Source organism: Jaculus jaculus, chromosome 7 (assembly GCF_020740685.1).
Source record: "Jaculus jaculus isolate mJacJac1 chromosome 7, mJacJac1.mat.Y.cur, whole genome shotgun sequence".
NCBI classification, from domain to species: Eukaryota; Metazoa; Chordata; class Mammalia; order Rodentia; family Dipodidae; genus Jaculus; species Jaculus jaculus.
The window spans coordinates 9,031,855-9,176,033 of record NC_059108.1 but is presented as its reverse complement, the minus strand read 5'-3'; the positions used below and the strand labels follow the sequence as shown (position 1 = coordinate 9,176,033).

General features: G+C 42.8%; 1 protein-coding gene across 3 annotated transcripts; it reads right to left on the bottom strand.

The window, feature by feature from the left end:
* Positions 1-59,870: 59,870 nt before the first annotated feature.
* Positions 59,871-127,969, bottom strand: Cdk8 (cyclin dependent kinase 8). 3 transcript variants are annotated; one of them, XM_045155129.1, is made up of 13 exons: positions 127,767-127,969; positions 103,883-103,958; positions 98,212-98,283; positions 93,494-93,634; positions 82,178-82,235; positions 80,552-80,683; positions 74,087-74,230; positions 71,710-71,779; positions 70,995-71,067; positions 66,204-66,301; positions 63,610-63,688; positions 63,329-63,487; positions 59,871-61,156 (listed from the first exon to the last, which is right to left on the bottom strand). In XM_045155129.1, the coding sequence occupies exons 1-13, from the start codon at positions 127,892-127,894 to the stop codon at positions 61,031-61,033; spliced, it is 1,356 nt and encodes a 451-aa protein (XP_045011064.1). In that variant the 5' UTR covers positions 127,895-127,969; the 3' UTR covers positions 59,871-61,030. The 3 variants fall into 3 exon arrangements, with proteins under 3 accessions (XP_045011064.1, XP_004660028.1, XP_004660029.1); XM_004659971.2 differs by having other exon boundaries at positions 98,173-98,283; positions 127,767-127,968; XM_004659972.2 differs by having other exon boundaries at positions 63,329-63,484; positions 98,173-98,283; positions 127,767-127,968.
* Between the last annotated feature and the right edge of the window lie 16,210 nt (positions 127,970-144,179).

The following is a 144,179-nucleotide window of genomic DNA, read 5'->3' as shown; positions in this document are numbered from 1 at the left end:
AGACTGTAAACGGAAATAAGCCCTTCCCTCTCATCGGATCCTTTAAAAATTAGTTTATTTATTTACTTGTTAGAGAGATAGTGTGTGAATGGGTTTGCCAGAGCGTCGTCCTGCCACTCCAAACTCCAAGTGCATGTATCCCTTCATGCGTCTGGTTTAGTGGGTACTGGGGAATTGAACCTGGGCCATACGGCTTTGCGAGCAAGTGCCTTTGGCATAGGAACCATTTCTCCAGCCCTCATAAGCTGCTTTTAGTCTTGTGTTCTGTCTCAGGAATGTGAAGGAAACTACAACAGGAGGGAATAAGGAGTTGGAGAGAGAGAGGTGGGGGGAATGAAGAAGAGGGAAGGAAAAAAAGAGGAGACTTGTTATATTTATTATAAAGAATTGGCTCATATAACTTTAGAGTCTGAAAAGTCCGAAGATCTGCAAGTGCCAAGCTAGAGACCTTAGTAAACTTGTAGTGAGTTCTAGCCCAAGTGCAGCAGACAGAAGAGCAAGTTTTCCTTCATTCAACCCTTTGTTCGGTTTAAAATGAGGCCCAACCACACTGAGAAGGGATAGTTGTTTTAATCACTTTACAAAGACCTAATATGGCCTCAAAACACCCATGGGCATCTTTAGCATTTAGGCAAATATCTGGGCTCCCTGTGGCCCAAGTTGACATGATATGTGTTTCATACCTATTATAAAAATCAGCCATCACAGAAATTGAGATTTCTCCAACCAAAGACAACTGAGATTAAGCATCCCTCATATCCCTGGTGCCATCCATAGAGTTATTCTCCATCGTCTGGTTGATGCTATAGTTTGTCTAGACCTGTGCTCCAACCCTGGATGTTGAAACTCTCCATTTTCTGCTGGCCATTTCTGATGCAGCCTCTTGGGGGCTGGGAGTAGTGGTTGTCGCCCTGTCCAGGGTGCTGCTTCAACATTCCCATGTTGTAAACTGTCTAGAAACTCAAATAGCTCTCTGTTCTCCTCCAGCCCCGTGGCTTTATAGGTTTTATATATATATATGTATTATTTTCTGGTTTTTCGAGGTAGGGTCTCACTCTAGCCCAGGCTGACCTGAAATTCACTATGGAGTCTCAGGGTGACCTCAAACTCATGGCAATCCTCCTACCTCTGCCTCCCGAGTGCTGGGATTAAAGGCATGCACCACCATGCCCGGCATCAGGCTGTATTTTTGCTCATGAGTTGGGGAAAGTGTTTCTCTTTTCTTAAGGCTTACATTAGCCCCAGGACTTGGATAAGAAATGAGAAAAAGCTTCTTTACCTTGTTTTCATTTAAGAATTTGCCTCTTTTTATTATTTGCCCCAGTCACCCTTCAAACTGTCCTCCTGGAAGATTTCTCCTTGCAAATAACTCAGGCACATCATTTGAAAGGAAGAAAACAAGATCACCCCTGGTTCCATATGCAAAAAGTTTAGAGACAGCCTTCTGCATTTACTTATACCTGCATAGGCAGAAGTATATACAGGTGCATTTGAAAAAATAAAGTCATGTTTATGGATGCAGCCATATGCATGTACATCTACCACGGAAGCACTCAGAAGACGGACTCAAATAACCACTAAGAACAATGCACAGCCCATAACTCTACCACTTGTTGCTTTTAGAACTTTACTATTACTGGGATATAATGCATCCTTACTAACATAGTTCTGGTTTATAAGAAAATTTTCGTGTGGCATGTCATTTCAGTGTGTTTGAGAAAGTCTCCTTATATGTTTAACATTACCATCTTTCAAAAATATTTTATTTTTATTTATTTATTTGACAGAGGCAGATAGAGGGAATGAGAGTGCCAGGGCCTCCAGCCACTGCAAAGAACTCCAAACACACATGCCACCTTTTTCATCTGGTTTATGTGGGTCCTAGGGAATTGAACCTGGGCCCTTGGGCTTTGCAGGCAAGCACCTTAACTGCTAGGCCATCTTTCCAGCCCAAGATTACCATATTCAAACAAACTAAGCAGTAGTCACGATGGAGTGAAAAGATTCTAAAATACCAGATTCTCATTATTGTTATTTTACAAGTTAGAGGCAATGTTGGAAATAATAAGGAATAATGGTACCAAGTTCAGAAACTAGTCATGATTGGCAGAAAAGAATTATGAGGGTTTAGTATATATATTTACGTATCATTTTATTTATAGACTTTTAATATATATCCTTACATCTTTTTCCCTTATAGCTCTTTAATGAAACATTTATTACTGCTTATACAGTTGTTTTATGAGTTAATGTATGAATAAATAGAAGGAGCAGTGAACATATGCTAAAACCAAAGGGACTTACTTGTTTTTTTAGAAAGCTCATTAATTTAATCTCAGTTCTTAGGGTGATTAATTTTGGAAAAATAAGTCTCAAGAAAATCTGCCACATCTAAGAAGAATATGTAACTCAGGGCAAAAGAATCAGCAAAGGTGCAAACATTCTCTCAGCTTGCATGGACAAAACTCATGGAGATTTTCAGTATGCGAGGATGAAGACAGCTGGGCGAATATCTACTTGCACCTTTAATTTGCACTGGATTGGCTTATAATTTGTACATTCAATAATAACAGGTAGAATGCTTGATTGCTTAAAGGACCCAGAGAATAGCAGCAAGGTCTTCATTAACTGAGGCACTTCTGGCTTCTTGTGCTCCCACAAGCTGATATGGAGCCTGATCCTTTCAGGACCATGGACAGAGCTGTGACCACAGGGTGTTTCTCTGGCCTTCAGTTTTGCCTAGTTCAAGGGGAAATAAACCTGAAATATGAACGTGTTATACTTCCACATGCCAGAGGAGAGAACTGACGACATTTAACAATCACATGTCATAAAATAGAAGACCAGGGCTGTAGAGATGGCTCAGCGGTTAAGGTGCTTGCCTGTGAAGACTGAGAACCAAGATTTGCTCCCCCAGGACCCCCTTAAGCCAGCTGCATAAGGTGGAGCATGCATTTGGAGTTAGTCTGCAGTAGCTAGAGGACCTGGTGTGCCTATTCTCTCCCCCCTCTTACTCTCTCTCTCTCTCAAATAAATAAATAAAATATTTTTTAAAAGACATTTCTGTAATGGGGTACATAGTGTAGTGTAGGGAAAGCATCATGTAGAACACGTGGGGTTAAATCCACTTCACCTCCTAATAACTGTATGGAATTAACTTTGATTTTCTCATTATATAAAATGTGCAAAGGATGGCTTCCAGGCACAATTGTGAGACCAGAGATAAAGCAGGTATTGTTCACTACAGTGTGAAGACAGGTAAAAAGCTCCATAAATGACCCCCGCACATGTTGCAGAGAGCTACCGACAAAACTCCACCCAGATGCCAATGGCACCCCTAAATGATGAGCCTGTGGGTTCCACAATGCTCAGAGTTCTACCTGACTTAGATAAACTGTGCTTTTACTCTTTAAGGCACAGAGTCCCAAAGATAACTATGTCACCACTCCCCACTCTTTGGTCATAAGATTTAAGTGTTAACTAGCAAAACCATGTTTATATAGTGGGGAGATTTGAACCAGTATTTGGCAACTTTGGCAAACTGAACCCTGTGATCAATTCTGAGAACTTATTTTCTAGAGTCTCCAACAGTCTTTGCTTCTCTACATGCATCACTCTTCCTTAGGTAGCATTAATATCACTAATATTCACTCTTATTTTTTCTCCACTGCTGTGTGCCAAATGCTACAAGAGACAGACATACTTCCTCGTTAGCTGAAGGTCTTGCCTTAATTAGAAGATGGACATTAAATAAGCAATTGCCATGAAATAGGAATGTTATAACTTATAATGATATTCTTATTTCAAAGAAGTGAACAGTCACTTTCATAAGAGCTAACAGACTCTCGTACAGACTGAAAAGAAGTGACATGGTGAATTATCGCCATTATAACAGCCTCATTGTTACCTCTGCACAGGATACAAAATGGCAAGAAAAGAGTCCTTCATAAAATGAAATGCTGGAATTTTCTTAGTGCTGTTGCCATTTTCCCCCACCAGGGAGGGAAATATCAGAATAGGGTCTTTTTAAATGCATCTAACATAAAAAGGAAATCTTCTAAAACATACACCATAGAACCCTACATTGTGCCAACAATCACATTTGAATGCACAAAGAGATGTTTAAAATTCAGAGTATTGATAGTTCAGGCTGGGAAGAATGTTTGGGAGTTGTTGATTTCTGTGATTAATGTGGGTGCAGAACATGTTCATTTTACATGCTGTTCCACTTCTGAGCCACATTGCTCAATTTATTGCACAAATCTCACATCTCAGACTTATTATATTGTACAAATCTGACACTAATAAGGATTTCCGTACAAACCTTTATCCTTGGAGAACTTTGAGAGCATTAATCCATACACTCAACGCCTATTGTAAGAGATGCATTTTGAATGCCTGCTTTCATAGGCTTAGGAATAAGTGCAGTCTCCTCAGGGTGCTAAGGGAAGTAGAGGTGAAACTTGCTGAATATGTGACGGTCTTTAGTTACGTCCTTCCTCGTTCTCTTTAAGTCTCACCCTCTTCTCTCTCTCCCACTTTTTTTTTTTTTTTTGCACCAACCTTATAGAGAAACAATGTGAGAAACAAAGTATGATATGGAGTAAAAAAAAATAAGTCAGCAGAAGTAAAAGAAATAAGAAAAAAATTAGTTTATTAGTAATTCATACTAACTGATATAAGTCCTAACTTCCTTTTCCATGAATTTTTATTTTACTAAAAGCGGGTTGTGATGACTAATCTTATTAAATTGATGAGATTTAGAATCACCATGGAAACAAACCTCGGCACATATATGTAGGGAACTTTCTAGATTAGTTTGCAGTGGGAAGACCCACTGCAAAGTTGGGTAATCTACTGCATAATAAATAAAAATGTGGGGCTGAAGAGATGGCCTAGCAGTTAAGGCATTTGCCTGCAAAGCCAAAGGACCTCGGTTCAATTCCCCAGGACCCACACAAGCCAGATGCACAAGATGGCACATGCATCTGCAGTTCCTTTGAGGTAGCTGGGTTCAGCCACCCATCTTCAACAGGCCAATGAAATAGACATTAACCAGTAATAATGAAGAGCACAGAAAGCTTGACTCGACTTCCGGTTCCCCTGCTCTGAAGGCAGTGAGAACCGGGAAGATGAACCACTCCTGCACATCGGGGCCCAGGTGAAACCACAGAGGGACTGGTGAGGTGAGCAACAGCGCTGCTCCCATGGTGACCCTGACAACCTGAGCCACGGTCATGCAGACAGACACTGAGGATGCTCAAAACGCACCAAAGCAGAAACCCATAAGCTTCAGAGAGCTCAACACTAATGTACACTTGAAACACACCCACCATGGCTCAGGGACTTTTTCAGAGGGGGTGGAAAGAAAGTAAGAGCCACAGGGTAGGAGGGACTATCCAGAGACATTGCCCTCCCCCCACTTCCCGTGGGCTGACTGCTGCTCTCAGGACTCATAACCCACAACCCCATGGGGATGCCAGAAATCCCACAGAGCAGAGCCCTCAGCGGAATGTGGGTGGGATGCAGGGAAATGATGGTATCAACACATGATGTGTCCATACAAAGTTTCTACTTAATAAAAATAAAAAAAGACACAGGTAAGAAAAAAGAAACAACAATGCATCACCGGAATACCGGAGCTTGTGACAGCTGCCATTTTAAATACAACAAACAGTGAATCTTTAAATTGCTTTTACTCAGAGAGCCATCAATCTGAAAAAAGCAACGGTATAACAGCCTAAAGATTAGTCCTCATCCAGCAGACTATGTAGAGAATGGAAACAGGCAGTTAGTCATTCCAAAGCTTTTTCATGAGAGAGAGAGAATTGGCAAGTCAGGACCTCCAGCCACTGCAGTTGAACTCCAGACACGTGCACCAACTTGTGCGCATGTGCAACCTTGTGCTTGCGTCACCTCGTGCTTCTGGTTTACGTGGGATCTGGAGAGTTGACCATGAGCCCTTAGGTTTCTCAGGCAAGCGCCTTAACTGCTAAGCCGTCTCTCCAGCCCCCATTCCAACGCTCAGTCTTTCCCCTCTGTGCAACCAGTCCTGTCTGAGGCTCGTGCTGTCAGTGTTTCTTTCCTTCTCCCCTCCTGCATTTTTCCTCCATCACCATCCCTCTCTGTGTAGCATGGGTTTCACGTACACTGAGGCTGCCGAGTTTTGCCTTCCTCCGAAGTCACCACTTGGATTACACCTAGGTTAAAGGTTAACCAGCACAAACAAAGCATTAGCAGTGTGTGCATGCTGATTACTGACAAGTCATATGTGCAGGTTCCTTTCTACAATATGCAGTAAAAAAAAAAAGTGCCCTTATTGCACAGAATACAAAAGTGCCCCCCCCCCATTTGTTCCTCCTGTGCCAGATCATAAGGAGTTTTGTTCCACATGACACATTGGGAATAGAAACAAATTTAAAAGGTCCAGGAGCACCCGAAGTCTATCTGGCTGCTGGCTTGTGGTTTAGGCTTAAACAGAGGGCATGAAATATGCCTAAGTAAGCAATCCTGGTTAAGATGTAGTACCCATGGGCTGGAGAGATGGCTTAGCACTTAAGCGCTTGCCTGTGAAGCCTAAGGACCCTGGTTCGAGGCTCGATTCCCCAGGACCCACGTTAGCCAGATGCACAAGGGGGCGCACGCATCTGGAATTCATCTGCAGTGGCTGGAGGCCCTGGCGTGCCCATTCTCTCTCTCTCTCTCTCTCTCTCTCTCTCTTTGCCTCGTTCTCTGTCTGTTGCTCTCAAATAAATAAATAAAAATAAACCAAAAAAAATTTATTAAAAAAAATTTTAAAAAAAAGATGTAGTCCCCCACCTGGAATTTTCCATCACTGATACATATTGTCTCTGCTCCTGGGTTCTGTCTCTCCTGCAAGTTGTCAGAACTGTGTGAAATCTCTTCCTGGGGGATGTGCTCCTCTTTCAGTTGTCAACAGGTTTCAGCCTTTTCCTTCTCCCAGCAGAAAATTCCCGGGGGGGAAATTCCAATGTCTTGGGAACCATCATTTCAATAGTCTGATCATGGTCAAAGGGAGGGGCTCCAGTATCTCTCTAGTTATGGTATATTGGCAATATTAGGTAGCAACAGATGGAAGTGAGAGCAGTGGAGCCTTATCTTGGTTTTTGGGTGGGCAATAACCCTAGAGCTAGGGCACTAGAAGCTCATTGGTCACACAAAACATTCGCTGAATGTTTGGCCTCCTAATTCTTGCCATGAATTTCCATGAATGAAACCCACAGACCAGAGGATCAAGTTGAGAAATATATTGTCACAGGGAGAGCTTACAGAGGTAGAGTTTGAAGCTCAGGAGAAAGAGAATGTAGAAGCTAATAGAAGGAAGGGATACACAGCTCTTACCCCAAGAAAGGTAGGAGGGGGGGGCTCCTGGAAATGGAAAGGCCCTCCCCTCAGAGACCCAAGCTGGGGTCTTTAAAGGGAGTCTATTAGATGGGGGTGGGGTTTGAAGTGGTCAGTTCAACCCTGATGCCAAGTACCTGGGGTCAAGTTTTCTGGTATAGGGCAACCTTCCCAGGAATCTGGATCCTCCAGGAAGGATGTAGCCTTTCATGGAAGGGAGTGATCATCTCTCCTAGGAAAAGGGGCGCTCCTCTAGGGAAGATGGGATTGAGGGAAGACCAGACCCTTTGGACATTTCTGAGCTCTAGCAAAGTGGAATGACTCAGATTCTCCCCAAATAGGCTCAAAGAGAAATCCTTTTATTTTCAGGGGGGCCTGTTAACCCTAGACTGTCTCTGTAGCTGCTTGGACATTCCTCGTCACCGAGGATAGGCCATTTCCCCATAATCAGCAGTTTGAAAACCCAGGGACTACAACAGTAGGTCTCTGATTACTGATCAAAAGAATGGGATCTGGATCTCTGACCCTGTGTGACATTCTGAGTGGTCAGAAAAGTCCTCATCTTGCCATCTATCTGGAAGCTTTCCAGTAAAGAAAAAAGACATGCCATCACCCTCACCCTTGAGAGTTAATCCAAATGGGCCTGTCAACCACCTGGATAGGAAAGTGCCCTTGAGGGGAAGCTGTTTGCTCTGAAGACTCAAGCCAGGCATGGTGGCGCACGACCTTAATTCCAGCACTTGGAGGCAGGGGTAGGAGGATCACCGTGAGTTCAAGGCCACCCTGAGACTACATAGAGAATTCCAGGTCAGCCTGGGCTAGAGCAAGACTCTACCTCAAAAAAAAAAAAAATAGGCTTTCAAAATATTATGAAGCCCACTTAAGTATGTAGGCTCGCACAAAAGTCCTTTTGGTTACTGTCCACTCTGGAGGACACTCCATCTAATTCTGTAGTAAAATTATATCCTGTACTAGATTTTGTGTCTGGAACTAATCCTTGCAACAGAGATCACAAGGACTGCGGAGCTGAGGGGAGGCCCGAGTGAGGTCCTTCTGACAAGAAAGCCTTGGAATCCAGTAACTCTGATGTAATGAGGAGGAGCATTTGCTCTAATTTGAGTCTCTCATGGGAGGTGATGATGTCTGGGGAAGTCTCTGTGCGATGAAAATGTGTTACCAAGTTCAAGTGGGATGCTTTCGTCTATTTCATATTGCTATCTCAAAATAGTGAATTTTTCCAAGTCCATCTATTGTCTGCAAATTTCACGATTTCAGTTTTTCCTTGCCACTGAGTAGAACTCCACTGTGTGCGCACCGCATCCACTCATCCATTCACCAGCTGACGGACATCTGGGAGGATACCGTTGCCTAGCTATGGTAAAGAGAGCAACGACAAATATGGCTGAGAATCTTTAGGGCACATGCTCAGGACTGCTATGGCTCAATCAAATGGTAAATCTCTTTTTAGATTTTTAAGGAACCTCCATACTGATTTCCATACAAGTTTGCACTCCTACTAACAGTGGATGAGGGGTCCTCTTTCCCCACTCCCTTGCCAGAATTTGTTGTCATTTGCTGTTTTGGTGATGGCCATTCTGACAGAGTGAGATGGACAGCCACAGTGTGGGAAGAGGTATTGTGTTCCTGCCCTCCCCTCCAGACACTGACTGGCGGATCCATGACCCCACATAGACACCAATAAACCCACTGAGAAGAACACTCAGTGTAATCATAGAGGGAGCGTAAGAGGACCACCCGATGGGAATAAGACCATTAGGCAGTGTGTTCCTACAATACATTTCTCAATTAAAAAAAGAAAAAAAAACTTAACGTGGGAGACTTTATAAAGAAAGAAAATTTTCTAAGTTCATGGTTCTTGAGGTCTAAGTGTATGATGTCCCCTGGTTGCTTCACAACTTGACCAAGAAACAGAGGGGAAACTTAACCACGTGTAGAAAGGGGCCAAGGATATGGGGTGGCCTTGCTTAATAATAACTTGCCCTTATCAGAACTCATACCAGATGATTAGCATTAATCTTTCCTGATGCAGTGCCCCATGACCTAATTTCCTCCACTAAGCCTCAGACCCTCCCAGGTTTTATTGCTCACTGTCACCACACTGGAAGCTAAGTGTCTAGCACTGAACATATAATGGAGACATTAAAATCATATTCAAACCACAACACAGAGGGATGCTCTCCAGGCCAAGAGACAAGGTGAAAACCAGCAAGGAGGTGGCATTAATGGAATCCACAGACCACAAAAAGTAGACTTCAGAACGGTTTTATTATAAAACTTATAGAGCTTAATTGAAAGATAGTAGGCAGAACTCCTGCCCAGCAGGGGGTTCCCAGAAATGGGAGAGCCCACCTGGAGACCCTAACTGGGAGTCTTCTATGGGAATTTACTAGATGAGCACTGGTCTGGCCAGTCTAATTCTTGTTGTGTTGCTGGGTTTCCAAGACAGGAAATAAACCCATTTTCATTCCTGGGAAAAGAAGTTATCTTTGTTGGAAGTGGGCAATGATCTCTTCTGGGAAAGAGGAGGCTTTTAGGAAAGAAGAGATAAGGAAAGACCAGACCTTTTGTACATTCTGGCCTCCAGTAAAGTGGAAGCTGTGAGGACTCTCAGAGAGAAAGAGGTAAGGAAGAGCCAGGTCCCCTCTTACAGGCTCAAGGACACTCCACATCCTTAGCCATTTTTAGTTTACTTTTAGGGGCCCAGCTACCTCTAAACTGCCTCATCAGGACCCCAAAGATTGACTTGGAAGGCCACTTGTTCTTTTTGTTTCTCCTCCCAGTATTCCACATTCAATAAATCTCCTTTTTCTGCTTTTCATTATTAACTTGCTTTTAACTGGTTTATTGAGAATGGGGAAGCTGAGCCTTAACTCCAATAAGACAGACAAACAGATAGATAGATAGATAGATAGATAGATAGATAGATAGATAGATAGATAGATACATACATACATACATACATACATACATACATACATACATAAATAGATACATAGATAGATACATAGATAGATAGATAGATAGATAGATAGATAGATAGATAGATAGATAGATAGATAGATAGAGATAGATAGATAGATAGATAGATAGATAGATAGATAGATAGATGGTTTTTCAAGGTAGGGTCTCACTCTAGCTTAGGCTGACCTGGAATTCACTATGGAGTCTCAGGGTGGCCTTGAACTCACAGCAATCCTCCTACCTCTGCCTCCTGAGTGCTGGGAATAAAGGAGTGCACCACCATGCCCGGCAATATATTATATATTATACAAATAGTGCCAAAGAAAACTGATGAAGAAAACTAAAGCATAAAGGTTACAACAGATTTTTAGAAAGAACTTGTATTTGTAGTTGAGAAATTAAGATGCCATTTTCTTCTTGTTTGAAGATTATACGTAAATATTTTTTTCCTTCTGTGAGAGAGAGAGAGAGAAAATGCAATATGTGTGGTGTGATATGTGTGACATGAAGTTCTGTGTGGTGCATACACATGTGTGTGCAGATGTGAGAGCCCATGTATACACATGCAGGGGCCCGAGAATACCTGATGTCCTTCTCTTTTTGCTCATCCATCTAACAGTCTCATTCAACTCCAAGTTGTTTTTTTTTTTTATCAGTCACTAAGCCCCAATAATTCTCTTGTCTTTTTTCTCTACAGAACTGAAGTTACAAACATGTAATGGCTACATCCAGCTTTTTTTTTTTTTTTTTTAATTTGAAAGCGACAGACATAGAGAGAAAGACAGATAGAGGGAGAGAGAGAGAATGGGCGCACCAGGGCCTCCAGCCTCTGCAAACGAACTCCAGACGCGTGCGCCCCCTTGTGCGTCTGGCTAACGTGGGTCCTGGGGAATCGAGCCTTGAACCGGGTCCTTAGGCTTCACAGGCAAGCGCTTAACCGCTAAGCCATCTCTCCAGCCCTACATCCAGCTTTTAAAACAAAATATGGGTGCTGGAGAATCAAATGTGGATGGGCTCAAGCCCTTTCTGGTTCTCAAGGGTTCATGATAAGTGATCCTAACTGATAAGCCATTTTCCTAGCCCCTAAGGTTTTTATTATTATTATTATTATTATTATTATTTTAGCAGTTTGCAGATATAAGCATCCTTGTCATGGGGATGCTCTCTTCGGGCTGTGGTTACTCAACAGAGGGAAGCTTCATTCTAGAGAATTTCTTCCTCACTTTCTGTCAGTGAGAAAGTGCCACCTAGTATCAGATGATATTTGTATCCTCGACAAAGAAATATTTCAGTCAAACCTAATTGCCTGCCAGCATGACTACAGCCACTGCATTCTGAAGAGCCACATGTCACAGAGCATGGGTGACTTCAAAGCCGTTGCATCACTGACAAGCCCAGCATAGGTGACACAGAAGCTGCGTCTCTCCAGCCCCGAACAGCCTGCAGGCAGCTGGGCTGGCCAGGGAGTCGGCCCCTCAAAGTGTCCTATGACCTTCCAGTTCAATTCTCCCAGAATTGACCCCCCGAGACCCTTGAGCTTTCCTACTCCCTTGAGGAGGGGATATTTCAATTCAGAGGGATTCTCTATAAACATACACCTTCTAAGGAGACAAGTAATAGTGAAAAACAGAAAAGGGAGATTTATGCAATTTGACCACATTGGGAATAGGAATAAATTAAAAGGTCCAGCTGTGTGTGGTGGCACACGCCTTTAATCCCAGAACTCGGGAGGCAGAGGTAGGAGGATCGCCGTGAGTTCGAGGCCACCCTGAGACTACATAGTGAATTCCAGGTCAGACTGAGCTAGAGTGAAACCCTACCTCGAAAAAAAAAGGAGGGGTCCAGTGACTAACCTTCCCCCAGAGTCCATCTTTGGGAGGTACTGATGTGAAGCTTATGTTTAAGTAGAGGGCAAAACATATGTATAGCTATGTAGTCAAGGTGTGGTCTCACCCATTATTGACCCAACATTGTCTGGGCCTCCATTTTATACTAAAAGGTGGTCTGAAAGTAGTCAGAACAGTATGGAATCTCTTCAGAGAGATAAGCTCCCCACTGGCTGGCTCCATGGCTCTAGCCTTCTCTTTCCCTGAACATGAGACTCCTGGGGAAATTCTGATTCCTTGGAGTCCAGTGTCTTCATAGTGTGATGGTTAAAGTTAGTGACATAGTGTCTCTCTTTTTTTTTTTTTTTTTTTGAGGTAGGCTCTCACCCTAGCCCAGGCTGACCTGGAATTCACCCTGTAGTCTCAGGATGGCCTTGAACTCACATCAGTCCTCCTACTGGAGTGCTGGGATTAAAGGCGTGTGCCACCACACCCAGCTCCTTTAAACTATCTTCATTCCTACCAGGACAGTTAAAACAGTCCAACAGCCATGAGAAAGACATAAGTGTCTCTCTGAATACCCTCTCTCCCGCTTGGGTTTCTACATATGACCCTTGTTACATCATAATAACATACTGGCCCCAGAGCCATGATGTCTCAACCATGCCCAGAGAGAAAGACCATTCCTGCCTTAGGAACCAGTCTTGGGAACTTAAATACTATTCAAACATCTCTCTTCAGGGCTGGAGAGATGGCTTAGCAGTTAAGCGCTTGCCTGTGAAGCCTAAGGACCCCGGTTCGAGGCTCGATTCCCAAGGACCCACATTAGCCAGATGCACAAGGGGGCGCACATGTCTGGAGTTCGTTTGCAGTGGCCAGAGGCCCTGGCGCACCCATTCTCTCTCTCTATATATATATATATCTGCCTATTCTCTCTCTGTCACTCTCAAATAAATAAAATTTTAAAGTCTCTCTTCAAAATTGTCCTACCATTATTGTTTCCAGGGAATATCTGTATTGACCTTAAAATGGGCAGAATATGAAGCACAGTAGCTCTGAATTGGGCATATGGACGAGGTCTTTGCTTCCAAACATTCACTGCCCACTTGGGTCACAGGGTAACTAAAACCAGAAGGTAAGCGCGACATCTCTGCCTTCACTTTGCATCTAGTTTACGTTGGCTTAATGCACAAAGACGGTGGCTGTCCTCAACCTTTCTTCCCAAGCCACCTTAGCCTCCCAGAAGAGCAAAGCCTGGTGCGAGATAGCACCCCGCAGATGATGGCAGTTTTCCTTCAAACTTGGCACCCAAGTGATTCAGAGTACAGAATTCCAAGTTTTTACCCTAAACTCAGGCAAGAAACATTCAATATGAAGAAATAGGACTGGCCTTTAAGAAATGTCTAGTCATAATGTGGCATGCCATATTTAGCCAGTTAAGGACAGGTTTTCAAAGCAAGGTCATAAATTTCACAGTCTTCTGTTTATACTTTTGCATTTGACAAACTCAAGGTTGCCTGGAAACAACAAGAAGAACTAAAAAAAAAAAAAGTGTCACATTTCTAAAAGAAAAATCCAAAACTTTAATTAAATTATTACTCAAATAGGAATTCTGCTGTCAGAATTCTATTTTTATATGACCCCCACCCCGAAACTAGCTTCTTCTCCCTTTGACAAATAAAACTTACTTGAAATAACTTGGCAAGGCACAAACATCTCCGAGGGCTCAACAATGCCGACGAGTCTTTCTGTTAGTCGGATAATGCGAGGCATGGTCGGGGGATCGTGAGTTTTACTCTGAGGTACTTGCTGTCTAGCTGGGATTGATGGAACGCGTGGCCTTTGACACAGGGTGGGTGCACCCCGACCTACTGAAGTTCTGGCTTAGCAACACCGTAGAGTGCGGCTGGCTTCCACTCGGAGCACGTGGCTGACTGGCATCTTCCCAGCATCACGACAGAGGGCTGGTGACACAACGCTAGCCCAGCTGATCGGCTTGGTTGCTTTGAGCCTGTGGTGGCACGGCACCCACACCAGGAGCACCTGGCAGAGCTGCTCACCTCATGATCATCAGAAAGTGGAAAGAATAGGGGAATGACTTAGCGTCTCAGTATGACCCCATGACCTCTCTTACTTCCACCAGGCCCTGCCTTCTAAAGATTCGACCCCCTACCCAATAGTACCACAGGCTGGTGACCAAATCTTTAGCACAAGAGCCTTTGGGAATAATTTAAAATCCAAACCATATTGCTTTTGCACTATTATAAACTAAAAAAGTCATGTCCAACCACAACAATTCAGAGACCAGCTGTGTAAGCATCAAGGAAGGGTTAGCAGATCAATTAAGCCCACAAAGGAAGGCATGGCTATACAGTAAATGCTTGAAGCACTTGAAGGCTTATAGGAAACAGAAAAGGTATGAGTGAGCCAAGAGCGTGGAAGACAAAGATGCGGTGAGCTGCGGCGGGGTGGATGTATGGTCACATCCAGCTCTTCACATGGGAAGTCAAACTCAGATGGTCTCAGACCCTCAGGCTCATGTTGCAAGTGCTCGTAACTACTGAACCATCTCCCCAGCTCCAGGCATCTTTTTTTTTTTTTTGAAATAAGGTCTCACTCTAGATCAGGCTGATCTGGAATTCACTATGCAATCTCAGGATGGCCTAGAACTCATGGTGATCCTCCTACCTCTGCCTCCAAGCGCTAGGGTTAAAGGCATGAACCACCACGCCTGGCTTCAGGCATCATTTTTTAATACTTGTTTTTAAGGTTATCATATAATGTAATGGGTTTTATGACAACATTTGCATATATACCCAATGTTGGAATGCCTTGTTCTTATTTATTCCCCTATGATCTTGTCCTAGCCTCTCTCTCCCAGTCTTGTTTCCCCCAGGTACTTCCCTCTTCTTCCAGCATCGTTAATAGTCTCCATTTGGCCCTGTCTAGTGCAGCAGCAAAGTGCTTGGTGCAGTGGTGGACATTTCACATTACAAGTCTCCCATCACCAAGGTGTTATGTTCCCCTGTTTCAGTTGCCAGTAGTCAGCTTGTGGTTTGAAAAGACGAAGTACAAATTCCAGAAATGAACCACTCATGAGTTTTTAAACACGTGCTCTTCTATGTAGGGCGATGAAATCTGTGGCATCTCACTGTGCCCCACACCCAAAATATGAACCCTCCTTTTGTCCAGCATGTCCATATAGGATACATTACCTGCCCATTGATCACTCAGCCGCTGTCTGGTTGTCAGGTTAGTCGCCACTGCTTGGATGCATTCATGCTCAAGCTACTTTCATTTTTACCGAACAGTGGTCCCCAAACACAAACACAGTGATCTTGGTGATACAGGTATGTCAAAGAGAAGGGTGCCATGCCTTCTCTAAGTACAGAGGGGATGGTGACTATCCTAGAAACAAGAAAACAAAAACATATGCTGAGGGTTGCAGTCGCCTTAACGTTGATGAACAAAGCTCCAACCAGAAGCAGCTTGTGGGAGGAAAGGGTGTATTTCTGGCGGAATCCAGGAGACACACATCAGGAGTGGCAGAAGCTGGCTCGCATCTACACATTCACAGAGTCAGAGCAGAGAGAGACCATCGAGCCGCCAGAGTGCCAACTGCTTTCTACACACCTGGTAGAGCTGGACCGAAGATCCTGCCCCAGAGACATGCCCTCGAAGCAGGGGTCTGCCTGCCGGGGACTAAAGTAGGAAACTTAATCACAACCAAAACTTCCAGAGTCAGGCTGGAGAGATGGCTCAGCAGTTAAGACACTTGTCTACAAAGCCTAATGACCCGGGTTCAGTTCCCCAGTACCCACGTAAAGCTGGATGCACAAAGTGGCAAGTGCATCTGGAGTTTGTCTGCAGTGGCTGAAGGCCCTGACATGCCTAGTGTCCATCATCCTTCTCTCTCTTTCTCTCCTTGCAAATAAATAAATTAAAAACTACATTTTTAAGGACTGGAGAGATGGATCAAGATGGTTAAGGTGCTTGCCTGCAAAGCCAAAGGATCCAGGTTTGATTCTCCAGGACCCACATAAGCCAGCTGCACAAGGTGGCACATGTGTCTGGAGTTTGTTTACAGTGGCTGAGGGTCCTGGCGTTCCCATTCTCTCTCTCTGCCTGATTCTCACTCTCTTTCTCTGTCAAATAAATAACATTAAATTAAAGTAATAAAAATACATTTAAAAATGCCAGTGTCTGTGGGGCCATACATTCAGACCACCACATTGAGGCTCCTAAGGTCTATGGTAACAATGAATGTTCTGTTCCCAAGATTGTGAAAGACTCAGAAGTCCATGTTAGCTTTGCCACTGCACGTCATGCTGTGAAGGTTATGTCTTCTGTGTGAGGTCCACACAGAGTTGAGATGGGTAACATCAAATCACAGGAGACTTTAGTTGTGCTAACCACTTTTCATGCTAATGTGACCACATACCTGACAAGAAGCAACTTGAGGAAGAAGGGGCTTATTTTGGCTCACCATGTGGGAGCGGGTAATCCACCGTGGTGGGGAAGTTATGGTGGCCCACAGCTATGAAGGGACGTTTCCCACATCTAGGCAGGTCAGGATGCAGAGAGAGATGAGGGCTGCCAGCTTCATCTGTCCTTTTGCGCTTTGGATTTAGTCTGGGATCCCAGCCCATGTGACTAGTGCTGGCTGTTCATATCCAGGCCAGGTCATCCTCGCTCTTTCTAAAATGTCTTTTCAGACTCACCCAAAGGTGTGCCTTGGTAAGGGCCTAGGTGTTTCTTAATCAAATCATGATTACAATCAAGATTAGTCATGAGAGTACCATTTACAGGTTAAAGCTATTTTTGGAAGGCACCCCATGGAGAAGAGGGACCATTGCATTTCTAGGTGTCTGTGGTGATTTGATTCAGATGTCTCCCACAAACTCAGGTGTTCTGAATGCGAGGTTCCCAGTTGATGGAGAGTTGGGAATTAGCGCCTCCTGGAGGCAGTGTATTGTTGGGGGCGGGCTTATGGGTGTTATAGCCAGTTTCTCCTTGCCAGTGTTTGGCACACTCTCCTGTTGCTATTGTCCACCTGATGTTGGCCACGGGGTGATGTCCACCTTCTGCTCATGTCATCATTTCCCCTGCCATCATGGAGCTTTCCCTCAAGTCTGTAAGCCAAAATAAATCCTTTTTCCCCACAAGCTGCTCTTGGTCGGGTGATTTCTGCCGGCAATGTGAACCTGACTGTAACTGTGTCAGTAGAGTGAAGAAAATGATTGAAAAATTATTTCAACCTTCCTTCCAAGGGTGTTATGTTCTCACTTAGAGATATCAATCACACCCATTTCCAGCCCAGAGTATTCTTGGAACTCTTGGACCAAATTTTACTGACACACTTCTCCCATTTCACTTCTGCCTCAAAGACTTCTTCATAAGCTTCGGGAATATACTCATGAGTCAGAAAATGACCTTCAATCAGAACTTTGTATCAACTGGAAGGACCGTAAAGATCATTTACTTTTCTGTCAGTTTTGTTTGTTTGGCTTTTTGCTATGCTCAGTACTGAACCTGGGACCTCACGAATGCTAGGCAAGCATCGACCATGGATCTACACCCTGGCTCAAGATGAGCTCTTTTAATGCCCTCTCATTACAAAGGAAGAAAATGAAGCTTCTGGAACATCATGCTTCTGCCTGTTCCCAGGGCAGGACAGGTGTCACCGCGCACAGGGGCGGTCAGGAGTGGTGTAGCCACAGAGACTGCCCTGGTTGGCATCATGTATGTCAGATGTCCAAGCGGTTTGGCTGGAATGACACGAAGTAGATTTTCTGCCCAGCTGAAGCCTAACAGAGCATTCCCCAGTTGCTCTGCCCCAGATCCAAGGAAACGTCTGAAGGGAAACCAGTAATAAAGTTGAGGGTTTTTTTTTTTTTTAAGGCTAAAACCTGGATTTTTGTTTCCAAATCACTGCTATTTTGTTGAAAACTTTCCAGACCTTCCAGATTCTTCATATTTGTGGAGACTTTTCAGAAATACGCAAGGAACAGCCTATAGTCATATGACGCTGTGGTTACATGGATGTGTCTGTAGAGATGACCGCACACAGAGCTCGTAGCAGGGACTTTCCCCCACCCTCTGTGCAGTTGAAGGGTGTATGGCTTAAATAATGAGCAGTTCACAGCTGCAAAGAGGAAGTTAAAGACAGACCATAATTTCACATCGAACACAATTCCAAAGCGCTCTGTAATTTGTGATAATGATCTTGCTTCTCCTATTCTTTCTGTCTGTATCATCTCTTTGGCACAGATTTGTATATGGCATTCCAGGGTTTAGAGCATTGTCACGTCCCGTGGGAGAGCCGAGGGAGGATTTTAAATTTGTCATTCAATTTGCCTCAATTTTTTGCCATTTTATCAAATGTCTAAGTCTGATACCTAGACCTTATCACCAATATTTCAAGGACAGTCTACATAGTCCTTTAAGAGAAAAGGTTTTAGGTGCTGGCCTTTAGCTAATTAGGAAGTGTGATCATACAATATTACCATATTTTTTAAAAAGTTTTTCTATTTTATTTTTATTTGAGAGAGATAGAGAGAAGCAGGTAGAAAAAGAGAGAGAGAATGGCTGCACCAGGGCCTTCAGCCGCTGCAAATGAACCCCAGAAGCATGCTCCACCTTGTGCATCTGGCTTACATGGGTCCTGGGGAATCGAACCTGGGTCCTTTAGCTTTGCAAGCTAGCGCCTTAACCACTAAGCTAGCCCTCTGCCCCACATTACCATATCTGATCAGAGTAAAATTCAATTGAGTATGTGAAAAAGTGACCTGAAACTTATTATCACATGGAAGGACTTATCACTTACAAAACATTCAATGAGGCCACTTTATGACCTGGAGGATCTCGCAGAGAAGACAGCAACGATTAAAGAAGTTTCGAAATATTCTCTCCTCCTCCAGACTCCAGCGTCATGGTCTACTACGGCTGCCAGAGGCAAGTTGGATTACATGACGTGAATTGAGAAGACAGTGCCATTAGAAGCTAATGGAGTGTAAGATGCTTCACGAAGCTTTTGTGAAAGTAAAGCTTTCCCAGCATCCCTCTGCCAGTGTGGACGGAGTCGAGAAGACAGCAGCTGCTAAGGTGTGTGTGGGCAAAGACGAAGCCTCACGGCTTCCCGGCCAAGCTGCACCCAAGCACACAGAAGGGTGCTTAATTCTCCCAGACTTCCTCGGCATCACCTTCTTTTTTTTTTTTGCTGATGGGACGAGAGGGTTTATTTCGGCTTACAGGTTGGAAGGGAAGCTTCATGATGGCAGGAAAAAGATGGCAGAGCAAGAGGCTGGACATCACCTCTAGCCACGGCAGTTGGAAAACAGCAAGAGAGTGAGCTGAGCTCTGGCAAGGGAAGCCTTCCCCTAACAACCATACTTGGAATTTCCATATCTTTTGTTTGTTTGTTTATCTTTATTTTTTCTTTTCAAGGTAGGGCTTCACTCTAGCTCAGGTTGAACTGGAATTTACTATGTAAGCTCAGAGTAGCCTTGAACTCAGAGCGATCGTCCTACCTCTGCCTCAGGAGTGCTGGGATTAAAGGCGTGCACCACCATGCCTGGCGGAATTCCCATATCTTGAAGGTGGGATCCTGGCATGAGAAGGTTGCAGAGCTCGGGGGGGAGGGGGGGAGGCGGAGAGACAGAGCTCAGGGGAAGCCAGAGAGAAGCTGCTCCTTGAGTTCTTCTTGGCTGTAGAAGGTCACAAAGCAGCTGTGCAGTGACGGGGAACTGGGAATTAAGCCTGGCGGGGGAGGGGTGCTAAGAAGCAGGAGAGAATGTCTAGGAAGCTCCTTTAAAAGACTCAAGTACTTTCCCTCAGTCCTTGAGCCATTAAGGCTCAGCCTCCCAAAGACTCCACCAGCTGGAGATTAAGTATGAAGTTTAATCACGACACGTGAGACAGGCTGGAGAGACTGCTCAGTGGCTAAAGGCATTTGTTTGCAAAGCCTGACAGCCTGTGCTCAATTCCCTAGTGCCCATATAAAGCCAGATACACAAACTGTTGGATGTGTTGGGCTGGAGGGATGACTTAGCAGTTAAGGCACTTGCTTGCAAAGCCAAAGGACCCAGGTTCAATTCCCCAGAACCCACAGAAGCCAGATGCATGAGATGGCACATGTATGTGGAGTTCATTTGCAGGGACTGCAGGCCCTAGAACAACCATTCTTGCTCCCTCTCTCTCTCTCTCTCTCTCTCTCAAATAAACAAAAGGAAGTTTTTTTTTTTTAAGTGTTGCATGTGTCTGGAGTTCATTTTCAGAGGCTCTGGACCACCCACAAGCATACTCTCTAATGAGTAAAAATTAAATAGTAAAAACACATCTATCCATGAAGGACACGTCATATTCATACCACCACACCCTATCAACCACAAGTTGAAAAATTTGGGTCTTGTTGGTACTCCTCCCTCTGGAATTGCTTACTTGGTCCTTAATTCTTCTGTTTCCTCTTGGGGTCCCTCAATCTCAATAAATTTATACAGTTCATATCCCCCAGGGCGCAACAAATCCAAAGGTATCCAAAGGCTTCAGGCCAACGCCAGACAAAGACCCAGCGATCTCAATGACTCCAGTGGACCAGTGGAACGAGCTACCTGGCCAACTCAGTGAGGAGACGGTCTCCTCCTACCCACTTGATCATCTGGGGAGTGAATTGTATAGACAGTTTTCCACTTACCCGGAGAAACTTTCTTGGCCTTAGGGACAACAGTAGGAAATATTATTTCTCTAGTTTTCAATGCCATTATTTCAGCAGGAAATATATCAGAAGTTAGATGATCACCTTTCTGTATCCACAAAGATTCAAGGAGAAAGGTCTGTGAGGGAGTCATGGTTCACATTAAGTGTCAACCTGACAGGACCTAGAGCCACCTATGAGGGATTATGTAAAATAGCTTCTGCGCCTGTCTATGAGGGATGATCTTTGTTAGGTTAACAAAAGTGGGGAGACCCACCTTAACTGCGGGCAATACCATTCCATGGGCTGTAGTCCGGGACTACATAAAAAGGAGAGAGGGCTGGAGAGATGGCTTAGTGGTTAAGGCATTTGCTGGCAAAGCCAAAGGACTGAGGTTCAGTTCCTCAGGACCCGCATAAAGCCAGATGCACAAGACGGTGCACGCGTCTGGAGTTCGTTTGCAGTGGCTCGAGGCCCTGGTATGACTGCGCTCTCTCGCTCCTGCTCTCTCTCTCTCTCAAACTGTGCTGAAAGTGACCAGCTGCCTCAAGCTCCTGCCACTAGGCTTCCCTGCCATGATGGGCTGTAACCTAGCGCTGTTAGCCGAAATGAACCTGTGGTAGTTTGAATGGCTGTCCCCCCAATAGATTCAGGAGTTTTATTCAAGAATTCTTGCTGGGAGGAACCCAAGTCTGGAGGGGAAGGGTTATATTCAAAGGTAACAGTTTACACTGACTCCACCACACCACGTTCTTGGAAGGATGGGTTGTGTATGAACTGGTGCACACGAATCCAAGGGAAAGAGCTTGCCTGGTTACCTGGTGGACTAGCTCTGTGGAGCTGCTCATTAGTCCCAGAGTCACGTGGCATTCAGTGCTCATTGACTGAGTGCCAGACTGTAGCTCTCAGAAGAAGGTAAGTGTTCACAGCCTCAGGGAATTCATACCGGTGTCAACTGTTCAGGTTTCCCCAGAGAAGAAAATTACCATAGCCACTCTCCAAAGAATTAAAAGATAGCAGTGAGTGAAAATAGCATATATAGCCCAGCGTGGTGCACGCCTCTAACTCCAGCATTCGGGAGGCAGAGGTAGGAGGATCACTGTGAGTTCGAAACCACCCTGAGACTGCGTAGTGAATTCCAGGTCAGTCTGGAGTACAGTGAAACCCTACTTCAAAAAACCAAAAATAATAAATAAATAAATAAATAAATAAATAAACAAATAAACAAATAAAAGAGCATAGATAGATGTAGCCTGTGGTGGTTTGAATAGATGGCCCCCAATATATTCAGTTTTTTATTTGTTTGTAGTTTGCATCTGCAGCCACCTGGCTGGAGGCAGTGTCACTGGGCGGATCTTAAGGTGTGGTGGTGGGTTTCAGATTTCAGTCTAAAGATATGCAAAGTGTGCCTAGCTGGAGTTCCTGAAGTGTGCTGTGCTGTGTGGCTTTTGGCTTGTGCTTCTCCCTCTCTGCTTGGTCCTGTGAAGGCAGGCCAGCTTCTTCTGCCATTTATGGAACTTCCCCTGGATCTGTACGCTTCAATAAATATCCCTTCCTCCATAACTGTGCCTGGTCTGGACGTTCATCTCAACGAGCCTGAAGCTGTCTGCTACCTAGCCATTATGTCATACCACAGTGGGGAACGAGCAAAGCCTGCCATCAGCTGGCCCCTGCCTCTCCATACCTTCCTGGTGCAGCAGACATAGTGTGCTGGGTATGTGTTGGGGCAGAAGCACAAAAAGTAAATGTGGTCTGCCCATCAAGGGGCTCAGAGCTCAGCAGGAAGAGAGCCACCCAGTGAAGTCGCATCGCAAACAGTGCTTGGAAGCTGAGTCAACACTGAGGAGAAACCCAGGTCTCAGCGAGTCACCCTTGTGTCGTGGGTGGGGGGTCCCTCAAGGGAGTAGAAGTGAGTAGCTGAAAAGAGGCTCACTGGGAATGCCACACAGCCGGCTTTCCCCCGGCGTCGGAGCAGATGGCGATCTCTGTGGCTGAGCACCAGTAGAAATACTTGCCTTGGCTTGTGTTTCGAGGTCATGTTGTACCAAAAAAGACATACGATGGTTTTTTAAACATTGGTTGTGCAACATGCTCAGAACTGGAAGCGGTTGTTGACAGACTCACGCGCCAGGCATATGCTTGTTGTGGGGAAGGGCTGGCAGAGCCAGGGCTTTATTTGCATTGTTTTTTTTTTCTTCTTTAAGATTGTTTTAAAAAATTATATTTGTTGAGAGAGATAGGGAAAGAGGGAAAGGGAGAGAAAGAGGAAGATAGAAAGAGAGAATGGGCACGTCAGGGCCCTCAGCCATTGCAAATGAACTCCAGACGCAAGAGCCCCCTTGTGCATCTGGCTTTTACGTGGGCCCTGGGTAATCAAACCTGGGTCTCAGGCAGGTGCCTTAATTGCTAAGCCATCTCTCCAGCCCTGCATGGGTTGTTTTTGTTTTTTTTTTTTAATCTTAAATTTTGTTTGATTACCTGCAGTTGAATTCATTTAGGCTAAATTTGCATATAATAACACTTGGCTGAAGAAAGGCTAGTTATGATCCCATGTGGCAAGCGTAAGGCCCCCCCCAAGGGTGGGTATGCAGTAGGTTAGTAATGGTTAATCTTGTCAACTCGATGGGATTGGGAATCACCATGGAAACAAACCTCTGGGCATGTTTTTGAGGGATTTTCTAGATTACGTTGATGTGTCTGTAAGCCCAGTCCATGGGTCGGGGTAGAGACTTAATCAGAGTGGCTGGTGCTCTGACAGACAGCAGCTGTGGACTGAGGGCGAGACACCGTCTCAAAGGACGCGCACGGGGTGAGGCAAGGGGTCACCTGCCATTATCATCTGGCCTCTGCACACACGCATACGGGGCACATGCATCTCCACACACACTTGCATACAACCACGCATCACACGCACATATTAACACGCACACACACGTAAACACACAAAATAGAACTTTTCAACAATCTTTCTATCCAGAATGCCCATGAGTGCAAAAAAACAAACCAAAACAACCCTCCCACCAAACACACACACAGACACACACACGCACACACCAGGAAAACAAACATATATGTAGTGACGAGAGCTGATCATACAAGCCCAGGATTCAAAGTTCTTGGGAAAGTCCTTAAAGCTTCCTGCTTCAGACCGCCTCGGTACCTCTGCCCCAAAATGTAACCACGTGACCAGAAGAGACTCAAGCCCATCTGGAGCGTGGAAAGAGAAGATCAGGGGCCTGCTGCCTCCTTGGGGAGCCCCTAAGCTCCTGTCCTGCTTTGTTTAGCGTACACCTTCATGCTCTGCCAAGTTCCCCTTGGGGTTCCTATGACTACTAACTAGAAGTTTGGCTTTGTCTGCTCATGACCAGGGTAGACTAGAGGAGACAGACATTGTATCCGTTACAGGATGGACTGGGGTTCAGGGAAGTGGCTGAGAGTCCAGCTTGTTAGGGACCAGGCGCTAGTGGATGACGACAGAAGTAGAAGTCATTTATTAAGAAAGAGAAGAAAAGGCTCCGGGAGTGGTGGCGCACGCCTTTAATCCCAGCACCCGGGAGGCAGAGGTAGGAGGATCGCCATGAGTTCAAGGCCACCCTGAGACTACATAGTGGATTCCAGGTCAGCCTGAGCTAGAGTGAAACCCTACCACGAAAACCCAACAGCAACAACAACAAAATAGACACTCCTGAAAACGGATGTAAGCTAGAGAGCCGGGCCAGGTCCAAGACTCACAAGTGACAGGCTGCCAGTGTCAAGACCCTATCTAGGCCATTTACGTCGCACTTGTCTTCTCCTGTATTTGAATATAGCTCACTCCCCCCACACACACACACATGCTCTGTTCCTTACCTTTAGCCTGGTAGGGAGAGGTTTCCAGATTTTCAGCGAACTGGCCTCTTACATGTTAGTCTCAAAGCTGTCCTCTTCCCTCCCCTGCCTTCCCACCTCCACTGGCTTTCTTCTTTCTTTTTATTCAGTCTGGAACTGGAACCCTGGCCCATGAAATGGTGCCTCCCACATTGAGAATGGATCTCCACCTGTGGTTAAACCTCTGGATATGCCCTCCCATGCATAATGCAGAGGTTTTTCTCCATGGTTATTGCAAATCCTGCCAAATTGTTAAGATTAGACCAACACTCTGGGAAAGAATGTTAACCCAGTCCTTTCTAGACCTGACAGATTGAGACTCTGACCAAGTTAACAATGAAGGGGTGAAAGCTGTCTCAGGAGGAACCCAGGATGGTTACATGCAGGCAGAGATGACGTCCACTCCAACGTTCCTCTTCCAGCTGCCCCTCCTAATGTATGCTGCACACACACTCATTGTGCCTGTTGCTTCCACGTCAGGGTTAAAAATTGAAGCAAGGTTGGGGTTGGAGAGATGGCTCAGCAGTTAAGGGTGCTTGTTTACAAAGATTGATGGCCTGGGTTCGATTCCCCAGTACCCATGCAAAGCCAGATATACAACTGGCATATGCATCTGGAGTTTATCTGTAGCAGCAAGAGGCTCTGGTGTAACCATACTCTCTCCTCTCTCTCACTCCCTCTCTAGTAAATAAATTTCAAAAAAAAAAAAAAAGTGACAAGATATTCCCTCACAGTAAAAGGTAAACTAGAACAACAAAAGAAATTAAGAAGGACAAAAGATGAGAAGGAAATGTAGCAAATAATTTGTTTGGATGGAAGTATACTGAGATGGAAAAATTAAAATGTGGATAATAAAAGAAACTCAAGTGGTTTATGTATCATACTAAAAAGCATTACAAGTCTTAAGTAAGACAAAAATAGTAAAAGAGAATGAAAAAAATTTTTGAACAATTGTAGGAAGGCCGTTAAAAATAAACACTATCATAAAAGACCAAAACCTTTAAGGGATAGGGAAGATAAGTAACAGATGCAATAGTTTATATGTAAGCTGATGAAATAGCTCAAAAAGTAAAATAAAATGAAAAATTTCAGGCTAAGGTATTGAGTATAAGATGCCAGTAAGTTCAAAGCCAACAATAGGCTTCTGGGAGCATCCACCTGAAGTCACCCTGTGGGAAGGGTGGATTTTCAGGGTTGTTTGCCCTGTTCTATCTGCTTCTCCTGAGTTTCTGGTAGATTCTGGAACCCTCCCTTCATCAGCTGTCATATCTCGTGGAATCTAGGACTCTTCCTTCATCATCTCCAGGTGGAGTCTGGAATCTTCCCTTCATCAGCTGTCATCTCCCACCCAGTGTGGTTGAAGCCCCAGAGTTGAGGAGATCCTGTGCTGAGAGTGAGAGCACCCCCGAGACATCCTTGGCTCTCCTCCCGCCATGACAACATGACGCATGACAATTCACACCTGTTTACCCATGTTTCTCATTCTTAGACCTGAGAGCTCCAGGAAAGATCCTTAGAGCTCAAGGAAAGAGTAGAAAGACAGGCAACCGACCAGAATCATACCAAACAGTCTTCGTATCCTGCACTGGTCACAAACTCCAGTTCACCTGGAGATGTCTTATAATCACCCTGCTAGGCGGGGAGTAGCGAAGGGCCCTTGCTCAGATGGAGACCCTCAGTCCTGTGAGCTGTTTTCTTCCTCCTTTTCGGCCCCCTCGTCTGGGAACACTTGTGATGATCACAGTCTTCGCATCTGATTCTCAGCTCTCTTGTTTCCATGGAAGCCAGATTTGGACTCTGCTTGGCCTCCAGTCAATTCCAGCTGGCACTCAGCTTTCCACACTCAGTGTATCCTAAAAACTTTCTGTATCCCACATGATAAAAAGATGAGCTCATGGGAAAAAGACTTTCAATGAAGCACTCGTTTTGCCTACAAAACAATAAGAAAGCCGTATGGTGATCCGTGTCCCTTGAATAGGAAGACTTCTGGGGTTTCCTTAGGATGCAAGACACCTGCAAATGTAACTGAATGACACGGACCTTGATAACAACTCGTTCAGTGATAGGGAGCAAACACACTCACTCCCTGATTCACTAACTATTTTAAAAATATTTTTATTTATTGGGTTGGAGAGATGGCTTAGCGGTTAAGCGCTTGCCTGTGAAGCCTAAGGACCCCGGTTCGAGGCTCGGTTCCCCAGGTCCCATGTTAGCCAGATGCACAAGGGGGCGCACGCGTCTGGAGTTCGTTTGCAGAGGATGGAAGCCCTGGCGCGCCCATTCTCTCTCTCTCCCTCTATCTGTCTTTCTCTCTGTGTCTGTCGCTCTCAAATAAATAAATAAAAAATATTTTAAAAATATTTTTATTTATTTACAAGAAGAGAAAAGCAATGAGAGAGAGAGAGAGAGAGAGAGAGAGAGAGAGAGAGAGAGGGAGAGAATGAGCATACCAGGGCTCTTGCCCCTACAAACTCCATATGCATGTGCCACTTTATGCATCTGGCTTCATGTGGCCACTTGGGAATTGAACCTGGGCAGACTTTGCCTTCCTAACTGATCTACAGTGCTCATGACCTCCTCCTGGGCCTAGCAACCTGGCACTCAGATTGTCCTGGGGTGGGTGGAGGCCTGAGGAATGTCTCAATACCACCAGCACCTCCAGCTGCACAGTTTTAGCCAAGTCATTAGGAGGATGATTCTGAAGGAAGCAGGGGTCAAGGACGAAAGCAGGCACTAGGAGGAGGGTTAAGAATAAATAATGCAATTTCAATATTAAAAAATAAACTTATTTTTTAAAGCAAAGTCTAAGAGAGAGTAACATGATTGTGCTAATCAATTATTCCAAACCGGTGGAAGCAAGTATATCCATGGTCATGTTAGTTCCAGGAGAGCCATCCTCGGCAGCTCGCTTGATAGAGCATGAACCCTTGGGTTGTTAACAAAAAATACTGGGCTGGAGGGATGGCTTAGCAGTTAAGATATTTGCCTGCAAAGCCTAAAGACCAAGGTTCAATACTCAAGTACCAATATTAGCCAGATGCAAAGGGCGGGGGTGCATGCATCTGGAATCAGTTTGCAGTGGCCAGATATTCTGGCATGTCCATTTTCTCTGCCCTCTAAATAAATAAATGAAGTTTTAAAAAATACTGATGGTTATGTATTGATACCGTGGCAACATATAAAAAGAGCACATTTTACAAGGATTCCAGAGATAAAATAAGTTATAAGAGAACTAGTATGAGGTTGCAGTCAGTGACCAGCAGTGGAGAAAACCAAAACGTAAAGCAAGGTTATAACCACTGATGGGCTTATAGATAGAGCTTGTCAGGCTGGGGAGACGGCTCAGCAGTGAAAGGCACTTGTTTGCAAAGCCTGCAGACCCGGGTTCAGTTCCCCAACACCCATGTAAAGGCAGATACACAAAGTAGCACCAGTGTCTGAAGTTGTTTTGCAGTGGCAAGAGGTCCTGGCATGCCCATACTCACTCACTCTCTGTGCCTCCCTCAAATAAATAAAAGTCAATAATTATATAAAAATAAATCGAGTGTGTCCTTGTATGATGGCTCAAGTGGCTGTGATTGTCCTCCCTGGCACGGCCGCAGTCCATGCTCAGAACTTGACAGGAAGAGCTGTAAGGCCTGGATCATTGTTGGTCCCTCTTAAAGTCTTGGTTTCTTTTTCCTTTTTCTGTTCTGCATTATGACCAATCATCTTATTCTCTGGTGGTGCTTTCCCGCTGCAGAGTTGAGTCTATGTTAGTGGCCAAAAATCCACCAAGCTTTGTTTTACTATCAAAGTCAGTGAAAGCTCCATGGGAGCTACTCTGAGGGGCCTGCGAAGTGCCCCCTGGCTCCTTTAGTTTCCCTTGACTCACTGTGCCATGGGTCTTTAAACATTCAGCTCTCCTTGGAAGCCCTGAGCATTTTCCTTGGAAGTGTATTTAATGAATAAAATATTTTAAAGAATAAATAAGCCGGGTGTGGTGGCGCACACCTTTAATCCCAGCACTCAGGAGGCAGAGGTAGGAGGATCGCCGTGAGTTCAAGGCCACCCTGAGACTCCACGGTGAATTCCAGGTCAGCCTGGGCTAGAGTGAGACCCTACCTCGAAAAACCAAAAAAAAAAAAAAGAATAAATAGAGCTTATCTATGTACACCTGTTTGTTTTTTAATTTGGGAAATTATCTTCACACCCTTGGGCATCGCATTGCCTACAGTCACTGAACGGGGTGAGGGGAGCAGTTGAGCATGGCCAGGGCGTGGCAAAGCAGCCTCACCTCGAGCTAGTTAATGGGGGGCCTTGGGAGGGGAAGGAGCCTGTCGCTCTAGCCTGATCCGCATCCTTCATTTCGCAGGGGGGCCATTTGCCTTTCAGACAGGAGGACACGACAGCATTCTGCTCGGCTTTTCGACCACCTGGCTATGCTCATGACTCATATTTTACTCTTTTGCCTTTGGGCCCATTGAGTTGGGCTCAGATATCACATCTCTGTCTGTGCCAGGGATTGCCCCTGTAGAGAAGACCCTAGAAACCTGGAGGCCTTTGGAGGGCACAGTAGGAAGAGCCTGTGGCCAGGCCTTCGGAGCGGGTGCCTGTGATGAGAAAGGCCTACAGCAGAAGGGAGACTGCAGTGGACGCCTCAGTGCCAGGGATGCCAGGGGATTTTCTTCCTCCCCCTGCCCCAGTGAGTTCAGTTACCATCCTTGTGTGAGAGTCCTGGCACATTTCTTAGCCCACTCCCCCTGCACCAGCCGCAGGGTGCCCCAAGTGATAGGGAAATAAAGAGAAAGGAAGAGAAGAAGAGGGAGGAGAGATAGAAAGACAATAAAGAAGGTCAAGATGGAATCTGGTCTCCCTAGGCTATGACTGGACTGCCCACAGGAGTTTGACCAGTGTGACGGTTCTTTTGTGAACTTGATCCAATTAAGAATCAAACAAGAGACTCCTGGCCATGAGTGCGAAGGCATTTCCAGGAAGAACTGCCAAAGGGAGGGAGGTCTGCCCTTGCTAGTACCACTGTGGCCTGGATACCTTTGATAGAAGGGTTTAAAAGCATTAAGTGATTACTTGTCACTATTGGCTGGCTCTTTAAATAAAATCTGTGTGGGCAGATGCAGGTCTGAGTCCCCAGAGGCCACCACTGAAGAGCCCAGTTCTTGTTTCTTATCACAATGAATGTGTACAGAGACACATGGATAGTTCTGGGAAAGAAAGTAGTTGATTTTTTTTTGTTGTTGTTGTTTTTCTTTGTTTTTTATTTTATTTTTATTTTTCGAGGTAGGGTCTCACTCTAGCCCAGGCTGACCTGGAATTCACTATGTAGTCTCAGGGTGGCTTTGAACTCATGGCGATCCTCCTACCTCTGCCTCCCAAGTGCTGGGATTAAAGTCATGTGCCACCATGCCTGGGTGAAAGTAGTTTATTGAAGGAGAGAAACAAACAAGCTTGGAACTGCGCCAGAGCTAGCCTGAAGTCCCATTCCAAGACGGAGCAGGGTATCTGTTACCTTTTATGGGCCATTTACATTTCTCTCTCTCTCTCTCTCTCTCTCTCTCTCTCTTTTTTTCCTACGTGGGGTCTTACTCTCCCGTTTACATCTTGTGCACACTTTCTGCAGTGCTCCATTGTGTTGCACACAGCCAAGAGCTGGGAATGTTTCCAGTTTTCTGTTCCCATATGTTCTCTCATGTGTTAATCCCTGGACTCTCCTTCCCCACACTATTCTTTGTGCTCCTACCTCATCAGTATCTGGCCTTGGGTTTTGTCTTTTGTTTGTTTGTTTTTGTTTTTTGAGGTAGGGTCTCACTCTAGCACAGGCTGATCAGGAATTAGTCTCAGGGTGGCCTCAAACTCAACGGCGATCCTCCTATCTCTGCCTCCCGAGTGCTGGGATTAAAGGCGTGTGCCACCACGCCTGGCGATTTCCCTCTCGTTAAATAAAAAGCCTGATTTCCCATCATAATAAGAGTGCTTTAAATAAGCATCTCTCTACACTTATATATGTAATACATAAATGTGTGTTCTCACTCTCTCTCTGCCCTCCCTCTTGCCCTCTCTGACTGTAATGCCTGACATTTACCAGTAATTCCCAATCTGTCAGTGTCCTCTCTCTCTTTCCTTCCTCTTTCCTCTCTCTTGCCCTTTCAGTCTGTAATGCCTGACATTTATCAGTAATCCCCACTCATTCTATCAGAGGATGGCCCCTTTTGAAATATAATACATTGACACAAGGAAGTATCTCCCCCGTTCAATCAGAGGCCAACAGTCAGTGTTGCAAATCACAGCAGAGCGATTTTACTTCCTAGTGTTCATTGCATACAGAGAAAGACATGTGGCTCACAAAGAATACATCTGTGTAAGTTACATCATTCAGTTCTGTGATAAAATACCTGACCAGAAGCTATTTAAGAAGGAGGAGGGCTTATTCTGGCTTACAGTTTTGCGGGATCCATTCCATCATGGTGGGGAATGTATGGCTGCAGGAGCTGGGGACTTTCTGGTCACACTGCTGCCACAGTCAGGAGCAGAGGGCAAACAGGAAGTGGGGTTGGGCTATAAAACCTGGAGGCTCATCCCCAGTGACTCAGTTCCTCCAGCAAGTTTCCATCTCCTGTGTTTTCAAACAGTGCCACCAGCCGGGGCCTCAGTGTGCAAACATGTAAGTCTATGGGAGATATTTTACATTCAAACCTCAACAACATCCTATGAATGCTGAACTAAAAGGGACAGCCTTTCACCACACAAGCCTAGAGCAGCGCAGCAGTCTCTGTGGCAACGGATAGACCGAAATGGAAAGAAGACATTCAGAGGAAGTGTCTCAGAGTGTAGATGTCCTCAGCACGCTTTGTTGTAATGAACATTCATTCAGAACTCAGAAACTCACAACAGATGCTCAGAACTGTTCAAGCCCCTGAAATCCACCCACCATCACGCTGAGCCCTTGATGAGTTTTATGCATGAATTTGGAAGCAAAACAAGGATTTTCTGACATCAAAGTAGCACACTAAGACGTCAGGGGTCAGAGACTCTGGTGCTTTTTTTAAAATATTTTTTTGTTCATTTATTTATTTGAGAGTGACAGACACAGAGAGAAAGACAGATAGAGGGAGAGAGAGAGAATGGGCGCGCCAGGGCCTCCAGCCTCTGCAAACGAACTCCAGACGCGTGCGCCCCCTTGTGCATCTGGCTAACGTGGGACCTGGGGAACCGAGCCTCGAACCGGGGTCCTTAGGCTTCACAGGCAAGCGCTTAACCGCTAAGCCATCTCTCCAGCCCTCTCTGGTGCTTTTTTAAGCTTTAATATTTTTATCTACTATTTATTTGCAAGGAGGGAAAAGAGAGAATATGGGCACACCAGGGCCTCCCACCACTGCAACTGAACACTACATCCTTATGCCATTCTGGGCATCTGGTTTTACACAGGTACTGGAGAACTGAACCTGGGCCATCAGACCTTGCAAGCAAGCATCCTTAACCACTGAGCCATTGCTCCACCCACTTTCCAGTGCTTTTGAAAGTGAAAATTCACACCCTATGGCCTGTGAGAGAGTTGCTTCCCCTGGCCTGCATGTCAGGAAGTTCTGCTGGTCTCTGTAGGTCTTCACTGTCAGCAGACAGCACTGACTTCCCTTCCCTTTCAGTTTCCACAAAGGTGTGGCAGTGACAGAACAGTATGACACTCTGCCAAAGGCATCACCAAGAGGGCTGGAGAGATGGCTTAGTGGTTAAGGGCCTTGCCTGAGAAGCCTAAGGACCCAGGTTCAATTCCCCAGGACCCACGTAAGCCAGTTGCACACAGTGGCACATGCATCTGGAGTTCATTTGCGGTGGCTGGAGTCCCTGGAATTCCCATTCTGCCGCAGCATGTTCGAGGCTCCCCATGTGGTGGACAGCCATTCCTTTATTCTGGAACAGAGCACCTCAAATGTGGTGACTTCAAACAAATCCGTCTTTTCTCTAATGGCTCTGGAGGCCAGAAGTATGAACTCAACTCCACTGGGCTGCAATAAAGGAGTTGCGGTCAAGGGCCCAGCACCGCCCTGGGATCCAGTGGGAAGCTGTGTGGCCGGCGTGCTGTGCTGTGGACCCACCACCTCACTTCTGCTTCTGCGGTCACATCGCCGCCTCCTCCGTGTGTGTGTGTGTGTGTGTGTGTGTGTGTGTGTGTGTGTGTGTTGGACCTCGCTCTCTGTTACAAGGATACTTGAGACATCATTTCAGGCCCACACGGGTCAATCCAGTTCTTCAGCCCATCTCAAGAGCTGAAACTTCACCACTTGCTACCTAAGGGGATGCAGGTTCCAGAGGTTATGGCCTGGTATCTTTGGGGGTCATAGTAAAGCCTTCTACAATGACGCCCTGCTTCTCCCGAGATAGGAAAGAAAACTGCAGGTGTGAAACAGAGGTCTATTTAAGAGCTTAGAGGATGCCGGGTATTTGGGGGTGTAAGTAAGGGTTTGAAGTTAAGATGTTTCCACTTGTTCCTCAGCCACTGGTGCTGCACAGGAGGCTGTAGAACGTGAAAAGGGTAAGTTATAGCTGAAAGGAGTGGGTCTCTGGGAGCTGGGAGCCCAGCCCCTGTTCCAGCGGCTTCCTGTGACTCCTGATCTACCATGATGTGAGGCGCCACTGCCACCTGCTCCTGCCACCATAAATTATGCCATGCATCCCCATAGTGACAGGCTTATGGAAGGGACTCATGCGGCCCCGGTGCCCATGCACGTGACCCTGTTTCTCCTTCACTATTCCCATCACTGTAATTAGAACGCTGGCATCACACAGGGCCATCTTTCTGAAGTTCTGTTCTCAAGTAGCCCATTCTTTTTTAAAAAATATTTTTTTATTTTTATTTATTTATTTGAGAGTGACAGACAGAGAGAGAAAGAGGCAAATATAGAGAGAGAATGGGCGTCCCAGGGCCTCCAGCCACTGCAAACGAACTCCAGATGCGTGCGTCCCCTGTGCATCTGGCTAACGTGGGTTCTGGGGAATCAAGCCTCGAACCGGGTTCCTTAGGCTTCACAGGCAAGCGCTTAACCCTAAGCCATCTCTCCAGCCCTTGAGTAGCCCATTCTTGTCCATAACCTTGTCTTTTCCATGAATGAATTTGTTCACCAAGCTCATGGAAGCTCCTCCAGATTTCTGAACTCTGCTTTTTTCCCCCTCTTATTAATTCTATTGTTATGACTCCATTTTTCTCTATCTGGCCTATGTGTGAAGACTCTCACTTTCTCTGCTCTAAAAATGAAATTGAACGTTTCCTCACCACTTTGCATTTCTATCACAGCCCCCCCACCATTACTTCCAAAACTCAGACCAATCTGCCGTTTTATCTGGCTGCCACACGTAAACATCTCGGTTCTGATGCACAAAAATCACTGTCATTCAAGACAGGTGACCCTGCAGGTCTGTGGAGCTCAACCCTCAGTGCCCTTCCCAGTTACATGCCCCGGCCAGCAGGGAATCGAACAAAGAAGTGAGGTGAAAAATCAACCTGAATGAAAGTAGGCAAACAGACACAAGAAGGAGACCATGCTAGACATTTGTCACGGCCTCAAAAGTTTATTCTTACACATAGGTTTATATAGGATTGTAGGGTGAAGGAGACATGGTCAGGGCAAGGAGTTGTAGGGGGAAGGGGACGTGGTCAGGGCCAGGAGTTGTCAGGAAACCTACAGGGGATGTAATTAGGTGTTCATCTAATCTTGCCTCACTGGCTTAACATCCTGACTGCACCAGGCTTCACATCCTGACCATAAACTGGCCTTTTGCAAAAGATAAGATTCTGTAAGCAGTCTGCTGACCGGTTCCAGAAGTACCTAACAGAAAGCTGGATGGACCAGCTTTCTGAGTAATGAGTCAGCTTATGAGCAGGCCCAGGCAAAATGGAGAGGCTTTTGCTCTATGGCTCCTGACAGTCACACACTAGCTGCCATCCCGTGTCTTGCACTGTCCGTTCCAACTGCTCTACTCAGGCCCCTGAGCAACGTGGAGTCCTCAGTCCCTATCTCCCTCAGGTTGCTGCCCTCAGAGCTGCAGAATTACCTGGAGCTAGAATGTTCTCTTCCTTCTTTCCACAATCCCGCAGGGGGAATAAAAATGTGTTCTCTTCCTAGTTGTACTCCTGTATGTCCCTATGACCGAGGCTTTTGTTTTTACGTGGGTACATGTGTGGTCTGTGTGCTGGTGTATGTGTGCGCACATGAATGTGGAGGCTGGAGGTCCACGGCAAGTGTCTTCCTCAATCACTCTCCACCTTTTTCTTTTTTTCTTTTGGTTTTTTTCAAGGTAGGGTCTCACTGTAGCTCAGGCTGACCTGGAATTCACTTTGGGGTCTCAGGGTGGCCTTGAACTCACAACAATCCTCCTACCTTTGCCTCCCAAGTGCTGGGACTAGAGGTGTGTGCCATCAGGCTGGGCTCTCCACTTATCTTTGAGACAGGGTGTCTCATTGAACCTGGAATCGCTGATTAGGCTAGACTAATGGGCCAGAAGGTCCCAAGGAGCCTCCTGTCTCTGCCTCCCCAGCACTGGGATTATAAGTGTCTTCCAGCTTTTACACAGGTGCTGGGGTCAGATTTAGGTCCTCCTGCTTGTACAGCCGTCACTTACCAACGAAGCGTTCTCCTCAGCCCTGGGCTGAGACTTCTATACGTTCAGGCCGCCTGTGTGTATATAGTTTCCACCTCTATCTACCTCACTGCTTTTTCTTCAACAGCATGAAGAAGCAACAATAATATTTCGTTTAAATACTTTGATGCTATTTTCTTCCTCTTGTCATTATCTTTCTCTCTCTCTCTCTTTCTCTTCCACTTCACAGCCAGACAGACTCCCCACCCATGGTCTCCATTTCCCCCCATCTCAATCATTGCCTGGCCCCTCAGATCACACCCTGCACCACAACTTCATGGCAACTGTTCTGCATAACGCGGATAGACTTGGAGCAGAAGAGTGGCTTGGAGAGAGCTACATCAACACATGCATCCAGGCAGGGTGGCTCACGCATGTAATCCCAGCACTGGGGAGGATGAGGTGGGAGGATTGCTATGAGTTTGAGGCTAGGCTGAACTACCAACTGAGTTCCTGGCCTAGAGTAAGACCCTGCATCCAAAAAAAAAAAAAAAAAAAAAAAAAAAAATTCAGCCAGCCCTGGTGGTGCAGGCCTTTAATCCCAGCACTCAGGAGGCAGAGGTAGGAGGATCGCCAAGAGTTCGAGGCCACCCTGAGACTCCATAGTGAATTCCAGGTCAGCCTGGACTAGAGTGAGACCCTACCTTGAAAAAAAGAAAGAAACAAACAAACAAACAACAAAAGTGGATGGCATGTGTGTGGAGGTCTGAGGATGACTTGTCCGTAGTCCTGGCCTCTGCGCCCACGTGCGGTCGGGTTTCTTCTCCAGACTCTTGCTCTCCGGTTCGTTCGTCGCTGCGCTTGCCAGCGTTTCTCATGTCTCCATCTCCCCCCTGGTCTTTAGCATCAGTGCGCTGGGATGACAGGAGCCCACGATAGCTCCCGGCTTTGTACGTGGGATCTAGGGACGCAACTTGGTACTCTGGATTAGGTGGCAAGTGATGTACGCACTCAGCCCCGGCCCCAGCCCTGTACCCCAATCTTAGTGAAGACCACCGGCCCGCACACGAACAGTCGACCTTGACTTCTCACCCTTCTCTCCAGCCGCGGTCGCTGATGGCTCCCACAAAGCTGTCCCGCGGGTCACCCTCCTGCGGCCTGGGCTGCGGGCCTGACCCTCGGCATAGTCTCACTGGTCCCTCGGCGCTCAACAGGGCAGCTGCCACCTCCACTCTGCCCTCCCCCGAGTGACCACAGTAACGCGAACGGGATTGATGTGTTAAGGCTGTTCGCTGACTCCAGGATAAAGCTATTCACACGTTTCCCTTCGTGTGTGGGACGAAACACGAGTGTCTCCGTACGAATTGCACGTGACCCCTTGGGCACTCCCACCAAACGATCTTCAGACACATTTTCCGGTGACCCTTAGCTTTCCACCAACTATTTGCTTTTTTATGAAATATGGCGGGGAGGAGGCATTTCCAGTGTGGGAGGCTTTACTTCTCTGCTCTTGTTGTCCAGAAGTACTCTTTTTATAAAAACAAATATATATTCTATTTGTTTTTTAATTTATTAGAGAGAAAGAGAGAGAGAGAGAGGGAGAGAATAGGTATGCCAGGGCCTCCAGCCACTGAAAACAAACTCCAGATGCAGCTGGCTTACATGGGTGTTGGGGAATCGAACCTGGGTCTTTAGGTTTTGCAGGCAAGCACCTTATTGTAGTCAGGTAGACTGATTGCTGGTAGAAATCACTCAATCAAGAGCAGCTTGTGGGATAAAGAGGTTTATTTTGGCTTACAGGCCCAAGCAGGGGGAAACGATGGCATGAGCAGAGGGTGGACATCACCCCCTGACCAACATAAAGTGGACAGTAGCAACAGGGGAGTGTGCCAAACACTGGTAAGGGGAAACTGGCTAAAACACCCATAAGCCCACCCCCCAAAATACACTGCCTCCAGGAGGCGCTAATTCCCAAATTTCCATCAGCTGGGAACCTAGCATTCAGAACACCTGAGTTTATGGGGAACACCTGAGTCAAACCACCACACACCTTAACTACTAAGCTGTTTCCCCAGCCCCAGAAGTGCTTCTGTTGACCTTATTGCTTGGCTAATTGCAACCTATCATTCAAGGTTTGGCACAAATAACACCCAGCCTGCTCCCTGAGAACTGGTTGGAATTAACTTCTTTACTTGGATGTCTGTAACCAGACGCTCTCAGCACACACACACACACACACACACACACACAGTACTAATGGGAAGAATAAAAATCTGTTTGGGGGGAGAGAATTATGATTAATTGGCATTCATTGTTCCTGTTCACCACCATCAAGTCAATTCTAAGTGTTCTAGACAATCCCAAAGTCTGTATGAAACGAGACAGCATTTAGGCTTAGTCCTCAAGTGTGGCTTGCAGACCCTTGTGCCAAGTATTCAGTGAGAAACTCCTGGATGGAGGGACTCAATCCGAGCCGTCAACCTGCTCTAACACACAGGCAGAGCCCAGTTGCCCCTCACGGAGTTTGGACGCAGAAGTCAGGTTTGACTGGAAACCTGCTCTCGGGGGAAAGACCAGTGAGCTTTACTGGCATGCACGCATATGTTCAAAGGCTTGAAGAATTCGGTGGCTGTGAAGGGAGATGTGGCACAGGAGGGTGTCCTGGAGCCTGGGGGCCCATGACTTTCATCAAGAAGTCCCAGGCTGGATAGATGGCTCAGTGGTTCAGGTGCTAGCATGCAGAGCCTAGCAACCCAGGTTCAAATACCAAATATCCAGGTCAAGTCAGATGCTCTAAGTGGCAAATGCTTCTGGAGTTTGTTTGCAGAAGCGAGGGGCTCTGGTTCTCTCCCTTCTTCTGTCTCCCCCACACACACCCTGCAGATAAAAAAATAAAATTAAATTAAAAAAGAGGTCTTGGTGCTCACTTTTAACCACACACAGCAAGAAAAGCAGAGGGCTCGCATAAAATTGTGCTAAGAATGGAGCCCAACTGAGGGCAGGCAGAACCGGAAAGCAAGATACTCTTCTTGTTCGCTGTGACCTACGTAGTTCCTGCCTGGCAATTCCCGCAGTGGAACATCTCAAGCTCTCAAAATGCTTCAAGTCGCCCACTGATCCTCTTGAAAGGAACATGCTTCGTGTGTTAGGGATCTCTATCTTGAAGAAACCATAGGGCACGTGAGCGCAGGGATCCTCTGAGATGAGCCTCCCTCCTGGTGGCCTTGAAAACCAAGCCAAATAAGGGCTCTCTCTTTGAGGTCGAAAATGGCTAGAATTAGAATTTTTTTAAAAATCATCCAATATATTTGCATAAAATGAAGAACTGCCAAGAAGCAGTCAAAAAAGCATTGGCATATATTAAATGTTCACAGTTTCATCGATTAATGTATTTATCATGCCTTCATAAATACTATGAAAATAATTATGCCTGTCACAAAATAGTTACTGCATTCAGAAAAACATATTGATCCCTAGAAGAGGGTGGGGTATTTGGTATGAGAATGAGCCACAGTTTTAAGGTTGAATGATGAACACCTTTTCTTCCTCTTTAAGATAAATTAGTTTAATTAAATTAGTTTAATTAAATAAATTTAATTACGTAAAATTTAAAAAATTTTCAAGTACAAACCTTGCCCTTGAGAAAGTGCTTACAGAAAATGGAGAGATATTCAATAGGTATATATATATAGTGGAGATTCTGCAGGCACTTCTAATACTTTTAAGGGCTTCAGAGGCTAGTAAAGAATCTTTGTTGATTTTATAAAATTTTTCATAGTCGACATTTGAATGTTTTTCCTATGACTGCACTTAGTATGTTTAGTAAAACGCAGTGATGAATCATTGCCTGACAAAACTCAGATGTTCAGCTGGGGAATGTCTCTGGCCCTCTGTTCACTGCCATAGTCATGTGGGAGCTGAATCAAATTCTGACTTTGGGGGGTAAGAAGGACCTAAATTTATCTTGATTCCTAGCCCCTCCCTTTTCCTGCCTCATCTCTTTCCATTGTCCACTAACTTTTTTGTGTGTGTATGAAGTATTATATTTATTGAATTTTTGTTTATTTTTAAATTAGCATACAAAGTAAGAGGTTTCATCATAGCATTTTCATACCTAATTTGTCTTTTTATCGGTCATCTTCCTTCATTCTTCTTTCCGATTGGTCACCTTCCTTCACTCTTCTTTTCCATTGGTCATCTTCCTTCACTCTTCTTTCCGATTGGTCATCTTCCTTCACTCTTCTTTCCAATTGGTCATCTTCCTCCACTCTTCTTTCCGATTGGTCATCTTCCTTCATTCTTCTTTCCCATTGGTCATCTTCCTTCACTCTTCTTTCCCTTTCCCCTGCTTTACTTTGGACCCTTCTACCTTCAGTAGATCCCTCTTCACTCTCATGTTGCATGTGCTTCATTACCGTCCTTCCCTTTCTCAAAATGTCTCTGTTCCCTCTCAAGGCACTCCTAGCTTCACGTCCTATACTCACACTCACACCCACACATATAACAGTTAAAAGCTTGGCTCCACATATGAGAGAGAACATTTGGTATCTGTCTTTCTGGGTATGGATTACCTCACTATAATTTCCACTTACATCCATTTTCCTAAAAGAATTCCTTTTTTTTTTTTTTTTTGCTTATGCTGAATAAAACTCCATTGTGTGTATGCACCACATGTTCATAATCCATTCATCTCTTCTTTTATTGTTTATTTTTATTTAGTTATTTGAGAGCGACAGAGAAACAGAGAATGAGAAACAGAATGGGTGCGCCAGGGCCTCCAGCCACTGCAAACGAACTCCAGACGTGTGTGCTCACTTGTGCATCTGGCTTATGTGGTCCTGGGGAATCGAGGCTCGAACTGGGGTCCTTAGGCTTCACAGGCAAGTGCTTAACCACTAAGCCATCTCTCCAGCCCAATCCATTCATCTGTCGATGGACATCTAGGCTGATTCTATTTCCTTGCTATTCTACATAGAGAAACAATGAACATGGATGGGCACGTATTTGTGCGGTAGAATATAGGGTCCTTTGGGTATATACCAAGGTGTGTCACAGCTGAGTCACATGGTAGCTCTGTTTTCAGCTTTTTGAGACCCTCCCCAATTTCTTAGCGGCACCATCAGTATAAACTCCCTCCAGCATTGAATATTCTCATCGGTATTTATCCTCATTGGATTTTTTACGATCGCTATTCTTACTGGGGTGAGGTGGAATATCAAACTTGTCTTAGTTTGCATTTCCCTAACTGAGAACTGTCTGTTCCACTCGTTAGCTATTCATTGGCTATTTTGGTCTTTTGGCCATGCAATGGCTTTACCCTCATCTAGGGTGGAGCTTTCCACCTCAATTAACCCAACCAAGAAAATCCTTCAGAGAAATTTGTTTTGATAGTGAGTTTAACTAAATCCCATCACCTTAACAACCAAAATTAGCGTCACGAGTCCACTCCTCCTTAACTCTGACCCTCAAACATCTCACTGTTAAATCATATCCTTTCACCCTAGACCCATGGCACCTAGACAACTCGGTGAATTCTGGCTAATCTCAAAAGTTTACAAGTGTAAATACAGAGTCTCTTTGGAGACTCAGGCAAACTCTTTTTTGTTTTGTTTTGTTTTTCAAGGTAGGGTCTCACTCTAGCTCAGGCTGACCTGCAATTCACTCTGTAGACTTAGGGTGGCCTTGTACTAACGAAGATCCTCCTACCTCTGCCTCCTGAGTTCTGGGATTAAAGGCGTGCGCCACCATGCCTGGCCAAACTTTAAAAAAAAAAACAAAACAGTTTAGTTATTTACTTGAAAGAAAGAGAAAGAAGCAAGGAGAGAGATAGATTGGTAGGTAGGTAGGTAGGTAGGTAGGTAGGTAGGTAGGTAGACAGATAGATAGATAGATGGATGGATAGATGATAGAGAATTGGTGTGTCAGAGCCTCTAGCCATTGCAAACAAACTCCAGATGTATGCCCAACCTTGTGCATCTGGCTTTATGTGTCTCCCAGTGCAAAACCACCCATCAGATGTTCCATCTTAAGAAAAAGCTCAATCCATTTGAAAAAAGAGAATGTCAACTGAAGGGGCTTCCTCCATGAGCACAAGCCCTGGAGAAGTGTTTTTCACGAATGTCAGTCTGCAAATCACACAGAAACTGCTACAGCCGTGGTCCAAGGGTGCCAGGCTACCAGCCGAGCAGGCAGCAGAAGTTAAGTTGGCGGCGTCATGCGTGTAACAGCCCTGGTTTTGTCGGCTCGAGAGAGGCAGGACTGAGGGGATCGTGGAGTCTTTCTTTCTCCAAGGTTCCGGACAGCTGCTGAGGCCGGGAGAGGCGTCCCAGGCTTGGCGTCTCGGCAAAGGACCCCGGGAAGCCACTGTGTGAGGCGATGAAGGTGAAGAATAGGTTGAAATGGGGACCCCAGCATGTTGGAAATGGCAGAATCTTCTTTCTTTTTGTCAGTTTGGCTAAGGGCTTGTCAATCTTGTTGACCTTTTCAAAGAAGCAAGTCTGTTTAATAGATTCCATGTATTGTTCTGTTAGCCTCCGTTTCATTAATTTCTCACCTAATCTTTGCTGTTTCTTTTTAATCTGTTTGATTTTGGTTTTTCAAGGTAGGTTCTCACTCTAGCCCAGGCTGACCTGCAGAATCACAGGTCTCTGCCAAGGAGAACTTTTAAGTTCACAGTGGAGTTTCCCCAAGGGAAAGGCTGTATGCACCAGGGACAGCGGGGTTGGAGGGATGGACTGCCCAACTGTCAAGCCCAGATGATTCTGTCACAGTCCCAGACGTTCGACAGACATAGAGCTGCAGGATTTGGAGTTGACCCTAGTAGGTTTTAGTCTTGATTTGGTCTGATCTTTCTTTGGAATGTCTCCATTCTTCCCTTTGCATTAGAAATTCATTTAAAAAGTTAAAAAAAAACATTTTATTTATTTGAGGGAGAGAAAGAGGCAGATAGAAAGAGAATGGACACACCAGGGCCTCTAGTCACTGAAAACAAACTCCAGACACATGCTCTACCTTATGCATCTGGTTTGCATGAATACTAAGGAATTGAACCCAGGTCGTCAGGTTTTGCAGGCAACTGCCTTAACCACTAAGCCATCTCTCCAGCCCAGTTCTTCCCTTTTGGTCTTTAATTTTTTTTAATTTATTTTGGTTTGCTTTCTCTTTCTGTTTGTCAGTTTGGCTAAGGGCTTGTCAATGTTGTTGACCTTTTCAAAGAAGCAAGTCTGTTTAATAGATTCCATGCATTGTTCTCTTAGACTCCGTTTCATTAACTTCTCACCTAATCTTTGCTGTTTCTTTTTAATCTGTTTGATTTTGGTTTTTCAAGGTAGGTTCTCACTCTAGCCCAGGCTGACCTGCAGAATCACAGGTCTCTGCCAAGGAGAACTTTTAAGTTCACAGTGGAGTTTCCCCAAGGGAAAGGCTGTATGCACCAGGGACAGCGGGGTTGGAGGGATGGACTGCCCAACTGTCAAGCCCAGATGATTCTGTCACAGTCCCAGACGTTCGACAGACATAGAGCTGCAGGATTTGGAGTTGACCCTAGTAGGTTTTAGTCTTGATTTGGTCTGATCTTTCTTTGGAATGTCTCCATTCTTCCCTTTGCATTAGAAATTCATTTAAAAAGTTAAAAAAAAACATTTTATTTATTTGAGGGAGAGAAAGAGGCAGATAGAAAGAGAATGGACACACCAGGGCCTCTAGTCACTGAAAACAAACTCCAGACACATGCTCTACCTTATGCATCTGGTTTGCATGAATACTAAGGAATTGAACCCAGGTCGTCAGGTTTTGCAGGCAACTGCCTTAACCACTAAGCCATCTCTCCAGCCCAGTTCTTCCCTTTTGGTCTTTAATTTTTTTTAATTTATTTTGGTTTGCTTTCTCTTTCTGTTTGTCAGTTTGGCTAAGGGCTTGTCAATGTTGTTGACCTTTTCAAAGAAGCAAGTCTGTTTAATAGATTCCATGCATTGTTCTCTTAGACTCCGTTTCATTAACTTCTCACCTAATCTTTGCTGTTTCTTTTTTATCTGTTTGATTTTGGTTTTTCAAGGTAGGTTCCCACTCTAGCCCAGGCTGACCTGCAGTTCACTCTGTAGCCTCACGGTGGCCTCAAACTCATGGCGATCCTCCTACATCTGCCTCTTGAGTGTTACGCTTAAAGGCGAGCGCCCCCATGCCTGGCTCAGATGTGACTTCTAATCCACCGCTGTACCCAGAAATCCTCCCTTCTTTTTTCTTTTGAGATAGTGTTTAGTTCTGTAGCCCAGGCTGGACTGGAACTCGCAATCTTCCTGCTTCAGCCTCACAGATGCTAGGGCTACACGCATATATCCCTATGTCTGGCGTTTTAACTTCTTGTAAGTTTTCTCTGGAATGAAATTGTGATCTTATTTTTATTTTGTGGTCTGTGTGTGTGTGTGTGTGTTTCTATGTCAAAGCACAAACTTGAGTCTCATTCCTCAGGTGATGTCCACTTTTGGGGGGGGACAGTATCCATCATTGTCCTGGAACTTATCTAATTAGGCTATTCTGACAGAAACACACACCACACACAAATTCACTCCAGGATAGAGCAAAAAAAAAAAAAAAAAATCCCAGACCAAAACAACAATTGCATCAAAATCCACTCTTGGTGAACCAGTGTGTTTGCTGGGATCGCTTACAGAGCACGGGCGAGGGGTTATTCACAGGAGTACGAGTGACCCCAAGGCACCTGCGTCATGGCAAAGTGCCATTCCATCTTGGATGGCAACCTCGCTGCCCTTCCAGGTCCCCTTCCGCTACCTCTGTCTTCTAGCTTCCCTCCAAGATCACTTGCAGCTGGGGGGAGGCAGGAGGAAGAGCTGGGATGCCAGGTAAGTTTTACGACTCTGCCCTCCTCTCTGTAATGGGGACTATCAATAGCTGTATTGCTGTTATCTCAGACCTGGTTATCTTCATGTTGTTCTGCTCCAAAGTTACCATGGCTACCGGGCCAAAGCAGTCTCTTCTCCAAGATAGCATCATGTTATTCCCAGAGGGGAAAAGGAAAATCCATACAGCTGCATCAGCTCTGCTCCTGCTCCAGCTTAAATGTCCTCCCCTCCAACCATGCACCACAGGGGATGCGTCTCTTCAAAACTTTAAGCCAGAATAAACTCTTTCCTTCCTTAACCTGTGTCTGTTCAGGTATTTGTTCATAGCAACAGAAAAGGTAATAAATACAAATGAATACTGTCTTTCAGGTAAGATGTGCCCACTGGTGCTACATGGGTAACCAACTGCTTTCTCACTGGATTTGAGGGTTACTTCATGGGAATTCATGTCTCGTACTGAAAAATCTAGTCAAAGCCTGTGGCCTGGGAAGTCATATGCCTTAGGAGGGAAACTAGCACTATTATCTGACTAAATAGATATGAGCATTAAATTACCCCCTAGAGGGGCTGGAGAAATGGCTTAGTGGTTAAGGCGTTTGCCTGCAAAGCCCAAGAATCCCAGTTCAATTCTCTAGGACCCACGTAAGCCAGCTGCACAAGGGGGCGCATACATCTGGACTTTGTTTGCACTGGCAGGAGGCCCTGGCACACCCTCTCTCAAATAAATCAATAAAAATATATTTTAAAATTACCCTCTAGAGCTGGAGAGATGGCTTAGCAGTTAATCGCTTGCCTGTGAAGCCTAAGGACCCCGGTTTGAAGCTCTATTCCCCAGGACCCACATTAGCCAGATGCACAAGGGGGTGCACGTGTCTGGAGTTCGTTTGCAGTGGCTGGAAGCCCTGGCGCGCCCATTCTCTCTCTGTGTCTGTTTCTCTCTGTCTGTCACTCTCAAATAAAAAAATAAATAAATAAATAAAATTTAAAAAAAATAACCTTTAGTACCTGTTTATGCCCATAGATTCATGTCGCTCTCAGTCTTTTCATAGTGGGTGGCAATTACTGGGGGAGACTAAAAGCTCATCAAAATGTTGGGAGTAAGTGGTAGCTGACTTCCCAGATCTACCTGGGACATCCACATCCTCCTCGCCAAAGCTCACAGAGCATTCCAGAAGGTGGCACAGAAAGCATGTAAGCGACAGGGAATGGGGAGGAGTGCTGTGGAGTGCTGTTTTGCAGACGCGATGGGGCCATTGCACTCATGAGCTCACAGCAGCTGCCAGTACCTGTACAGGATTGGGCCCATCGGCCTTCTCTGGATGGTAAAGGAGCTCATAGAGCCCTCGTCTCTCCCTGGGGCACCACTGTCAGTAAATAGTTGCTGGGGATGGTGCTCTTCAGTGATGTAGCCACTAGTAAGCTGCTCGTGGTTTCTCTGTTAAGTAATCAACCCATGCGCATGTAAGCACTCATTGAACTCAGAGGTTCAAAACATGAAACATCAAAGTAGGAATGTGACTTGTTGGGGAAAAGGAGGCATTCAGCACCAGGGGTAGGAGGGCAAGAGAAGGTAATAAGCAAGGGATATGATCAACATGTGTAATATAATGTATAAAAATTGTCAACATAGGGCTGGAGAGATGGCTTAGTGGTTAAGCGTTTGCCTGTGAAGCCTAAGGATGCCGGTTCGAGGCTCGATTTTCCAGGACCCATGTTAGCCAGATGCACAAGGGGGCACATGCATCTGGAGTTCGTTTGCAGTGGCCGGAGGCCCTGGTAGGCCCATTTTCTCTCTCTCTCTCTCTGTCACTCTCAAATAAATAAAAATAAACAAAAAAAGTATTTTAAAAGAGTCAACATAATTAAACCCCTTTTTTCATTTTATTTTACTTGCAAGCAGAGAGAAGAGAGATAGAGAGAAAATGGGCACACCAGGACCTCTGGCCACTGCAAACAAAGGAACTCCAGGAACATGCATCACTTTGTGCATCTGGCTTTATGTAGGTACTGGGGAATTGAACTCAGGTCAGTAGAGTATGCAAGCAAGCACCTTAACTTTTGAGCCATCTCTCCAGCCCCAATATAATATTCTATTTTATTTTTAAAAAGATTTATTTGTTTATTTATTAGGGACAGAGAGAGAGAGAGAGAGAATGGGCACGCCAGGGCCTCCAACCAGTGCAAACGAACTCCAGACACATGCGCCACTATGTGCATCTGGCTTACATGGGACCTGGAGAATAGAACCTAGGTCCTTAGGCTTCGCAGGCATATGCCTTAACCACTAAGCCATCTCTCAGCTATTATTTTAAATGTACATTTATATTCATTGCATCCCTGAAACCTAGCATGGTATCTATCACATAGTAGGTCTTGGTGAATAAATAAGTTTCAAGACCAGTTCTTAAAAGACTCATATCTCACATTTGTACCTTGAATTGCCTTTTGAGAGTCCCAGGTGACTCTCATGGTTAGTGTTCCCTTAGTCCACACAGCTTCATGATCCTGCTGACTGTGAAGGAATCTCTGCATTTGCTGGGCCAGGGTCATTTCTCCGCCTAGTAGGAACCCAATCAAGGCATCCGAGTTCTTAGGAAGCACCTGGTGCTGTGACCCCCTTGCTGGCTGTGTTTGTTCCTTAAATGAACCAATGGCACTTAGGAGGGAAACTAATCCCTGCTGAACATCGGAGCCCCAGTCCGCTCCACCTCAAAGAGACAGGAATCTGAACGCCTGTATTCTCCTGGGTGATTCTTCTCCAGGTCACACGTGTCACCAACACTGTCCTCTCTTGTCTCCTCATGTTTCTTGGAGCAAGAACGATGACAGCTGGCTCAGATGTCTCCCTTTAGAAGTGTTCTGCATTCTTTCTTTCCTGCTCATCCAATTTCTCAGGCAGGCTGACCAGGTTCCTTAGGGGACAGGCTGTCTCAACATCAAATTCATCCAGCACTTTAACTTTTTAAAATTTTTTTTTGTTTGTTTATTTTTATTTATTTGAGAGCGACAGAGAGAGAGAGAGAGAGAGAAAGAGGCAGAGAGCAAGAGAGACAATGGGTGCGCCAAGGCCTCCAGCCACTGCAAATGAACTCCAGACGCATGTGCCCCCTTGTGCATCTGGCTAACATGGGTCCTGGGGGAATCCAGCCTCAAACCGGGGTCCTTAGGCTTCACAGGCAAGTGCTTAACCACTAAGCCATCTCTCCAGCCCTCATCCAGCATTTTAAACCATGCACTCCCATGGCGCAGCTCACCGAGGACTCACCTGGCAGTGTGACTGCACTTTACACTTCTGTTTGCTCCTGTCCCCAGGGCTGGTGAATAAATCAAGTGTTTCCTGGTGGATTGAGAAAGTGGGTTCTGTTGGAGGATAAGCGTATCATTTAGACCTAGTCAAGGATACACAAGAGACTTTGGCTTGGACTGAAACAAACCACTTCTAAGCCAGTCTTTGCTGTCCGAATATGGTAGGGTCTCTTCCCACCGTAGGGACAAAGCTAGGATTGTGCAGCTCTGAAATAAATGAAGGAACTCAGAAATGAATGTTAAGAGGGCGTCACAAGCAGAGCATGCTTGGCATGCACCAACAAAAAATAAATCTTACCTCTGTTCCCATGTAGAGTGGAAGACGTTCATAAACTCCTAGGAGCATGAAATAAAAATGGAAGCTCAAAGATGAAATGAAGATCGTGAACACAATAGCAAGTACATTTTGATTGTCAGAAAGACAGTCTATTGATGTGGTTTAATTTCCAGCTGGTTTGTGATAAATATGGATTAAACTTTCATGGAGGAATTTTATCATGGAAGAGAGAAGCACATTTGTAAATAATCTGCAAGCAGAAGAGGACGTTGAAGGACCCCAGTCCCGGCTTGCCTAGTGCTTCTGGTTGGAAATAGCAAGTCAAGCAAAATAGCTCCAAGAATGAGAGCATCCACTGGCTCGTGTGACCAGAAAGTGCAACAAGGGACTGGATTCTGGGCTGCAGGTCTGTGCAAAGGCCCCTGCCTTCCCATGCTCTCTCTGCTTCTCCGCTGTCAACATCAGCTTTGGCCCCAGACTGCAGATCCCAATTCCTCTGTCCTCTGTTCACTGACCCAGTGGAACGCACAACTTCACTAATTCATTGTGGAGGGAAGATGCCCACTTGAGACAGAGGGGCCTGATCTGAGGAAAAATGAAAAACATAAAAAATAAAAAACATGGTCCTGTCCAACAGCTGTGTTTCTTTGACACGGTGTGACCTCTCCAGCACCAGGATCCTCATCCGAAGATGCAAAAGCCATACTAGGGCTGGATGATGGCTCGGCAGATAAGGTGCTTGCCTGCAATGCCCGATGACCCAGGCTTGATTTCCCAGTACCCACGGAAAGCGAGATGGACAAAGTGGTTGCATGTATCTATCTGGAGTCTGCAGTGGCTAGAGACTCTGGCTCACTCATATTCTCTTTCTCTCTGTTTCCTTGCAAGTAAATAATATGTATACACAGACTTAAAGCACTGAGCACTTCTAAGCACAGTGAGCTGCTGGCTCTGCCATCTGAAAATCAGTCAGCAAGCTATACACCACTGCAGTGTGCACATCCTCCCTCCCCATGGTCGAGAGGACTGGGGTTAAATGAAGCTAAACTTGCAACCAAGTGCATGGGTGTTGCTCGGGGCCACTGTCATCTTCCCTCAGATTCCTCCCGTTTGTCTCCCTCTTGCCTACCAGGTTCCAGTCTGACAGGGCCTGGTATTATAGGGCAAGAGTGAGCTTAGTAGCACATGATGTGCTGACAGCCTAGTTTCTGGCTTGAACGTCTCCTAACATCTCCTTAAGCTAGCCTAGGCGTGACATTGTACACATATTCCTTAGGTAGGAGCTCCTTAATGACCAAGGATGAGCCCTTGAATTTCTTCAATTTATCAAGTGAAAAATCTATGCTAGCCATCATATTCTCATTTAATACAATACCAGAGGATTACAGTATGTTTTTTTAAAAAATATTTTATTTAGGGGCTGGAGAGATGGCTTAGCAGTTAAGTGCTTGCCTGTGAAACCTAAGGACCCTGGTTCGAGGCTCAACTCCCCAGGACCCACGTTAGTCAGATGCACAAGGGGGCGCACGTGTCTGGAGTTTGTTTGCAGTGGCTAGAAGCCCTGGTGTGCCCATTCTCGCTCTCTCTCTATCTACCTCTTTCTCTCTTTCTCTGTCACTCTCAAATAAATAAATAAAAATGAACAAAAAGTTGTTTAAAAAAAGTCTTTTAAAAATATTTTATTTAGCTGGGTATGGTGGCTCATGCCTTTAATCCCAGCACTCAGGAGGCAGAGGTAGAAGGATCACTGTGAGTTCAAGGCCACCCTGAGATTACATAGTGAATTCCAGGTCAGCCTGGGCAACAGTGAGATCCTACCTCAAAAACAACAAAAAAAAAAAAAAAAAAAAGAAGAAGCTAAGGAATTTCCTCTAGGGAAAGGTCATGAAAATATATTTAATATAATCACAGGAAGTTAAGTCACACTTGTCTCTATTACCTATCATTCTTCTTGATTTCTGAATTCTGCTCACTTATCTGGGGACCACCAATGAAAGCTCTATGAAGCACCAACTTCCTAGATTCATTCATTTATCCAGCTTGATTTAATGACTGAGATATATGTAAGGCTGAGTTCCTGCCCTTGGGAAGTTCACAGGGTTGGGTAGGTAATAACAGTAGAATGGAAGATGTGGGTCTCCTTTAGACACTCTTTTTAAAATATTTTATTTATTTATTTGAGAGAGAGAGAGGAAGAGGCAGATAGAAGTAAAGGGCACGCCAGGGCCTCTAGCTGCTGCAAATGAACTCCAGATGCATGTGCCCCCTCGTGCATCTGGCTTACGTGGGTCTTGGGGAATTGAACCGAGGTCCCTAGGCTTCACAGGCAAATGCCTTAACTGCTAAGCCATTTCCCCAGCCTACTTTCAGACACTTTTAATGGTCTAAGCTAGGCAGCTGTGTACAGCGCTAGCTTTAGCTTTGGAAGTCATATCCTCCTGTTACCTTCTGGTATTCCCCACCTCCCATGCTTACCAGAGAAAAGCTGAAAATGGAACTGATTTGCCCAAACTCTACCCTAAGAGATCAGCTTAGGACAGATCACTGCTCCAAGCTCTCTTCCCTGGAACATGCCTCCCCACCCCCAACCAAGAAAGAGCTGACAGCTCCAACCCATCTGACTATAATCCACATATTGTCGTTCAATGCAGAGTTACCTGAAAGCAATCAGTCTTTCTTTCAGGAAAGGCTTCAAGCATCTTTTCGAGCTGGTTTGTCAACTAGATGAGAGAGGAGGCTGTCAACACCTCGGCACAGGAGTACCTGCCTTTAAAAGCAGGAAAACTGCCAGGCATGGTGGTACATGCCTTTAATCCCAGCACTCGGGAGGCAGTGTTAGGAGGATGGCCATGAGTTCGAGGCCACCCTGAGACTCTGTAGTGAATTCCAGGTCAGCCTGGGATGGAGTGAGACCCTACCTTAAAAAACCAAAATAAGTAAATAATACAGGAAAACCAACATGTTAACAAACAAGAAACCATTTGTTAAATTCATCCTTTAAAAAAAACAAACAAACCCTTGGCTTAGCACACATGAAACTTACTGATGAAGTTCTGGTTAATGTCAGTGCTGAGAAATTCACCCTTGGCAGGGAATGAGGGAGTGTGGCTCCTAGAGAAAGACTTCCCTGGAAAGGAAAGCAGGGATGCTGTTCAGGGATAGGAATGACAGACACGTGTTGGAGAAATTCCTTTTAAGTCAAGGGTGTGCAAAGAAGTTGCAGGACCTCCTCACTGTATGAGCTGCAAAGGTGGCTGTGAGCTCTAATTTCCTCAGGACCAGTGAGGCCTTCAGATAATAAAAGCAGCTTTCTTCTGTCGAAAGAAAGAAAGAAAGAAGAAGAGAGAGAAGAGAAGAAGAAGAAAGAAGAAGAAGAAGAAGAGAGAGAGAAGGGGAAGAGAGAAAGAAAGAAAGAAAGAAAGAAAGAAAGAAAGAAAGAAAGAAAGAAAGAAGGAAAGAAAGAAAAAGAAAGAAAGAAAAAAGGCCTTCTGGATTAAAGAAGGAAGTGGATATTTTTACTGTGTACAACGTATCTTTTGGACACAGCTGGGCAGGAGCTTGACCTCACCAACTGCTTGGTCCAAGACCTCGTTCCTCCCAGCCGTCACTTACAGATTTTATCACTCGATTTTCAATTTCTATCCTTAGGGACAGAACAAAAGCATTTTGTGATCATGGAAAGAATTCAGGCTGGGTACAATTTGATATTAACTGAGGATTCTCAGAGTCATAAAGGAACTGAACACTTTTTCATAAATTCTGAGATGAGATCCAAGGTGGCAGTTAGTTATTTCTTTCCTAACTTAATAAAATGACAGAACAAGTTAGTTACTGACTACCTGACATATCACCAGGACTCTGAGCTACTGGGTAAACCTAATCACTCTTTCTAAATAATTCAGAAGGGGGAAATGAAAGCATGTGAACTTTGTTGCTTAAGAATAAATGAAAAAAAATAAATGAATATGTTTAGTTTTATGAAGAAATTCAGTTCTAGATACTTAATATTTCCCCCCAAAGATAATTAATAGGGTTAAAGAGAAAGGAACATTTCATTCCAGAAGCTGTAATTTGGCATTTGAATGGCCTCCCTGGCACATGCAGCACAGGAAATAGCTGCAGCCTGTCTAGTAGTGACAAAGATGACATTTGCTTTTGAAAAACGCAGGTATGATAAAAGATCCAAGGAAATGAATCTGAAATTATGAAAAGAAAAATGACCACTTCCATTTAGTTCAAGCCTTCGTAGATAGATGAAGACCATATTTGATTTTGCAGTGTGTGTTCTACTGGCATATTCATAAACTGGAGACCTGGTCTTGTGTACGTACAGCTGCCTCTTGACTTAGGGGGTTCTGGCTCCAGGACCCCCACAAAATACCAAAAATCTATAAATGTTTAAACCTCATTAAATAGCATAGTATTTGCATATAAGCTACTCACATTATAACACATACTTTTTAATTTAAAGCTACTTGAATGGTTGTTATACTGATTGTTTATGATACTATGACAAGAAAATAGTCTGTATTCAGTTCACTTGATCTTAGCCCAAAGGCCAAGAAGGGATGATGACATATTCAGCACAGACCCCATTTAAAAAAATATTCAGGGGCTAGAGAGATGGCTTAGTGGTTAAGGCGCCTGCCTACAAAGCCAAAGGACCCAAGTTTGATTATCCAGTACCCATGTAAAGCCAGATGCCCAAGGCGGCTCAAGCATCTGGAGTTGATTTGTAGTAGCTAGAGGCCCTGGTACGCCTGTTCCCTGCCTCTTTCTCTCGCTCGCTCTCAAATAAGTAAAATATTTTAAGGATGAAAAGATCATGACATCAAAATAAAAGAGACTGATTGAGGTGGGGAGGAGATATGTTGGAGAATGGAGTTTCAAAGAGAAAAGTGGGGGGAGGGAGGGTATTACTATGGGATACTTTTTATAGTCATGGAAGTTGCTAATAAAAATTTGAAAAGAAAAAAAAATAAAATATTTTAAAACAAATTTTAAAATATTCAGTTAGTTGAACAGATCTGGAGAACTGATCATGTTTTGTTCTGAATTAATTTCTACCTCTCCTCTACAATACTTGGAAATGGATTCAAAGGGGTTTCTAGTACTATAGTCTTAGGATTATCTTGATTAAGTCAATCAAGGTAGAGAGACACATTTGAACGGTGGCGGCACCATTCCATGGGCTGGAGTCCCGGGCCGTATAAAAAGGAGAGAGCCGGCTGAGCCCCAGGAGCCCCAGGAAGCATGCTGGTGGCAAAGACAACTGTCACACCTCAGTATGAAGTGAGGCTCTCTCTCAACATCATCACTCAGAATGCTGTTGGTAAGCAATGTGTTATCAAAGTTTGGTTGAGGAAGACATAAGAGCCTAAATAAGGTTGCCAGATTTAACTATTAAAAACACAGGATAGGCTGGGGAAATGGCTTAGCAGTTAAAGTGTTTGCCTGAGAGGCCTAAGGACCCTGGTTCAATTCCCTACGGCCCACATAAGCCAGATACACAAAGGAGATGCACATGCATCTGGACTTTGTTTGCAGTGGCTAGAAGCCCTGGCACGCCCATTCTCTCTTTCTCTCTATCTGCCTCTCTCTCTCTGTCTCAAGTAAATAAATAAAATATTTAAAAAAAAACCAGGATGTTCAGTTAACTTTGAATTTCAAATGAACATATGTGTGTGTGTATGCTTTATGCAACTCTTAGGAAATTATTATAATAAAAACTGTTTATCTAAAATTCAAATTTAACTGGTCAAAGTGACTTCTTAATTAATGCCTTGGTTACAATTCATCTACTAACTGTTACTGAGTATATCCTTTATCAGCAGAAGTACCATATACCAAGCCCATTCAATTCCTTTTTCTTTTCTTAAACTTTAATTTCAGCCAGTGACCAGTATCCCAAACTTAACATTTCAAGGTCATCTGAGATGAGAGTTGTGGGGTAAAATACAAGGTGTTGATGGCTTATATTGATTTATCAACTTGACAGGACCCAGAACCACCTAGGAAATTAGCCTGGGGGCATGCCAGTGAAGGATTATCTTGATTAAGTCAATCAAGGTACAGAGACACATTTGAACGGTGGCGGTACCATTCCATGGGCTGGAGTCCGGGGCCGTATAAAAAGGAGAGAGCCGGCTGAGCCCCAGGAGCCCCAGGTCTCTGCATCCTCACTGTGGACTGAATGTGACCAGCTCTTGCCACCATGCGTTCACTGTCATGATGGACTGTAACCCTGAACTGTAACCAAATATAAACTCCTCCTCCATTAAACTGATTTGTGTCAGGTATTGTTTCAGCAGTGAAAAGGTGAGCGGTGCACAAAGTGACCAGCTAAACTGGAATGTTAGATATATGACAACTTAAAAATATATCTTATCTCTATTTATTTGAGAGAGGGAGAGAGAGGGAGAGGAAGAGACTGAGAATGGATGCACCAGGGCCTCAAGCCACTGCAAACGAACTCCAGACGCATGCATCCCCTTGTGCATCTGGCTTATGTGGTCCTGGAGAATCCATCAGGGATCCTTTGGCTTGAAGGCAAATGCCTTAATTGCTAATCCATCCCTCCAGCCCAACAATTATTCTTGCTTATTGGTTTAGTTTATGTACAATTTCTAATTAGTTTGTTATCCTCTCTGACTTCGCCATACTTTGGGCTGACAATTGGCTAACATTAGCTTGTTATTTCCTCTCTCTCTCTTTCTTTCTTTCTTTCTTCTTTTTTTCTTTCCTCCCTTCCTTCCTTCCTTTCCTTCTCCCTTCTTTCTTCCTTCCCTCCCCCTCTTTCTCTCCATTTTTCCCTCCCTCCCACTTTTTATGGATACAAAATTTAGGTCTCATGGTGGTATTTTCCAAACAGAATTTCTTGTTTCTCTTCCCCCTCCTTTTCCCCTACCATGTGCTCACCTCCTTTCCATTTTCACGTCAAATATTCTTGGCCCACATGTTGGAGTCCTGGTCCCCAGTGGAACACTGTTGAGAGCTGGTAGGTGCAATGAGGTAATGAGGTCACGGGAGACCCATGTTCATGAAGGACGTGGTGCAGTCCCCAAGGGTCAGTTGTTGAGAAGCAACCCTGGTCTCCACCCCCCCCCACCACCACCACCATGCTCTCTTGTACAGGTGCTCTTGTTCATACCTTAGTATCTGGTTTTCTGCTGAGCCAAAGCTAATCTAGGCACTTATCAACAGCTAAACAGGTGCACTGGTTCAATCTGAACTTCCCAGCTGTACCAGTCAGGTTCTCCTTGCTGGGACAGATCACCTGACCAGCAGCAACTTATGGGAGGAAAGGGTTTATTTCAAGCTTTTAGGTTTGTAGGAAAGTGCCATCATCGACCAGTTCACAGAGTCACTTATCTGTAGCAGAGAGAGAACAGCAAGTGCAAAATAGCTCTCAACGCCCAGCAGTGCTGGACTCCAGGCCTTCCTCGGCCCTCCCCACGACACACCTCTTCCAGCAGGGCTCCGCCGGCTCGGGACTGAGCAGGAAGCTTAACTGCAAACACTAAGGCTCTGGGGGGACATTTTCATTCGAGCCCCTCACCAGCGTCTAGAATTATGAGCTCATGCAAACCTCCTTTCTCTATCAATTACCTAGTTTCAGGTATAAAGCCACAGATAACAAACTTAGGCTAATAGTGAATATCTATGATTAATTCAAATCAGAGGAAATTGCTAGTTGTCCATTTTCATACATTTTCTGCCAATGAAGAAACTCGACTGGCACAACCACTGCAAAGTAATCATGCTGATTTTAAGATTAACTTAACTGACATCAGTTCTTAAAATCCATTGGAGCTGCTGAGTGCACTTTTCACAGATGTTATTAGTAAGCAGTAAAACACAAATCCATGGGCTGGTGAGATGGCTCAGAGGTTAAAAGAGCTTGCCTGCAAAGCCGGACAGCCTGAGTTCAATTCCCCCATACCCACATAAAGCCAGATGCACAAAGTGGTGCATGCATCTGCAGTTCATTTGCAGTGGCAAGAGGCCTGGGTGTGTCCCCTTCTTCTAGCAAATAAGTAAACATATTTTAAAAAACACAAATTCATTTTTTATGTTGTAACACAAATAGGAAACTACTTCAGAAACTACCATATTTGTAAATGAGACATCCCTCATTCAGCCCCAGCTTACCAATTTCATCTTTGGCTACAGTGCCCAGACACATTTTGCATCTTACAAATGGGCCCCGTAACAGACCAGCCTCAAGTTACTGAAGATGAACGTCCAGTCCAGGCATGGTTATGGAAGAAGGAAATTTATTTGAAGCTTAAAGATCCAGGGGAAATTCCTTAATGGCAGAAGAAGCTGGGCCGCTGTCACAGGCCCAGGCAAAGAGAGAGAGAAAAACCCTCAACATACAAGCACAAGCAAACACACTTAACTCCAGGTACAGCCCACGTGCTTTGCACACCTTTAGACTGGAATTCCAAATCCCCTCCCCACACCTTAGGGCTGGACCCTAAGATCCACTCAATGACACCTCCTCCAGCCAGGTGGCTGCACATCTAAATAACAAACTTTGGAGGACATCCATCCAAACTACCACAGTCACATTCTCAGTATAATAATCATCTAGGATTTAAAAAAATATATTTCTCTTTTTAAAGTTTATTTATTAGATACAGAGGGAGAATGTGAGCCTTCAGCCCTGCAAATGAACTCCAGGCGCGTATGCCACCTTGTACTGCATCTGGCTTACATGGGACATGGGGAATCGAACCTGGATCCTTAGGCTTTGCAGGCAAGCACCTTAACTGCGAAGCCATCTCTCTAGGCCTCATCCAGGCTTTTTACTTACTTCCCCTGGGCTGGGAAGCTAAAGACCTTGCTCCAAATATGGACCATTTTGGAGCAGGACACAACCTCTTTAGATATCATTTTCCTCATCTATAAATAAAAAAAAATAATACTTATGTTGCAATAAAGTTTTTTTGTGTGTGAGAGTATGTTTAAAATACCCAACAGTGTCTGACACATATTACTCTGGAGTCTAGCTGAGATAATCAGGTTAATTATGAAATTTCGAGTGGAGACTGGATAGTGACTTTCAACATTTTTATTTATTTATTTATTTTGTAACTCTGAAAGGTTTATTTAGATACTTTCAGAAGTTGAATGTCTGGATCAGGACTAAACTCGAGGACTGCATCTGACCCCAAGGCCCGTGCTCTAGGACTGCTTATCCCTAACTCTATTCTCTTCTTTATTGCCCACACCAGCCCCTAAGTACCTCTGAGAAATCTGCTGGACTGAACAGAGAAGGACTTTCTCAGGAAGTGGCCTCTGTACAGTACGAAATCAAGATGCAGACCAGTGAGCGTTGGGGAATTCCAGGCCGAAGGCACAGCAAGCAAAGGCCGGGAGACAGGAACATGCTTGACATTAGGAAGGAGTCTGAAGTAATTGGAGTGGGGAAGAGAGGAAACAATCTAGGCTATTTTAGGCACTGTTGAGAAAGGCTGACTCTCTTCTAAGTGCGATGAAAGACTGTTAAAGGATTGAGAACCCGGGGTGACCATTCTTGTATACTTTAGTTGTTTGATTTTGAGATAGGGACAGGCTAAACAGGACTAGATAGCCTGGAACTCCCTACGTAGACCAGGATGGCCTTGAACTTGCAATACCTCTGCCTCTTAAGTGCTGCGATGACAGGTGAGCACTACCATGCCCAGCTCTGTTCTGGGAGAACTTAGATGTGGAGCAAAACAAACGTTCTAGTTTTCTTTTGGATCGCTTCAGTTTTAGATGCTATTTTCAACACCCAAACAGAATTATTGAATTGTTTTTCTTGTCACTGTGACAGAATGCCTGAAAAACAAAACAAACAACAACAAAAAAAACAAAAAAAAACCAAAGGGGGTGTGTCCATCACAATGGGGAAGGCATGGTACCCACCACCATGCAAGATCTCAGTAGACCTAAAGAAGTGCAAGCAATGGGCTGGAGAGATGGCTTAGCGGTTAAGGCATTTGACTGCAAAGCCAAAGGACCCAGATTCGATTCCCCAGGACCCACATAAACCAGATGCACAAGGAGGCACATGCATGTGGAGTTCATTTGTAATGGCTGGAGGCCCTGGAGCACCCATTCTCTCTCTCTCTCTACCTGCCTATTCTATATATCTATCTCTCAAATGAATAAATAAGAAAATAAAAATAAAATATTAAACCAAAGAAGTGAGAGCAAGCCAAGACCTTTGCCCTTGGAGAGCACGTGACGCAGATGCTGACAGAATGTAGAGTGTAAAAGCTGCAACAAGACATGCTTGGCAGGCTCCAGGAATGGCCAAAAGTCAGAGAGATAAGACTCCCCATCAGAGAGATGTGACCTCAGTGTTAAAAGGCTCATGCAGGCTGCGGAGTTGAGGAGACTGTGGAGCAAAGAAGGAAGCAAACAAGGGGTTAATGAAGGGACTAGCTCTGAGTTAGCCGCATGACCACATGGACACCAGGACACCCTTCAGGGTGTGCTGTTGCTAAGCTACTGTTTAGTAGGGATGGGGCACGCATGCAGCTCCCACTCACGGTGATTTTGGCTCATGCCGGTTTATTAGGATGGAAAACTGCTTTTAGGGAGAGACACATCTGGGCTCACATTTTTCTTCACTGTCCTTACTGCGCCAAGCTGTAGTCACCTCTATTCCAACACCATTCTTACGAGCTGCTCAGCGCCTCAAGGACTCTGTCGTTTGTGTCGCTAGCCTAGGAAAAGATCCAAATTTGAAGTTTCTGCTGAATGCTGAGGCTGCTGCCTGATCTGGGCCCTGGAAGGGCAGGCTGGACATGGCTGTCCTCCTCGTAAGAGCAAAGAAGCTAGTCTCTCTGCGTCTAGGTACACTCGGTGTTGATAGTTATATAGAACAGTTGGTCTGGAAAACTGCTAATCACCAGCGACACAAAGTCACATACAGAACAATGTCAAGATAAAATCGGACCCTTGCTCTCAGGGAGCTTCCATGCTACAGCAAAGAAACAGGAAGGCTGGTTAATTGGATGTTTCCAGCCAGACAAACGCTGTACAGTGAAGTAAGGCGGCCAGGCGTGGGGGCGCATGCCCTTAACCCCAGCAGTGGGGAGGCAGAGGTAGGAGGATCGCTGTGAGTTTGAGGCCACCCTGAGACTACATAGTAAATTCCAGGTCAGCCTGGGCTAGAGTGAGACCCTACCTTGAAAAACAAAATGTGCAGGCATATAAAAAAATGAGTCAGGATCTAGTTCGAGAGGTTGACCCTGACAGGTCAGGATGGAATGCCTCACCAATGCACAAAGGCAGGGAGGGCACTGGAAGATAATGAAAGTGCAAAGGACATAAGCAGGCATGTTGAGGGCTAACATGGACAGAAGCCAAAGCATGGAGAACTTTAACTCAGGTGTGTGCTCACAGGGAACCCTTGAGGGTTAAGTGAGTCACAGCACTGTTTATCCACGTATACATGAACTGGGGTGAAAAGACATCACATGGGAATATAAATTCAGCTCTTAAAAACTACCCTAATTACTGTCTAGCTGTATCAGTATAATGATTCCTCCATTTTTAAAATGTTTTTACAGGGATGAGTTAAGATTTTAAGAAAAGATAAATCAGTTTTAAAGTCTGTATCTAGCCGGGTGTGGTGGCACACCCCTTTAATCCCAAGCACATGGGAGGCAGAGGTGGGAGGATTGCTGTGAGTTCGAGACCACCCTGAGACTACATGGTGAATTCCAGGTCAGCCTGGGCTAGAGTGAGACTCTACCTCAAAATAACAAAACAAAATGAACAAAAAACAAAAGTCTATGTCTTGTCTTCAGGAGGAAAAAGAATTACTTGGGATAAAGGAGTCAAACCCTTCCTGGCAAAACAGGTTAAGCATTCTTCCGGGAATTAAAGGGTCATTACCCCTTTTCAGTTAAAGAAGTGCCTGCGTGTCACGTCTTACAGTACAACACCCAATGGAGTAGAAGAAAGAATCCATAGCTAAGACTAAGTTATTACCCCATTATAGAGGTACAGCTCAAAGATATTATTAATGAAAATGACTGAAGAGATTTATTCAAAGTCCACTTGTTCAGATACATTTCAAAGTTGAACCCAAAAGTCCTTTGTATATACAAAATATAAATGACTCCATATTTTGATTTATGAAAAATAAATTTATTACATAACAGCTTGTTTTTAACAATGTTCAATTAATTTTTTATTCAGAATACTTGTGTCATTCATGTAAAATAGTTTGATACAGTACATTGTATGTTATAGGGTTTTTTCCCTCAAAAATTCTAAGGCTCTCCTACTCCTTCTCCTCTGCTGAAGTAAGGGCACCCTAAGTAACGTGCGGACAAGTTTTAAGAAAGAAAGTTGACGGAACAAAATTTTAATAGCACTACACTAACCAACTTTAAAATCAGGACCAAAAAAAAATCTGAATTGGATGCCGCACCTTTTTAAGGAATTTATCATTCATGCTTTCTTCACCTTAAAGCATGCTCACAAATCAGCAACACCAACAGGAAAAATAAACACCGTCTATGACAATCATTCTAGGTTGTTTGCTGAACCAAACGGGTTTATATCAATGACAACATATTTAATTACTCTCAAATAGCAGCTTTAATACCAGTCAAGTCATAGATTAAAAATAAAAACAAACTTGTAAGTCTGAAATTAATCTTTGGGAGTTTTGAAACCTTTCAGTAAAAACTATGTGTTTTTTTTTTTTTTTTTTGTACTTAAAAAAAAATCCAAGCAATATTCTTGGTCAAAAAACACTGATTAATGTAGAAAATGAATCAGGCCACTGATAAGACACTAAAAAGGAAGGTGTACCAAATAATCTTTGAGTTTCAGTTATTCTGTTGAGCTAACATAAACTGTATGTTTCAAGTACCAGTTCAACTTTGTGTCTGTCTGTACTACTGGTTGGATGGGGGTGCTGCACTGGAAGTCAGCACGCGGAGGACAGATGCTCGCCCCAGGACATCTCCCAGCGTCACTGCTACAGACTGTCACTGAGAGATGCACTGGTTAGTCTGAGCCGTGTCTAGTGAACGAGGGAAGCAGCGAGTCCACGACACACACTGTGCCAGCACTTTCTTCTCAAGTCTAACTCCAACATGAGGGACGACTTGGAAGCTACTATCCCAATCTGTGACAGCTGGTGGCACACAGCTGCTGGACATTTTGAAGATGTGGGGGTACAGTACATTCTCACCGCCACACCAGGTTCCCGCAGCAAGCTGCACATCAGCCCTGCAGCATTAGCAACAGTGCATCGACAGTGTTCCGTCGCAGCTCAGTACCGATGAGTCTGGTGTGAGTACTGTGGAGGCTGCTGGGAGGTAGCTGAGTATCCCATGCTGCTCTGGGGCTGCGATGTGCTTGGTCCAGGGTTGGGATAGGCGGCATGTGGATTGGAACGCTGGGAAGAAGATGAGGGAGAAATGTGATTTGTAATGAAAAAAAAAATGAAATACTTTCACAACTTGCCTCAAAATCCTAAGTCTTTTTACATTAGCTTTTCTTAAAAAGAAAAAGTAGTGCATAAAAACCACTACCACGCCATGCAAGCACATCCACTCCTCCTACAATAAGCTCCTCTGCATGCCTTGTACTCACTTGACAAATACTGTGTACGCTATTAGCTCTCAAGACAAATACTGTAACAGATTAAACATAATTTATTACTTCTCTCTTCTAATGCATAGTTACTGAGTTATATAATTTAAAATTCTGCCAATCTTGGCAAAAACAGTATTTTAAAAGAGCAGGGGCCTGGGAGATGGCTCAGTTGGTAAAGTCCTTGCCATGCAAGCATGAGGGCCTGAGTGCGGATCCTCAGCACACACTTTGAGGCCAGGCATTGTGGCTCTTGCCTGTAGTCACAGCACTTGGGAATCAGAAACTAGAGAACCCCTGGGTTTGCTGGTTAGTTTGTTGCACAACTGGTTACAGTCCAGGTTGAGTGAAAACAAAACAAAACAAAACAAAACAAAACAAAACAAAACAAAACAAAACAAAACAAACAAACAAAACTTGTCTCAAAAAATAAGGTCAAGAGCAACTGAGAAACATTCACAATGCCAACCTCTGGCCCTTTACATGCAGATGCCCCTGCAAGCACACATACCCCAGCACACATGAAGAGGCACACACATTACATGCACATGAAAAAATGTCAACTGTAATCAGAAATACTATTTTTGTAATCACCCCTGAAAACCATGATGCAGCAAGAAGACCACCCAAGTGGCACAGCATTGGTTTCTGAGTTTCAGTGCCCACAGCAGAGCCCTCAGTGCCCCTCATGCTGCAGGAGGGCATCTCTCCTTTGAGATGGGATGGGAAGAAGATGGGGATCAGCTCCGCGGGCACTTGTCTCTAAGGACCCTGCTCAGCTAACTGGTGGAGTTGCTACAAAGGCCGGAAAGGGGTCCGCAGGAGCTAAGCTGGGGCTTTCTTTAACCCGACAAAGAGAGAGCACCCCTCCTTGAAGAGTGGCAGAGGTGGACCCTGCACTTTACCAGTTTCATGAAGTAGGTAAATAACTCTAATTGGTCAGTGTTTTGTATTCTTCCCAAACCAAAACCCAGTTTAATTGGGAAATGATAAGCTCGAAGAGAAAATTTCAAAACAGGTCTCTCCACAAAGAAATTGACAATGCCACAAGACAGGATCAGTAAACATGTCAGGGTACAACCTCTGTGGTCAGATCTAACTCTAGGGCCTGGATTTACTGCTGGCTCAATGGAAACACGCTCACCTGGAGACTCCGAAGAAATTCCCTAACCTCTGTGAGACTCAAGTTTCCTGAAATGGCAATTATGCCTCCCAGACTTATGCTCCTGGAAGGAGACCATGCGGTTTTCACTCTTCCTGCAACAGCAGTGTGCGGTGAAGCGCTCTGTGAGCCAGGCTGAAGCGTCACCGCTGGGCCCGGGAGCACGCTTGCTGCGCTGCGCCCGCTAACAACCCAGTGAGACTCACGGTGTCCTCTGCCAAGAGCTGCTATCAGGCAGGCCACTGGGCCTCACCACACAACGCCACATTTCAGTCTCCCTACCAACCCTCACCATCACTCACATTCTGTACATGAGGACACTGTTCAAAGGCACTTCGGTTCTACCTCCCCTTCCACAGTGAACACAGAAGGGCAGCCAGGTTACTTCTCAAGGTCACACTGAAGTGATGAGGCTGACACATGAAGCCTGTGCTCTTGTTTCTACTTCACATTGTTTAGAAAGAGTAGCAGCCATTCACCAAGCTCCTTCTATCTGCCAAATGCTGACTTGTCTAAGCTAAGAATAAACTCCCCAGTTACGTTTCATTTACAGATGAATAAATTAGAGGCAGGGATATGGTACAATTTGCCTCAGGCCGCACACTTCGCGAATGCTTAGCTGGACTCTCCCTGGCAGTCTGCTCAGAAGTCTGAGGCCCCCCACAAAGCACCGCCGGAGCATCTCCACACCACAGTCCCTAGCAACACATTTCCCTGCCAATACCAGGTCAGTTTTCTCAATTACATCGTACTTTCCAACACTTCCTTTGAAATACCAAAACGGAAAATCCCTGCAAAACAAACTTGACGTACCTGATAGTCTGAGGTCATGATCAGTCCACCTGAGGTAGTGGTAGGAGGAACAACCCTCACTTTTTTCAGCGGGGGCCCCTGCGCGTGGCTGCTGTCTTGGTTCCCTGGGTGGCCAGTCCCATTAGTGTGGTTAGTGCCCTGCTGCTGCTGCTGGTTCTTCTCAATTGGTTAAACAGAGAGACAAAGTTCAACTCAGAAGGCGAACAAGACACGGCCGCACTCAAAATGCCCCCGAGGCAGCGGTGAGCCAGCTGTGCGCGGGCCACTGCAGTCATACTTACTTTGTCTCCTTTGTCATCAGGCTCTTCTTCTGTTAAAAATTCTCGTTTTGGGTAAGGTATCTGACAACCAGCAAATACGCTATTCACAAGAAAAGAAGAAAGTGATTTCAGAGATGCTAACCAATGTCTCAAACCCTTTACTTAGACGGCTTTCACTTTAAATAGACTGTCTCCCAAAAGGCATGGAAACACCTTTCCTGCAAATACAGTGCAATGCATCTTCTAACCTTCTGGCTAATACAGCAGGCCATCCAAAGGCCCGTCATTGTTAGCAATAATTGATCATCAGCATTCTACCATGACTCAACTCTCTTTGCCCCAACGGAGCTCTCTTACTACAAACAAGGTATGTATCACTGTTTAAATTCAGTCTTTGGTTAACCCTCCACCAGAAGGCAGAGGAAACTAAGGACTGTGGAGGTTCATTGGGTTTCAGAAGGGAATAAAGACTAATGAGACCTGAACTAGGAGCAGTGTGTGTGCTATTCCAGTAAGGAAATTGCTACATTCTGCTCATGTCATGAGACCCTCATGAAGGTGAATTGAAAAGCACTGGACTGTTTGACAGGAAATTCAAACAGCACAGTATAGATTCTGTAGCTTCTACCAGCTCTTCTGATTCAGGTTTACAGTGAAAGAGAACAAAATGCAGAACACAAAGATGAAAAATACGAAGTATGGCACAGAATGAAATGTAAGCAAGTTTCAAGTCTCAGGGAAGGAGGCTGCAACCTTTCTGGTTGTAACTGTCAAAGAAACTCACACCATTAAAGAGAAATCTCTGCATTGGGTCAATACCTGAGGGTAAGACCCAACCCATTGAAGTCTTTTAGCTCATAAAAACTCTAGAAAGGGGCCTGAAGGAAGAATGTTGAAGGAGCTTCCTGCTTCCCACAGCCAGCAGACACTGCTACAGCTGAGACCCAAGTGAAGAGCCAAACTCCATTCTGAACTAGCAGCAGAACTTGACAGCATCATTCCTTGGTAATGGCTTTGAAGGCATGAAAGATATGAGATGCCGGGTCCTGGAGTACTGCACCATGGCTCCAGAGAGCTGCTGAAGCCTGGCAACCTGAGGCAGGGTCAAAGCCTTACAAAGAGGCCTTGTGAGGCTACTGTGTGAAGTTGGAAAGGTGAATCACAAGTTGCAATGGAGACCCCAGGATGTTGGGGATATTAGAGCCATGGGATGCCTGCTTAAAAAAAAAAAAAAAGCTATAGGCATTGAGTGGATTCAACTCATGAGGAGTTATATATGGCATAGGCTGGGGGGGGGGGGGGGGGGGCAGAACTACTTAAGCCTTTTGGAGCCCAGATCCCAGCATGCAGGGTTTGGTGTTTATCCTGCTGGGTTTCAGTCCAATCTTGTGTTATTCCTCCCTTTTGGAATGGGAGCTTAACTCTGTGCTGAAAGTACGTAACTTGTATTTTGATTTTACAAGCCTCCCAGCTGAAAGACTATCCTGAGTCATATACAAATGGGACTTTGGATTTGCACGGTGTTGGGATTGACAAAGACTACTGAGACTTCTGAAGTTGGGACAAATGCATTTTGCATCATAAGAGGACAATGGGAGCCAGGGACAAAGCATTGAGATTGGAATATAAAATGTCCCCACACTTGATCCCCAGCTGGTGACAGTTTGAGAAGTTTGCAGACCGTATGGGAGGCGGAGCCCCGCTGCAGAAAGCAGACGACTGGGACACCCTTGAAGTTCTTCAGCCCAGACTCAACATGTAAGGACTGCTCTTATCTCATGCTGCCATGCCTTTCCCACCATGGTGGGCTCCACCCTTTGTGTGGGCAAGCCAAAAATAAACTCTTTCTTCCCCTAAGTTGCTTCATAACAATGAGAAAGTAACTGATACACCCCCTTCCACATTAAACAAAAGATGAGGAGGAGAACATAAACTTATTTGGGAATGATATTCTGAATCACAAAAACTATTAACTGCAAATAGACGATAAGCAATCCTAATGAGTCTGAAATACAGTATGTAGAATCTATCTGTCAATAAATGGATTACTGCTGAAATGAATGTGTGATGGACATTTCACAAAGCAAGAAATGAATAGCAATGCTTTATTAAGTTTCTTAAGTTTATTTTTTAGTTAGCATACAGTTTTAGGTGTCACTATGGCATTTTCAAACACAAGTTGCTCTCGTGGATGCTCCTGCCTCACTCATCGCACGACCTCTTAGTCCTCTTGCGCTCTGTCCACCCTTTCTCTTCACATGTGACCTGTGTCCTTTCACCCTCCCCCACCCTCTTCCTTGTTCTCCTATCACCTGTTGTTTCTTGGTCACCATTCTACCTTTTCAGGTTTACCCATGCCCGTCCCCTTTATGTCCACACATATAAATACAGGCCAGGACCTGCATTTGGGAGAGAACATGTAGTTTTTGTGTCACCTTTCTAAATACAATTCAGTTTAGGACAATGCCTCTTAATCTCAAAGACCTTAAATGATAGATTAAGCAGCAAAGCTCAACTCTGCCTCAAAGCATTTCCTTAGGGTCCCATATAGAGTGATAAGTAAAAAGAAGATGCTTCAAAATGTCATCATGTTGGTACATTAATCAATCACTTACTCTGATGTAGGAAGCGGGTCTTCTAAGAAATAGGGATCCTGCATAGCCTGTTCTGAGGTAATTCGCTTTATTGGGTCCATAGTAAGCAACTTCTGTAGCTAAAACCATAAATTACAAAGAAAAAACTTAGTGTATTGTTTCTTACAGTTCTCTGTTAGCACAAATGAAGAAAAGGTATTTCTTAAATGAATAAGGCCATAATGTGAATGCCATTCCACCAATTAACAACGACAAATCCTAACTGTTTGTTTCAATGTAGTAATTCATATTATAGTGATTTTAGTATTCATTACCTCACTTGATTATCAGTTACAACACTTGTAACTTCTGACTCTAAACTGATGGTACCCTCACTATCTAAACTGCTTTACCCAACTTGGAACAACTAAACTTTGTATTTTTTTTTTCTTTCAAAGTAGGGACTTACTCTAGCCCAGGGTAACCTGGGATTCACTATCGTTTCAGGCTAGCCTTGAACTCACAGTGATTCTCCTACTACCTCTGCCTCCTGAGTGCTGGGATTGAAAATGTGCACCCCCATGCCTGGTGTATTTTCTATCTAAAAACGAAAAACTGTTGTAATATAAATGTACTAGATTTGGATCCAAATTAAGTCAAACTGAATTAAAACAAAAAGAAACAGTTTTTGGCCAGGTGTGGTGGCACACACCTTTAGTCCTAGCACTCTGGAAGCAGAAGTAGGCAGATCACTGTGAGTTTGAGGCCAGCCTGAGACTACATAATGAATTTCAGGTCAGCCTGGGTTAGAGTGAGACCCTATCTCAAAGCAGACAGCCAGACAAAAATCAGTTTTTCATACTAGGTAAATTTTAAGAGTTTAAGAGACACATGCAAGTGTCTACCCTACTGGATAGTACATATCACTACAGAACGTTCTGCATGGTATTGGACAATGTGTGACAGTAAAATACAACTGGAGTCTGGAAGTTACAAAAAAAAAAAAAAAGTCTGGAAGTAGACTGCTTGATTCACATCCTGATTCAATATTTATTATTAGTTGACTGACACTAGGCAAGTCATTTAACCTTCTTTGTGAAAATGGAGAATAAAAATAGTACTTATTATCATAAATGTTTTTAAATATTAATGAATATAATGTAATCAATTATAATGGTGTCTGACAAAAAACTACATAAGTACATTACAGTTATTCTTACTATACACAGAAACATACTAAGATAAAAGTTCAATACTTTTTAAAAAAATTTTTTTGGCTTATTTTTATTTATTTATTTGAGAGTGACAGACAGAGAAAGAGGCAAAGAGAGAGAGAGAATGGGCGCGCCAGGGCTTTCAGCCACTGCAGATGAATTCCAGATGCATGCGCCCCTTGTGCATCTGGCTAACATGGGTCCTGGGGAATCGGGCCTCAAACCAGGGTCCTTAGGCTTCATAGGCAAGTGCTTAACCACTAAGCCATCTCTCCAGCCCAAAAGTTCAATACTTTTTAAACAGTTAACTGAAGGCTCTGTGAGGTAGAATATTTGGTTTTTATATTTTAACTGTGGTCTCCTGGTTTATACCCTTTGGTATAATGCAGTGTCTTCAGACTTCACTGTACAGGAGAATCAAGGGAAGTACAGCTTCTTTTAAAGTATGTGTGGTATGGCCACGTGTGCATGCTGGTACGCACGTGTGCACATGCCACTGCCTCCTTGAGATGGAGCATGTCACTGAACCCGCTGCTGCTCTCCCTCACACTGGCTGATGACCAGGCCCCGGTGATTCTCTGCTCTCTACTCCCCACACGATTAGGGTTATAGGCGTGATGGTCAAACCCAGCTGTTTATGTGCATGCTGGGGGTCAAACTCATGTCCTTTAGCTAGCGCAGCAAGCACTCTTACCCACTGAGCCATCTCCCCAGGCCCAGAAGTACTTCTTTTTGTAATATATTTTATTTATTTAATTATTTGAGAGAAAGAGGGAAAAAGAGAGAGAGAATGGGCATGCCAAGGCCTCCAGCCACTGTAAATGAATTCCAGATGCATGTGCCCCCTTGTGCATCTGGCTTACATGGGTCCTGGGGAATTGAACTTGGGTCCTTTGGCTTTGCAGGCAAATGCCTTAACCGCTAAGCCATCTCTCCAGGCCCCAGATGTACTTTTTGTTTGTTTGTTTGTTTTTTTGAGGTAGGGTCTCACTCTGGTCCAGGCTGACCTGGAATTAACTCTGTAGTCTCAGGGTGGCCTTGAACTCACGGCGATCCTCCTACCTCTGCCTCCCGAGTGCTGGGATTAAAGGTGTGCGCCACCACGCCTGGCTCAGATGTACTTCTTTACACAGATTATCTGTTCTCAGAATTTCTGGTCAGTAGATATGGGTAGCAGCTTAAGGACCTGTATTTCCAGCAAGTTCCTAGGTCATGTCTGTGCTGTTGGGACTGGATCATGGGTTAAAAACCAATGAACAGGGCCGGAGAAATGGCTTAGTGGTTAAGCGCTTGCCTGTGAAGCCTAAGAACCCCGGTTCGAGGCTCGATTCCCCAGGACCCACGTTAGCCAGATGCACAAGGGGGCACACGCATCTGGAGTTCGTTTGCAGAGGCTGGAGGCCCTGGTGTGCCCACTCTCTCTCTCCTGCCTCTTTGTCTGTCACTTTCAAATAAAATAAACAAACATAAAAAAAAACAATGAACAATACCACTTAAGATATATATTAGGATACAATGAAAGTTGGTGAAAAATGACTGATTTTGGAGGATAAGAGACCAGAAAATGCAAATTTAAAAAATGCTAGAATAGCAAGATTCTCATTTTAATAACTTGATAATCCACTGCAAGTATTTTTAGAGTTGAAAGAAAATCCTGAATTTGCTTTTGAAAAATATTAGCAGTTTTGGTGGCTCATGCCTTTAATTCCAGTATTAGCAAATCCAAGGTAGGAGAACTGCTGTGGGTTCAAAGCCTGCCTAAACCACACAGTGAATGGCCAAGTCAGCCTGGGCTACAGTGAGACCCTACCTCAAAAGCAAATAAACAAATAAAAAATACTAACAGTTTTAATATGATTAAAGTAGAACTTCTGTCAGGGACCTTTTGAGATCAGTCAAAACAGAGCTGTAAGTGCTCAGAGATAAGATGACTCACAGCGTGCGTGAGGTCTCGGCACTGAGCACCACAGAACCAGAAAAGCATCAGCGTGTAAGCAACGAGGAAGGGTCAGTGGTAACGTGAGTAAGGCCATGTCAGAACTGGGAGTAGAAGTCATAAGTCATGACTTCGCTTACTGGTATTTTGTTAGAAATCAGCAAGTTGTCATCTTGAAGGATGTAACTAAACCTTGAGTTGCGAGCACCTTGAGACAAACCATTATTATATAGACATACTGTATGGTTACCAGCAGACTAAGCACTGCTTTGTGAACTGCTGTGAAGATATGAAATGTGTAACACACCCAGCACGAAGAAGACAGAGGAGGAGGAGCGGGACAGCGGAGGAGCAGGAGGAGGAGGAGGAGCGGGAGCAGAAGTAAACGTGTGCCATGTGGCTTTACTGCTAAAATGGGAGATTTAATTCTTTCAAAGTCAAAGAATATATGGGAATAATGATTAAAAGGATTTTAAGCCCTGTTACATGTTTTGTTTTTCTTTTTTGTTTTTGATGTAGGGTCTCACTCTAGCCCAGGCTGACCTTGGAATTCACTATGGAGTCTCAGGGTGGCCTTGAACTCATGGCAATCCTCCTAAATCTGCCTCCCGAGTGCTGGGATTAAAGGCGTGTGCCACCACGCCTGGCTCCTGTTACATGCTTATGACAAGTATCTTAAAAAAATAAGTGTTACAGTGTAGCAAATGACATCCACTATAAATGAAACTAGCAATAACTCAATATAAGCTCATTGTAAATTATCTTGCTGGTGCACTGGTTCATTAGATTCTTGGTAATGTGTGCACTGGTAACTGTGTCATCTCTCAGCGCACACTGTTACTGAAGGCCTTTTAATACTCCGGTTTGTAAGAGGTACCTTGGAAGTCAAACATTTTGTAAATAATCTTTCAATAGCTGATATCAAGAGCTGAGGACACAACAGTACGGTTCCTACAAATGTACAAATGGCTTTGACTTGATTCCCAGAGCCACAAAGGGAGGACAGAGAGTTGAAGTACAAAGCAACCTACATAAGTTGCTTCGAAACAGCAGGCCTATTTTCTCAGTAGTTTTATGGGTTTCTTTCCACGTGCATCTATGTGTAATGATGTGTTTGACGCGTTCATGTGTGTGGAGTCCAGAGGTCAGGTTCTGGTGTCTCCCTCTACTGATGATTCATGCTCTCTCACTGAACCTGCAGCTAACAATTCAGCCGGGCTACCTAGTCAGCAAGCCCCACGGATTCCCAGTCTCCATCTCCCATCTGCTGGGATGGCAGATGCTTGCCATCAAGCCCAGCAGCATTTATGCAGGTTCTGGGGATTGGAACTCAGGTTCTCATGTTTGTGTGGCAAGCACTTTACCCACGGAACCATTTCCAAAACAATGAAATTCTTTGAAATTTTAAAATAGCTGATGAAAACCAATAAATATATTTTTTTTTACATGTTGTGAAGGATTAGTTACAATTAGTCTCTTGGAGACCAAATTGTATTGTGACCAAATATCATATATAAAGCCATGATATGGGATTAGAAAAACATATTTTAATATCTTTATTGATATGTACCAATAAGATCTCTGCCTTAACCATTACCCTAAGAGTGCGACCCAACAAAGCTTTGGTTTGGGCCAAGGGATTTGGGGGTAAATAACATTTTATTACTGTTATCTGAAGCTTACCAAGTGGAATGCTTTACTATCTGGTTTAACTTTGTGTTTTTCCATATACTTGATAAGGCTGCAGTTGGTATACCTGAAAGAGAAATACTGTGAGACGTCTGTATTAGATCAGAGGCAAGCACTCTCCCAACTAGGCCATATCCCCATCCACAGTAGTCATTTTTCAATGAGTGCCAATTTCATAAAAACCACAAAACCCAACATTTTTCACATGAATTACATCTTAATAATTATTTTAAATATATGGCCCAAAAGTTTCACTTAGCCTTATCAAACAAAGTTTAAAATGCTTTTCTTTATTTTACCAGCGTGCATGAAATGGTTTTGCCCTCTCTCTGGCATTGTGCTGTACATGAAATATTCACTTTTCTCTTATTAAAACTTTTTAAAAATTACTCTCCAACCTAAATGGGTAGGCAAAGTTTGACCCTTATCTCTTTAGATGTGGTCCTTCCCACTAATGTCTGGCTTCCAGAAAGTAGTAAATATGGAAAGAAATGAGTTGATTTTTTTCTCATATCCAAATCAGCTACTAATGTCAGTCATCTTCTCTATGTCACTTTATAATCTTAAGAAATGAAAACTGGTATCATAAGAACCATAAAATGAGTAAAAATTACTCAACCAATCTTATATTGAATATTTATTATGCTGAATTTTATGAGTGTTCTGGAAAAGTAAAAATCAACAGGGGTCCATTTTCTTTCCAACTTACGTATTTCTTCTGAAATCTTTCATTAATGTTGAATGTTCAGGCATCTTTTTTATATCTTCCCAATCTTTATCTGTGAAATACATTGATAAATTTTTATGTTGCCTATGTTCCTCGACTTGAGAGTTTTAACAAGTTACCTCGATTTAATCACATTACCTTACTTTAAAATCTTTATGAAAGCCTTGATTGTAAATAAATGCTCAATTAAAGCAACATGGGATTGTACAGACAATTCACAATCCTTTTATAGCTCTAGTTATCTCTATTTAATGTTACGATTTTAAACTGTCAGCTTTCTGTTTTACTATAAGCTGCCATAATGTTACCACTAAAAGAGGTAAATTAAGACTATTTGTATACTAAATCAAGCATCAATACCTTCAACGAGAAACCTAAGATCTTTGGACTGACTGGCACTCCTCTTGATGAGTGGCCCTGCCTTCACCTTATTAGCGTATTTCTTTACCTCAGCAATCAAGGTCAGTGGTAGTAACTGTCCACAGTAGAAAAGGGTGGGATGTAATGAGTATACTAATCAGTCAGTGGAACCTTGGCTAGTCCAAGACTACTATACTCAGTAGAACAGGAGCTACACAATGCTAAATACAAGTGGTTCCCGTTAATGTTGCTAGCATTACAAATGTTGCAACAATGCATGCCAACCCTCTTCTCCCCAGCAGTCCGTGACCTATATTGAGTCTACCAGACACACAGCATTGTACTACACAGCCTAACAGAACTTTTCACTTTTCAGCAGCTGTTACAAGCTTGCTGGTCCTTAAACTCATTTGAAAAACAAAAACAAAAACATTTTCTACCTATTCTCTATAGCTAGTATGCAACATAAACTAAATACACTCAAATTCCCAAATGGAATTTTCTCAACTATTTCCTTACTCCAACCCCTTACTTTGTCAGTATGTATAGTCAGAAATCTTGAGGTGACCTTTTAGTTTTCCTTCAATTATATAATTCCTATAAAATTACATGTTTTTCCTTTCCATCCTTACTATGTCTTTGGACTACAGCATTACCATAGAAAACAGCTACTTTCCTGCCGTCAGTCAGCCCTCTGTAATGGATTTGTGTATTACTGCCATATAAACTTCTCAAGCAGAGCATAAACCATGTCACCTGTGCCCAAGTACTTACTCTGATCCTCACTCTTCCAATGATCACATCTAAACTCTGTGGCTTGGTTTTCTAGATCTTATAAATTCAGTCAGCCAAACTGTTGAATCCCTGTCAAGAATCATCCCAGATACTGGCCCTGACCAACCCCCAGCCCTCTGCCATGATCCCTTTCTTAGTGGGCCTCAGAAATAGTGGAAAATTCAGAAGCATGGGAAGGGGCCACTCCTCTCTATCTACTCAAACCATGCTTAAAAAAAAATACAATACAATGTAGAATATATTTTATTCATGACTATGACTACTGGTACATGGAAGATAATAAATACTCAGTGAATAAGTGAAATTCTTATAGCAAAGTGGTCTTCCTCAAACTATTGTCAAATTAGGGAGAGATGATGTCTGAGTTATTCTACACTTACTGACAATCACAACCTTAAAAGGAAGGGAGATCTGAGAGACATCCCTAATAAGATGAGGAACAGACTCAATAAGATACAATTCTAATTAAGTACATGACTAGCCAAAATTATTTAGCTGATTTCCATAAATTTTCATTATTATGGATCTTGGGGCACTATGGTAACTGGTAGTGACCGTTCTGAGGTATCCTGAGGGTCTGGGGCATAGCTAGGGAGGCGTGACAAGCAACAGGGAGACACACACTTCCTCCCGGCACTGAGCTGGCGTCCTGTGGTGCACCTGGGGTCTGTGAGTGGCTGCCGGCGTAACACCAGGCAGGGAGCACTTACACAGCTTCTCCCGGGTGCAAAACCCACAACTTTCCACATTCCTGCTATTCTAACAGAACACTTAAAAACATTTACTTACTGGTAAAGGTTCTAAAGCAAAAGTGCTTTTATTCAATATTATATGGCTCTGTGTCCTACAATGAAGTAATGTTAAAGATGTGTATTGGAATGGCAGTATTAAATGCGTTGTCAGAAAAACATTCTACTACTGATCTTAGTTTCTACTGGTAAGAACAAAAAGCTTTAGTTCATATATTATATTTCATGACTTTAAATATCAACAAAATAAAAATAAATCAAAACAAAACAAAAACATTCTTTGAATTCAAGGAACATAAATATTTGAATGATAAAATTTCAGTTCTACAAACTTTGCTAATCTATATATAAGTCATTGATAAATGAAGGCCATAAAAACTAATAATCAGACACCTCCAATAAAGATATCAAATAACAGTGATTTTAAAACCCAAAACCAAGAACATAATGTGTACCTGCAGGAAATCCCATTACATTGAATATTCTGTCCAGCTGGTCATGGTGATAAGGATTACTAGTTTTGATGTCCTCTTGCCGACAGTGAAATATTGGTTCTGACGTTAGTAGCTCTGCAAATATACACCCTATAGCCCAAATATCTTTAAAAGAAAAAGAAAAGGGGGAAAAAAGAGAAAATAAAAAAGGAAAAGAAAAGGAACAAAGAAAAAGGAGGAAATAAAATGGTTCTCTCCAAAAGAAAATGCATATTTATTTTAATGGGGTGTTTCCCCCTTTGTCTTCTAATATGTAGTATTAATTCCTAAGCAAGTATGACTCCTAAATATCAGGAACACTGTTTGGAAATACATATTCCCATAACACCCACCCAAGTGTTCATTCTTATTGTACCTCCAACCTGGTGGCTCAACACTAAGCCTAATAAAATTTATTAGCTAGATTTTTTGATGAGTTTTAAATACCTCAAACATTTCATTAGCTACGAAAATCTGCATGTACAGCACAGGAACCCACAAACAAATAAAACTAAAGCAAAATAACAAAAAAATCCAAATACCTTTTGGTAAAGGGGGCTTGTCAGAAACAAATCAGAACATATTTCAATGGTAAAATGATTGTCTTATTTACTTGCTAATTTATAAAGTCTGACAACTACTCTCTTACACTAAGTAGCAAGGTGTTAGTCCAACATGGCAAGTAAGAATTATTTCCAATAGGCAAATATATTTCTCTGTTCATAACAAAGTAAATAAATTCCCTTCCTTCACAAGAGACAGATTTACTTTAATCAGTATCATATTTGTACTCAATAGAACAACTAATAGAGGTAAGATCTAATCTATTTTCCTTGTACTTAGTAGATATCTAACAAGTGGTTCTGACCAATCTAAATAAAACCCATGACATGCATAAATAAGCACCAGAACAAATTTTAAAAATCAATTATATTGAAGCTGTTTGTTCAGGTGTGTTACTATTACTTAAGTACCTAATGAGAAAAATGTGAACATTTCTAGACTAAGGTTCTGGAACATGGACATTTATAATGACTATGATGTTGGCATGACAGTATGCTCCTACATGATTCTCATTATAAGAGTATATAAAATTATCGTATTTACTTTTTGGGATACAAGTTAGTCTATTTACATGAAGATTCACCCTCTGTCTATAAGAAAGTATTTTTTAAATGGTATCATCTTTCATATCAAAGAACCAAGCAGGCCAATACATTTACATGGGGGAAAGTCCTGTAAGAAACATAGGCCAACCCACTGTGTTTTGGTGTCAGAGGATAAATGAGGAAACTAATTCCTTTGTGATTTTTCTTTTTATGTGGCTACTTCATATAAATGTAGTCTCTGATCACCTCAATCATTGAGCACATAGACAACCTAAATAGGATTTTCAAATAATGATAATTTTGCATGCTTAAAACTACTCATTATAGATACTAATGATCCAAGATCAGTTCTAAGACCTTCCAAAGCAGCAAATACAGTACATAAGGAAGGATGAAGGGAAATTAGCTCAGCTGCTACTGCAGGCATCCTACTTCTTGGCGGGGCTGGACAGAGGCAGAAGAGTAGTTGAGTGAGTCCTGCTCCGCCTCAGCCCTTTCTTTCTTTATGCTTCCCACCTCATCTCCCAGCTTTAACAAAGTCACCACACTTTGCTTTTCAAAATCCTAATCAATCATTATTCATGAACTTTAAATAAGCCGATGAAGCTTTTTTCTCTCTCTCTCTATTAAATATTTTATTTTTATTTATTTGGGAGAACGAGAAATAGGCTTTCATTCCCTACAAATTCCTAATTCTTTTCAAGTAAGTTTCTCCTTTCTACCTTGGTAAAATTTGCAGATTATGCCAAATTCATGGAAATTACTTGTATACTTACTTGCCTAATTCCTTCCCCAAAAAATTCCCAAATAAAGAATACATAATACCCACCCACTTCTTAAAGTGTATAATGATTATACACAGCTACTGAGCTAACCAGACAAATCTGTTAGACTATACTCAAAATAGGAGGTTAAAGCCAGACGTGGTGGCACATGCCTTTAATCCCAGCACTTGGGAGGCAGAGGTAGGAGGATCACCGTGAGTTCAAGGGCAGCCTGAGACTACATACTGAAGTCGAGGTCAGCCTGTGCTAGAGTGAGACCCTACCTCCAAAAACAAAAACAAAACAACAACGACACCAACAACAAAAAGAAGGTGAGAGGGGACTTGTTAAATAGTATTTTAATCAACAGTATACTAATAATAACCTTTCATTCTGATAAGAATAGTAAATTCTTGGCTGGGCATGGTGGTGCATGACTTTAACCCCAGCACTTGGGAGGCAGAGGTAGAGAATCGCCAAGAGTTTGAGCCACCCTGAGACTACATGGTAAATTCCAGGTCAGCCTGAGCTAGCCTGAGACCGTACCTCAGAAAACAAAGCAAAATAAAACAAACAAAACAAAAAGAATAGCAAATTCTTAATTTCTCTATCTTGAGTTTTTCACTTAGCAGAAAGTCGCCTTCAGCAGGCATTCAGCTACTTGGGAATGAATACCTAAGCTTAAAATTTTACACTTCAGGCTGGGCATGGTGGCACACGCCTTTAATCCCAGCACTCGGGAAGCAGAGGTAGGAGGATCGTTGTGAGTTCGAGGCCACCCTGAGACTACAGAGTGAATTCCAGGTCAGCCTGGGCTACAGTGAAATCTATCTACCTCGAAAAAATAAAAATAATAATAAAAGGAGAAAACAAAATTTACACTTCACTAAAATTCTTACAACTCTTTTGGTAACAAATCCTTGTAGAATGATTCTACCCTTCTTTCAGCTTTCTTCCCAACGTCAACCGACCAACAACAAAGCCTAGACTGCTCAAAACTGAATTACACTTGGTCCCTAGAATTACAGTACTTACTAGCCTGTTACCTCAGCTCTGGTTTAAAGATTCGGCTCACAGTTCTGCGAATGGATGCATGGCCCAGCACTAGCATCTGCTGTAGTAGAAGGTATGGACATGGGAGCTTGACATGCCCAAGCCAGGGGCTTTCTATGTGCCTTCACTTTCAGTTTGACATAATCTATTGCTTTCCGGCAGCAGATCCAACCCTCTGAAACGCCATGAAGATGAATGCGTGCACCAAGTGCTCAGCTGTTTATACTATCATCAGGTGTCCCTGACTAGGAAAGTCCAAGTACTAGGGAGTTCTTGGTAGAAAGCTGCAATGGTGGGTGGAGAACTTGCGTTTCACTGAACAAGGCTTCAGGCTACTCATGAAGGGAAATGGGGGAATGGGACTATGTTGTAGAAACCAAAAATGAGGAAGAAGTTTCATTTGATACTACCCTATTTTTATTTTAAAGTATTAAAAAAGGCATGTAGATGATTTCTCTCAAACAAGAAAAGCCAAGTAGTAAACGACCTACATTAATTATAACTTTATGAAAAAGGTATTGACAGAAGAAAAGCATTCTCCAAGACGGATCTGGCCCATCAGGTGTACATGGGGAGGAGATGACAGGGCGGGTGAGGACCATCACGACTGAGAGCCAGCGCTGTCCTTGGCAGGAGGTTCACTCATTAGCAACTGCGACACTTTCCTTGGTCACACCTCCCTACTATAGAAGGCAAATGTTTCTCTTTTAAAGAGGCCTTGAACTTTTTGAATTAAAGGAGATCTAAGAGTTGCCCCAAAGAAGGACTACGTAGCCCTTTAACTCTAGTTCCAGGGACCATGAGAATCTACCTTTCTAACTGCTGGTACTTGCGCTTGGTGGCACACGCCCTACATTGAAAGTGCTGGACAGTAGGATGTGAGTAACAAGTTATTCAGTGTCAGACGTTCAATCAATTGAAGCTGAGTGGTAAGTAATGCTATAGTCTGTTAATGTCTTAGCAAAGTAGCAGCACTTTTTAAGATTCGTTTCTTACTGAAACAATTAACTGTATCATACTTATTTATATAAACATCTTAAATTCATTTGGAGTACATTAGCAAAAAATGTGTTTAGGTAATAAAATGCTTTCAAAACAGTAATAGCTTAAATAATTCTTGCTTATCCTTCTGATTTCTAAAAATTATATATTCTTGGAATAATTTTATATTTATACAAAGTTAGATTTCTTATATAGCTGATTTAAACTTTATAAGTATTTTTCTATGAAATAAAATATGCTTTCAAGGCAGACATGAAGGTTCAAAGTTTTGAGAACCATGCTCGACTCAAGATTAACATGGAGGAATGATCACAAGCACTTTCCTTTTCCCTCCAGGTGCTGCTTCAAAAGGAGAGCAACATCATAACAGCATGAAGACGGAGAGGAGACTGTTGAGGGCAAATTATCAACAAGGAGAACCAGGCAAGTACTGGAAACAATGGGAAAACATCTGTTTTGGTGCATCCTAGATTCTGTTTGGGGCAATGCAGACAATAAGGCGAAAGCATGCTGGAGGAGCACAGGGTTACCTGAGGAGGTGCATGTGATCAGGGAGTTCTCTGAGAGAAGGCAGTATTTTGACTACAGCATGAATGAAACAATTAACTAGCTATGTAGGAAGACTGTCCACGCAAACAACCAGACTGTAAGTGAATAAAACATGTCTGGAGGATGAAAGGCACATGAAACAGTTCAAGGACATCAATTCACAGTCCTCTGGAGTGGAAGTGCAGCTGTCCAACACAACCCTGGGAACAGTTTACTCAGGGAAAGCTTGTCTTTTCACCACTGCCCTTGGGTGCCTGATACAGAGTTGTAGTCAAAAGCCAAGGGATTTTTCCCTGAAGAATTTCAATAGCCTCAGAGCAAAGACTTGGACATTTTGGTTACCTAAGCTATTTACTGGATAACCCTAAAGTATAGCTATGCCATGATCTAAGGTCACAGAGTTCTCAAGTGGATTTTGTGACTGGACTCTTAAATATTAGGAGACAGACAAACTGAAGGTCCCACAACATTCAAGAACATGTGACATGGAAATGGAGGTCAAGATGCAACACATGAAGAGTTTCCATAAAGAAAACATGGGCCATGATCAGGGAGGACTCAAGGTCACAAACAAGCGCTTCTAATACTGTCCTTACAGCGATCTGCAAAACTAATGATCAGATAAGAAGTTCCCAAACAGAGAAGGACAAATATCAGAAGCAAACACAAGGCATAGAGTTCCCCATCTGACAATACTGCGTTGAGGAGAGAGAAACAGAAGACTGAAGGGAAATCAAAGGGCTACACCGGAGTATTTTCCAAAGGTCCAAGCTATGCACTGCACGTGGACTGTGCCCAGCAAGAGACAACAAAAGTGAAGGTGAGAAATCACAACTGTTTTCAGCAGGGAAGCACATGGTGGCCCTGCAGTCATCTGTGACTGCAAGGAAGGCTGGTGTTAACAGACAAATGAATGTCACTAAGGTCACAGGGAACATGATTTTAGACTGACAATTTGAAGTTGTCAAGCACAATTAAAACCTTTGTTCAGAAATGCTAAGAATTGGAAAAATTTCCCTCTAAGATAAACCAAAGTTACACAAGCATCTACTGTAAAAAATGACATGAAATCACGGAATCTAAAAAGCAAGAGCCTTGCCCAGAGATAGCTAGGTAAGACGGTATAGTAGATCTGGAGTACAGCCAATCAGAACAATATAGATTAGTTAGTGAAAAATAAAAAAATAAAATAAAAAGGAAAAAAAAAAGTGGCTCCATGCCATCCTGGAGAGTAGAACAAGTTAGAGGCTGTAAAAATACCTAACACGGGAAATAAAGGCAAAGCACACTGGGAGAAAAACACCCAACTACTGATAATAAAATTCAACCAAATAAAATGAAGCACGAAAAGATGTGAGTGGCAGGGAAGCCGGGGGAAGACTGCACGGTGGCTGCGCGGTACTGTCTCGTGTGAGGGAGAAGAAGGGCTGGGGGACGACAGGAGCACTAGAACGGGACGGGCCGACCCTGGGCCGTCACCAGTGTGCCACAGCTACGGGAGAGCAGACGTGCAAGAGCGCTGACTTGCTCATCCTTCCAAACAGGCAAGAAGTTAGTCCTGGCAAAAATCAAAGGCAGGTTAAAATGTCCTAAGCTACATTTTTTTATAATTTTCTCTTTAATTTTAAAAGCTTTTTAAAAAAGTTAGTATTTCTTTTAGCCAAAGAACATTTATATGAACTCCAAGAAAATTTTTATTGTATCTTCACTTAAGATTAAATGTAAAACTTTTACTTAAAATAGAATGCATAGGTATATGTCTAAAATATTTTGAATATCTTTCTAGGTAAAGAGATGTGTGAAGTGATATATTTGTAATTCTAATGATATTATTTCTAGGTAGTGGGATTTTGAGTTAGTTTTTGTTCTCAATTTTATAATTTGTCTGATTTAAATTATAAATCATTACTTGATTTAAAATATATATAAAAATTATCACAAATCCATGGAATTTAGTTAGTTCCACTCACCAATTGCTTTGGTATAATGTCTTGCTCCAAGAAGCAGCTCTGGAGCTCGGTACCAGAATGTCACAACAACTGGATCCAAATCTGCTAGAGGCTTTAAAGGTGAATTGAATAATCGGGCAAAGCCCATATCAGCTGTAAAGGAAAACATAATAAAACTTAAATAATTAGATTTTATAAGGCTGGTTAACTTGTTTTACCAACTTTATTTAATAAGATATAAACAATGTGTTACAATCTGGGTGGCAGGGGATAGAAGACCCCGTAACATAGCTTACCCACTTTAGAAGTCAAAATATGAAACTAGCTGGAGATCTTCATTCTTTATGAATGAATTCACTCAGACCTTCAAAGGTATAGACAGGCTCTGCTGACAAAAGTCAAGACCTATTCACCATTGTGTACTTCTATTGTAACACACTTTTAATGAAGTACATTTTCCTCTAACCAACTTTATTATGGAGGGAAAGAGTCCAACTTTTGGCAAAGAATGAAAGTCTTGATTTAGATATTTCTTCTTAAATGAAAATGTTTAAAGCTACAATGTCACTCCAACCTGCCAGGATCATACACACACATAAAAGTATAGCTACAAAGATTATCTTAAAGGTATTACATAATATTTTCCCAAATCATACAGTAAAGAACACATTTAAAATTACTCATGGACTGGGCCTTTCCTATTCTATGCCTCCCCCAACAACAAGCTTTCATTTGAATCGGATGCAACCACACCAGATCAGATAGATTTCTTTAAAAGTACAACTTATTTTTTTTAAAGAAAAAGAAACCCTAATGACTTCATAGGTTCTCATTGATTAAAAATTTGCAAAGTTGACATCATAAAAGAGTATTTTAAGAGTCTAATACTTCTCTCTTCTACCTCTCTCTGCTTGCAAATAAATAAAAAATAATAAATCATTTGATTCTAGCACTCAGGAGGCAGAGGTAGGAGGATTGCCATGAGTTCAAGGCCATCTTAAGACTACATAGTGAATTCCAGGTCAGCCTGAGCTAGAGTTTTCACTACCCTACCCCCAACAAACAAACAAACAACAACAAAAAAACGAGGGGACTGGAGAGATGGCTTAGTGGTTAAGTCACTTGCCTGCAAACTAAGGACCTGGGTTCGATTCCCCAATACCCATATAAAGCCAGATGCAGTGGTGCATGCATCTGGAGTTCGTTAGCAGTGGCTGGAGGCCCCATGTCCATTCTTTCTCACTCTCTTGCTCTGCTTGCAAATACATAAACTTTATATATATATAGAAATACTTTTAAAAAGTAAGACCTGGGAGATTTCAAAAGGAAGACAGGGAAGAAGAGTTAAAAAAATCACCCAAGCTTTACTTTGCTGGTATGGTGAAGGAAAATCAAAGGCGGGTGCTTCTAGGAAACTCACACAGCTTATTTTAGAATTGGAACACTTCATTCTGGAAGGATTGTCTGACACCTTTCAAGAGTGTGAAGCACTTCTCGCTCTCAAATATATTCTTTAGACATGGTTTAGATCATAAGAAACTACATGAAGATATATGTATACTACTGCAGCAATAATCACAAGTGATAGAGGTGCTTGTAAAAACTTTAAAGAGTGCTACACTGTGACTTATTAAAGATAAAACATACCAATTTTTACTCTTCCACGCTCAGGACCTTCACCCATAACTAAAATATTAGCAGGTTTCTGTGGAAACAAAATGGTGGTTTTTAATTCAGTACATAGCAGTGAGTTCTTGAGTACGCCAATATAACACAAATCCACTTAAAAAATCTCTACACAATCGGCTGGAGAGATGGCTTAGCAGTTAAGGTGTTCAGCTGCAAAGCCAAAGGACTCAGATTCAATTCCCCAGGACCCATGTAAGCCAGATGCACAAGGTGACACCTGTACCTGGAGTTCATTTACAGTGGGTAGAGGCCCTGGTGCACCCATTCTCCCCCGCCCTCCTCTCCACCCTCTCTCAAATAAATTTTAAAAATATACTTTTTTAAAAAATATTTTTTATTTTATATTTATTTGAGAGTGCTAGACAGAGAAAGAGGGAGAGAGAGAGAGAGAGAACGGGTGCGCCACGGCCTCCAGCCACTGCAAATGAACTCCAGACGCATGCGCTCCCTTGTGAATCTGGCTAACGTTGAGTCCTGGGGAATCGAGCCTTGAACCAGGGTCCTTAGGCTTCACAGGCAAGCACTTAACCACTAAGCCATCTCTCCAGCCCCCAAAATATACTTTTTGAAAACTCTCTACACAAGAATTGTTAAGGAAACTGAGCATGGTGTTGCACACTTTTAACCCAACACACGGGAAGCAGGAGGGTCACTGAGTTCGACAATATGGGTTCCAGGTCAGCCTGGGCTACAGTGAATCCCTACCTCAAAAAAGCGAAACAAAGAAAAGGAAAGAAGAGAAAGGAAAGAAGAGAAAAGGAAAGAAAAGGAAAGAAAAGGAAAGGAAAGGAAAGGAAAGGAAAGGAAAGGAAAGGAAAGGAAAGGAAAGGAAAGGAAAGGAAAGGAAAGGAAAGGAAAGGAAAGAAAAGAAAATTTTTAATGAAATATTCTACCCAGGTATGCATGCACAACAGTCCACAGATTGGATCTGTGAAGGCTAGAGTGGGGAAGCACTTTTGCCAGACTCTTAAGTGTTTTCTTGACCTTTTTAGCCAACACAGATGGACAAAAAAACAATGTTGGGCTGAAGAGATGGCTTAGCAGTCAAAGTGTTTGCCTGCAAAGCTTTGACCCAGGTTCGATTCCCTAAAACAAAGTTCACAAAGTGGTGCATGCATCTGAAGTTAATTTGCAGTGGCTAGAAGTTTTGGTGTGCCTATTCTCTACACCTGCCCCCTCAGCTCCCAAATAAATACAAATATTTTTTTAAAAAAGCACAATGTTAGCCGGGCATGGTGGCGCACGCCTCTAATCCCAGCACTCAGGAGGCAGAGGTAGGAGGATGGCTGTGAGTTGGAGGCCACCCTGAGGCTATATAGTGAATTCCAGGTCAGCATGAGCTAGAGTGAGACCCTACCTTGAAAAACCAAAGCCAAAACAAAACAAACAAACAAAAAGAAACTCAATTATGAAGTTCTCTCCTTCCCTGGGGGTCATATTCTACAGCTCAGTCTGGCCTAGAACTCTTTTCTCAGCCTCCCAAATACTAGGATTATAGATGTGAGCCACTGAATTAAATTACATAAATGGTTCTGACTTTAAGGAAAAACAAACCTGCAAAGATCATCTAATACAAAGCAGTAAATTAAACAAAGAATCTCCTGATAAAATTGTTTGAAAACCCAAAACTATACAACTATTTTTAAATAAATGCAGAGAAACCTAATAAAGTATTTGTAAAACAAGTCAGCAGAGTAATGGGAATTTTTTATGCTAGGTAAGGTGGTGTTTTTTAAAGGAAGCCTACGTTTAACTTGAAAGTTTTCCTCAGTAGTACTTCAGTTTTAAAATCTCTGAAGCATGTAGATTGTCACCTACAACTTCTGACAAGTGGCAATTAGTTCTCCAGTGCAGGAAGGTTGTCCTTTTGGGAGGACAGGAAGGAAAAGGCATTTGGTTTCCTCCTCAAACCTTACCTTACTATCTGTAAAATATTAAATCACCTTCCATCAGTCTCTTAAGTTAATGTAAAACTAAATTAGAATGTCTTTTCAAAGATCAATGAAAACAACTTTAAAAACTAAGTTAGAGATTTTAATGAGGACTGCTTACCTGGGCAGTCATTTCTCAGGGCTCTACAGGACCACAGACGGCTCGTACACATTACTACAATGCGCCACTCTACCAACCATCAGTCCGACAGATTAAGTGACTTGCCTTGGGTGTTGTCGCAGCTGGGATCTCTCTCTAACAAGCCATCTGAATATCATTGAGTGTAGCAAGTTCTTGAATTTATGTGCACTGCTATTATCATGTAGTATTTTACTTCATGAAGAAATACTAGAAATCCATCATTATTGTACACATATTCCTGACCACTGGGATAACTAGCTAAGTAGAAAAATGGAAAGTACAGTACTAACTATTCCTAGTGAGTTATACCCAAGTACTGGCATTGCCCAGAGGGATAAAATGCTTTGGTATACTGTGTTAACCAATCAATCACAGGGTAATCTCTCCAGTCAGGCAGCACTCTATTAGGTGAGGGAAAGATAGCTCTCCACAAAGAATGTAGGTTTAAAAAGCATGTTCATGTCCAAGATGGAACTCTTCTTGTGGTTTTTCAGGAGTCCCTAAATCTCTCTCTTTTTAAATTTTTTTTTATTTTATTTATGAGAGAATGGGCGCACCAGGGCATTCAGCCACTGCTAACAAACTCCAGATGCATGTGCCACCTTGTGCATCTATCTGGCTTACGTGGGTCCTGGGGAATTGAACTTGGGTCCTTTGGCTTTACAGGTGAGTGCCTTATATGCTAAGCCATACCTCCAGCCCCCTAAATCTCTTAATACACTCTGACCCCTTAACCTTATTTTGAATTTTTTCTCATCAAATCTATCTTCCATACCATTACTAGGGTTATTTTTCTTTTTTAAAATATTTATTTATTTGACAGAGAAAAAGAGACAGAGAGAGAATGGGTATGCCAGGGTCTCTAGCCACTGCCAATGAACTCTAGATACATGTGCCACCATGTGCTTTTGGCTGTAATTGGGTACTAGGGAATTGAACCTGGGTTCTTTGGCTTTGCTAGCAAGTGCCTTAACTGCTAAGCCATCTCTTCACCCACTAGGGTTATCTTTCTAATGGTCAAACATGATTGTGTTACTCTCTTGATTATAACCTTCCAATATAACATGAGAAGTTACTATAGGAAGACTAGGTAGACCAGAGCACAATGATGAATGTACAGTGATTAGGACGAACTTTTTTAAAAGACCCTATGAACAAGGAGTAGGACAAAAGAATTAGGGTGACATGTGCATGCATACTCTATTGTACACCACACTACACATACTACACACACACATGCAAAAACGTGTTAAGACACTTATGAGTAATTTTTCAAAAATGTCTTTGGATGTTATGCTTTAACATTACTGTTACTAAAAGCTTATGTGCACTTGGATCAATCCCTCCCACCTCTACACAAGATGCATTCCTTATAATGACACCTAAGATATCTGCAAGCTGGTGCCTATGACCACAGCCCAACCACCCCCGCTGGATCCACCGAGCGCTGCAGCCACACATATCTTGCCAGGGCTTTGTCACTAGGTCACAGCCTTTCATTATGCCACGCCTTAAGCCCTTTCCCTGTACTATTTAACAAATGTGATTTACCACCTTCCTATTGCTGACAGAAATAACAAGTGTTCTGAATACAAACACATACATACAAACTACCCCAGCCCTCCTCCACCCTATCCCAATCCCACTGCCCTCCCCAGAGGCATAAGCTAAATGCCTACTGCCTGCGCTGCAGTGCTCTGGAGTCTTAGCACTGCAGTGACCAATCCTGAAACAACAGTAACAACCATCTCTGGATTTGGTGAAATCACAACACATCTCTACCTCTTCTCCTGTGATTTTAGATGTGATAGGAAAGATCTCTCTCTCTCTCTCTCTCTCTCTGTCCCTTTCCTGAAACACAACTTCTATATCATACAGCAGGTAGGAGGAGAAGCCACAAGACAGATGGCATCTGGCTAGCCTGGCACTAGGCAAAGGGGAAAATCCTCTGGCTTTTCACTGAAGGTTCTTTTCATTCTAGACACACTGGCTGAGGACTGCTAGAGAATATACATATTCTTTGTCAATATCTGACTGATATTCAGGGTTATGGCCAGATTTCTAAAACTAAAAATTATTCTTGGCCAAGCAACTCACTGATTAGCACATGATCTGAAACAAGTTTGGGGGCTGAAGCAATCTTATCAGCATTTTAGTTCATTCCCACCACTACCTATATACCGCTTTCCCCACCTACTCAGATAGGACCTCCTTATGCTGTCTCAGCTGGCACTGGACTCCGGAGCTCACGTGATCCTCCTGCCTCAGCCTCCCAAGTATCTGGTACTATGGAAGGGAACCACATCACAGGGCGACCTTGTCTACTTTCAGGTGAATTCAGATTAAATTGGGAGACACTACAGCCCACACCACAGAGGATAGTCGTAGGTGCTACACGACTCCTCATCAGCACTGAGGAAGGCTCCACCAGACTCAAAGAACTTCTGTTTACACTCACTTCCATACCGAGATGATACTCTCTTTCCTAAGTTCTTGATACAGATTTCTTTTCATTCTTCGTGTAACAGAAGCAAAATGTGGTAGGAGTTTTTAGTTTCAGAACTAAGACTTCCAAGTGATAATACACAAAAGCTTACTCTATATATTGTCAAACACAATCCCCTGGAGAGAATATACAAGGGAGAGATAAGTCAGTAAACTGTATTTGTCGCCCTACAATTTGTAGAACAATGTGGCTTAAAAGTGCTGTAACATTGCAGAAGCATCCAAGTATGCACGGACAGGGGTGGTTACAGAACAAGCATTCTTACTTGGCAGAAAATAACCTAAATCAATGAGACACTATTCTCTGAAGCTACAGTATCCTTGTCTTGAAAAAATAACAACTATCTGTAGTGAAAAGAAAAAGATCTTGTTTTACAATTTGATAGCTTTTCTTCCTTTTGTTTGTTGTTCTCCCATCTCCCCTACTCCTGGGGGAAAAAAAAAGCAACAATAAAAACCTTTATATTTCCTAAAGCAGGTACGTGCCAGTTCTACCTAGACAAAGGCTGGGATTGGGTTAGTCCATTATCACGGTCATGTGATGCCAGCAAAATGGTGACACACAGGTCACATTAACTAGAAGAACATTAGTCTAGGGGTGACATGTTTACTAATCGGTCAATGTGGAGAACTTCAGTCAACAGGGAAAGCCAATTCTTCATGAACTGGGCTATGAAAAAAAGATGGCAATCTGGGCTGGAGAGATGGCTTAGCGGTTAAGGTGCTTGCCTGCAAAGCCAAAGGACCTTGGTTCGATTCTCCAGGACTCATATAACGCAGATGCACACAGTAGCGCACGCATCTGGAGTTCGTTTGCAGTGGCTGCAAGCCCTCGCATGCTTTCTCTCTCTGTCTCCCTTTCTCAAATAAATAAATAAAAATAAATAAATAAAATTTAAAAGAAAAGATGGAAATATGTAAACTCCATTATCCACGCTTTATTCCAAGATTTGTAAACAATTAGCCCTGCACAACTACTGCAAAAAACACAAGCAAGGGAGGGACAAGCTTTCTAAACAGAAACCTATTAACTGTTTCCAGTCTTTAGGAATCATCTTGAACAAGTTCAGTATCCAGAAGTGTTTCGGATTTTGGGTTTTTGTGCACTGTGTCATGCCTATGTAATATTTGGGAGTTGTTAAGTCTTAATATGAAATTCAGTTATGTTTCATATACACACTGCCTGAAGGTAATTTTACACAATATTGCTCTGAATTTAATGTATGGATTTCATGTTTGATGGTGTGGACTTTCCTTCTACTACTGGCATCATGTTGGTACTCAAAAGTTTTAGATTTCAGAATATTTAAAATTTTAGATTTTCAAATTAGGCATACTCAGTGTGTACTGTACTAGACTGCAAGAAAGTACTCATTCAGACTCATCTACTGGAAGTTTTAGGAAATACAAAAGCAAACACACACTTGTTTGGAAAATTCAGAAAAACTATTTTGGAGAAATCTTGAAGAGTTACATTATAGAAAAAAAACTTAGAAATACAGTGAACATGTTCTGGAAAATATTTCTATAATAATTTTTCACTTTTTCTTCGGGGCTGCGAAAATTTTAATTCTAATTCTAAATTTTACTCCATTATTGCTACTGAAAATCTTCAAGCAAAAGGAAAAATTTACCAGTTTTGAATCTTGCCTGCCTTTATTTAAATTTGAAAAAAAGGAGTATAAGGTCCTTAACAAATCCTATCTACTTCAAGAATATAGTTACTGTGGCCAGGTGTGGTGGCATATACCTTTAATCCCAGCACTTGGGAGGCAAAGGTAGGAGGATTGTTGTGAGTTCAAGGCCATCCTGAAACTACACAGTGAATTCCAGGTCAGCCTGGGCCAGAGTGAGGTCCTATATCGGAAAACAAACAAACAAAAACAAAAACAAAACAAAAAGACTACAGTTACTGAATTAAAGAGGTACTGAAGAACACACTCCGTGTTTCATTCCTACTTCATTGATTTCCGCCCTGAACTAATGATTTCTTCCCACTTGCTGACGTCAGATATGGCTTGTCCCTGCTTTTCCAAGGCCATAAGGTGTGTCCGTGTGCCACTTATCTGACATCTCCTTAGCCTCTTAGCGCAGGCGGTTAGCGGCACCTCCCTCTCAGTATGGCTTTCACTCTATCCTGGTGGTTTTGAAACATGGTTTGCATTATTTAGTCCCACAGTTTTTAAGATTTCCTTCTTGATTTCTTTAACAACTCATTCATCATTCAATAATGTATTGGTTAATATCCATGGCTTTATGTTTTATAGTTTCTCCTGCAATTTATTTATAGTTTTATCTCATTGTGAACAAACAGAACACTAGGAATCGTTTAAATTTTTCTATATTTGTTAAGACCTGCTTTGTGCTTTGTGTCCAAATACATGATCTTCTTTTGGAGGAAAGTTCTATGGGCTTCTGAGAAGAAGTGTATCCTACAGTGGAAAGAATGGTTTGTAGATGTCTGTCAAGTCACTTTTTGGTGTATGATGTTATTTAATCCAGATGTTTCTCTGCTCAGCTTTTACAGGGATGACTTGTTAATTGGTGGAGTGGGTACTTGAAGGCACCACTACTTTTGTGCTGGAATTGATCTTTGACTTTCATCAAGTAGTGTTTATTTTATGAAAGTGGGTGTACTGATACTCTGTGCACCCAGGTTTAAAATTTCAATGTACTGTTGAAGGGGTGTTCTGTTAATTGGTATATATTTATATACATTATTTATCTCTTCTAACTAGTTTTGGTATTAAGCAGATTTTCTCAGATATATTAGGGCAGCAACACCTAATTGTTAGTAGCTCCTTTGAAATACCTTTCTCCACCCTCTTATGCTAAGGATTGTTTTTTATGGTGATATGTGTTTCTTGCCAACAACAAATAGGATACTGCCTATTTCTGTTAGTTGGTTTTTTGATTGGGAAACTGAGACCATCTGCGTTAGTTATTATTGCTAAATTTGCATTAACTCCAACACCAACCTGGGCTTACAGGTGTGTGTGGCCATGTCCAGATTTTTACATGCGCTTTAGGGAACTGAAGTTGGAGATCTATCTCTAGCCTGGAAGGCCCTAATGGTTAATTAAGTAGCAAGTACTCTTGACGGCTAAGGCACCTCTCCCGCCCTGTTCTTCTGGCCTTTAAAAGCTTCACATGGAGCTTTGTTTGACTTACTGTGTTCATTTTACTATGTCATCTTACAGTGTACTGACGATAACACTGATGAACTACTGGGACATTCTGGATATTATTAATGTTATCTGAGTGTTGGGCAAAGTGAAAACAAATGCTCGGCTTATTCACTTTGCTGACTAATTGTGTGTGCTCATGGTTATACAGTAGTTTGTCTCTGTTTGAGGTACCTTTCTTTGTCTACTAAACTCTAGCACTGATAATAGAAAAATCGAGAAGCAAAGAGGTGAAATGACTTGCATGTGATTACTGAGAGAACTGTAGCAAAGCTAAGGATTTCCCTTTGTAGTCAAGAATTTTTAGAAGTGCAGGCTGTATGCCATAAACAAGTTTGGAAATCACACAACATAACAGATGTTTGTGTTTGTTAGGTTTTGGTATATTACTTAAGATAATAATATATCCCCATTGGGATAGCCCCCATTGCATTCTCACCAAAATTGTTTTCTACATTTCACAAAAGCAAACTGACAAGCAAACAAAAGAAGTATTTTGCACTGGTTGAGAGCACCCTCAAAGGATGGCATTCATGAAGATATGTTCCAAGGTTATCCTCTGGCTTCCACATGCATGTACCCAATCCACACAGAAACACACATATGCATGCACATACACACATACCATATAATTAAGTGAATCGTCAAAAAAGAAAATGAAGGGCTGGAGGGATGGCTTAGTGGTTAAGGCGCTTGCCTGCAAAGCCAAATGACCCACGTTTGACTCCCCAGATCCCACGTAAGCCAGATGCACAAAGGTGAGGCAAGTACAGCGTTGCACAGGCCCACTAGGGGGCGCAAGTGTCTGGAGTTCAAGTGCAGTAGCTGAGGCCCTGACATGCCAATTCTCTCTCTCTCTCTCTAAAAATAAAAAAAAAAATTAAAGCTTTTTAAAAAAGAAAATGAAAGCCAGGCGTGGTGGTGCACGCCTTTAATCCCAGCACTCGGGAGGCAGAGGTAGGAGGACTGCCATGAGTTCAAGGCCACCCTGAGATGACAGAGTTAATTCCAGGTCAGCCTGGACCAGAGTAAGACCCTACCTTGAAAAACCAAAAAAAAAAAAAGAAAATGAAGAGTTATTTTAGAATAATTGGCACTATGGAGAGACACATCCTTTTGCTAGAATTTTTATTCTTTTAGAAATCATGAAAAAGATTTACAGGCCAAAAGTAGAAATGTTCTTATTAAGCAGATGCCACTTCTAAGTTTATGTTCAGCTTCATAAATATCCAAAGGATTTGTTACATTTTTGTTCTATAAACCCACTTTGTATGCAAAACATCTTAATTCTGTCAACAATAACACCTGCATTTGTTACTGGTCCTAGTCTAAATGTGTTTTAGGTATGAGAGCTACAGACAGAATAAATCACCCCAAAGTGATGCTTTGTTAGACAATAAAAGCAAAACTGAGTCACTGGAGCAGCACACTGACTCAACATCAAATACAGAGCAGCTTTGAAGGAAGCTGCTTTCTCCAAAAGCTACAAACTGAACTGAGATGTTCAGAGGCAGCTACACAACTCCTGGGCACACACCTCAAGGACTCGATGTCCTGCCACACAAAAACCTGCTCACCCATGTTCATTTCTGCTCTGTTCTCAATAACTAGGAAACTGAATCAATCTAAATCAACTGGTGACTGGATAAGAAAAATGTAGTTATGAAATTTACAATAAAACTGATGGAATTAAAAATAAATAGCACTCGGGAGGCATTCCAGGTCAGCCTGTATAGTGAAACCCTACCTCGAAAAACCAAAAATAAAAATAAAAATAAACAAAAACAGATTATACTCAGTAAGTTAACCCAAGCTTGGAAGACAAAAATTACACATTCTCTCTCAATGTATCTCCTAACTTTAAATGTGTGTATGTACGTAAGGAAGGGGATGTGAGACTATATCTAGACTAAGATTCAAGACAGCAGAGCACAGAAGAGGAACAAAAGGTAACGAGAAGGGGGAAGGACTAATGGAGGTGTGTAATGTGAAAATAGAAAGGAAGTACATTGGAGGAGGGCATAAGTGAAGAAGGGGAATAGAAAGAAAAACATTAATTTGCAATCATCATGATGAAATCTAATTCTCTGTATGCTGATTAAAATTAAAAAATTGGGGCCAAAGAGATGGCTTAGTGGTTAAGGCACTTGCCTGTGAAGCCAAAGGATCTCGGTTCGATTCTCCAGGATCTATGTAAGCCAGATATACAAGGTAGTACATGCATCTGAAGACATTTACAGTGGCTGAAGGCCCTTGTGTGCCCATTCTCGTGCTCTCTCTCTATCTCCTCTTTCTCTCTCCCTAATAAATAACTAAGAACATTTAAAAAAATAAAAATTAGTGCTTGCTTCAGCAGCACATATACCAAAAATAAAATTAAAATTAAATTAAAATTTGAAAAACAGCAGCTCTACCTCAAGTTGATAAGGTTTTCTCCTTATACACAATTGGTTAGATACTGAAGTGCTGTCTCTTCTAGCACTGTCCAATTGTTAAAACATTGTTGTCACTACTATCTTTCCAAGGAAAGAAACCAAAAGAGCACAATATACTTCTATGTGACAAAACTATCTGAGGCTTAAGTACTTTAAATCTATGAAGACTTCATGGATAATAAACTAGACCTTTTTTAAAGTTATTAATGTTTTTACCACTTAAAAATAAGAAAGGTGGGCTGGAGAGATGACTTAGTGGTTAAGGCACTTGCCTATGAGGCCTAAGGACCCAGGTTTGATTCTCTAGGTCCCATGTAAACCAGATGCACAAGGTGGCGCATGCGTCTGGAGTTTGTCTGCAGTGGCTGGAGGTCCTGGTGTGCCCACTCTCTCTCTCCTCCTTCTCTCTGTCTCAAAACAAAACAAAACAAACCAAAACAAAACAAAACAACAACAACAAAAAGAAAACCCAATGGCACAGGTGTCTGGAGCTTGAATTTAGTGGCTGCAGGTGCTAGTGTGCACTTCTCTCTCTGTCTCTCTCGCATAAAAGAGAGGCTGGGCTGCGGAGGGCTGGAGAGATGGCTTAGCTTTTAAGGCATTTGCCTGCAAAGCCAAAGAACCAGTTTCAACTCCCCAAGACCCATGCAAGCCATATGCACGGCTGGGGGTGGGGGGAGGTCATGCATCTAGAATTCATTTTTAGTGGCTGGAGGCCCTGAGCACCCATACTCTATCTGCTTCTTTCTCCTCTCTCTCAAATAAATAAATAAATAAATACACAAATAAAATAAAAAGAGGCTGGTCTGTTGGGCTTGCCTCAAAAAAGAAAGAAAGAAAAGAAAAGAAAGCCAGCGTCTTTTGTCATCTTGGAATTTCTGCAGCAGGTACACTCAGTGAAACAAGAGGCATTTTATAAAAACAAGATGGTAGGCCATGGTTGAAACTCTAGCACTTAGCTTCCCTGAGTATACTCTTTAGGCCTACTCATGACGCTGCTAACCTGTAGACAACTAGAAAAGCATCCAGATGTAAATGCATCTTTCTGCTTTGAACCTCTCTATAGATCAACTTACCAAATCCCTGTGCAGCACCCAGTTGGCATGCAGATAGTGAATGCCGTCTAGGATCTGATATAAAAGAGACTTCACCATTCCCCGAGGTAACTGAACTGGCTTCTTGTTTGCTTTAGAGGCTCTGTGAAACTTGATTATATGCTGAAAGAAAGAAAAATACCACAAGTTTAAAAAAGAAAAACGGGAAAGCTAACTTGAAAATTCTCAAATAGAAAAGGAAATACTCAGGTATTACCAAAAAAATAATATATATATGCTGTTTCTTTTTGCTAAAAAATATAATTAATGTTAACATTCCCTAATAATCAAGACTAAAATCCCATTTCTAAGCTATATGCTAGTGTCTCAGGGAATAAAAGATGAAGACAGGAAAGTATGAAAGCGACTTTACTTTAAAAGGTATAATTAAAAATTAATTACATTTGAAGTACACTTGACCTGTTTATCTGACAGGAATTTTCAAGAACACAATCATTTTTATTTAACTGAAAGGGGGAATGGGATAAAAAGAGCGGAAGGGCTGGAGAAATTGATTAGTGGTTAAGGCGCTTGACTGCAAAACCTAAGGACCCATGTTAATTCCTCTCCATATCCCACATAAGCCAGATGCACAAAGTGCAAGGTCAAGTAGGCAGTGCAGGCGTTGGAGTTTAAGTGCAGTGGCTGAGGGCCTGGCACATCAAGTCCAATTCTTTCTCTCTGTCTCTAAAAAAATTAGTTAATAAAAAAAATAAGAAGCCGGGTGTGGTGGCGCACGCCTTTAATCCCAGCACTCGGGAGGCAGAGGTAGGAGGATCGCCATGAGTTCAAGGCCACCCTGAGACTGCAGAGTTAATTCCAGGTTAGCCTGGACCAGAGTGAGACCCTACCTCGAAAAACCAAAAAAAAAAAAAAAAAAAAAAAAAAAAGGCTCAAGAGATGCTTCTAGCTGCTGGGCACAGCACAGGTGTGGTACCAATTTATGGCAGAGGTTAGAAAACAAGCAAACAGAATTATTTCAATAAAATACACATAGCTCAAATAAATGGGATGAGTAAAGTCAATTCAAACTAATATATTTAGAAATATAAAAGATGGGCTAGAGAGATGGCTTAGCAGTTAAGGTGCTTGCTTGCAAAGTCTAAGGATCCAGGTTCAGTTCCCCAGTACCCATGTAAGCCAGATACACAAGGTGGTGCCTGTATGTGGAGTTTGTGTGCAGTGGCTGGAAGCCCTGTCATACCTGTTCCCTTCCTCCCTCTTACTCAAATGAGTAAATTATTGTTATTATTTACTTATTTTTTTGTTTTTCCAAAGTAGGGTCTCACTCTAGCCCAGGCTGATTTGGAATTCACTATGGAGTCTCAGGGTGGCCTCGAACTCACAGCAATCCTCCTACCTCTGCCTCCTGAGTGCTGGGATAAAGGGGTGCGCCACCACACCCGGCTTATAAATTAGTTAATTAAAGAAAAAAAAAACAAAATACAAAAGGTTCAGTGGTACACTATACCATCCAAAACTTACTCTATACTGGACATCCAGTAGAGTATATAGTTGGCTGTGCATAATCCTTGTACCTATATGTAAATTAAATATTACTTAGCAACCTGCAAGAAGTCATATTGACTATGATACTTATCTATTTCCTATGTTCTAAGACTAATCATTTTTACCAGTATAGTATATTTCATTGTATGAGCTAAATTACTTATTTGAACAATCTTTAGACATGTAATTGGTTTCAGACATATAATTAAGCTTTTAAGTATCTAAAATATTCTTATAAATCATAACTAAAATTAAATAAATCCACAAACATATTGCAATCTACATTTACACAAATCTCATTTTGCGGTAGGGTTCTCAACCTCAAAATCTTTTTCTATATTTAAGTAATAACCAACATTCAATTACAGCTGATGAAAAATTTAAAAACATATTATGTCAAATATAAATTCTGAATGATGTTTAATAAATGATTAATAACAGTAATACATTTAGTTTACACAACTTTTCAAATATAAAACTGCTCTTAGAAATAGTCTACTAAAAAATACAAAGTAACTGGGTGTGCTGGGTACAGGTGAATAATACCTTTAATCCCAATACTCAGAAGGCAGAGGTAGGTGGATCACTGTGAGTTTGAGGCCACCGTGAGAATACATGGTCTAGAGCGAAACCCTACCTCGAAGAACAAAAACAAACAAAAAGTATTCCATTCACCAGATAGGGAAACTACAGCTCAGGGCCATTGAGAGACTTTCCTAGTAGCACAGCACAAATAAGAGAGGTAACTAGCAGACCTCCTCCTGGTCCTCTGTGATGTGTTCATCCTCCAAGTCAAATAAAGCGCCTCACATTATGCTTCTCAGAGCTGAGGGGCTCAGCAGTTGAAGTGCTTGTTGGAAAGCCTGTCAGCCAGGGTTCATTTCCTCAGTCCCCCACATAAAGCCACATGAATAAAATGGTGCATGAGTCTGGAGTTCATTTGCAACAGCAAATGATCCAGGTATACCCATTCTCATTCTCTCTTAAATAAATCAATAAATTAGCTATACTTTTACAAAATAAAACTCCTTCACAGTATAGAAAAGGAAACATGTTCCTTTAGAATAAAATTTTAAATAAAAAATCTGTAATTATGAAATAATACTTTATAGTTTACTTTCTGTACATTCACTTTATCAAAAAAAGGCCAAACTGCTGGGTGTGGTGGTGCACACCTTTAATCCCAGCACTCGGGAGGCAGAGGTAGGAAGACTACTGTGAGTTCGAGGCTACCCTGAGACTACATAGTGAATTCCAGGTCAGCCTGGGCTACAGTGAGACCTCCCTACCTCGAAAAACCAAAAAAACAACAACAACAACAAAAAAAAAGTCAAACTGTCAGGATTAAAAAGTAGTATTGGGGGCCTTAGTGGTTAAGGCATTTGCCTGTGAAGTCTAAGGACCCATGTTCAATTTCTCTCCAGATCCCATGTAAGCTAGATGCACAAAGGTGAGGCAAGCACAAAAATGCCCATGCCCACTAAGTGGCACAAGTGTTTGGAGTTCAAATGCAATGGCTAAGGCCCTGGTGTGCCAACTCTGCCTCTTTTTCTGTCTCAATCTATAATATATTTTTTAAAAAAAGGTGATACTGGGTGCTTGTGTGGTGGCACACACCTTTAATCCCAGCACTTTGGAGGCCAAGATAGTAGGGTTGCCCTGAGTTCAAGGGCACCCTGAGACTGCAGAGTGAATTCTAGTTTAGCCTGAACTAGAGCAAGACCCTAACTCAAAACAACAACAACAAAGTAATATTAGGGCTTGGGTGATGACTCAGCAGTTAAGAGTGCCTGAGCAAGCTCAAGGGCCTGATTTGCCCCAGGATAAATTTTATGGCACCCACATAAACAGCCACATATGCCCGTAACTCTAGTCCTATGGGAACCCAGGAGTGGAGAGTTGCTGGGTCTTGCTGGTCAGCTAGTCTGACCAGAAATGGCATCCCGATTTAGTGAGAGACCCTATCTTAAGAAAAAACTTGGGGGACTGGAGAGATGGCTAAGCAGTTAAGGCGCTTGCCTGTGAAGCCTAAGGACCCAGGTTTGATTCTCCAGGTCCACGTTAAGCCAGATGCACATGGTGACACATGCGTCTGTAGTTTCTATGCAATGGCTAGAAGCCCTGGTGTACCCATTCTCTCCCCTCCACCTCAAATAAATAAATAAATAAATAAAAATAAATCAGAAAACAAGAAAAAACTGCGATGAGTGACAAAGGACACCCAACATTCTCCTCTGGCCTCTGCACACGTACACATGGGATGCGTGCATATGCACATATGCATACACCACACACATCACCACCACACATACTACACTGCCACACGTGCAGACACACAAGAAAGCGATAGGAGGGCAGGGAAGATGGGCTCAGTGGGTACAGAATGGCCTGAGTTTGGATCCTCACCACTCACGCAAATGTTAGGCAAGGTGGCAAAAACCTGTCATTCTTGGGAAGCAGAGACAAGCAGATCCCCATAGCAAGTTGGCCAGCTGGACTAGCCTACTCAGTGAACTCTGGGTTCAGTGAGATATCCTGTCTCAATAAATAACCTGGGAAAGTAATATAAGGATAAATTCACTATCAACCTCTGGCCTCTGTACCACATGAGCACAGCACAAACATGCAAAAACACATGTATACACCACTAACATACACACACAGAGGCAAAAAAGAAAAGGGTAATAGTTTAATACTCATTGAGCCCCCTAATTTAAAAATTTGAAATGTTCCAAAATCAAAAAAGTTTTTGAAAGTTAGCAGAGTACCACAACTGCACAATTCTACAACATGAAACAAAGATTATTAAATACTATAAGGTATAACCCTCAGGTTAAAAAATTGCCTATACATATAATATGAAATAAAATCATAAATGAATTTCAAGATTAGACAGAAGCCCCATCCCCAAGATGTCTCTTATATAGATACAAATATCCTCAAACTGAAAATCTGCAACACTTCTTCTGGTCCTAAGCATTGTGGTAAGGTATATTCAATCCATCAATCGAAGCAAAGACTCTATCCTTGGTTAAACATTAACCACATTCTGTGAAGTGACATTTATTTTAAAAATGTATACCTAGTTGTTTTTAGTCACTCTTAAAACTCTGATTGAAAGCAACTGTCCTGCCTGCCAGCGGCTCCCTTACCCAGAGGTCATGCTCAGCATAGTCAAAAAGAAGCCATACTTTCCGATCCGCATGAGACAGAAACACTTTTTGAAGAGAGATGACGTTGGGATGTTTAAGCTCTCGAAGTAACTACAAAACACAAAGAAGATTCATTAACACATTTTGCCACAAAAATATTAAAAACCATACTAAATTAGGTATGGTGGCACATACCTGTAGTCCCAAATACTTAGAAGGCTGAACTAAAAGGATCACTTTCAGGTCAGGAGTTCAGGGCCAGCTTGGGCAACAAAGAAATGTTCCATCTCAAAAAAGCAAACAAACCCTGGAATGACCATGTGGAGAGTCAGCAGGAAGGCCACGGGCACTGGCCAGCCAGGGAGAAGCTCAGGGGAAACCAATCCTGCCAGCACTTCAGTCTCATACTTTTGGTCTCCTCAGTGAGAAAGTAAGTTTGTTTTGGCTAAGCCAACCCACCTCTAGTATTTTGTTATGATAGTCCTAGCACAGGAATACTAGAGGGGACGATCACTACTCAATAAAACGCCTTGTTAAACGGTCTTTCTGCATGTGGACTGTGCGATGGGGCGTGCATGTGGAGGGCAGAGGACAACTTCAGATGCTTTCCTCAGAAACAGACCCACCTCTTTTTGGGACAGTTTCTTACCAGTGAGACTGGACTAATTAGCCAGAGCTCTACGGCTCCGCCTCCGCCTCCGCCAGTGTGCTGCCTCCTGAGCTATCTCCCCTGCAGCTCGTGTCTTTTTTTTCCAAGGCAGGGTCTCACTGTAGCCCAGGCTGACCTGGAATTCACTATGGAGCCTCAGGGTGGCCTCGAACTCATGACGATCCTCCTACCTCTGCCTCCCCCGCGTTGGGATTCAAGGTGTGCGCCACCATGCCCAGCTTGTGTCCTGTTTTAAGTGAAATACACTTGGAGACAGGTCACTTTGGAATTAAACAACAATGACCCCTATGAGGTGGAGCTGAGTCTCAGTGGGCATTTACTTCCAAGTCAGTATTTAAACTGAAGAACTTCCAAGTTGCTGTGCCGCATAAGGCACATTTACTGGTGCCAGCAACACGCAAGACCGGAATCATGCTGGGCTGGGCTTCAGGATGCCAAATGCTCTGCTGCTCAAGTCCTTTAGTAGGAGACAGATAAGGTAAGCAGACAGGTCTAAGAACGTGGCTCAAGTGACTGGTACTTATGAAATAACACACATTGGAGGAGTTCACAAGTACTCAGTGCTAAAAGCTATTCCCAGCTCCTCGCAGTAAATCCTGGGAAGCAGGAAAGGTAGGTAACTTATGACTTACCAGGGATGAGGCAGAGCCAGGGAGTTTGGTGAACACCTTAACTACCATGCTCCCTATAACTGATGCTCTGGCACTATGGGAATGCTCCAGTTTTCTGACTAAAAGAACGTGGTGATGCATGACCCCACGGAGAGCATATACATGAAGATGCCTAGTTCTTGATAATTTCGAAATTAATTTTCATTTTAAAAATTTTGTCAAATCTTTTCAGAACAAGAGTTTAAATGCAGATACGACTTTTTTCAATTCTACTAAGGTAAAAGAAAACTGTGTTGTGGTTTAGCACAGGTCGAGTAACAGGACATACTGGTGAAGAACTGTGCTGTGGTCAGTCTAGAACAGGTTGCAGTAACAGATTCAAAAGCACACAAAAAGAACTCCTCTGCAATTGTGATTTTTAGATAACTACTATTTAAAATTTCTATTTTATAACCACAGGAATAACAAAAGGTAAGTGGAAGGATACTGGAGACTTTTCTGAGAAGTAACATGAGGCAGGAAGTCTGGTGAAACTTGCCTGGAAAGATAGGAAGCCTTTTTTTCTTAATATTTTGCTATAAAAGTTTCCCCTGAGTTCCATTATTCACTCTAAGTCAGTCAGTCTTTAACTACATTCACACTCCTCTCCCCAGTCCTGAATTATTTCCATAAATTCCAGGTATTATGTCAGCAATATTTCAGCACATATGCCTAAAACATAGATTTTTCTTCTCTGAACACCGTGAAACTGAATTAGTAATCAGCAGCAGTATTTATACAGAAAAGCCTCACAAAGTTAAAAACTGAGCAACACATCTATAAATAATTCATAGATAAAGACAAGAAAAATTAAAAATATCTGTACTCAATGATAATAAAAATGTAACAGGATCTGGAGAGATGGCTTAGTGGTTAAGGCATTTGCCTAAAATGTCAAAGGATCCTGGTTTGATTCTCCAGGACCCACGTAAGCCAGATGCACAAGGAGGCGCATGCATCTGGAGTTCATTTGCTGTGGCTGGCTGCCCTAGTGTGCCCATTCTTTCTCGCTCTCAAATAAATAATTAAAAAAAATATATATATATATGCATGTGTGGATATATACACATATTTTGTGCAATACCTTAGCTAGTGCTGTTATCAGCAGGGAGGAGGCGGGGGGGGAAGGAGGGGGTGACAGAAAAAGCATAAATGCAAAAGAATAAAACATCCTATTCATAAATGACCCAAAGCCTATCAATGAATTTAGAAATATTTCAGGATATGATCAAAATACAATAAAGAAAATTCTGTTTTGGAATATAAATAGGAACAAAAGGAAAAATAAAAATTTGAAATTGATTCCATTTCATGTGATGTTTTTAATTAATTCATAAAGACAATTTTATCAAAAGATATGTAAAATCTCTACACTAAAATCTATTGACATTAAACACTTGAAAAAAATTAGAGAAATCTTGTAAAATGGTATGATTTTTGTCCCCCAAGGTAGGGTTTCACTCTAGCTCAGGCTGACCTGGAATTCACTATGTAGTCTCAGGGTGGCCTCAAATTCTCAGCAATGCTCCTACCTCTGCCTCCAGAGTGCTGGGATTAAAGGCGTGCGCCACCACGCCTGGCTTGGTATGATTTTTTTTAATGGCTGTAAAGTCTCAATATTCAGATATCAATTTTCTCTGAGTTGATTCAAATCATAATTTTAGTAGGCACTCTTTAGAAATGAAAATTGACTAGCTGACATAAAATGATGTGATACTGCCAAGGACCTTAAATAATCTAAATAACTGTGACAAGAGGATAAAGCTGAGGGCCTGACCCCAGCTGACCGTGGGTCTTTCTGCAAATCTGGTCCTGGCATTAAGCTCCACAGGAAATCAACTGTGCAGAACACAAAGCCTAGAAACAGGCTGACACACAATCCTGTAATCTATGATTTGATAGTTTTTCTTAGGCCAATAAAGAAAAGAGCTATCACTGGAAAAATTTTTGAGTTAGACTTCGCTAAAATAAAAACTTTCTGTCTTAGTTCACAGAGCCATGATGAGGTACATTACAAGTACAGTTTCCAGTTTCTTGCTGTGCTTAACTGTATTTACAGTTATTAACATACAGGTAAAGATGAACATGCTTTATTTAGAACTCAAGGATGTTTTAGCTTAAAAATAATAATCAGAGGCTGGAGAAATGGCTTAGCAGTTAAGGTGCTTGCCTGCAAAACCAAAGAAACCAGATTCTATTCCCTAGGACCCACGTAAGCAAGATGAGTAAGATGGAGCTTGCATCTGGAATTCATTTGCAGGGGCTGAAGGGCCTGGCATGACCATTTTCTCTGTCTCTCTCTCTCTCTCAAGTAAATAAATAATAAAAACACATGAAGCATAAATATACAATGCAATGTGTTTTTGCATATTTAGCCCTTGAAACAAAACCCAGAGCAAGATCAAGACACAGATCCTCGCCAGAACTCTGAAAGATCCCTGTCCCCTTTCTTATCAGTCTCTGTTCCCAAGGGCCATCATTATCCTGACTTCTACCAGAGCTGATCATAGTTTAATAAATTTAAATTCCTTAAAACTGACTTGCGTATACAGAATAGTATGTGTTGAATAACCAACAGTTAATGCACATCTCTTCTCTCAAGACTCAGGAGGATGAAACTTGTCAGTTAATTCACATATACCTTCTATAGAATCTACCAGATGTTATCTTTCATCTCACCCTTACGCCTCCTCATGAGGGTAATTCTTACATGTCCTACAAAGCCTGTAACTTGATTCTCTCTCTCTTTTTTTGTCTAGTTTTTTCAAAGTGGTTCTCACTCTAGCCCAGACTGACTTGACCAGATCTCACTCTGTAATCCCAGGCTAGCCTCAAACTCACAACAATAGTACTTCTGTTGGGATTAAAGGTAATGAGCCTCCACTCCTGGCCAGATTCCACAGGTCCTGATGTACATTCTTCTCTCATTTCTGTCAGTATCACAATGCAGGTACACTGTGTGAATTGCTAAGATTTGAGTCTTCATTAAGCATACTATGAATACATTAAGTACAGGGACCTCCAATGTGTTCTATCTTATCTCATTTTTGCCACACTAACAACTGTCCCTAACATCATGAAAACTGTACACAATAAATGGCTGTTGGCTGAAGAACCATTAGCACAAATCTGATAAGTAAGCACAATTATTTAAATTATTTCCAGCTCATAAAAGCCTATCATTTTGTAAGCTGGGTGTGGTGGCACATGCCTTTAATCCCAGCACTTATGTAGGGGGCAGAGGTAGCTGGACTGCTGTGAGTTCAAGCCACCCTGAGACTATATAGTCAATTCCAGGTCAGCCTGGGCTAGACTGAGACCCTATCTCGGAAAACCAAGGGGGGGGAGAAACAGCCTATCATTTATAGGTAGACAGGAGGACTAAGAAAAACAAAAGCAAAGATTATAATATGTACTCTAAAATACTGTGATTAAAATCAAAAAAGACATATTTGGAAACATAATTTTACAACAGTAAAAATGGAACTAAAATCTCAAGGAAGTAATGCTAATTTAAATGCATGTATAATTATTAAACAATATATTCACATGAGATGACTACTCTTTGGAATCAGGACACACTAATTACCAAAGGGAAAATAAGTATAAATTTTTATATACCAAAGTTAACAAATACAATGATACTCAAATAACAGGATCTCATTTTAAATTGACATACATAAAGATATCAATCCCACTCTAGTAGTACAAAACTATTAGTTTTATATGGAATAACTACTTTCATTGACCCAAATGAAATAATAACTGGAGCCTTAAGTTCCAGTAATACTAAGGCTGGTTGAATGGTTCAGTGGGTAACGCCCTTCCCAGGCAAGCAGGAGTGCCTGCGCTCAGATAGCTGTCCCCGTGTAAACACTAGACACGGTAGTGTGTGCCTGTGATCCCAGTGTTCACAAGTTGGGCACAGGCAGGTTCCCCGAAAAGCTGCCTCACTAGACTCTGGCTGACTCAGTGAGCACCATGTTCAATGAGAGACCATGTGTCCAAGATACATGGTCAAGAATAGCTGGGAAAAACACCCAATGCCAGCCTCTGCATCCATGCCCACATAGGTGTACTTTTGCCCACAAACATAGGCAGCCACACATATATATGCACAAAAACAAATAACTAAAAAGAATTAACAGTGTTTTGGAAAGTATGTTTGTTCCTATAAATAAAAGATTAAATCCACCCCAAATGTATATAAAAATTTTTGCTAGAACAATATATGCCATCTTTACTTCCTAAAAAAATATATTTTCTACAAGTGCTTGATATGAAAAATCTTCATCAGCTTTCAGGTAATGGTAAATAGAACCAAAAGACCAAAGACTTACACAGCTGATACATATAAGTCAGCAGATGATGAAAAGAGAACTTTACTTACTGCTATTTCTCTACATGCTGACATAGAGATTCCAGTTCCTTCTATTTGTTTTAAAGCATAGTCCTTATCATCCTTCCTGCAAAAACAAAGCAGTTTTAATATACATGTAAGTCTACATTTATGTGCATTTAATTAAAGAAAAATATAAAAGTCATATCACATGTTTAACTCACAATGGATAGCTTTCTCATACATAATGAGTTATCTCATTAAATCATTTGAGATAACTTAGCTCAATCCTGGTATCTCATGAGGGAAGTCAGCATTAACAGAATCTAAGTCCAAAGCTACAGATTTACATGTGAAATTGGATTCAGACACAGAGATCCTGACACAGAGTTTTTGTTTGTAAAAGTTTTATTCCACTATAAGTGTCTATGCTTCCTTTCAAAAATGTGCACCTGAATACACAACAAACACCTAACACAAACCCTGTTCTCTTTTAATAACATTTTACAATTTTTATCTATTTAGTTACACGTGTGTATACATGAGAGCACGTGTGCCAATTGGAAGAGCATTTGTGTAGCATACATGAGGCTCTAGGTTTAATTTCCCACCCCACCAGGAAAAAGAAAAGACGACTGTACACATGTATGAATTCCTAAAATTCTACTAAAATTATGAAAAGGGAATTTTTAAGACATAAAATCTGTAACAATTAAAAACTGGAAAGAACATTGTTAGAACCAGAATGTCTCCATTTCTAACTCTGATTGCCATTTTACAATGTGCAAGTTTCTGGTTCCCAAAAGTGGCCCAGACCACCTATCTCAATTGTGAAACAATGTATGAATTACTATTTTAATGAAATGGCCCAGGCCCCTAAAGTTGAATGCCCTGTAATATAAAGAAGTAGTAAGTCTACTGCCCCTATAAGAGCTCCCTAATCTGTGAGGGGACTAGGTCACAAACTGCCCAGCCAAACCAATTCTCGGGTTTTCTGAAATCAAGCCTGTCTCTACTGTTTGTTGAACCAAGTCTTTTCTCTTATTTCATTCTTTGTATCCTAACAAATACAGAATTACAAAGGCCAACAGGAAAGCAAATGGGCAAACAACTGATAAAGAGTAAAAAAGAAAATAGGGGGGCTGGAGAGATGGCTTAGTGGTTAAGCCCTTGCCTGTGAAGCCTAAGGACCCCAGTTTGAGGCTCGATTCCCCAGGACCCACGTTAGCCAGATGCACAAGGGCGCATGCATCTGGAGTTCGTTTGCAGTGGCTGGAGGCCCTGGCACGCCCATTCTCTCTCTCTCTCATTCTCTCTCTCTCTATCTGCCTCTATCTCTCTCTGTCACTCTCAAATAAATAAATAAAAATAACAAAAAAATTTAAAAAAAAGAAAATAGGATCAAAGCTGATAATGATGAAATTCAAAACCCACTTAGACTTAAGAGCTAAATCCTTCAAAAGCAAGTGACTAAAACAAATGAGATACTTGCCAAAGCGGAATTAGCTGACTGAAAAGCAAAGTGAAGAAGCTATCCCAAAAAATAGACCCAAAAAACAGAGAAAGAAAAAGAAAGCTGTAGAAGATATTCCATAGTAATGACCTCTACTAGAAGTGAACTAGATGAAATGATAGAAACAGAATGATTCTAAACAGCCCCTCCAAATCAAAGAAGAAATCAAAGAATCAAACAAATTTCTGAAGGAAATATGTAAAGAACATAGAAAATTAGCTGAATAAATAAAATACAGGACATTAGTAAAGAGATATAAATTCTGAAGAAAAAAATCTGAAATACTAGAAACAAAAATTGCATGAAGTTTAAAAGTCCATGGAAAACCTCACTAGTAGAATGGATCAAGTGGACAGAATATCTGAATTTGAAGACACAGTGAGGAAAGAAACAGTCTTACAAGGAGAAAAATCAACAAAAAAGAACAAGGAGGACTTTCAAAACATTTGGGATAACAACATGAAGAGGTCAAATAAAAATTCGGACATAAAAGGAGAATTTCAATCAAAAGACATAGTATTTCCACCCCCCCCAAAAAAAAAAATCACTGAAGAAAATTAGCCCAAATTAGGAAAAGAGATGCCATTTAAAACATTAAACACTCATAAGTACACAGACCAAATACCTCCCCCTCTCCTCATGTTATACTTACATTTAAATACACAGACCAAGGAAGCACCAAGTCACTTATAAAGACCATTAAAATAACAGATTTCTCAAAAGAAACTTTAAAGGTCAGTAAGAAATGAGTACTTGGACTTTATATTTTTAGTTTTTGGTTTTTGAGGTACGGTCTCATCTAGACCAGGCTAACCTGGAATTCATTATGTAATCTCAGGGTGGCTTCGAACTCATAGCAATCCTCCCTCTGCCTCCCGAGTGGTATTTCAAGTTCTGAAAGACAGCTGCCAGCCAAAACTACTATACCCAGCAAAGCTATGTGTCATAATTGGAGGAGAAATAACTTTCCATCCATGATTAAAAGAAAAAAAAGCTAAAGAAATTCATAACCACTAAGCCTGCATTAAGTATCTTCAGGCAACTTTCTGTTTAAAAAACTTTAAAACATTCAAAAGAGAAACCGAAGACACAAGGAAATGGAAAGATATTCCATGTTTAAAAGTAGGAAAAAATCAATATTATAAAAATGGCAATCTGCTGGGCATGGTGGCACATACCTTTAATCCCAGCACTTGGGAAGCAGAGACAGGAGGACCACTGTGACTTTCAGGGCAACCTGAGACCACATAGTGAATTCCAGGTCAGCCTGGACTAGAGTAACCCTACTTCGAAAACCAAAAAACAAAAAATAAGGCAATCTTACCTAAAGCAATACAGACTGAAAGTAATATCTATCAAAATCCCAATGCCATCAATTACTGGAAAAACAAACAAACCAAAACCAAAACCAAAACCAAAACCCCACAATCTTAAACTTCATTTGGGAAGCTCACAAGCTCAAAGGGGTCCTGTGGGGCTGGAAAGCTGGTGGCATCACCACGCCTGACTTAAAGGTACAGTACGGATACCTAACAACAAAAGCAGCACCGGCACAAGAACTCAGACCAACGGAACAGAACAGAAAATCCAGGTATAAATCCATGCAAGTACAGTCATCTGAATTTTGAGAAAAATACTAACTGGAGAAACGATACCCTCTTTAAACAACAACAAAAAAATGGTGCTAGAGCCAGGTTTGGTGGTGCACACCTCTAATCACAGCACTTGGGAGGCAGAGGTAGGAATGCTGTGAGTTCGAGGCCACCCTGAGACGCCATAGTGAATCCAGGTCAGCCTGGGCCAGAGTGAGACCCTACCTCGAAAACCAAAAAAAAAAAAGGTGCTAGCCGGCCTGCTACCTTACGAAGCATGCGGGGAATGAAGATGCTAATATGGGGATCAGTCATGGGTATCCTTTCTTTCTGTCATGCACACAAGGAACCCGTGAGTAACTGGGCTAAATCTCTCTACGTCTGTAAAAAATTATGGCAAGAGTCTTATGACTCTTCACAAGTGTTAAAAGGGATTTTATGAGACTACCCTCTCCACTGCAGCCCCAGTCCAGTAACCTATAAATCCAATCCCAAACATTTTTGTTTCCTGAGACAGGACCTCATTATATAGTTCAGGCTGGATTACAGACTGACTTCAAACTCACAACAAGCCTCCAGCCCAGACCTCCTAAATGCTGGAATTACAAGCATAAGCCACCACATGTGGCCTCCAACATTATTTTATGTTTTCTGCCTCCTGGTGCTACATGTGGTATCCTTACAGACATATGTCTTCTTTCATGACTGTTTCCCTTGGGAAAATTAACAAGTCATCTGGACAGCTATACCCTAAGACACCTAACAATTTTAACAAGTCCTTAAGCAGTACATCAAGGATCTTATACTTCCCTGTTTCTGCTTTAATGGAACATGTGGATGATCATTTATTTTGCTTGAAAGATGAAAAAGCAAGTTCTAAAATGGATTGGGTTTTTCTACTGTAATTCAGAAAGGACCTAAGTTCCAAAAAAGTTGCACTTTGAAAGTCTACTCTGAAAGCACATAATTGGTCTTACAACCTTTTACTCTGTGCAGATTAAACTCCAGAAACCTTCTGGAGGCATATAACCAAGAGACAAGCACAAGCTTCCTCGATCTCACTAACCGTCAGGCAGTAGGGTACCATCTTTCCATGAGGGATAATCATTAAAGAACTTAATAAAGTCTTCAATGCCAAACCTCTTCCCTAGGAACCTAAACATGAATAGACCTTTTGTGACTTAAAATGAGTATGCAGCAACTTCCTTCCCTGAGTTGACCTGATTATCATAAATGTTTCCACTTATTCACATATGAGTGATCCAAACAAGCCCTTGGTGTTTGGACTCCATGGGAATCAGAGACCAAAAGCTACAGCACTCTTGACACAGTGCAGACAGCTTCCCATCTTTGCTAAAAGAACACAGTAGCCCAACTAAGAAAGCTGCTGACTTGCTTAAAGGTCTTTTTAAACAACAAGGTCACTTAGGGACTTGCTGCTCACTGAAAAAACATTCAGTGAAGAGGCTTAACTCACATAAAATCTTATTGTGTGCAGGACAGGGGGTGTATATTTTAAGCAATTATTTAAGGACATAAAAATGCTTATCTTGTGGGAATGGACTAAATTTAGCCCATGAACACTAGTTTGCTAATTCACACTGAGGCAGGAGTATTGCTGTGAGTTAGAAGAAGGAAGTGACAGGGGTGAGGAAGGGAAGTGATGAAAAAATAAAGAAGTGAGCGAGAGGGAGGTAGGAAATATGATGTAGGATCAACTCACCCTGAGCATGGGATCTCTTGCTAAAAAGCAATAAAAAAATAAAGCCAGAGCACTCACCCAAGCTAGTCACTTAACCAGGTAACAGAGATTAAAGGGTTAGTATGTTTGGCACTGCAGTTAGAATACGGATACTGGCAGAAACCTAGATGCAAATTGCCATAGTTAACCTCAGGTGATATCAGGACAGTTTCTTTGTGACATTAGCAGTTCTGAAATTGAATATGAAAAATGAAATTGCATAAAATTATATACTCTAATAGAGACAAATTGGTAGATAAAACCAACATCAACATTAATAGGAAAACTTTACAGAAAGGGCTAAGTGTGTGGTGGTCTCTTTGCCACAGTGGAACTGAGAAGGAAGCCAGTTCCCTCCTGGTTAGCCCTCATAGCATGGGAAAATGCTATGGGAGCTGCTGAGGGATAATGGTCACCAACAGCATAAACACACAGGGCATCCTGCCAGCTACAAAAGCAACCAGCCGGGCATGAAGTACACACCTGTGCAACAGGGCAACACAGCCTATGCAAATAACCAATTGTTCTTGGATTAGACATGAGGACGACCCAGTAGGAGAGAACTCTTACCTGGTATTGGGAACCAAGTTAGAATCCCACGGATAGGAAACTCATAGACTCCAAAGAGAAGCCCCCACTGCTCTCTGGCTAAGAGTGGGCTTACACACCAAAAAGTCTCTCAAATAAGTATGAATATCCCCTTTAATCCAAGCTGCTTTCACCCATTGTTGGAGAATCTGTTTTATTATACAGATGGCTGAGAATACTGTGGAAATCCAGGATACATCAATACAATAAGAAAAGATAGCTGGCTGCCTACCATGACATCTGTCATCTCTATCACATCTGCCAGGGCCCAGGAGACATTACAGAGGTATTGACTATACAAGTACTGCTTTCACTGCTAGCCTGACAACCAGCTTGAGAGAGATGGCAACTAACACTGTGGTCACTCAAAACTCATCTAAGCAAAAATCCAGAGGCAGCAGAGAACTCAACACTAAATCAGACTGCTCATAAGGCTGCCATGACTCAGAGAGCATTATGGAAGAGGAAGTGGAAAGATTTTAAGAGCCACAGGGTGGGTAGGAATATCATGAGACACTGTCCTGCAACAGAGACTAAATTGAGGCCTTCATGACGCCACAGAGAATATCAATAACCCACTTGGGAAGGCCCTATGTGGAATGGGGGCTAGGGAGAGGGGATATAAGATTATAACCTCTTTTAAAAAGATAAAAAGAAACCAGGCATGGTGGTGCATGCCTTTAATCCCAGCACTTGGAAGGCAGAGGTAGGAGGATGCTTGAGAGTTCAAGGCCACCCTGACATAGTGAAATCCAGGTCAGACTGAGCTAAAATGAAACTCTACCTCGCAAACCAATAAATAAATAAATAAATAAATGAAAAAGAAAAAAAGGAATGGTGTCTTTGAATATCATTTAAAAGCTTCATACAATTGCTTCCCTGATGTGTGTTTTGACTGTCTTGCTTTTTGTTTCTTTATTCTTTGTTTAGACTTAAGGCTTTCCTTGTTGGAAATTCCAGCATTTATCACCTCACTATTGAGACAAAACACCCCACCAGAAGCAGCTTGTGGGAATGAAGGGTTTATTTCAGCTAACAGTTTCAAAAGTAAGTTTCAACACATGCTCATGTCTTGCAAGGCTCAATCAGCTGGGGACTAAGTAGGAGGTTGAATCACAAATAATTGGGGTAAGGGAAACATTTTTAAAAATATTTACTTATTTATTATTCCAGAGAGAGAGGTGGGAGAGAATGGGCATACCAGACCCTCTAGCCACTGGAAACAAACTCCAGACATAAGTGCCACCTTGGGCATCTGGCTTACATGAGTACTGGGGAATCAAACCTGGGTCCTTTGGCTTTGCAGGCAAGCACCTTAACTGCTAAGCTACCTCTCCAGCCCAAGGGAGACATTTTATATTCAAACAACCATAAAAATCTACAGCTCAGGAGAGATGGCTTAGCAGTTAAGTGCTTGCCTGTGAAACCTAAGTACCCTGGTTCAAGACTCGGTTCCCCAGGACCCATTTTAGCCAGATGCACAAGGAGGCGCAAGTGTCTGGAGTTTGTTTTCAGTGGCTGGAGGCCCTGGTGCTCCCATTCTCTCTCCCTATCTCTCTGCCTCTTTCTCTGTTGCTCTCAAATAAATAAATAAAAATAAACAAAAAAATTTTAGAAATCGATAGCTCAAACACTGCTGAAAACTCAATGGTCATGTGGTACCTGCTTAATACCAGAACCTGAAAGGCTACAAGAGGATTATGAATTTGAGACTAGCCTATGCTATATAACAAAACCTGGTTTTAATAAAGGAGAGTATGGGGGGAGAAGAGGGGAGGAAAAAAACTTAATTCAAATTTAATGTTCCCAACATGAGCCTGACAGTTGTTCTAACCTCTCTGAAGGGACCCATTTTTGCAAGGGGTGTTAAAAACATCACAAATCCCTCAACTTACTCATTAACTCAGATTTATTTTACCTCTAATATTAAAGGAGAGCAGAAAGAACAAAGGCAATTCTGAGACTACAACTAGCAAAATAATTAAGATTACCGTGAGGGGATAGAGAGAAGGCCCAGCACATCAAGTGCACATCGTGCAAGCATGAGGGCATGACTTCTGCTCCCCAGAACAACATGCAGACAACACTGTAATGCTGTAGTCTAAAATCCCAGGGTGCGAAGGGCAAGGAGAGGGGTAAGACGGGAAACTTGCCCTGAGGTCCACAGGCCAGGCTGGCCTTCATAGAAACGAACAAGAAACACTCCCTCCAACAAGGTGGAAGGCCAGGAGCACACCCTAAGTTGTTGTCTGACCTCTAAACCTATGCTTCGGCACACACACATCTGGACTCACATACATAACATGCATACGCAGACACACCACACACATACAAAAAACATTATCTAGGATTTCTATGGTCTACCATTTTGAGACTGGCTCTATGACAAAAATCAATTCTTTCTGAATTGCAGCCATTCTCCAGTTGAGGCTGACCATTACTTCAGCGCTAAACTCCACACTAAAACAAGCACACATCACCAAATACCATCTACCACGGAAGTATGCAGTTACAGACTGATTTTTTTTAATCTAAGGTAAATGTTACATAATGAAATACTTGAAGCTATGTCACTTTTACAAAGAAGAGAATTTTAGAATTTTACATAGTACACAATTCTTGGGATCACAGTTTTTTTAGTACATACTTCAAGAGGGTCAAGGGTCTACATACTGTGATGGCCTTCTTTTTCTTTAACTGACAACTTCCGTAATTAGACAATAAACCATAATTCCCCCTACACTCTCCCCTTCACAACTCCATTCTCCATCATATCCCTTCCCCCTCTCAATCAGGGTCTCTTTTTATTTTGATGTCGTCATCTTTTCCTCCTATTATGATGGTGGTGTGTAGGTAGTGCCAGGCACTGCAAGGTCATGGGTATTTAAGGCATTTGTGAGTGATGGCCTTCTTACTAGCAGTCTTGTGGCAATGCAAAGTAAGATATGGAAAGAAATGGAAATTGTGTTTGCGTCTAGTCTTTTTCCTCTTATAAAACTGATAATATTCAACCATGGTGGCTCCACACTGACGATTTTTATCTAATCCTAACCACTTACCAAAGGCCCCCACTTCTAAACATCATATTCAGATAAATTTCCACCTTTTGAAAGTTTCACAACAAATTATAACACCGGAAAACCACCACAGCAACCTCAAAATGCATGTGTCAAAATTTTAACCTCTAGTGAGGCTGTGGAGCCTTCGTGACTTCATGATGTGCTCTTCCGGAGAACCCCAAAGAGCTTCCTTGCTTCTGTCTACCAGGAGAGGATTCAGGGAGAACAAGAGAACTCTACCATTCTGACTTCATCTCAGAACTCCAACATCCAGTTGACAGGAATTTTTTGTTAGAAGCAAGAATAGTCCAGCATGCTATTGCACACCTTTAATCTTAGCACTCAGGAGGCAGAGGTGGAAGGATCATTGAGAATTTGGACCCTACCTCAAAAGAAAAAAAAAAAAAAAGCAAGAATAAGTTTAAGTGATCTACATGACTAGTTTTTCGATTTTTGACCCTTTGTGTCACTAGCCTGTCTTCCATTTCAGACAGAACACAAACATTCTACCTGATTTCTGGAGGTAGACCCAGATTTTATGTACTTGTGCAATGTGTATCCATATTTGTTGTTTTGTCACCAAAAAAAAAAAAAAAACAAAAAAACCCACAAACAACAACAACAACAAAAAAGGAAACAAGAGGGCTGGAGAGATAGCTCAGCAGTTAAAGATACTTTCCTTGCAAAGCCTAACAACCTGGATTCAAGGGTTCAATTACCCAGTACCCACATAAAACCAGATGCACAAAGTGGCACATGCATCTGGAGTATGCTGGCAGCGGCAAGAGGCCGTGGTATACCCATATTCATTCTTTCTCAAATAAATTTAAAGAAAGAAACAAACAAATACATATATATATATATGTATGTGTGTGTATGTATGTGTTTATATGTAAGTATGTGCGTAGCAAAACTTAGCTGGGCGTGGTGGTGCATGCCTTTAATCCCAACACTTGGGAGGCAGAAATAGGTGGATCACTGTGAGTTCGAGGCCAGCCTGAGACTGCAGAATGAATTCCAAGTCAGCCTGGGCTATAGTGAGACCCTATCTTGAAAAACCAAAACCAAAACAAAACAAAAATACTTGTGGCCACTTCAACTTTGTTAATTATTCTACACTAACATTATTTTTTCTATGTTAAAAGGCCTTATAAATTACCTACTCAAACTTAAAAATCCTCAGCTTCTTAAAACCTGTTCAAATGTTATCTATGGATTTATTAAATGTTTCATAAAACCTGAAAATGCTACTTGTTTATATAAGAAAACATTTATTAAAGTCTCATTATAATAGATTTAACATTGGATATATAGCTTTTAATAATTGTTTTCTTCCAAAACAGGTTCTAAAAGATAATTACTTCTATCTTATCTGGAGTTTGTGCCCAGAGAATGGCATGTCCAATCGCTCTCTATCTGCCTTTCTCTCTCTCAAATAAATTTTTAAAAGTTCAATTTTTTAAAAAACATACTATACTGTTACCTGCGTTCCTCTGCCATATGCCTACCCCTTTACTTCCTTACAGTGAAATTGGGTGCAAAACTCAGATCGCAAGGCAGATCAAGGTATGATCTACAAAAAGGAGCCACATTAACTTACAGATTGATGACTGGTCTTAACTAGAATTACAGCTAGCCAATCCACAGGAAGTTATAAACTGGCCATAAGAAAAACTAGAATTAGGAGCTGGAGAGATGGCTTAATGGTTAAAGTATTTGCCTGCAAAGCCAAAGGATCCAGGTTCGGCTCTCCAGGACCCACGTTAAGCCAGATGCACATGGGTGCTCATGCATATGGAACTAGTTTGCAGTGGCTGGAATCCCTGGTGCGCCCATTCTTCCCCCCCCCACACACACGCTCTCTCAAATAATTATTTTTTTAAAAAGAAAAGCTAATGATCTGGGCTTTAATCCCAGCATTTGGGAGGCAGAGGTAGGAGGATCACCATGAGTTCGAGGCCAGCCTGAGAATACAGAGTGAATTGTGAATTCCAGGTCAGCCTGGGCTAGACTGAGACCCTATCTTGAAAAGAAAAAAAAAAAAAAAAAGGAAGAAAAAGAAAAACTAGAATTAAAAGATGAATTCTAGCTGGGCATGGTGGCACATGCCTTTAATCCCAGCACTCGGGAGGCAGAGGTAGGAGGATTGCCATGAGTTTGAGGCTACCCTGAGACTCCATAGTGAATTCCAGGTCAGCCTGGGCTGCAGAGAGACCCTACCTTGAAACAAACAAACAAACAAACAAACAAACAAACAAAAAGATGAATTCTTTCAAATACCCCAAACATCAAATAAAGTATTTAGTACATACAAATAACTATAAAGTGGAAAATATAGTCTAAGTATATATAACTTTTACTTGATTATAACAGCTGCTTCCCTCAACTGTATTAGCCAGATTGTATTCTTGATTATATTTAACTCTAAGCGTGATACTACTATTATATGTCACATGTAGATATCATATCAGACACAAAGGACAAAGAGAGAAAATATCCAAACATTGATCAAAATGACTAAGAGATTTGACATGATATAGGAGTTTTCCTTTTCATTTTTTGTTTCTTTTTATTTCTTTTTTTGAGAGCGAGCAGGAGAGAAAGAAGGAGAAAGAGAGAGAGAGAGAGAGAATGGGCACGCCAGGGTCTCCAGCCACTGCAAATGAACTCCAGATACATGTGCCACCTTGTGCATCTGGCTTATGTGGGTCCTAGGGAGTTGAGCCTCGAACCAGGGTCCTTAGGATTCACAGGCAAGGACTTAACTGCTAAGCCATCTCTCCAGCCCAGGAGTTTCTTTCTTAATGGCTTGACCAGCTATTCCTCTTTCCTGAAAAGTGCTTTCCTGACTCCTACTCTGCTCATCTGTATCAGCTCCTAGGAATGATGCTAGCAATATGGGATGTGAAATGTTTGCCCTCAACATGTACAAAATGTGATGCTGGACCAATGGGAAGAACTGTGAACTCAAGTTCCCAGAAAGCTGCTGTGCCTTCTCATCAATTAAAGAAGGGTTTTTTTTTTTTTTTTAATTGTTTTTAAATAAAAGCCCCATGCCAGTACCTAACTCTCAGGTAAACAGTTCTATCTAGCACAATGTAAGCATGACAACCAGCTCTGATGCCCAGTTTCCTCACTTTCATTTCTACCTCATTTTCTCTCTTCCTCACCTCTTACATACTCCAAAGGTTTCAAGTTTTTGGAACCCAAGAGGGTTATTCATTAATCTATCAAAGTCTAGTTTGTACCATCTTTTCTTTACCTACCCCCAGCCACAAGAACCAGTAAGCCAGTACCGCCATCTCCCTTATCTGATTTACCCAACAGAGCAAAAGCTAACATGGAGTTTTACAGGATTTATTAAGGGTTAGAACCTGGGCCGTGACAGCCCTAGCAAGCCATGTTCACCACCTGCATCTTAGTAAGACAATTACATATGAAAAGCAAAGATGAGATTTATTCAATGTGACCACAGTGAGGTGAAAAGTGGGTCCAGTGACTGCCCGCACTCCCAGTCCATCTTCAGGGTCCTGACAGGAGGTCTGAGTGGAAGTAGAAGGCGAGAGGGACGTAAGCAGATCCAGTCGGGTGTGCTCTCACCCATCCCACTATCTCAATCCAGTCTCTCCACAAGGTCCTTGGACAAGTTGCAAATCATCCTCCTCTAGTTGCTCCAGAGCTTTAGCCTTTTTCTTTTCCCAGCGTTAGATTCCTGGGGAAATCCCAGCTTTGGGGAGGTTCCTTGTTTCAGCAGTCTGACAGCCAAAGGGAAGGGCACGAGGGAGGGAGGGTTCCTTTAGACGGTCTTCCATCCTGCCAGGATGATTACAGGAAAACACTATCTAGGCGTCTGTTTCCCAGTATCTCCCTGACACGGGCAAGCTGTTTCTGGGCACAGAGCTGAGCCTCCACTGCGCGTCTTACCAGCCACCGCCAGGGCAACACAAGTGCTGCCACAGCTTCTTTATGGTCCCGTCCACATGCTGCTCTGGGTGGCAGCAGTGTCCTATCAGCCATTTTCAAGGCACCCAGTTCTCACGAAGAGGAGAAGCCCCAACAGTATCCCCCTCAGCCACCTATCACTCCTAGCTAGCAGGGGCCATGCAAGTGCGGCTACAGCAAGGAGCCTGCCATGTGGAGAAGACATCCATACTGGGATTGCCCCACAGATGCCCCACCCTCAGACCACTCTCTTCAGTTCCAGATTCATCTCCCAAAGTGGGTGTGATGTGACTGCTGCCCCCAGGGGACTCTTTGGTGGCCAAGCCCCTCTTCCAGAATCAAGTGTTGCTAAGTGGCCCCGGGGAGTGGGCAGTCACTCACCCTGGAGCGCACAGACGCAGAGGACAGCCACTGCACAGCAGGCGTGGAAGCTCCCCTCCAGCTTGGCACGCGATGAAGGCAATGGCGTGCAGACGGGCACGGGCCTCCTACAGCGGCTCGACCACGACCAAGCGCCGCTCACACTGCGGGAAGGGAGTGACCTGGTGCTGCTCAGGCACTGCCTTCTCTTCCAGGACAGAATATTAATGAAAGGCCCTGTGAGCTCTGGTGTGCAAATATTTTACTTACCCCAGACAATTTCTTTCCTCCTTTGATCAATGACAGCCTATGGCACATTCCTAAAAATCCCTTTCTCTCTTTGTTTTATTATAATTCAACAAACACCGCTCTGGCACTTCTCTGGGCTGTGTCCATGTACAATCAGTACGCTGTACACTCCACAATTCCTGTTAAACAAGACGGGCCTTTCGCTATTTTCCTCTTTAGATCCAATTTCTTAACCTCAAGGGTAGACGTTTTCTCCATCCCAAGGCCCTTTGTTTATATGTACACACTCTCACCAGGGAACTTCACTGCCACTCACAGCTACTACTTCAAGTATTTGGTAATTCCAAAGTCTATTTCCAAACCCATCTATTTATGTAATGGACATTTCTCCCCAGACGTTTAACATGCACTAAAACGTCAGCACATTAAAACCCGTCACCTTCCTGTAGGAACTTGCTTCTCTTCATGTGAATGGCAACTTCCAGCTGTCCAAGCCAAACCAAGCCTTACCCTTGGTTCTCCGTGTCTCTCTCACTGCCAACAAATCAACTCATCCTACTGATTTCTCCTCTCCACTTCCTCACTTAATTGCCTAATTGAAGCCACCTTCACGTCTCCCCTGGATTAGTAACGTCTTCTAAGCACAATTCACTGCAGCTATCTTGATTGTGCCACCAATCTTTATGAACTGAATTTAATAGGATCTGTTTGAAATCCTACAAAACGTCCCTGCCACTTTCAGAAGTACAAAATCCATTAACACAAAACTGTATTTTATTTTATTTTTTGTTTATTTGAGAGCATCATACAGCGAGAGAGAGGGAGGGAGGGAGGGAGAGAATGGGCACGCAAGGGCCTCCAACCACTGCAAACGAACTCCAGATGTGTGCGCCCCCTTGTGCATCTGGCTAACATGGGTCCTGGGAAATTGAGCCTTGAACCGGGATCCTTAGGCTTCACAGGCAAGTGCTTAACCCCTAAGCCATCTCTCCAGCCCAAAACTGTATTTTAAAAGCACACAGTCTCCATTTTCTGTTAACGTGTCTTAGTCCTCTGTAAGCTCACCCATGGTTGCTCTACTGATTCCTTGCAACACCTTTCCTTTACCTATCCTCCCACAGTTCTCTGTGGCGACTCCCAAGCAGCTTTAGCTCTCCCCATAACACACAAGATCTCATAATCACCTCAAAATAAAAATAATCTAAGTACCAACTTGGTTACTTCATATTCTCCACTCCTTTTCACCCAGATTGCTATTCCTTTCCACATAAAAGAAATTTGGGGCCAGGTGTGGTGGCACACGCCTTTTATCCCTGCAGTCAGGAGGCAGAGGTAGGAGGATTGCTGCGAGTTCAAGGCCACCCTGAGACTACCTAGTGAATTTCAGGTCAGCCTGGGCTAGAGTGAGACCCTACCTCGGGAAACCAAAGGAAAGAAAAAAAGAAAAGAAATTTGGGGCTGGGGAGATAGCTCATAAAGTAAAAGTAATTATCATGTGCTTGATCATGAGGACCTGAGGTTGGATCCCGAAAGCCCTCACAAAATACTGGGCATGATGAAGGCACATGATATAATCCCAGTACAGGAGAAGCAAAGACAGAAAATCACTGGGATTCGCTGCTAGCAAGTCTTGCCAAATGTGGAGTTCTGCACAAAGACACATACCCTGTGTTTCAACGAGTGAAATGGAGAGTGACACCCAATGACGATTTGGCCTCCACACATGCCTGAATACACAGGTGTGCCCACACACATGAACATATATGCACATGGACTGGAGAGATGGTTTAGAGGTTAAGGCACTTGCCTATGAAGTAGACCCAGATTCAATTCCCCAGAACCCATGTCAGCCAGTATACCAGAAACCCTGTCCCAACCTCTTGCCTCTCCACCTATCAGTGCTCCAACATAAGAAATTCAATTATTTCCTAACCCTTAAGTGGAGAAAGAACTTTGTGCCCTGTCCAATGAATGATCACCGCCATTTCAGCAATGAAATGGACCAAATCCTGGCTCCCTTCTTTTCGTGAAGGTGAGCCCTAAGCAGACCCATTACCTCCAGAGCCACAGTTCTGCTACACCACTTTTATATATGAGAAGTATTCTTAATCCAACACTTGAATTTCAGAGCTACTGAAATTGTATGGCCAACAATTTTGTGATGTAACATTGCCACATACAATGAAGATGTTCAGTCAATGCTAATAAATACATCTTTCCCCACTGTCAAACAACAGAGACCTCACCACGGTCAATGGATACAACAGAGCACACACGGGACATACTCTTGTTACTACACGGACAGCAAGAGCTCAACAAATACTGGCAAAAGAAATTAAGCGAGGAGAAGCATGAAAAGAAAAACTTCAGCTCCACATGAACCACTAGGATCTGCAGGAGAGCATTAGAAAGCATACTAATTTTCCCTGTTCCTTCTGGAATGGCCTGTGTGACGAGATGTTCCTTGTCTTCCAAGATTCAAGTATTGCATCCGTGAGAGGTTTTTCTTAAAAGCCTGAAATAATTCACGCTTCCTTCTCTGTAGTCTAATAATATGAATCACCATAGTGCTTATTAAGCTGCTACACTTTTATTAACAAGTTTGTTTTCCCAGTAGATACTTCCTCAAACAGCGGAGTGCTTCACTTGCCTTTGCCTTCCCAAGACAGTGACACATGGAAAGGTCCAATAAATATCTGTCAAACAGATTCATGGGTAACTGTTCAATCTTGGAAGACACAGTAAAACAACATACCATATGAACAAATTCCACATGAAATATTTGCTGATCTTGCCACTATAGAAAAATAAAGAAGAAAATGGGATTCTAAGCATGAAACCTCAAAATAGCCTAACAGTGAATCTGAATGCGCTGAGAACCTAAGAAAGATAAACTCAACTCTGTGTTACTTGCATGCTGTGACCAAATACATGGCAGGCAGTAACTTAAGAAAGGAAATGGGCTTACTCCAGCGTTTAGTTTAGGGGACACATTCATCCGATCACGGTGAGGAAGGCAAGGCAGCAGGATGCCATTTGGTCACGTTGCAACCTCAATCAGGAAGCAGGATGAGCAGGAAGTAAGGTTGGGCCATAAAACCTCCACAGTGACCCACTTACTCCAGCAAGCCTCCACCTCCTCAAGATTCCACGACCTTCCCAAGCAGGGCCACTAGCTGGGAGCCAAGAAACAAGGCCAATTGTGGTGGCACATACATTTAATCCCAGCACTTGGGAGGCGTAGTTAGGAGGATCATTAGGAGTCTGAAGGCAGCCTGGGCTAGAGAGACTCTACCTGGAAACAACAACAAACAGCACAAGAGCCTATGGAGACTCATTTTATGTTCAAACCACAACAAACTCCCAGTAGTAAGTAGTATACATTAACTGTTCTGTTCTCCCTTCCTGTCACATTTTCCAAGCTTAAAAGGAATACTACTAATTGCACATACAAATTGTCCAGTGATAGAAAGTAACTGACCATAAGATCTTTGGCAGTTCTGATATCTAAAGAAGTATTAAAAACGAACAGGGTTCACAGTATTCAGAGAGGCAAAGTGACCTGATGCCAATGCTATGATATTCCTTTGGGGGAAATAAAGGTATCTAACCCAGTTCTGAACACAGCCAGAAACAGAGTTAGACCTCCAAACAAATTATATCAAAAAAGTCCTTTCTGGGCTGAGATGGTGTGGTGGTTTGATTCAGGTGTCCCCCATAAATGTAGGTGTTCTGAATGCTAGGTTCCCAGCTGATGGATATTTGGGAGACCCAGTGGAGATGCCGGGACCATGCGATGGCTGCCGAGGAGCTGCCGGCTCAATGAAGTTTCCCAGGACTGTGAGTAGCCTAGCTGGAGGGGTGGAATTGAAATGCCAGAGACTCGTTGCTGGTTAGAATTATCAGACTTGAAGATTTGTCACTGGCTAGAGTTGCTGGACTTGAAGCTACAGAGTTTGATATTTTCCCTGGTTGTTTTAAATCTGGTATTGGTTGAATGTTTCTTTGCTATGCCCAATGCCATCTTTTGCAGTGTGAATATTTATTCTGTGCCATTCTGGGTTTTTTGAGGTTATTTTTTTGGTATTATGACTCAGTTAAAAGATCTTGGACTATGGGGATGTATGAACATCTTTGGGATTGATAAAAACTATGGGGACTTTTAAAATGAGATAAATGCATTGCATTTTACATCATGTATGATTACCAGTTTATGGGGGCCAGGGGCGGAATGTGGTGGTTTGATTCAGGTGTCCCCCATAAACTTAGGTGTTCTGAATGCTAGGTTCCCAGCTGATGGATATTTGGGAAGTAATGCCTCCTGGAGGGAATGTATTGTTGGGGGCGGGCTTATGGGCTTTATAGCCAGTTTCCCCATGCCAGTGTTTGGCACACCCTCCTGTTGGCTGTGGTCCACCTTATGTTGGCCAGGGGGTGATGTCCACCCTCTGCTCATGCCATCGTTTTTCCCTGCCATCGTGGAGCTTCCCCTCGAGGATGTAAGCCAAAATAAATCTCTTTTTCCCAGAAGCTCCTCTTGGTTGGGTGATTTCTACCAGCAATGCGAACCGGACTGCAACAGATGGCTTAGCGGTCAAGCGCTTGCCTGTGAAGCCTAAGAACCCAGTTCAAGGCTTGATTCCCCAGGACCCCCATTAGCCAGATGCATAAGGAGGCGCACCTATCTGGAGTTAGTTTATACTGGCTGGAGGCCCTGGTGCACCCATTCTCTTTCTCTCTCTCTCTGCCTCTTTCTCTGTCTGTTGCTCTCAAATAAATAAATAAAAATAAGCAAACAAAACAGTACTTTCTACTGGCCATAATATATATGTAATGTACATATGTATGGATGTATGTATATGTATAATGACCAACAGACAGATAGGTACCATTGCCTAAAGTACAGTTTTTGTTCTAGTGGTTGATCTGCAAACACAATACATTTAATTTTTATTTTCTCATATCATTTATTAGAAAAGACCCTTCAAATTATATAATGAAACCCTCTACCCTTGAAATAAGAAGTCAGGGCCTATAAAGGTAAATGATTTGCCCAAAGTCATACTGTTAACCATAGACAGTTAGAAGTCAAACTTGGGTACTCCAAGATCTCTAATTTAGAGCTCTTTCAACTAGAAAAATACCTTTTACATCTCAGTAATCCCTTCATTGTTGGCACTGCGTGAGTATGCACACATGTAATTACACAAATATGGAGGATATATCTATATATACATATATAACTATGTATCTACATAAAGATTATAGATATAATAAACAGGCTGTGGTGGAAACCAACTGTCCTCTAATTGGACCAGAGGCCCATTCCAGGGGAGGGAATACATCCCTGATACTGAAAACCTACAACAGGGATAGTCATGAGCCCTAGGATGTAATGTCTGCTGCTGTCTGGCAAAAAAAAAAAAAAAAAAAAAAAAACAGAGGCTGGAGAGATAGATGGCTTAGTGGTTAAGGCACTTGCCTGCAAAGCCAAAGGACTCACATAAGCCAGATGCACAAGGTGGCAAATGCATCTGGAATTCATTTGCAGTGGCTAAAGACCCTAGCATGCCCATTCTCTCAAAAAACTAGGGTGAAACAGATATGTACCCTTAAAGTATACCAAGTCATTGAAAAGAATACCTGTATGATAAGGTATTCATGTTTTCTGAGTGATCCAACTGAAATTAAACTCAACATTTTTGTTTTTTGTTTTTCGAGGTAGGGTTTCACTCTAGCTCAGGCTGACCTGGAAATCACTATGTAGTCTCAGGGTAGCCTCGAATTCACAGCGACCCTCCTACCTCTGCTTCCTGAGTGCTGGAATTAAAGGCGTGCACCACCATGCCCGGCTCAAACTCAACATTTTTGTTCACATATATGTAATATGGAAATTATATGAAGCATAATGGTTAAGAGCTGGGCTCCAGAATAAATGAACTACATGTAATCCTCAAAGGCAAGCATGGGTACATTTAGTCATGTGCTCATCAAACAAATCTGCTGAACTTTTCTAAGCTCAGTCTCCTAATATTTAAACAGACAAATAATAGGATTGTTCCCGTGAAAATTATATAGATGAATATAAAGTGCTGTGTTCAGAACCTAGTATTTACTTCCTCAATAATTTAGCTATTACTATTACCACTGTCAACTAATTTGTTTTTTTTTTTCCATTTTTGAGAGATAGTCAGAGAGGAGCAGAGAGAATGAGAGAGAGAGACAGAGAGACAGAGAATGGGCATGCCAGGGTCTTCAGCCACTGTGAACAAACTCAATACATGTGCCCCCTTGTGTGCATGTGCAACATTGCAATTTTATCACTGTGCATCTGGCTTACATGGAACCTAGAGATTCGAACTTGGGTCCTTTGGCTTCATAGGCAAGTGTCTTAACTGCTAGGCCATCTTCCCAGCCCAATTTTTGGGTTTTATATAAACATGGTCCAAAGAAAACTTTCTTTACACTACACACATACCTTCTCCCTCTTCCCCTACCTACACTGAGAATCCAGAATTGTAAAGACAAATTTTATGTCTTAATTTTTTTCAATATTTTAAAGTGTATTTGGTTGCCTCAATTCTGCTAACAGAAATACAGTTAACTTAGAAAATGATAACCTCTTCCCTCTCAACACAAATCTCACTTCCTAGGAAGTATTCTTTTGGTGTTTAGGCACAAAGGACATTATCTTATTTATAGTGACAGTTAAAATAAATTAATCCCAAGCTACAACATGCGTTTACTTTAAGTCTATTATAACCTACAATTAACACACTTATAAATGCCCTTTTCCTCTATACGCAATCATGCGTCAAATATTTTCCCAATTCTCCACAATCCTTGGGGGTGCTGATTTTATCCTACATGTGGTCCATAAGCAGGATAGTATTACTAATTCATCAAGTCAAAGGAGCTATCAAGATACTTAAAAAAATTATTTATTTACAAGTAGAGAGAGATAGAAACAAACAGACAGAAAGAACAGGTGCACCAGGGCCTCCAGCCACTAGATGCATGTGCCACTTTGTGCATCTAGCTTTACATGGGTATTGGGGAACTGAACTTGGGTTGTTAGGCTCTAAAGGCAAGCAAGCACATTAACTGCTGAACCATCTCTCCAGCCCAAGCTACTTCCTTAATTGTCATAATATATAAAGTGTATTTTGCGGTCTGAATTCCTTTACCAATTATTAGTGTTCGTTGCTCTCTGGACAACTGAAAGGTTACATCATTTACATATATTCATTTTGATAATTCACTATGTCCAAACAAAACTTACATAATTAAATCTTCAGATATTGCTGAAGTTCCTAGAGTACTATGAAATTTCAGTTGCAGATATATCACTTAACTTTAAGATAAATCAATACTATACACCTATTACTTGATCATCTTTTACAAGAGATTAAGAAGCCACAATTTTTTCTTTACCAAGACAAAAAGGGCACAAAAATACTTATCACTGACGAAATCAGAAAAACCCTCATAAATACAATGGAGAATACTACCAAAGTGAGGTTATAAAAAAGCCATACTTAAAAAAAAAAATGCCACTGAAAAACAAAACCGTTTTGTCATGTTGAAGTTCTTTGGCCACTAGACTTACTACTAAAAAAGAAAGTTCATTACAACAAACAGAATCATTGAAAGGCTGCTGGAAAATAAAGGATTACAGATTAAAATATTATTCCCCCAAATATAATATTCACTTACAGCTAAACAAATGTTAGAAATATATATTATACATTGAACTGTTTTTATGTCATAGAATTTCCTCTGAAATTATACTTACCAGCCTGAATGAAAACCTGAGCATAAAGATATACAATCTGCCTAAAGTTACATATTACAGATTTTAAATAAAACAAAGTTAAAACATACTTGAATATATTATTAAATTGGTAATTCATAAAAACAGAATTGGCATCTTTCACCAAGATTAAATATAAAGCCACTGGAAAATGTTAAAAACCTACACATACACCAAATGACAGATTGGTCAAATTTCATGGGGTAAGGGCTTTTAAGACTAGGCCCCATATGGGTGAATAATGCTATACCCAGAAGACATGGGTTGTTACAGAAAAATTCCAGTGCCAGAAGTGGGATAGTTCCCAGTAAGCTGTTGGTCAGGGAGGCCCATGAGGGCCCCAAAACAATACTGCTGCCAATGCTCTTTGTCGTCTCCCGAACTAGACGGCAAGACACCGCATGCTTCAGTTGAAAGTCTCCTCCCTGCTGGCTATCTGTCATAGTGCCCTAAAGTGCTATGCAGGCTGCTGAGAGGGAAAAAATCAAGTCTTAATCAGCAGTAGTCCAGTAAGCCATACAAGTGGCCAGCCAGACAAGCTTTGCCCACTGGTGCAACAGCGGTATGCCTGTTATGAAGGCAACCAACTGCTCTATGAATGCACCTGAGGCCCACTGCATAGGAGGGAATTCATGCCTGGTATGGAAAAGCTTTTGAATAAAGCACATGGCTAGAGAGTCATAGGCTCCAGGGAAGAAGCTACTGCTGTAGTCTGGCTGAATAGAGATGTTGTACCCACCAAGATGCCCTCTAAATATTATGTTTATGAGCACAAATTAGTGCTACTCTGTCTTCTGGTCAGAGAAGCTTCTTGTTGCAGATGGCAGTGACCACTGGAGAGACTCAAAATGCTGAGAAAAAGTTGAGTATTCGGCACTAAGTTAGACATCTCCACCATACCCTTAAAAGCTCAGGGCACACTGTGGAAGAGGTGGCAGGAAGAACAAAGAGCCAAGTGCTGAAGAGGAGGTCTTAGTAATGGTGTCTTCCTGGGATGGAGCAGCTGAGGCATTCACGACTTCACAGCAGCTGTTGTTACCTGAACAGTACTGGGACCATCAATGTGTCATCATGAATGACAGAGAAAGGGAAAAGAAAAGAAAAGAAAAAAGAAAGAAATGACATCAAAATAGAAGAGAGTGGCTGGACATAGTGGCGCACACCTTTAATCCCAGTACTAAGGAGGCAAAGGTAGGAGGATCACCATGAGTTCGAGGCCACCCTGAGACTATATAGAGAATTCCAGGTCAGCCTGGGCTATAGTGAGACCCTACCTCTAAAAAAACAAGGAGAAAGCAGTTGGGAAGGAAAAGGGGTCAACCAAAGAAGATAATGGGGGAATTATGAGGAATATACACTGTGTATACATATGAAAATTGTAATTTACAAAAATCTAAGAAGAAACTACCAGCCCCTTAGGAAAAAGGATGGGGTTTGTCCCTATTACATAATACTGGGGGACCGAAGCTTGTTTAAGTCATTTGAAAAAGACTGTACAGCAAGTTAATACAGACTTATTTTGCATATGAGGTAGGGTCTTGCCCTAGCTCCAGATACTGACTTCTCAACTATCATAAATTATACAGTCTACTAAATAGCTTTAAATATATACAGCATGCAGAATATAAAATTTTCCATTCCCTACCTTTTGCCCTTATCTGCACATATTTATTGTTGTACACAGGCACTGAAATACATTATAAATTAGAAACACATCATAAACTAAAATACTTTGTAGATTATTTCAGTAAGAATGAGAAAAATGTTGAGTAAGTACACACTGCCCTTTCCATTAACCATAATACTGAGTATTTACAAACATGCCCTTAGAGAACTTCAGCTCTATGAAGGGCTTCATTTTTTTCTGTGCTAGTGCATTTCTGAACACACACTATGTAATATAGAAAAAAATAAGTTTTAACGCATCAAAAATAACAACTAACTAACTAAGGGATGTTCAGGTAAAGATACCCGTGTCTAATAAAATACAAAAATTATAAAATAAGCTATGACATTATCTTTCCAACAATTTTCTGTAGTACAAGAGGAAAACAAGGAGTTAATGTATTTTCTCCCCAATAATTGCCTTCTCTTTTATCACTGTTAAAACACAGTCATCTACTGACAAAGGAAAAATGAGTACTTGCCTGTTAAACTAAAACGGAGAGCATTACTAGTCAGACTGAGTAAGGGTTCACGGGGACGAGCATTTAAAGCTCACCGAGAACGCTACGCTCGGGGAGTACGCAGCTTGCAGAGGGCAGCCCCTCTCTCTCTGTCAGCGGCTTTCCTCCCCCATCCACCCTGCACCAAACCCCTATTGTTCTATGTCAAAACCCTCAGCTCACTACACTAAAACAGCAAGTGCAACGTTTACGTTGCGGATGACGGCTCAAAGTGGGACTCTCCAGACCCACGTCTACTCGCTGCCTCCTTTCCCCAAATAAAACCCAAATTTGGTAACAAAATGATCCCAACTGGTGAGGCAAAAGGATTCCCAGCTCCCCTTTCAGATTGATGGATAGATGTCACTCCCAAGGAAGGTGAGGAAGTCCCCACCAAAGGTTACCATAATAAATCGACCAAACGCTGGAGGAGGGGGGCTTCATTCAAACCAGTATATATAGATACATACACATATACATATATGCATATACAGTAACATACATATATGTGTGTGTGTGTGTATGTATGTGCGTGTGTGTATATATATATGTATTTTTTTCTTTTTAAATCCAATACTGAAACCCATGGCATAAAGAGGCTCCTTTTCCAGTCTTGCCACCACAGTCGACCCCAAGGGAGGACGCAGCATGGCTGGCTGGCATGTGGGTTTGGACCAACTGGGGTTCCTCCCCAAAGCCGGCTGGTGGCGGCCGAAGAGGCGGGGGACGCGGGAGCGCGCGCTCTCTCGCTCTCTCTCTCTCTCTCTCTCTCTCTCTCTCTCTCTCTCTCTCGCCCACCCCCAGGGGGCGGGTCACCCTTCTACCTCGCCAGGCCAGCGCGACACCGGCCCCCTGCGGCGACGGGTTGGGGGGGGATGGGACCCGACACCCCCACCCCCCCAAAGCAACTCACCCATCCTTCCTCTTGGCTTTGTAGACGTGCCCATAAGTGCCACGGCCAACTTTGCAGCCCTCGTATTCAAACAGGTCCTCGACCCGCTCCCGCTCGCTGCTCAGCTTCACTTTAAAGTCATAGTCCATTGTCACCGCCTCCGAGGCCTGGAGAGCTGGGTCGGGGGGCCGGCGCCGGGGAGGGCTGCGGAGCCCCGGGTCCCGCCGGCTCTACGCCCGCCGGCCGCCGCGCGAGCCCGACTCACCCGGCGGCGGCGGCGACGACGACGACGACGACGGCGGCGGCGGCGGCGGCGGCGGCGGCGGCGGGGGGAGAAGGAGGAGGAGGAGGAGGAGCAGGAGGCCCCGCCGAAGCCCCGGGGACATCCAGAGGGGCGGCCGGGCACCCGGGCCGGCCAGGGACGCCCCTCACCCCGGCGGGCGCGGACGACGTCCTCGGGCCGAGGCCGACGCGGACGCTGGCGGCGCCCGGCCCTCGTCCCCCCTCCCCGCCCCGCCGCGGGCTCCCGGGCGCCGCTCCTCCTCCCCTCGGCGCGGATCCCCGGCCGGGCAGCCGGGGCGGGCGCTCGGCGCTGCGGCTCGCGCCTCCGGGAGCCCCGCTCTCCCCCTCGCGCTCCGGCTCCGGCTCCGGCTCGCTCTCACGCGCGCTCGCCCCCTCGCCCAGCCATCCACGGAGGCTCCAGCACGGCAGCGCCCGCCGCACAACAGCCGTCCTCCGACGGATGAGGAGGGACGGACGGCGGCGCGGAACACGGCCGCCGGTGTCGCAAAATAAATAAATAAATAAGTAACGAAACGTCGCAAAGCCTCGGGGCTGGCCTCGCCACGCCCCGCCTCCCGGCGTCCCTCGGCCGCCCGCGGGGACCGCCGCCGCCGCCGCCCGACGTCGCCTCGCTCGCCACGTTGGGGACCCCCCACCCCCTCCCCATGGCGGGACCAGACACAAACTACAATGGCCTGAACGGACGCCGCCCCGCGCTGGTCTCCCCTCGCGCCACTCCACCGCGGCCGGGGGCCTGGGAGAGCGCTGCATCATGGGATTGGTAGTCCACCGTGGCGCGGGTTGCAGTCACTTAGGAATCACCTCTCTAATCTCCTTCTCTTAATCTCTCTTTTTATTTATTTATTTATTTATTTATTTATTTATTTATTTTTTGCAGGACGACTTGGTTCAGCCCACATAAGCTTGACGAAAGCAATTCGCCTATGAGAAGCGCCAATTTGTATTAGAAGCATATTTGGGGTGGGGGTAGGGATGGAGAAATGGCTTAGCGGTTAAGGCGTTAGCCTGCGAAACCAAAGGACCTAGGTTCCATTCCCCAGGATGCACAAGAGGCACATGCGCCTGCAGCTCGTTTGCAGTAGCTAGAGGCCCTGGCATGCTCATTCTCTCTCTGTCTCTCTTCTATCTCTCTCCCTCTGCTTGCAAATTAGTAAATAATTTTTTAAAAAAGAATATTTTGTGTCACTTCTGAACTCTAGATAGTACAAGACACCCAAAAGCCTGTAGATGTTAAAGGGCACTTAACCAGCCAAAACAAGACACTTAAGCCGGGTGTGATGGCACGCGCCTTTAGTCCCAGCACTCAGGAAGTAGGGGTAGTAGGATGGCTGTAAGTTTAAGGCCAGCCGGAGATGCCATAGTTAATTCCATCCAGGTCAGCCTGGGTCAGAGTGAGGCCCTACCTCAAAAAAACAAAAACAAAAGATGCTCAAATAAAGATGCCCAAGAAAGGACTCTAGGTTGTTCCTATTGTATAGATACAGATATCATATTAAATAAATGGGGGCTAGGTAGATGGCTCAGCAGTTAAAGGTGCTTGTTTTGCAACACCTGCTGGCTTGTGTTAGATTCCCCAGTACCCACAAAAAGCAACATGCAGATGCACAGAGTGATACATACATCTGCAGTTCATTTGCAGCAGCAAGAGGCCCTAGCATGCCCATGTTCTCTCTTTCCCTCTCTTCCCCACTCTCTCAGTATTTAAAAAAAAAAAAAAGCAGCAGATTGCTTTATTGCACTTATGGTTTTTCCTCCTGCATCTGACTGCATGTTCATGAAATGCTGGGGATCAAACCTAAGGGCTTGTACATGTAAGTCAAGGGCTCTACCACTGCACACCCAGTCCAGTAAAACTACCTTTGCTTCAAAGAAAAGCACTATTTCTAATATTCTGTTTCTGTTTCTAATATGAAGAAAATTGGGGGCTGCAGAGATGGCTTAGTGGTTAAGGCACATGCCTGTGAAGCCTGCTGGCCCAGGTTCAATTCCCCAGTACCCACCTAGGGCCAAATGCACAAAGTGGCACATATGTCTGGAAATCATTAACAGTGGCTCTCACTTTCTGTCTCTCTTTCTCTTCACAAATAAAATAAGACTACTTTTTAAAAATTGGATAGGGCTAGAGGGGTTGCTCAGTGGTTCAATGTGTCTGCTTACACAGTCTGATGGCCTGAGTTTGAGTCCCCAGTGCCCACGTGGAGCCAGAGGCACAGGGTGGTGCATGCATCTAGAGTTTGTTTGCAATGGTGGAAGGTCCTGGTGCCTTATGCTCACTTTCTCTCTGCCTCAAATAAAAATGTTTCTTAAAAATTGGATAGAGCCAGGCATAGTGGTGCACACCTTTAAGCCCAGCACTCAGGAGGCAGAAGTAGGAGAGTTCAAGGTTACCCTGAGACTTCATAGTGAATTCCAGGTCAGCCTGAGCTAGAGTGAAGTCCTACCTCGAAAAACAAAACAAACAAATAAAAGCAGTGGATAGAACTTTCAAATAGCATGACAATTGAGAAGCTGCCTTTATGTGGGCCAGCAAAGGAGAGAGGAGAATAAGGAAAAAATGGGACTTCATCCCAAAAATAGAAACAGAGGGAAAACTTTGGCAACCCACAAGGGAAGTGAAAGGACACCGGAAACCCGCTCAGACTAGGATGAGCTGCTCAGAGGAGCAAGCTTACCTTTGCTTCAGCCATGCAGCTTCCTGGTGGGAGGGAGAGGCTGAGAAGCTGCTTCCAAAGGGTAGATCTGAGGAAAGTCAGGTGATCCAACCCTCAGGACGAGCCCACAGCCTTTTATGTGCTTCACGGCCAGTTGGCTGCTTTTGGTGAGCCTGATTATTCTGGTGGACTGGTCACAGAGAGTTCCCATTTTGTCACCCTATATGACTCAGATGGTATTACCCAGGTGTGTGCGTGTGGGGGGGGGGGAGAAAATGGTTAAAAATAACCGAGCTGAGGGCTGGAGAGATGGCTCAGTGGTTAAGGCACTTGCCTGGAAAGCCAAATGACCTTGGTTCAATTCCTCAGGACCCACATAAGCCAGATGCACAGGGTAGTGCATGCATCTGGAGTTCGTTTGTAGTGGCTGAAGGCCCTAAAGCACCCTTTCTATCTCTCTCTTTGCCTCTTTTTCTCTCTCAAGATAAATAAATAGAAATATTTAAAACATTAATCGAGCTGAGACTACATAGTCAATTCCAGGTCAGCCTGTGCTAGAGTAAGACTCTACCTCGAAAAACCAAAATAAATAAGTAACTAGGGCTGGAGAGATGGCTCAGCGGTTAAGGGGCTTGCCTGCAAAACTTAACGACCAGGGTTCAATTCCCTAATACCCACATAAATCGAGATATACAAACTATCATATGTATCTGAAGTTCATTAGCAGTGTCTAAAGGCCCTGGTGGCCATTTTCTCTCTTTCTCTCTCTCTCTCTCTCCATCTCTCTCTGCTTGCAAATAAATAAATACTTTTTAAAAGCCTGAACTAACCTGGGAGCCTAAAATAAAGCCTCAAAGGTCTTGGCAGAGTATGGTAGCACTTGCCTTTAATCCCAGCACTTGGGAGGCAGAGGTAGGAGGATCACTGAGTTCAAGGCCACCCTGAGATTACATAGTGAATTCCAGATCAGCCTGGGCTACAGTAAGACCCTACCTCACAAAAAGAAAAAATAAGAAACAAAACATCAAAAGCCTCAATCTGGCCTGCCTAAGGCACTAGGAGAGGAGGCCCTGTGGAGGCCCTGTGGAGAGCGAGGGGACAAGGATCCTGACAACCAGAGTGTGCAGGACAAAAGGCTCAGATCAGGATGAGAAGATAGAAAAGGTAACCCCCACCCCGGAGGCTGAGAACAGAAATCATCAGCTGAGAAAACCATGGAGTTTTATACCCCAGCCCGAGGCCAGCAGATGGGTCAGGTTCTGAGAGCCTGAGAACTCTGAAGTGCCCAGAGAACCCCAGAGCAGCGTCCCTCCAACAGGGTAATTAATATTCAAGAGGTCTTGGAAAATATGAAGACACATCCTCATCCTTTTCTGAACTCCGGTCTGTGGCTGCTTCCCACACACTTGGGAGACACCCTCCGGCAAAACGTCTACCACTTCAGGGGTATGTTTGGGAAGGGTGACACAGTCTGCTAGCCCATAGACTGCAAAGCTAAGAATGGCCAGCTGAAGCCATGGAACAGAAAAACTAATAAGGTGGAGACAGCTCTTGGGAATAGTCAACACTTGTCCAGCACAGACTCAACAACAGCATAAACCAAAGGACAGACATGACTCCCCAAGTTCAGCTGGCCCTACAGACAGCCTCCAGTTTTCCAGGACCCAGAAAGAAAGTGCCCAGCGTGCACCATGGCTTTAGTTTTTTTCCCCTGTGTGATTCTTCCCCCCCCCCCCACTTAGACATAAATGGAGTTTTATTTCATTTTACTTTTAAATGCTTTTATTCACTTTATGCCTTTTTTCCATTTGGGGAAATAGTTTTTCTTTTCTTTGGTTTTCACATTAGCCCATGCTTCATGCTACTTTCTTTTCCCCACTTAGTAGTATCTTGCCTTTTGGTAAAATCCTCTTATGTTTTAATTTTTTCATTCTCATTATTACATTTATCTGATTTTGTTTTTGAACTTTTTCACTACTGAGAAGTCCTGTCTTTTCTTTTTTTTCTAATCTCTTGCTCTTTTTTTTTTTTTTTTTAAATTTTGTGGGGTGGGGCCATGCTGCCATGGGACACATGTGGCAGTCTGAGGACAACCACAGGATGTTGTCCCTTCCTTCAACTTTGCTCAAAATAGGGCCTCCCTTGATGTGGTTTTTGTTTTTGCTGCTTGATGTGCACCAGTCTAGCTAGCTCACGAGCTTCCGGATTCTCCTGGCTCTGCCTTCCATTGCCATTAGTACACTGGGACTCCAGACAAATGCATCATTTAAAAATATTTTATTTTGTCTGGAGAGATGGGTCAGCAATTAAGGTGTTTGCCTGCAAAGTCTAAGGACCTGGATTTGATTCCCCGGTACCCACATAAGGCCAGATTCACAAAGTGTTGCATACATCTGGAGTTTACTTGCAGTGGCTAGAGGCCTTGGGACACCCATCCTGCCTCATAAATAAATAAATAAATAAAATATTAAAAATATCTTTTTTATTTATGTGCAAGGAAAGACACACAGAGAGAATGAATAGGAAGGCATGGGTGTGCCAGAACCTCTTGTCACTGCAAATGAACTCCAGATGCATCTGCCACTTAAATAAGTAATCAGGATGATTGGCATCAAGACAAGAAAAGACAGCCGGGCGTGGTGGCACACGCCTTTAATCCCAGCACTCGGGAGACAGAGGTAGGAAGATCGCCGTGAGTTCGAGGCCACCCTGAGACTACATAGTGAATTCCAGGTCAGCCTGGTCTAGAGCGAAACCTTACCTTGAAAAATAAATAAATAAACAAAAAGAAAAGAAAAGAAAAGACAACAAATGCTGACAAGGATGCGGGCCAAGAGGCATCCTTGTTCACTGCTGGTGTGAGTGTCAACTTGTACAGCTACTATGGGAATCAGTAAGGAGTTTCTTCAAAATATTGGAAATAGAACTGCCCTACGGTCCAGCTCTCTACCACTCTGGGCTTTATATTTGAAGGACTCTAAGTTAACACAGCACAATGATACTTACATCCATGTTTATAGCTGCACTACTTATAACAGCCGGGAAATGGAACCAGCCTAGAGGTCTATTAACATATTAACAGGTGAATGGATTAAAAACTGTGATACACACATGCAATGGAACTTTACACAGGCATAAAGTAAACTGAACTCCAGCCGCATGTGCGACCTTGGGCATCTGGCTGATGCGGGTCCTGGGGACTCTAACCTGGGTCCTTTGGCTTTGTAGGCAAGTGCTTTAATGGCTAAACCATCCCTCCAGCCCCATGTAGGTCTTATGCAGGAAGTGTCAGCCTCTGTGAGGTCATGAATACCATGGCCACCTAGTGTCTGGAAGATAGTATTTTTTAAATTTTTACTTTATTTAAGTGGGGGGAGGGGTACAGAATGAACATGCCAGGGTCTCTAGCCACTGCAAATGAATTCCAGACACATGTACTATCTTGTTCATCTGGCTTATGTGGGTACTGGGCAATTGAACCCTGGTCCTTAGGCTTCACAGGCAAGTCTCTTAACTGCTGAGCCATTTCTCCAGCCCATTTGTTTTGTTTTGTTGTTGTTGTTTATTTTTATTTATTTATTTGAAGGCAATGGACAGAGAGAGAGAGAGACAGAGAGGCAGATAGAGAGAGAGAGAGAGAGAATGGGCGCGCCAGGGCCTCCAGCCACTGCAAACGAACTCCAGACGCGTGCGCCCCCTTGTGCATCTGGCTAACGTGGGTCCTGGAGAATGGAGCCTCGAACCGGGGTCCTCAGGCTTCATAGGCAAGCACTTAACCGCTAAGCCATCTCTCCAGCCCATTTGGATGACAGTATTATAAGCAGTCCTCCCCTTCCTTTGGCTCTTGTATTCTTCCTACCACCTCTTCTGCAATTGTCCCTAAGCCTTGGAGAGTGTGATAGAAATGTCTGAAATCAAGAAATTTGAAGGAAAATTGAGGTAGCCAGAAATCAATTGGAAAAGAGTGAAAAGGAAACAAACAAACAAAAAACTTTGAAAATGCCCTAATGAAACGTAGTGAAACCTACTTCTTTGTATGGTAATAAAACATTTAAAAAGAACTCCCATAAACTAGAAACATCAGCAAAGGTGTTTGGGTGCACATGTGTGGGCCTTAGGTTTACATTGAGTGTCTTCTCAATTACTCTCCACCATATTCTTTGAGAAAGAGCCTCTCGTAGAACCTGGCGCTTACAGGTTTGGCTAGAATCGCTGGCCAGCACCCTCCACTGATCCTTCTATCTCCGCCTCCCCAGGTCTTGGATTGCTGGCATGAGCCGCTATGCCTGCTTGGGCATCCACACTCAGGTCCCCATGTTTGTGCAGCAAGTAACTTTACTGTCTCCATTTTCTGGTATGCTAAAACGAGGTAATAGGGGTTGGAGAGGTTGCTCAGTAGTTAAGACACCCACCTGCAATGCCTAAGGACCCGAGTTCAATTCCCCAGTACCCATGTAAAGTAAATTCATAACGTGGCACATGCATCCGGAATTCATTTGCAGTGGCTAGAGGCCCTGGCATGCCCATTCTCTCTTCCTATAGTTGCTTCTTTCTTTATCTCTCACTCCCAAAGAACTAAAATAAAAATTTGTTTTTTTTTTAAAGAAGCTCTATGTGCCAGTGGGCTTAATTTTAACCAAAGCCCATCTCTGAGGCAAGCTGTGGAGGGAAGTGAACAGATGGAAAGGAGAGGTTGGCTGGGTCAATGATGCCTCTTTCTCTCACTCTCTCTTAAATAAATAAACAAAACATTTTACAATAAGATAATAGTAGTAATTGCCTCATAAGAACATTGTGAAGGTTAAATTAATGATATATACAAAAAAAAAATGTGCCCAGTGCATGGTATGTGTTCTGTGCGTTAGCTATGACACTTCTCGTTCACGGTATTAGGCATGTGTAGCTACATTCTTGTTGCTGGGGAAAAGATACCTGACGAATATTAGCCTAAGGGAGGTAGGGCTTATTTCAACGTACAGGTCCAGCTGCACCATGAGCATGCAAGTGTGGCAGCAGGAGCCTGGGGCAGCTGGACACATTCAGTGCCCAGCGAGGAAGCAGAGTACTGTGAGTGCTACTGCCCGGCCAACTCTCCCCTTTGTATGTCGCCCAGGGCCCCGGCCATGGGCTCGTGCTGCCCACAGTTAACGTGGGTCTTCCTACCTCAGTTAACCTAGTCAAACCCCTCATAGGTGAGTCTAGGTTCTATCAAGTTAACAAGCAATGTAAACCATCACTGTAGGCAAGGCATATGAAAGAGAAGCCTACAGCGTGTAATTCAATTCCAAAGAGGGGGCTACAACTGGAGGTGGATCTTGGATTCAAGGAAACATTAGTCAAGGGAGACTGGAGCTGCGGGTAGTAGCTGTAGACTGAGGCTGGAGGGGCTCCGTTAATCTCATTTGGACGTCTGTGGCTTTGATGTTGGATCTTCATGGGGGTTCTGTATCTGCACATGGTCTGTCCTCATTCAACAATCAAGTTCATATTTCCTTCTATCATGCAAGCACTTTGGTAAAGGGCAAAGCTGACAACGGCAGGGTCTTATGAGTCACGGACTATGGGACTCACATCAGAGCCACCACATCCTAATGGTTAAGCCAAGTCACAAAACCAGCCAAAATTCCAGGCATGGACAAATGCTTGCTGTGTGCCTCTTGATAGTAGGGAGTGTGCAACGTCATGGCCATGTGCTTCAACCTTCTGTGTACCCGTCAGTCTGAAGATGTGAAATATGGAGGAGTTCTGCTTCACATCGCTTCCATTTTGCTCTGTAAAGTAGAAAAGTTCACCTGCTCACTTATGAAAAAGGAGGAGTGAAAAGAGAAAGCAATCATTATACATCCGAAAAGCCTGCAGGTTCTGACAATGGGAAAAGACAGCTGACAGGAAATCATTTCAGGACATCTTGACAGTGTGTAGGGCCCATCTGCAGGTGCAGTAAGATAATTATGTCAATATTTATCTGCCCTATTGTGTGCTTTTCATCACCAGCTCTCAACAGCCCAGGTGGAGGCTGGACAAAGACATGTTAGATTCATCCAGGGTAGAGGCCTTGCCAGCTGGGTATGATGAAAGGAAAATAGGACAAGGGACATTAGGATTAATGGAAGGTGACCAGTAAAAGTGACAAATCATGAGGATGGGGAGATGGCTCAGTGTATTAAAGTTCAGAACTTTAATGCCCACATAAAAAGCCAGATGTTGTGGCAGGCGTTTGTAATCCCAGTCAAACCTACAGAAGAGAAGGGGAAAGGTGAATCAGTCAGAAGCTCAGGGCCCAGCTAGACTGTTGAAAGCAGGAATACCCACGTGGGTCCCTCCCTCAAATGCACACCTGTGGAGGCCTCGTTCTCCCTCCCTCTCCTTCTCTCTCTCTCACTTTCACACTCTCTCTCACACATGCAAACACATAAATAAATAAACAAAATGACAAATAACATTGAAGCTGGATAAGGAGTGAAATGAGGAAAGGAGTTTCCCCTTTGTATTCTAACATCAACTTAAAATTTTTCATTTAATTTTTTTTGTGCAAGATGATTAAGAAAATAAATACCAGCTTTCATTGCTAATAAGATAATTTTATATAATGCAAAATAAATGCAGCTGAAGTAATACAAGTAATTAATTTACAAAAATTGTTTTCTCCTTTTCTTTCCTCAAAGATTCTCCTTATTGTGTTTGGTAATGGCATTCCCAAGTGAAAATCTCTCAGGTATGTTGTTGATGAATTCTGTTCTCATGGTCTATGAGTATGGAACACATTGCTTCTTTAAATTGATATTCAGAACCATGATTTTGTCTTTTTTTTCCCTCTAGTGGGCACCTTTAATTTGGTGAGCACTTACGTGTATAGTGTGTGTGCATGCTCATTTGTGTGCAGATGGGCCTGTGTGTGTGTGTGTGTGTGTGTGTGTGTGTGTGTGACAGGTCAACACTAAGTATCCTCCTCAGTTGCTCTCCGCCTTATTGAGACAAGGTTGCACTCTGATTTGGCTAGACTATCTATCCAGTAAACTGAGAACATGCCTTGTCTGCTTCTCTGCACTGGGGTTCTGGAAGCATGTCACCACACTCCATCATTTTTACATTGTTACTGGGGATCTAAACTCAGGTCCTTGTGCTTACCCAGCAAGCTCTTTGTCCATTGAGCCACCTGCTCAGAGCCTATGGAACCTTCCTTTATGATCCTATTACTTTATTTTTTAATATTTTACTTTATTTATTTGCCAGAGAGAAAGGGAGAGAGAGAGTGAGGGAGAGAGAATGAGCATGTCAATTATTCTAGCCACTGCAAACAAACTCCAGACGCATGTACCACCTTGTACATCTGGCTTACGTGGGTCCTGGGGAGTCGAACCTGAGTCCTTTGGCTTCACAGGTAAGCACCTTAACCACTAAGAAATCTCTCCAGCCCTGATCCTATTACTTACTTACTTTCTTTCTTTCTTTTTCTTCCTTCCCTTCCTTCCTTCCTTCCTTCCTTCCTTCCTTCCTTCCTTCCTTCCTTTCTTTCTTTCTTTCTTTCTTTCTTTCTTTCTTTTTCCAGTTCAAACTGCATTTGTTCAGAGTGTAGTATACAATCTATAGGCACACAATTTGATTTCATGATCAGGTTTTCAAGGCTTACTATATTTCACTGACTTCCTTTTGTCCTGTTTCACTTTATGTCTAACTGGATTATGTTAGTTAGGCAAATCACTAGGGGAGCCCGTTCCCTTCTGTTTGGTCTCAGTTCAAACATAAGTCTTCCAGAGAGCCACATATCTCTCTTCCCATCCCTATAAACATGAGTAGGTCATCTCCATGACCAGCTCATAATTTGATACCTGGCACTATTTTTTTTCCATGTAACTCCATGCCCAGAACCTCTGGAACATTCTCTCTTAATATCCCTTCTCCACCACCAGCCAAAGACGAGTTCCGTCACTTGCTCTGAAATCCTGTATCCTATTTACATTTTATTTATTTTAATGCATGTGTGTATGTGTGCATTGTGTGTGCATATTCACATGTGTGGGCACAGGGGTGTGAGGGTTCATATAGAGGTGTGTATATGTGAGTGTGGACGCCAGAGGAGCAATCTTGGGTGTTGCATGCTTTCATACCTGGCATTTTTAGAAGGATCCTAGAGATAAAACTTAGGTCCTCATGCTGTGAGGCTTTACTGACTGAACCGTCACCCAAGCCTCCTGTGTGATTTGTTTGTTTGTTTGTTTCAGGAAGGGTCTTGCTCTAGCCCAAATGGACCTGGAACGCACTATGTAGTCTCAGGCTGGTGTCAGACTCACAGACCTCCTCCTACCTCTGCCTCCCAAGTGCTGGGGTCAAAGCTGTGTGCCGCCACGCCCCTCCCCCTATTTAAATTTGAGGATGGTGTTTTATCTACATTATTCCTTTGCTGATAATTCAATGATTCTACAGGATGTTCCACTGCAATCTTAAATTCAAACTTCGTCTGCTATTCCAGGTCCTGTATTGACTTAAATCTACTTTATGGAAATGCTTTAAGGCAGGTTGCATGTACCTAAGTTTTCACAAAATGATCTTTTCCATATCCCTCATATAGCTCATAACCAGTTTCTCAAAAGCAGCTTCCTACTCAATAAAATTGTGGCTCTCAATCTTGGGTACCCACTGGGACTTCCTGGACAATCATCCTAGCATTTTTAACTTTATTATATTTAAATTTTAAATATTCAACCAACAAAGATTGCATGTGTACAAGATACATAGTGATTATTGGGTATATAGTGTGTCATGGTTAACACCATCAAAGTAACACAACCCATTACATCTTAAGCCTCCAGCTGTCTTTCTCCTTTTTATACAATCCATGCCTCCAGCCAATGGGTGGGTCTTCCAACCTTAATTAATCTAACGTGGAAACTCCCTGAGACATGCCATGAGATTTGTTTCCATGGTGATTCTAAATTTGGTCACGTTGACAACCAGAGATTAAGCACTGGAGAGATTTTGTTTAAAATATTTTTATTTATGTGTGAGAGAGAAGGAGAGAGGGAGGGAGGGAGAAAAAGAAGTAGAAAAACAGAGATAGAGAGAGCACACTCCAGAGCCTCCTGCCACTACAACAGAACTCCAGAGGTATGTGCCACTTAGTACATCTGGCTTTATGTGGGTACTGGAGAATCAAATCAGGCAGTCAGGCTTTGCAAACAAGTGTCTTTTACCATGAACCATCTCTCCAGCCCATCACAGAGTTTTATAGTTTCAGATCTTATGAAGTCAATGTATAAAATTATTTGTTTTTATATAATAACATCAAACTATCTGAAAAGAAAAGTTTAAGAAATTAAGAAAATCCCATTTATCATTGTTTTGAAATAATAATAAAATTTAAATAAATAATAACTAATGTGGTAAAAGATTTATATACTCTCAACTATAAAATATTAATGGAAGAAATTGAATACACAAGTAAGTGTGTTTATGGTCTTGAAAAATGTATATATATATTTTTAAATTTTATTTATTTATTTGAGAGCGACAGACACAGAGAGAAAGACAGGTAGAGGGAGAGAGAGAGAATGGACGCGCCAGGGCTTCCAGCCTCTGCAAACGAACTCCAGACGCGTGCGCCCCCTTGTGCATCTGGCTAACGTGGGACCTGGGGAACCGAGCCTCGAACCGGGGTCCTTAGGCTTCACAGGCAAGCGCTTAACCGCTACGCCATCTCTCCAGCCCAGAAAAATGTATATTTTTCAAAATGTCTTTATTACCCAAAGTGATCCACAGATTCAATGCAATCTCAGATATCTTTATTGTTTAAAGGGGCTGCCTTAAAGGTACTAGAACACATTTTCTCTCTTTACATGCAAAAATTCAGTGGTCTGAGTACTGGGGAATTGAACTCAGGCCATCAGGCATTTCATGTAAGCCAGGGTCTTTTACCATTGAGCCATCTCTGCATCACATCACATTCATACTCTACACATGCACAAAAAACAGTGCAAAATCTGAGTGAATCATGATGAGTGATAGTTGGCTATCAGCTGCTGTGTCAGATATTCTAACTTTATTAGAAATAGCACAGCTTTGGTACATATAGATACCTATCAACTTGTGATGTGCTTTCTGTTTTTACCAACAAAGTTCACACTCACAAATGTTAATAGCTTATTAATAACTGATGCAAATAGAAAACATTCCAATAACTGGCAGTTATGAAATGTAATCACTACTATATAGAAATAAAAAAGAACACAGTACAGATATAATGTTGAACAAATGAAGCCAGGTAAAACAACAGTATATATAATTTATATACTACATATATATGCATACATAATTATATTTAGATGCAGTACAAAATCAGGCAAAAATGAACTAGGGTGACATTTCATAATGGTCTGTACCACTGGAGGGAACTGAATAGGAGCACAATTGAAAGTAGTCTAGAATGCTAAAAGTATTCTGTTTTTATTCAGAAGGGGGAAGAATAAGAGTAAGCATTTGTTTTTCAAAAACTGACAAATGGTATATTTAAAAGTTGCTGGATATAGTGGCACATGCCTTTAATCCCAGCACTAGGGAGGTAGACGTAGAGGTAGAGGCAGAGGTAGGGGGATCACCACAAGCTGGAGGCCTGGGATTACAGGGTGAGTGCCAGATCAGCTTGGGTTAGAGTGAGACCCTACACTGAAAAAAAAAAAAAAAAAAAGTTAGGCACTTTCTGTATGTAACTATCTACCCATTTAAATGTTAAAAAGAAAGGACAAAAAAATTGCAAATTTAACAAATGGACAAATTTGCATGGGGTGGGATTTTAGTGTGCTCTTTTAGTTTTTTTCTATTATTTTAAAATATTTTATTTGTTTGAGAGAGAGAGAGAGAGAGAGAAGCAGATAGAGAGAGAATGGGTGCACTAGAGCCTCCAGCCACTGCAAATGAACTCCATTTGCATGTGCCACCTTGTGCATCTGGTTTACGTGGGTCTTGGAGAGTCGAACCTTGGTTCTTGGGCTTTGCAGGCAAGTGCCTTAATCACTAAAGATCTCTCCAGCTCTAATGTCTTCTTTTCTATGTCTAACATGAAAGAGGAGCAAAAGCCATTTGCACCCACATGGGAGGAACATTCATACCACACCCCAGGGCTGTGTTGCTAATTATTCTGATATGTGTTATAATATAGAAAGGGACCTTGGGCAACCATGATGAACATAGCATTGATCTGTTGAATTGATGATACCACATTAAGGAGATTTTAGGAGTCAGAACCAGCAAGTACTCTATATACCTTGGTAAGATATATCTGCTCCAAAAATTGGAAGGAAAGTTAGATTTAGGGGTTTTCCACACCAAAGTTTTTAAAGGTGCCTCCACTGATCTGAGACTCTGGAAAAATCCTCTGTACAATATAACACAAGTTATTGTTCCTTGCGTTCCTGCCACTAATAAAAAAGTGACAGGTATATCTGGTGACTTGGGAAGCTACTAGTGAATCCCAGAAAAATAAAAGGTTCTGTAGTAGGTATAGCTTTCGATTCAATAAAAGGTTCTATAGTAGGTAAATCCTTTGATTCAAGCAGCCTTGCCACCTGGGCCTTATGAGTCAGAAGATCCCATGATACTAGAGAAAGACAACAGGTAGTATTTCTGTGGAGCCCCAGTAGGTGAGTCACAATGCAGATGAAAGGATTCTGGAGCAAGGCCATGCCATCTGTTGCAGAAAACCACATGCTATTGGCAAAACATCCTGTCATGATACTAGGCCCTGGTAAAAATTATACAACTAACCATGGGACCCCAAGCAAGCATGTGGTACCAAGTGATCACAAGTCGACTTCTGTCAGATTTATTGTGTCATAAGGCCAGGCAGGCTCAGCAGCAATCCAGTGTAAAGAACCCGTCATGTGTACATGTGTGCTCAAACAGGTCCATGCAGCCCAACTGAGAGAGATGCACAGACATGTGGCTGGTGCTCCCATGTCCTCTTCTACTAGTGTACCAATGTTTCTCCTTTAACTTATAGCTGTGGTCTTGGGGGCTGTTCCTCATGACCAGCTGATAAAGAAGGAAATCACGAGGTAGGAGGATCACCATGAGTTCAAGGGCACCCTGAGACTACATAGTGAATTCCAGGTCAGCTTGAGCTAGAGTGAGACCCTACCTCAAAAAACTGAAAAGAAGAAGAAGGAGAAGGAGAAGGAGAAGGAGGAGAAGGAGAAAGAGAAAGAGAAGGAGAAAGGAGGAGGAGGAGGAACTCATGTGTGGTTTATCATGTGTGGGTCAGATTGGTATGGTTCAAGCCGAGAATATTTGCTGTTGCATTTTTGATTCACTCGGGGGTGTGGTTTTCAGATTAAGAAGCTAAATTCTCCTTGTTGGTAGGGCTTCAGAAAGTGTATCAACTTTAGAGAAGACATGTCCAAAGTAAGGGTATGCTCATAGACAATGACAACTGTCAATCTAGTTTACTGATAAGGATCGGTAAAAAGAAAGTTTGGGAAAACTAGGGAATAGGAAGCTGAACTATGGGAGAGAATTCCTACTGGGAGTATCTGTCTTAGCACATAATGCCCTTTATAGATTTTCTATTGTGGACAAGGCATTAACCAACCAAGAGGATGGCTAGGCCAGCACATATCTATGGCTACCCAAATTCTTGCACAATGGACTTGTGAATGGAACAGCCAGGTCCCGAGGCTGTTGTAGATGGTGCTGATACTGCTCTGAGTGTCTGACCTGTCAGCAGCAGCAGCAGGAGCACAGATCATTATGGGGCTGGAAAGGAGGTCAAACAGCCCCCCAAATGGCATAGTATTTATATGAGGCCCTTTCCAACCTAAAAAAAAGTAACATTTCACCATGACTGGGTTTGCCTTCCTTGCTCACAGTGCTTTAGCCATTACCATTATTCAAGGTCTCAGAGCATGATATTCTAACACAAGATTTCACAAACTATTGCCTCAGACCTCTTTTTTTTTTTAAAAAAAAATTATTTCAACTTTATTTATTTATTTGACAGAACGAGCGAGAGAGAATGGACACGCCAGGGCCTCCAACCACTGCAAATGAACTCGAGCTGCATGTGCCCCCTTGTGCATCTGGCTAATGTGGATCCTGAGGAACCGAACTTGGGTCCTTTGGCTTTACAGGCAAATGCCTTAACCACTAAGCCATCCCTTCAGCCCTGCCTCAGACCTCTTAAAATTATAGATGAGACTCCAGACTGTTCAGTATGTGTTTTTGACCTCTTTAACAAAAATCACATAGCTATAGTTACGTGGACTTATATCTGGATTTTCCATTCTATTTTTCTGATCTGTGCTTCTTTTTGTGCCAGTACCATGGTGTTTTATCACCATGGCTCACTGCAGCTTAGCTTGAAATCAGGGGTGGTGATACGTCTAGCAACATTATCTTTGCTGAGGACATTTTTGGCTGAGGCCTTTTGTGCTTCCATATGGATTAAACAATTGTTTTTTTTTCCTATTTCTGATGAATGTAGCTAAAACTT

Excerpts from the sequence above, each read along its gene's own strand:
- Cdk8 (XM_004659971.2), bottom strand. The coding sequence starts at position 127,894 with ATGGACTATGACTTTAAAGTGAAGCTGAGCAGCGAGCGGGAGCGGGTC. Across the intron at positions 80,684-82,177 it reads GCGTGGAAGAGTAAAAATTG|CTGATATGGGCTTTGCCCGA; the intron begins GTATGTTTTATC and ends TTTCCTTTACAG. Across the intron at positions 74,231-80,551 it reads ACATTATACCAAAGCAATTG|ATATTTGGGCTATAGGGTGT; the intron begins GTGAGTGGAACT and ends TTTCTTTTAAAG.